The sequence below is a fragment of the Gadus morhua genome, chromosome 17 (assembly GCF_902167405.1).
Source record: "Gadus morhua chromosome 17, gadMor3.0, whole genome shotgun sequence".
Lineage (NCBI taxonomy): Eukaryota > Metazoa > Chordata > Actinopteri > Gadiformes > Gadidae > Gadus > Gadus morhua.
Window position 1 is genome coordinate 20,922,950 of NC_044064.1, and position 144,179 is coordinate 21,067,128.

General features: G+C 43.2%; 2 protein-coding genes across 6 annotated transcripts; one reads left to right on the top strand and one right to left on the bottom strand.

Annotated features, from left to right (window-relative positions):
* Positions 1-11,858: 11,858 nt before the first annotated feature.
* LOC115529176 (uncharacterized) lies at positions 11,859-21,350 on the bottom strand. Of its 4 annotated transcripts, XM_030337720.1 has the most exons (7): positions 20,828-21,350; positions 18,702-18,731; positions 16,077-16,238; positions 14,827-15,812; positions 14,483-14,644; positions 14,298-14,387; positions 11,859-13,063 (listed from the first exon to the last, which is right to left on the bottom strand). In XM_030337720.1, the coding sequence occupies exons 4-7, from the start codon at positions 15,793-15,795 to the stop codon at positions 12,734-12,736; spliced, it is 1,551 nt and encodes a 516-aa protein (XP_030193580.1). In that variant the 5' UTR covers positions 15,796-15,812; positions 16,077-16,238; positions 18,702-18,731; positions 20,828-21,350; the 3' UTR covers positions 11,859-12,733. The 4 variants fall into 4 exon arrangements, 2 of the variants coding, with proteins under 2 accessions (XP_030193580.1, XP_030193581.1); XM_030337721.1 differs by lacking the exon at positions 18,702-18,731; XR_003973477.1 differs by lacking the exons at positions 18,702-18,731; positions 20,828-21,350 and having other exon boundaries at positions 16,077-18,286.
* Positions 21,351-29,639: 8,289 nt separating this feature from the next.
* LOC115529187 (tomoregulin-2) lies at positions 29,640-77,552 on the top strand. 2 transcript variants are annotated; one of them, XM_030337737.1, is made up of 4 exons: positions 29,640-30,130; positions 58,362-58,471; positions 74,724-74,853; positions 75,834-76,128. In XM_030337737.1, the coding sequence occupies exons 1-4, from the start codon at positions 29,941-29,943 to the stop codon at positions 75,836-75,838; spliced, it is 435 nt and encodes a 144-aa protein (XP_030193597.1). In that variant the 5' UTR covers positions 29,640-29,940; the 3' UTR covers positions 75,839-76,128. The 2 variants fall into 2 exon arrangements, with proteins under 2 accessions (XP_030193597.1, XP_030193596.1); XM_030337736.1 differs by lacking the exon at positions 75,834-76,128 and adding an exon at positions 76,209-77,552 and having other exon boundaries at positions 29,643-30,130.
* The last annotated feature ends 66,627 nt before the right edge of the window (positions 77,553-144,179 follow it).

The following is a 144,179-nucleotide window of genomic DNA, read 5'->3' on the forward strand; positions in this document are numbered from 1 at the left end:
TCGAACTGGGAGCGCTCCATTTACTTCACGGGCTGTACCGGGGTGAAAACTGAACAGAAAAAGACGGGGACACTTTTATTTTGTAGCCAGAAAAGTGATGAAAACAAGCATACCCAACAACTCCATACTGGAGGTAGAGAAAAGATCGACACGGCTGCGAACGTCTGGATGTTAGTTGACGAACAAAGTTTGGAGATGGTAAACAAATGGACTTTACATGACGATATTCACAAGCTGGAATAATTTTATGAAAAACCATTTGGATGCTTTTGATCAGTGGATTCTCACGGACAATTGGAATATAAATAATTGAGGAATGGACACATATTACGGTTCTCAGATTGCTTCAAAGGTAGGGAGTCACTCTGTTTTTTGGCATTTCTGGTTTACATGCTGGTAAATATCAATATTTATGGTTTTGTGCTCATGATTTATAGAAAAAAACAACCGGATGAATAAATTGTGGAGATTCTACCCTTTCTAACGACGTATAGAATGTCTGTAATGATGAAAGTTGAAGCGTGTTATGTCGCTCCGTAGTGGAAACATATCGTCAACAAACGAAAATCGCCCACCGGTGGGCGATTGGGTCTCAAGAGATTGAATCTGCAATAGAATTAGTTATAGAAACGTTTAGGTGAAGAGCTTGTTGTGCCTCCGTCTGGTCTCGAGGCTCCGTGGTCTTGGCCTCGGATTGAAATTCATAAACAGCCGGTTAGATAAACGGCCTCGGATACGCTAACAGATTAAATTAAATAACTAACTCACGAAGCAAAGGGCTAGGAGTGTATTTTATGGTGGTTTCGTAGATAGACAGTACCCGATCCCGTCTAGATCTAATGTTTGTACCGCGTGGGAGAAATAATACCTGTGGTTTTTGTGTTGTGTGAAGAATGTACGGATGTTAAGCCAGTACAAAAGATATTATTTATGACCGACCAGAAAACGTTTGAGCCCTTACGGTGGGGTGAAAAAGGTCACATATTAACGTTAATCTAGCTTACTTGCATAAAACCGGTGGCGTAGCTTTGTTTGCTGTGGAGTTTGAATGGGTTTGATTCCTCCAGGCCCGGTCCATTGAAAGCAAGTTCGTATAGTATATAACGCAGCCGTAGAGGCAAACTTACGCAGTTATAACCCATCTGCTTTAAGTGCCTCGCTAACCCGCCGTGGAGACAAACTTGCAGGAATCTCATACTTCTTATAGAGATCCAATACAGTGCGTTTGACCAGTGCTACCTGGGTCAAACCTAACTAGTTTGTTTCTACAGTGTTTTGGATGTACCACGTGGTGTACGATTTAAAGGGACGGCGCGTCTTGGAAACGTGCGTTTCCTTTGTTCATACCTTCACAGTCTTTATAGTCAGAGCCCTCTTTTGAAACAAACGCCATTGCTCGAAAGCAACAGGGGGGCTCAACTACAGTGTTACATCCTCTCTCTCTCTCTCTCTCTATAGCCCCCTCTCCCTCTCTCTCCCTCCCCCTCTCCCTCTCTCTCTCCCTCCCCCTCTCCCTCTCTCCCCCGCCCCCTCTCCCTCCCTTTCTCTCCCCCTTCCTCTCTCTCTCTCTCTCTCTCTCTCATCCACTCACTCACTCACTCACTCACTTTGATACTCACTCACTCACTCACTCACTCACTTTGATACTCACTCACTCACTTTTATACTCACTCACTCACTTTTATAATCACTCACTCGCACACTCACTTTTATACTCACTCACTCACTCTCTCTCTCTCCTGCAAGTCGGTAGGGGATGAATGGTCAGTCTTTTGTTAAGACTGCATGACCTCTGACCTGGACAATAGCAGATCTCTCTCCCTCCCTCTCCCTCTCCCTCTCGCTCTCTCTCTCTCTCTCTCTAGAGATATGTTCTCTCTAACTCTCTCCAAGCACACACTTATTGAAGGCAACAAGTGTCATTTTTGACCTGGGTGTTTTGATAAGGCAATGATAGCCTGCAGAAAGGGACCCCCGGTGTGCTCTCTGTCTGTCTGTCTGTCTGTCTGTCTGTCTGTCTGTCTGTCTGTCTGTCTGTCTGTCTGTCTGTCTGTCTGTCTCTAGAAATATGTTCTCTCTCCATAAATATATTCCCTTAAAAATCCATCTGTTTCAAATGATAACAATGTTTTGGCAGTTACTTATTCAGCCAATGGTGTATAATTGTCACATTTCACTAGTCAATAGCTGGAAGTATTATATTGTATATTTCATTCCAATATATGAGGTATTTAGTTTGATTTTGATTTAAATATCAATATCTAGTTCATAACTACAGTTTCCGCACGCTCATTAAGTGCCCTCATCCTCTACGAATCAATAAATCCATAGCAATAAGTTGAAAACCATCAGTAAAGCAATAGTTTCTGGACACATAATATTTTGGCTATAATTTTGTAACTAATAGAATTCAACATCTATGGGAGAACAATATTTATGTATACATGTGATAATATCTGTAAATCCACTTTATTTGTACAGACATATTACTTTTGGGCAACCAGGAAGGTTGTTCCCAGTTTCAATATGGAATATTGAAAAGTAATTAACGTTGTACAATCTTGTAACTCCCAATTCCTCGCTCTTTCTCTCTGTCTGCCTGCCTGTCTAAAGGTAGGCCCTCCCTCACCCCTTAAATTCCTTCCCCATCCTTTAGTCGCTGTCTCCCACCCCCCCTCATAAAGACCCCCCCCCCTTCCCCAGAGAATAGAATGAACCCCCACCCTTCCCACAACACCTCTCTCTATCTCTCTCTCTCTCCGTCGCTATTTTTATTTGTAGTTCTTGATAGTGAATCCAACCTCCCCTCCCTCCGATCCCCCTTCATGGATCTCCTCCTCGTCTCTTCCTCACGCCTGAACCTCCTCGTAAAGACCAACCCCCACCCCTCCCACAACACCTCTCTCTCTCTCTCTCTCTCTCTCTCTCTCTCTCTCTCTCTCTCTCTCTCTCTCTCTCTGTCGCTATTTTTAACAACGATAACTTCTATTTGTAGTTACCCTTATCATCCAAGGATCTCATAGGGCTATCTGTGTACATATACATGTACACACAACGCAGAAACAGAGTGTATTGAGAACACAAATTGCGGTTAAGTAGTAGCCTTATGTTATAAGGTACCACAGTTTTCAGCCGGACAGATAGAACTCTGAGAAGTTTCTGTAGTCGGCTGATACGCATGCAGTTTGCACCGCAGCCATATTTGTAGTTCTTGGTAGTGCCCCTACTCGTTAACACGAGATTATTCCCAATTACATCTCAACATCTCCAAATGTACCACAAGAATATAACTATTATAGGTCCCAACTAGACGACCTCCAGCTTTCCAAGTAGCCGATCTACTGTTTTCCCCTCATCCAGCTCAAGAATCCCCTTAATTGTCTGCCCCACCAGACGAGACCAAATTTGCCTTGCAACAATAGGATCACACAGCCCTGCAACTTAAAGAGGAACACACCTAGGCTGTACCTTCAAACGCTCTCTACCACACACTGCCTTATTTACATTGCTTAAAGAAGGAGACTAAACCCCTTCCTATTGTCAGTTAAATTGAAGTCTTATCTCATTGTTCTTTCTCCCCCTTGCCCCCTCCCACCCCTAACACCTGGTAATATGTTGGAACCAAAATGTAAATTTGGTATATGTGTTTGTATATTTGAGGGTCTGTGTGTCTGGGTGCTGAAAATACAGGGAGCCAGTCCCTAGTTGATATCGGCAAAACACGCAAATATTTGTGTAGGTTGTAATCAATGTTTTTTGATTCACCAACATTAATAGTTTAAACGATCTATAAATGTCTTGCATTTGTACTAAATTTGTTCTCTTTTCTCGTCAGGCCTTGGCAACCCGAGCAGTAATGGATGCCCGACATTCATCATTTTAATCGTTAACATTACTACAAATATTCTCTTTTCTAACCAGGGAGTGGCAACACAACGATCAGTTGCCCACGATCATCATTTTACTTCTGTGCATAAAATATTAATTCTCTTTTCTCTTTAGGAGGTGGCAACACAAGCATTATAGTTGCCAAACACTCATCTTTTTATTTCTCTGCATTGATCTTAATTCTTTCTCTCCTCCAGGAAATGGCAGTATAAGAACGAATGCCAAACACTGACAGTAATTTTTTTTTTTCAGGTTGCTAAGCCCTTCTGTCTATTAAACATGCGTTTTGTGTAGCAAGACAGGTAGAGAACCAGGCTGGTTCAAATAGACATGGGGTTCAACTGCTAGAATAATATGTCTAATTAATAAATGGTGCACATGGTTTTAAACGGTGCCCAAGGAGGAAGTTAGCTCAACTGCTGTAGTCACAATTACAATACGTTTTTTGCGAATATTAAAGGTAGATGGGTTAAATTCTACTATAATCAGCTACTACATACGAATAAACTGAATAACACTGCGTGAGGTGTTCAAAGGTCAACTATTGCTTCCATTGAAGCGATTGCAATAGATATAATATTTAACCACCAATATGCATGCAATATCTTGTATTCAACAATTAGGAAAGCCGGATTCCAGAACCGAAAGAAGTCCTACAAAAGGACACCAACCCAGGGGTCTTGCATCAAACCAGATCCCTGTACGACAGTCACACGGTGATCTTTTTTTTTTTTTTAACTTTTTATTTTGGATTTTGAATTTTGGACAAAAAGAAATAAAGGAAAAAAAAGGAAAAACATACAACATACTCATGGGTGTAACAGTATAGGGTCACATTCTTCTCAATACATCGAAGTACAGTGTCATACTATTCCAGGCACAGTGCATACATAATCCATTTTTCCCAACGTTCAACACATTTCTCCAATTCCAATCTTAAAATATAAGTCAGTCTCTCCATACAGTAAACTTCTTTCACTATCCCCCTCCACTGGTGCAATGTTGGGGGGTCAGTTTGGAGCCATCTTCGGGTTATAGCCTTTCTACCACATGCCAAGAGAATCTTTAGCAGGTATTTGTATTTGTGAGGGATAAATTCTGGTATTTTACCTAGATACAAAGTAGTAAAAGAGTAGTCTAATTTAATTCCCATCATCTTACATATTTCATTAGTTACTTCCCTCCAATATGGTTGAATTCTTTGACAAGCCCAAAAGACATGAACATGGTTGGCCATGATGGCTCCACATTGTCTCCAACAAAGCCCCGGACTCTGAGAGCCTGGTTGCAAAGCCGTTATTTTAGGAGTGATAAAAAACCTCACAACATTCTTCCAACCAAACTCTCTTAATGATCTTGAGTTTGCAGTGGTTGCTTGTGTCTCACATATCTCCATCAAAGACTCATCTGATATTTCTGTACCAGACTCCTTTTCCCATTTTTGTTTGATGTATAACGTAGAGTGATTTTTGGAGGTTTGTATACTTTCATATATTCGTGAGATCAGCTTTTTAATGTTGTTTTTTTCATAAGCTTCATGGAATATAGAGATCAGGTTATATTCTTTCCCCGTTTTGATTTGTGATATTTTATTAAAGTAGTCTCTAGCTTGTAGGTATCTAAAAAAATTGCATTTTTCCAATCCAAATGAGTCAGAAATTGCCTTATAACTCTGAAATTTACCGTTAGAAGTGAGTGAACAAAAGGATGTGATGCCTCTCCTAATCCACTGTTTAAAGCTCCCGTCCAGTCTCGCAGGTTCAAATTCTGGATCATATGCTACCCAATTCAAGACCCTGGCCTGTTTCTCTAGCTGCAATTTCCTCAACACCTTAAACAACAGTTTAACCGTGAATAGGGTCCATTGATTCAAGCTGTCATAATTCTTTTCTGCTTGGCTTTTGTTTCCTAATATTGATTGTATTGGAATATCTGTCTGTGTAATTTCCAAAGACTTCCATTTAGATTCATAATTTGGTGTACACCAGTATACTAAGGGTTTCAATTGTGCAGCATGATAATAGGCCTGTAAGCATGGTAGAGCTCTCCCTCCCCTCTCCTTCTTCAACTGCAGTGTCTTGAACTGTACCCTCTGTCTTTTACCGTTCCAAATAAACCTTGAAATCCACCCGTCCCATTCATCAAATTGTTTGGGTGGTATCTCCAGGGGTAAGGACTGGAAGAGATAAAGAAATCGTGGCAACACATTCATTTTGATTATTTCTATTCTATTGCTCATATCCAGCGGGAGCATCGTCCATCTAGAGATGTCTGATTTTACCGCTTTGTTGATGGGGCCATAATTAATTTCAGAAAGCTTCGACATATCTTTTGGTAGATTTATTCCTAGATATTTTATTGTGGAAGAGTCCCATTTAAAGTTGTACTTCTTTTTTATATCTGGATGGAGAGTATAATTAAATGTAAGGGTTTGAGTTTTTTGAATATTTAGCTTGTATCCAGAGTATGAGTTGTAAGTCTTTATTAGACACATCAATCTGGGGATGCTCGAGTCAGGGGTTGTGATAAAGAGCAGGACATCATCCGCAAACATACAAATTTTATGTTCCTCTCCTCTAATAGTTATCCCCTTTATCTCAGGGTCCTCTCTAATTGCTTGGGCCAAAGGTTCAATAAATAAGGCAAACAAGGTCGGACTCAGGGGACATCCCTGGCGTGTCCCTCTTTCTAGGCGAATAGTTTGTGACAGGTGTCCATTTATCCTAATCCTGGCTGTTGGAGAGGAGTATAACGATTTAATACATGTAATGAAGCAGTCCTTAAAGCCAAATCTTGCAAGTACCCTATACAAATATTCCCAACCTACTGAGTCGAAAGCCTTTTCGGCATCTAGACTAACCAACATTGCACCAATTTTGGTCGAAGTAACATGACTCATCACTTGTAATGTTCTCCTTAAATTATCCTGTGTCTGTCTATTTAGTACAAAGCCTGTTTGGTCCAAATCTATTAACTCCGGGATAATAGCTTCCAGCCTTTTAGATAGGACTGAGGCAAATAGTTTATAGTCTACATTGAGTACTGATATTGGTCTATATGAGCTGCATTCCTTTTTATCTTTACCTTCTTTTGGGATGACAGAAATGACTGCTTCCTTCCATGACTGTGGGGCTTCTCCTGTTCTCAAGGTGTGGTTAAGGCAGTTAAGCAGCATAGGTGTTATTTGTGTTCTAAATGTTTTGTACCATTCAGACGAATATCCATCTGCACCAGGAGCTTTATTAGCTTTCAATCTTGAGATGGCTTTATTCAGTTCTTCTAGCTTTATCTCAGCCATAATTTCTTTATTCTGTTTTTCTCCTATGGATGGTAGGTCCAGCGAACTTAGAAACGTCTCTATTATTGTGGTATCGGCTCTGGTTGGTTGAGTATACAAGTCCTTATAATATAGTTCAAAAGAGCGTTGGATGTCTTCTAGATTACCGCTCATATTTTTTGTCATAGGGTTCCTAATTTTATATATTGTATTCTTTTCCTGTTGTTTTCGTATCCTCCAAGAAAGGAGTTTCATAGCCCTCGATCCTGTCTCATAGTACTTTTGTTTGGTAAATTTAAGTTGTTTTTCAATTTCCTCATCATATATACCATTTATATCTTGTTTGATTTTATTTATTTTAATTAATATTTGAGGATCTTTTTGTTCTGTATGTCTAATCTCTAGTGATTTAAGTTCCTCTTGTAATTCGTTAAGTCTTTTCTGTTTTTCTTTTTTCCGTGAGGCCGTAAGGGCAATTATTTTACCTCGAATTACAGCCTTTGCTGCATCCCACAAAGTATTAGGAGACACTTCTCCATTATCATTATACTGTAGGTATGTTTCAAATTCCTGCTGGATCTGTTTCTGTACTGCTTTGTCATTTAAAATGCTTGTGTTAAGCCTCCAAAGTGTATTTTTCCGTTGGCTGTTTAAATATAAGTTTAAATATACGCCTGAATGATCAGATACGTCTCTAATCCCTATCTCACAATCTCTGACCCTATGCCAGTCTGATTTATACATAAATAAGTAATCAATCCGCGAGTAAACAGAGTGACAAGGGGAGTAATATGTAAATTGTTTTTCTATGGGATGGGACTCTCTCCACACATCAATCAGACCCAGTTGTGTAAGCATTCGCTGAACCAAGATGGCATTTGGGCTTTTCTTTTGGCGTTGGTTAGATGTATCTAATTTTGGTTGAAGTTGGATGTTAAAGTCACCACCAAGAATCAGGGTTCCCTGTGTTTCCTTTACCATCAATTCGAATATTTTCTTAAAAAAAGATTTGTTACTCCCTGGGGGAGCATACACATTAAATAAAGTTACTGCTTCATTATCTAATTTGCCTTTTACTAAGACAAATCTCCCTTCATTATCTTTCACCTGAGAAATAAACTCAAAATTTACTGTATTGGGGATCAGTATGGCCACACCTCTCCTCCCAACCCGGTATCACGCGATTGCGTGCTCCTGCGCACGAACGTTAATCTATTGAAGCGTGTTCCCGAGCACGATAGTCCGACTTTTTGCGTGTTACACAAAACGAAATGTAAACCAATGCATTCTGAATGGGAGTGTTCTAAGACAATTAACGTGCTCCACAAAACGCTACGAGAGAGAGAGAAAGAGAGAGCGGGAGGGACAGAGAGAGAGAGAGAGAGCGAGAGAGAGGCTTCAGAAAGGGTGTGCGCAGATAGTACAGTGCACCCTAGTTATGTTTATGCCAAAACCTATATAATTAGGCTGTGGAAATTGCAATAAGTTAAGAACACAACTTCGCACGTTGAGCACACAGCCGTGTGACTCGTTTATTTTGTAAAAAAGAAAACCGGAAAACAAAGCGTGCTGAAGGTAAACAAATCCAGCATGGTCTGTCACGTCATGAGACGCACTTAATCCTTAGGGACCGCGATCCCTGAACCACCAAGAACGTAAATGACATGCAGTAAACAACAACACAATTGAAAGAAAAACACATAACGAAATACTGTAGGTGAATTATGTTACGGTCACTACAAGGCTATAATTATATTATTTAGCGTGTAATGAGACAATCTATAGCCAAATTGGCGAAGATGCCCGAGAATCTTCGGGGATATCAGCATGGGAAATCGGCGAATCAGACTCATGAAGGGGGGGGGGGGGGGGGGGGGACACGTTAGTTGAAGGGGGGGGGGGGGGACACGTTTGTTGAGGGGGGGGGAGACACGTTTGTAGGGGGGGGGCACGCTCGACAACGAGAGTTGGTTTTTATTGAACGCTCGACAACGAGAGTTGGTTTTTATTGAACGAGACTTCAACACGGAACAGCTGCACGAAACGATGGTCACGTCACTCTCGGTGACGGTGTCGACAATAATGAACACACGAACAATGTTAATAGAACAACACACAACCACATAACATCCCGAACCCATTAACCCCACTTAATCCTAACAACAAAACAAGTTAACAAAAGCCCCATTTGTCAAGTGAGAACCCCAATTCCCAGAATCCCCCGCGGCTCCGGAACACGGCGTAGTTTATATTAATCTTTATTATCCGAATGGGAAATGCAATATTTTAGGACAGATACACCATTAAACGCGTTTCTAATGACATTTCTAGCGAGAAATGTACATTTTCCTTACATAATCTTCAGTCAGTGAATGTGTATGATCTTTATTAATCTTTATTATCTGAATGGGAAATGCAATATTTTAGGACAGATACACCATTAAACACGTTTCTAATGACTTTTCTAGCGAGAAATGTACATTTTCCTTACATAATCTTCAGTAAGTGAATGTGTATGATCTTTATTAATCTTTATTATCTGAATGGGAAATGCAATATTTTAGGACCGATTCACCGTTAAACGTGTTTCTAATAACATTTGTAGCGAGAAATATACTTTTTACTTGCATAATCTTCAGTCAGTGATTGTGTCTGATCTTTAGTTTTATAGTTATTAGGATTTGATCGGCTCGCTCGCATGTTTCAACGACGTCAGGTTGCTTTCGCTAAACTAGCAGCTCACGTGCTTCCTGCGTTTGTGTTATTAAACTGTTACTTTATGTAACTTTTAATGATATCATCTTGTTAGAAACACGTATATCTGAGAGCCAACCCAGTCGCCAAAAGCATACGTTGACAGTGTACTTTTCGTGAACACTGGATTACGTCGCATTTCAACATAAAATAGCGTGTTATACACACACACACACACGCACGCACACGCACAGACACACGCACACAAGCACACACACGCACGCACAGACACACAGACACAGACACACACACACACACACACACACACACACACACACACGCACACACGCACACGGTGCATTTCGCTGCTAAAACAACAACAAAAAAATATTCCCTCAAATATTATTACTTTCAAAACGTTGGCCAAAATGGCCAATAATATCATTTTTTATTTGGGATGCTTCTAGGACATTTTGGGTGGATTTTGAACGGTATGTGGGGGGCACGTTTTTTGCAGGACCTGGCAACCCTGCGCTGTTGCCCGAGATCTGGATCCACCCCGGCGTGGTGCCGTCTCCTTTTGACCTTTTGACCCCATACTTCTGGGGGAATAGCTGAATCAATTCATTAGTCAATCGGAAGCATGTAAATATCTTCCCGGTGGCGTAAGAGGACGAACAAGGTGTCCTTTAACATCTACGCTTCCAGGAGATTGCAACGGTGCCACACATGAGCATATTCGAACATGTTTAATGGTAGTAATTAGCTGTCGAAATTGGAGGCCTTAATCAATACTGAGCAGCTATTGATTTGCTTCCCGATAAAGATTTGTCACAAATGACATGTTATTTAGCATCTACACGTTGAGCTGAGTCCAATGACACCAAGAACGACACTCTAGCTAATGGTAACATGTGTTTTACATGGTACACCTAGGTCTAGGACATGATCTCGGTGTAGCAAGAGGCCGAGCTTGATCTCATTGGACTCAGCTTAACGTGTAGATGCTAATTAACATGTAATTTGTCAAAAATCTCCATCGGGAAGCAAATCTATAGCTGGTCATTATTGATAAAGGCCTCCAAAATCGACAGCTAATTACTACCCCGAAACATATTCAAATATGATCATGTGTGGCACTTTTGCAATCGTCTCGAAACGTAGATGTCAAAGGACACCTTGTTTGCTCTGTTGCACCACCGGGAAGATATTATCATACTTCTAATGGATTGATTCATATTTTAAGGTTCTCGGAGTGAGACTTTAAGTGGCTGCAGCAGAAGTGTTGAGACGTAAGATGATATCAAGAGATTTATAGAATATTCCCATTCACATTATGATTCTTCGTCGTAACATCCGACCAAACATCCTTTACATTCACAGAGCGAAGATTATGAAAGTCCAGGCTCAGCAAGTGCTCCATCTCGTTGCACCTGCACCCAGCGGCTCGCTTGCAAGATTTTGGCCTGAAGTTCTTCCCAGACCTACACCCTACACTGTAAGACATTTCAGGTCAGTTCAACTTGCAAATGAAGGTTCACCTGCTGCCTTAAAACTGCAAGTTAACTCAATTTAAGATTACCTTTGTTTCAACTCTGAAAATAAAGTTCAAAAGGTTGATTATACTACACTGTTCTAGTTGTCACAATGTTGTTTTTTAAGTTGTCAAAGTTGACTTAACTTTTAATCACTTGTAATCATAACTTGATACCATTAGTTGAAACAAAATATAATTATACATCATTGATACATGAAAACTTTTAATCACATCTTGTTTAAACTTGATACTGTGAGTTAAAACAACATTTTTTTAAACATTATCAATACAATAACATTCTTTAGCTAGTAAAACAAACAGATATTTCATTATTATTGTAACTCACAGTTCTGAGTTAAACTAACTTAGCCGTATTTATACGACTCCTCATTTAAAGTTAAGATGATTAAAATTCTAAATTTGTTTCAACTTGCATGGTAAATGACAGAGCTTCACACTGAATTCTTGCAGTTGTCCAAGAACATTTATTTTATAAATACATTTATATAAACTTTAACAGAAGTTAAAGGTTTTAACATGCCATAACCAATGTATGTCTCTGTAATGTACAGAGGGTGGACTTGCAGACAGACATGACAGTCAGACAGAGGGTGGACTTGCAGACAGACAGACAGACAGACAGACAGAGGGTGGGTGGACTGACAGCGAGTGGACTCGTAGAAAGAAAGTAGGTGAGGTGGGGTTGAACAATGACGTATGTGAGATAGTAAACAGATAATCATAAAATCTCAACATGAATATGAACAATGTGGAACATTGATACATCTTAAACATGTCTTTGCATCAAAACAGGCCTCACTGAGGTTGACAACCGAGAGTGCTGAGGAAAGGGGGACAGATGGGCAGGTGTCATAAGAGGCAAAAAGTGAGATAACCGGTCCATATCGTCATATGAACAAAAACAATGGTGTACATTATAAATACTTAGTTACATTTCACTTAATTTAACTGTTAATTTAACACAATTTTAAAACTGTGAATGAGAGAATAAGTATGGCGAAGTTGTAGAGGAAAAATGTGGTATACGCAGAGCTTTACAAAACATCAACATCCACGTCTAAAAGATTCTTTAACCACAATTCGAAACAAAAGTTTGTTTTCATTATACCTCAAAATGTTTTGCACATTTAAACTATTTTAGATTTTTCAACAATTTCAGATTTTTCAACTTCACAAGTGACACATCTGTCACGCATACCTGACTTGTGCTGAACAAACTAAGCCGATGAAAACCTGTATGCTAGTGTAAAGAACAAGGCAAGCTTCCCAGATAACTGCTGCCTCCTAGTAGTTGCTTGACAAGTGCATTTCTTTGTTTACATGCGATATCTAAGCATTTTATTTCTGAGTCCATGGATTCTGGCTGAACATTGGTCCGGTTTAATGTTCATGACAACCCTCTGAAGGAACTCAAAAGAATACTTCATATTACGTGGGTACTCAAGGTTTAGGCAGTAGATTGCACCCAGTAACATGGCAAAGCCTGTGGACACATCTCGGAGGTCATGTAGGATTATCTTCTCCTCTATTACCAGAGCCACGTTGAAAACATCCAATGGAAATGCATCATGCAGAGGGCCTTCGTGTCCAATCAACAGTCCAACTTGCATCCCGCTCATTAGCACGTCAAGGGTTTCACCATGAGCCTGAAAACATAAAGACAAAAACACACATCTTAACTGACTTAAACATCACTGCTAGGCTAATAGAGAAAGGCTACAAATGTCTTTGACATTAATTGAGTGAGTGTTGTCATTGCCTTTCTGAATGTTCATTGTTAAGCCCAAATAATAAAACAAACCAACAGTAATTTTGAGAAAATGTACTGAATGTTAGCCTGGCGATGTCATACTCATAATTCTAGTCAGAATATGAGTCTGAGACCGAACCATTGGGCTGTGATTATAGGGCGGAACCAGGAAGGAAAATGCCTCTTCGCTCAATTGGATAGACCTAAAACCAATCAGAGCAACGTAGTATGTGACGTATGTTGTGCGAAGCACAGCTATTCTCAAACTAACTCAACTGAGCGCACGTTCGAAGAAGTAGAAAAAGAAGATGGACATAAACGATTTATGCCTGTTTTGTAAAAAGAATTTAAGGATACACGGACAAATTGGCAACACGGTCAGCATTTTTGGGAAAAAAAGTAAAAGCGCTGAGCGCTCTTTGGTGACGTGGTTGATTACGTTAATGTGTATCATCTGTCCATCAACGTATAAAGCCCGCCCTTACAATTTGATTGGTCAGATCACTTTTTGATCTGACCTAATACCTCCCAACGAGCTCAATTCCAGACTGAATCTCCAGACCAAATATTTTGTGGGCGGAGTTCAGGCTGGTATCCAGGCTAACTGAATGTGCTCCATTTCTCAAAAATGTAGTATATTCTGATTTTAAGTATGAATAACAATTCAATGTTATATACATTGCATTTGAAATGAAAGAATGATTATAATAGACTATGCATCACACAGCTACATGCACACGGACAGAAACTCCGGGACACACCTCTTAACTAGCATATAACATGTGGTCCAAAAAAATAAATCTAGGATGCAGCCCACTACTTTATCATCCCAGCAAACCCTTCTCTGATATACTATACTACATACTAAGCTATTTTAAAAAGTAGCCTAATGTGATATGTTAACATTCCATTATTTAAAAACAATACAAGTCTGGATATTTTATTACATATTGGTTAAGTTACTGCATTTTAGGTTTCATTACATTTTCAATTTAAATTAAGGGCACATTTCATTAATTTTTCACTCATTTACTATTTTATTTGTAAAAAATTACCCCTTACGACTTATGAAAATAAAAAATGTTAAAACAAAACAATGTCATATAAAATGCGTAAATACGGTGTCTTACATCACACATCCTGATTATGTCAGAGGAATCTTCTGCAAGGTAGCATGGAAGACCAAGTAGGACAGCTGCTCTTTTGTTTTGGTTTGTGTCCTACAAGAACAAGACAAGAGTTTGTGAATAAGATACCCAAGCCAGAATACTAATTTTAGTACATTAACAAGAAATGATTTCTGTGCAGTACATACCTCCTTTTGAAGACAACTGAGAATACTGCTCAGGCGCACCCTCCTGCCTGATGCAGCAGCTTCTCCGTACATTTGTAGAACACCTGGCACCAAGGCATCAAGTCCATCCAGGAATGACTCCAGCAGGTCTTTGGTGACGATTCTACTGAACTCAGCACTGAGCTGAAACCAATAATAAAACAGCAGAGAAAAGGGCAATGAGTGAGGGAAAAATAAGAGCAGCATAGAGCTCTAAGGGACACAAAAAAAACACAAATATGATTGAAACATATAGTGCATAGTTTGACTACCTAAAACAACAAAATATAGGATTTCTATGCTGTACTCAGTTGGCAAAGAATTACCTGTCTCTCACTAAACAATGCAGGCCACCTGTCCTTGACTGCAGAAATGAGTGGCTCGTCACCAATGATCTCTTGTCTTCGCTGGGAGAATGTTGCAGTCATCAATTCATCGAGCAGGTGCAAATCTGGCTCTCTCTTCTGCACTTCCAAAAGCATGGTCTCACGATCCTTATCTGATTTAACAGTACTTTGTCCATCAGGTGGCTCTGGTAAGTAGTTGATCTCTCCCTTTTTTGCCTTCTTGACTGGCTTGGTGTTTCCCTTTCTTTTTCTTTTATTTACAAGAACTTCAGGGCATCCAGCTGCCATCATCCTCTGACGGTAATTGCCCATCTTGAATATCAGGCTGAATCTCCAGCAGTACCATCCTTTACCTGAACCCGGCTCCCTGAGACAAGGATGCTTTGCAACAAGAGCTTTGGCTACGCTTTCTAAATTGTCTTTACTTGGATAGCAAGTGATTCTGGTTATGCTATCAGCCAGTCTGTCCAGTATTTCACTCTTCACACTCTTTGAGATGACCATCACAGCTCCATCCTTGGCATAGGCATCATTTGCTACCCTCAGCTGAAACTCAACGTCATGGGAGAAATCTGAAATAACAAAGTGATCAGGCCATTCTGAAGAATCACCACTACGAGGGGGCTCGGGGCTTGCACTATTCTGGGAACTGGGGCTTGCACTATTCTGGGAACTAAGGCTTGCAGTATCTAATGTCGAGTCAGAAACTGGTTCAGAAAACGTGAACAGAACTTTCAGTGTGGCTCGTTCAGTTGGTAGGTCCTTGATGTCTGTCAAATTGCAGAGCTCATTCCCAAAGTCTGGATCTTCAAACTGTAAAAGGAACTTCCCACGGAGGCCCAGAGTGTTGCCCAGAACTACACATAACTCATCAACTGATGGGGGAACCTCCTGTAGGGTGACACGTCTTATTTCCTGAGGTGAGACTATGACTCTGAGAAGCATCATTGATGAGATACCAAGAACTGAAACACAGTGAACAAACAAGAAAACGCTTCATTAAACAGTAAATAACATAAATCTAAAAGCTGTGAATGGAGTTAAAACAGCAGAGAGATTACAACAGATAGGGAGGGTGAATTCAGAGATCAGGTAGCCATTTCTACACTACATCGTTATATAGCAAATAGTGTCGTCTAACCTTTTAAGTGCAGTTTATATCCCGTTATGTGGTCCAAAGATTAAGAGTTTGTTTAAATGTATGACAAACCAACCCAATCAAATATTACCTTAATGTAACATGAATGTCCTTGGAGTGACGAGCAGCTTTTCCTCAACAGGGTATGCAGCAAGGGGAATGTAGTCATTCAGACGGTCCGGATCAATGACCACAATTGTTGCAGGATCTCTTCTGGCGAGCTGGTAACACCTGAGATGCTCTTGGAAGGTCGCTGTGAATAGTTCAGTAATGAATGATATGCAACCATCCACTACACAGATCTCCAATACTCTCCCAAAATCTGGCAGTCCACACGTATGTCCAACTGAGAGTACCATGCCTTTAGAATATTTTGTCCCATTCAAGTAAGCAATGGAGGTGAGTGAAACAGAGTCCAGACCTTCAAACTTATTCCATACAGCCTCTCTGATTGCAGCATCTAGGATGCCCACAGACACAACTGATACTCGTCCAGTCTCAATGCTTGGCTTGAAAATAGTTGGCATCTCCAAGTAATATGACAACATCAGTTGATGTCTTGTGGCCAACGTGTGCAGAATATTTTTGAAATTGCCAGTATTGTGAACCATTCTTTTAAAAAAAGAATGTTTTGCCTCAAATCGTATTGTCCAGAACTCAATTAATGGTCCAAATTTCTGAATCAGAACAGGATAATGTTCAAGATAATGATGTTTAGGGCGTAATTTAGTACCAGGAAATAATTCTAAGAGCAACTGTCTGTGGTCAGAAATTTTGGCTTGTAGGTAGCACAGGGTTTCTGTTGTGAATGAGGGGCTTGATAACACCTCCACAATGTCTTTCAGTTCAAGGATCACAGACCAAGTCTTTTCACTCTCTGGAATATGATGGCCAATCAACAGTGGAAGAAATCTCAGAAGTGCCCAGTTCTCGTGTCCGTTGCCACCAATTGTTCTTTTTTTTGAAAAGTTTGTTGGTATTGTCTGAGGCCTGTTAGTTTTGTCAGAAAACTGAAAAGGAAATGATGCTATTCTATCATTAAGATCATTCAATGTGAAATACTTTTTAGCAATAAGATCTGAAAGACATATGCATAGTTCCACAGGTACAATTCCCTCCAATAAATCGTGCAGAAAATCAGGTGGAAAACCTTTTGCAGGATGAAAGTGGGCAAGTCTGCTTAAAGGACAGTTTCTCTTCAAACCATGAACACACGAGGCATTAGTTGTGTTAAGCACATTAATGGCTTCATCAAACAGTTCTGGTGTTCTCAAAGTAAATGCCCCACTTCTGACATCATGATGCTGAATATCTTTAAGGTTAGCCAAACAAAATCTGCAAAATTTCTCCACGTTGAAAGACTCTTGGTATCCAGCAAGGGAGTGTGCACCTAAGTTATCGGCAGACACATACAAAACAGTACCTTTGACAAAAGACCCAAGTCTTTTCACAAATACACCAGTCGTCTCTAAATGCTGAAGGTCTCTAATCAGAGGCTCCAAAACTTTGCTGTAACCATATTGTTTTATATGTACAGTTTTGCACAATGCAGCTAGATAAATTGATGATAATGTTGATCTAAGTCTTATGGGTAAGTTAGCTATCACCCAATATATACCACACAATTTATGTTTCTTTCTTGAAGTTCCCAATGGATTACAGATTTCAAAATCATCAATGTATAAGCCAAGAGCTATGCCTAATTCTTCAGCAAAAAGTTTGTTTTCTTTAAAGTATTCACCATCTTGAAATGAGCAGTAATGACTTTCCTGTCCATTGGATCTCTGTAATGTCTCTAGAATCTCACTTCTTTCCAACAACTTACTTAACAAATCTAAAATAGGAACATAAACAAATGAATGATTTTTTTCTTGTGGATTTAGCACATATTCAACCGGTTCAATCACTGTAAAAATCTTTCTGTAAAATGACTGCCTTTTACGTTCTGTGCCCAAAGGCCCTGCTCTTGAAAGAAATTTGAGTGGGTTCAACGATTGTATTTCATCAGACAATGATGTTACAACAGAGGCATCAGCTGCACAGTTATTTTCCTCCAAAACTTTCTCTATAATTGTTTTAATATTTTTATAGGCAAAGTCTCCAATGTCAAATAACTCATCAATTACTTCCTGTACTGCAGAATTTGAAACATGCAGAATTGTTTGCATACGGATAAATAAAGATGCCAACTGACGTTTAATTGACTCTCCATTTTCAAGAGGAGGTACACCCTCGGGTACTGAATCATATGAAGTTGATGCCTCAGTCCCAGAAACAGAATCCTCTTCTAGCACTGCATTTGTAAGTTCATGGTGTACAAAAAGCTGTGGTCTTAAACTGTTTATGGTGGACAACCTATGATAGCGACTTCTATGAGAAGTAAATGTTGACAGTACATTGGACTTGAAAGAGCAACCTGCAAACGGACATTTAACTGTTTCCCTGTTCCTCAAATGAGTCTTCAGATGGGCACAATATTTGATAATGTTACTAGGCTCTGAGAATGTACACAAATCACAGCATAACTTGGTCACAATTTTATGACCTTTTGAATGTTCTTTCAAGTGGTTTTTAAGTTCAGTTTGGGTTTGAAATGTGTTCAAACAGTCTTGATAAATGCAGACAAGGCCTGAACACCTCCGGTGATGTCCATGATGCTCTTTATAATGCTGTATTATTTTTCCTTGGCCACTGGAGGAAAAGGTGCAAAACTTACATTTCCACATGAACTGGAAGTGCTTGAATTCTGTGAACAGAAAAATTTATAATTAAATTAACATAACATTTATTTAGACAACTAGTGGTTAAGAACAGTTATCTATTAACCTCAAAAAAACAACAACTATAAACCAATATTCTATGTTATTTTGAATTACATTTAGTTTATTGGATTACGTTTAGCTAACACTTATGCAGTATGATTCAACAACCCTGCAAGAATTAAAACCTTTATGGTGTTTAAAATATTCAGTTTGGGTTTGTTATAAGTAGTGTTGCTGCTAATTATGAAGACTGTAAATTGTGATGTTGAATATTACCGTACATTATAAACTGAATAAAACAAAAACACAAATCAATATTATTATTCAATTCATCAGTAGTGCCAACATGAGTTAAGTAGGCTCTAAAACCTCCAACCTGTTGATAATGATTAGTTAAGCATTTAATATATCCTATCCTTCCTTTCCTACCTCTCTGACTAAACATTAAAATAAATATATTTTACAATCTGTTCAACTCAATGGTTTAAACTGGTAAACAGCCCTGTGCCATCACATATCCTCTCCTCTGTCATCAGCCTAATCCTCTGTCAACCAAAGTAATAATTCAACTGTTCTCAGACACTTAACGTTAGCTAAAACAATATATTTTTTATCTATAAATGACGTTCATTTTCAGTTAATTCATCAAATTGCAAGTTGTCATGGGTAGATGTGTTCGAGCGACTTGAACTAGGTGGTAAACACTCAGTCGTGACGTGAATTTAAACCACGTTGACGCGGCACGCGACCCCTAATACAAACACAAGACGAGACGAACATTTACGCTGTGTTAACATGTAACTAAACTAAATAAACGGACATGGAATTTAACAACGACATACTTGTTTGAGTGGTTATTGCAAAAGAACAGGTGACGTTAATGGTAAATGGTATTAAACAGAAAGTTGTAATGATGGTACTTGCAAGATTATAATAAACTGCCGTAGCGCGTCGTGGTTGATAAACGATTTGAAAACAGTATGAAGATAACGATTTGAAAACAGTATGAAGATAACGGAACACATAGACAAACACACAGGCAACATTTACACTCAAGCTGTGTTCGAAATCGTTCCCTATACACTCGTTCCCTATTCCCTATATAGTGTACATGATATAGTGCACTATATAGGGAATAAGGAACAAGAATTCGGACACTACGCTGAACATTTCTAAACGTCATTTGCGTCAGTAAATGCGCCGGGTATTTGTGTGACGCAGACAGATGCGCCCACATCAAGTAAACAAACCGGGCACTCACGACGAAAGCTGGAGGTTGTATTGATGTTGAATGTTACATTTCCTTGTTTAATTAATTTTTGAATGTTAAATATTCTATGTTATATCCCAAATAAATTGTTGACATTTCTAAACGAAAGCCGGAGACCCCATCATTAAATGTATTCGTTTTCGCGGTTATTCGGCTTCTTCTTCTCCCCTGGAAAAATACAACCGCATTGCATTGTGGTATACGGGAGTAACATGTAGGGAACATCGTATGTACCCTATTTTAAGTCCACTATATAGTGCCCTATATAGTGGACCACTGAGAATTCGAACACCCTAGAAAATGGCGTGCACCCTATTTAGTGCACTACATCCATGATAGGGAACGATTTCGAACACAGCTTCAGTCTCTTAATAATGTCCTGGGTAGCGTATCGCTACCGTGACGGTAGCCATACGTCCCGTCACACAAGCTCCATCTGTCTGTGTAAAACATACCGGTAACAGGGAACCGCGGAAAAAAACAGCGCATGCTGCTCATTATTAATTACCGGCATAATATCCATGTTAAAACAACTTTACTAAATGAATTGGAGTAACTAGTCAATATAAAATACAAAGTGAGCAAAGCACGAGCACGAAGTGACAGCAGCCCTAACACGCAGCCTCAACCGTTAGGTGGCTAACTAGCAAACTAGCCAACTCATGTCGGGCTCGAATAAAAACTAATGTTGCAGTCACATTTTCCAGGCTATTAAAAAAGCACAACCTACACATTTAACGTTATTACGTTACTACACATGAGGTTAATGTTAAAAGACTTAATTAGAGATAGATACGAGGCTAAACTCACCTGCTGTTCCTCAGCCTCGTGTAAAGAAATCTACTTCGACACGTTCACCACTCGTCACTTCGGTCCCCGCGTCGTGTTACTCCGCCTCGGTTCTAGGCCGTTGTCAGGCATAGTCTCTTCCCGCGTGTCGAAGTAGTCCTTGATCATTTACTACAAAGTGTCTGTATTTCGATATGATATATGACTTATCTGCGGTGTTTAAATTATTCTGTTCATGCTTCAGCCTTGCCATGAATTAAAGAAGACAATTAAACTCAAAAGTCCAAATATTAATTTTGCAGCTCTCATTGGCCCACTCCCGCCTTTTCCCCCACGCCCCGCCCCCCCATCTGATAACTTTGAAACCCAAGTTCAATCAACACACACTTATCTGATAACATTTTCAAATAGTCAACACAATTAATAACAGTAAGTTCTACTTTTTAAAACTCACGCAGATGAGTTCAAAATCCAAAACTTGTTAGAGCTCTTTGTGTTAAAGAGAGGAAGTAAGTGGACTTAACTAAACGGAGCTGTCCTGTTTTACAGTGTAGCCATCCAACATGCATATCGGAGAATCAGGCCTCTCTTTAATAATGACAAAAAGTTATGAGAGAAACACACATTAACTTTTTGTTATCTCATAAGCGGCGTGGTGCCGGCTCCTTTTGACCTTTTGACCCCCGACTTCAAAAACGTGGCCACAGGCCAGCTGTGTCTACACACCTTTAGCCACAAATGTACACCTCCATCCCACAAAAAATGGGGACTAGAAACTAACCTCTGTCTTATGTACATTTACTGTACTGTCGGAGGTCACGCCCCTTTGCCGACCTTTTCGAGATAGCTAGGGATGCTAAAATGTTTACACACATTTCCCGGGGCCCCGTGTACGACATATCCTAGATTTGGAGTTCTAGCCCTTAGAGAAAAAAAGTTTTCCCAAATGGAGTGTCATTTGGGAAATGTCGAATATGCTCATGTGTGGCACGCTTGCAATCTCCTGGAAGCGTAGATGTTGAAGGACACCTTGTTCATCCTCTTACGCCACCGGGAAGATATTTACATGCTTCTGATTGACTAATGAATTGATTCAGCTTTTCCCCCAGAAGTCTGGGGTCAAAAGGTCGAAAGGAGACGGCACCACGCCGGGGTGGATCCAGATCTCGGGCAACAGCGCAGGGTTGCCAGGTCCTGCAAAAAAACGTGCCCCCCACATACCGTTCAAAATCCACCCAAAATGTCCTAGAAGCATCCCAAATAAAAAATGATATTATTGGCCATTTTGGCCAACGTTTTGAAAGTAATAATATTTGAGGGAATATTTTTTTGTTGTTGTTTTAGCAGCGAAATGCACCGTGTGCGTGTGTGCGTGTGTGTGTGTGTGTGTGTGTGTGTGTGTGTGTGTGTGTGTGTGTGTGTGTCTGTGCGTGCGTGTGTGTGCTTGTGTGCGTGTGTCTGTGCGTGTGCGTGCGTGTGTGTGTGTGTGTATAACACGCTATTTTATGTTGAAATGCGACGTAATCCAGTGTTCACGAAAAGTACACTGTCAACGTATGCTTTTGGCGACTGGGTTGGCTCTCAGATATACGTGTTTCTAACAAGATGATATCATTAAAAGTTACATAAAGTAACAGTTTAATAACACAAACGCAGGAAGCACGTGAGCTGCTAGTTTAGCGAAAGCAACCTGACGTCGTTGAAACATGCGAGCGAGCCGATCAAATCCTAATAACTATAAAACTAAAGATCAGACACAATCACTGACTGAAGATTATGCAAGTAAAAAGCATATTTCTCGCTAGAAATGTTATTAGAAACACGTTTAACAGTGAATCGGTCCTAAAATATTGCATTTCCCATTCAGATAATAAAGATTAATAAAGATCATACACATTCACTGACTGAAGATTATGTAAGGAAAATGTACATTTCTCGCTAGAAAAGTCATTAGAAACGCGTTTAATGGTGTATCTGTCCTAAAATATTGCATTTCCCATTCAGATAATAAAGATTAATAAAGATCATACACATTCACTGACTGAAGATTATGTAAGGAAAATGTACATTTCTCGCTAGAAATGTCATTAGAAACGCGTTTAATGGTGTATCTGTCCTAAAATATTGCATTTCCCATTCAGATAATAAAGATTAATATAAACTACTCCGTGTTCCGGAGCCGCGGGGGATTCTGGGAATTGGGGTTCTCACTTGACAAATGGGGCTTTTGTTAACTTGTTTTGTTGTTAGGATTAAGTGGGGTTAATGGGTTCGGGATGTTATGTGGTTGTGTGTTGTTCTATTAAAATTGTTCGTGTGTTCATTATTGTCGACACCGTCACCGAGAGTGACGTGACCATCGTTTCGTGCAGCTGTTCCGTGTTGAAGTCTCGTTCAATAAAAACCAACTCTCGTTGTCGAGCGTTCAATAAAAACCAACTCTCGTTGTCGAGCGTGCCCCCCCCCCTACAAACGTGTCTTCCCCCCCCTCAACAAACGTGTCCCCCCCCCCCCCCCCCCTTCAACTAACGTGTCCCCCCCCCCCCCCCCCCCCCCTTCATGGGTCTGATTCGCCGATTTCCCATGCTGATATCCCCGAAGATTCTCGGGCATCTTCGACAATTTGGCTATAGATTGTCTCATTACACGCTAAATAATGTAATTATAGCCTTGTAGTGACCGTAACATAATTCACCTACAGTATTTCGTTATGTGTTTTTCTTTCAATTGTGTTGTTGTTTACTGCATGTCATTTACGTTCTTGGTGGTTCAGGGATCGCGGTCCCTAAGGATTACGTGCGTCTCATGACGTCACAGACCATGCTGGATTTGTTTACCTTCAGCACGCTTTGTTTTCCGGTTTTCTTTTTTACAAAATAAACGAGTCACACGGCTGTGTGCTCAATGTGCGAAGTTGTGTTCTTAACTTATTGCAATTTCCACAGCCTAATTATATAGGTTTTGGCATAAACATAACTAGGGTGCACTGTACTATCTGCGCACACCCTTTCTGAAGCCTCTCTCTCGCTCTCTCTCTCTCTCTCTCTCTGTCCCTCCCGCTCTCTCTTTCTCTCTCTCTCGTAGCGTTTTGTGGAGCACGTTAATTGTCTTAGAACACTCCCATTCAGAATGCATTGGTTTACATTTCGTTTTGTGTAACACGCAAAAAGTCGGACTATCGTGCTCGGGAACACGCTTCAATAGATTAACGTTCGTGCGCAGGAGCACGCAATCGCGTGATACCGGGTTGCTCCTCCGGCCTGATTTATGAAATGAATAATAGGTATTTTGAAACCCAAGCTTTTTTAATTTTTCATGTTCAGAAGAAGAGAGATGTGTCTCCTGCCAATATATTATCTGCTGCTTTTCTCGCTTCATTTTTGCAATAATTTGACTCCTTTTTATCGGATTATGCAGCCCATTGACGTTGAGTGTGACTACTTTATACTCCTGACGATGCATATCTTTTTCCAAACTGTGTAAACTTGTGTGACATTACCCATGATAACAAGAACAACGAACAGTGAACAATGAACTAGAAAAACAGAAACCAAAGACTTCCAAGTCCGAAGTTCAAATAAAGCTTCAAAATTAGAAGAAATCCTCGCGTCCATCGAGGGCCTCTCTGTGTCAGAGATGGTACTCTGCACCGGTAACATTTAAAACAGCTCCCAAAAACCGGTAAAAAGTTCAAACCTGTCCAGCTCTGTGAGAAACGATAGTCAGTGTCTTAGTAGCTCACCCACAGACGCTTCACTCTGCAGCGTCAGATGTTCCCGGAGAGGCGGGCTGAAAGCTCCGTAGTTTCTCCCTGATCCGTCCGCGATCCACCGCCCGTCCGGATCGATTTGCACCCGCTTTCTCCCACGTTGATAATCTCTGTTGTTTCTCCACGGTCGGGTCTGGCTCTGTCACATTTTCCAGAGTGATTCCTCTCTTCTTCAGGTCCTTTGCAGCCTCCGCCGCGCTCTCGTAGATCCGGGTGCCGCTGTCAAAAAACACCTTCAATTTAGCTGGATGTGGCGTCTGGAAGCGGATACCCTTGGCTTTGAGCTCTCTCAACATTCCCGCATATGCCTTTCTCTTTTTCAAGATCTCGGGAGGGTAATCTTGGTCGAAATAGATCCTTTTCCCCTCATATCGAACGACTTTTTTCTTCCATGCTGTGTGCAGCACCTGCTCTTTCACTCTGAACTCGAGGAAGCAAATCACCAGTGATCTTGGCGGAGCGCCTTGGGGAGGTTTTGGAGCCAGTGCCCGGTGGCAGCGCTGTATGCCGAGGTCCATGTCCGCTACCGGCATGCCAACTTCTGATTTTATTAGCTTGGTCACAAACGCAGACAGATCGGGCCCCTCAGACTCTTCCGGTATTCCGTGTATACGGAGGTTGTTTCGGCGTGAGCGTGCTTCTAATTCGGTTAATTTAGCCTGCAAAGTGTCTTGGGTCTCTAATGCCTGGATGAGAGCCTCCCTCGCAGCTTCATCCCTGTCTTCGATATCAGATATACGTTGTTCTGCCTCCGCAACTCTAACTACAGTAGCATTTAGCTCGCTAGTAGCTTCTTCAAGTTTCTGGTTGATTTCTCCTTTAAACTCGTTCAGTTCCTTCTTCATGTCGTTGCGAAAAGAGAATCGGAATTCACTCATTTCACTTTTTAGGTCTGACCTGAGTGCCCGAATCTCGTTGTAGATAGCCTGCATGTTCGGGTTAGCTACTTCTTTATCAGCGCCGCCATTGTCCTCATTGCCGTCTTCGTCTTCATATGTTTCGTCGGATGTCGCCGTTTTATCATGTTTTGAACTTGGTTTAAGTTTAGTCTTTTTTTGCTTCTCCCCTTCCATGGTTAATATCAGTACGTTGTTTTTATCAGTAAGGTTTTTCTAAGGGGATTATATCACACCGGGTGGGAGCGAGATTTTCAAGCAGCCATTAGGTTCAGCGCCACCGGAAGTCTTCCACACGGTGATCTTAAGATAGGAATAATTATCTAAACTCCGCATCATGAACGGTTAGCCTTTAAAGTTGTCCATAGCATGCATACCGCTCGTCCACAGAAGTCCGGGGATTATCCAGGCCTGGGGATTCTTATTAGGAGAATTCTGGGATAACCTGCCTCATAGGAGAGCGGAAGAGTCCCCCCCAATAGAGGATCCTGAGGACAAGCGGTAGAAATGCATAGTTCAACAGACCTGACGAGGTCCAAAATACCAAAATAAGAAAGAATAAAATATATACTTCATTACAGACTATGAAAATAACAATATTTTAATAAAAGTCTTCACGTAATCTATGGTTAATAATTGGCAATATTTACAATTAAATTACATAAGTAATAATCCATAATTCATCCTAATTTTAATTAACAAAATACGTGTTACGTTTTTTCATTACACGACAAAATACTCGATTATTACAATATATCACAACCAGTTTAATGGTCAACCAAATCGCACAGCCGTACGTAACCCCGACTGTTCCCAACTGACAACGTTCCGGTAACAACAGAAGTATGATGCCTAATATTGAAATGCAGATTTTTAATATTAAGATATTTTGATAATGTTCAAATTTAAGTTTTGTATGTTTGTATTTTCCCATGTGGTCTTGTCACCCTGTTATTCTGCAGGGTCGTTCAAAATCCTTTGAGGTTAGTGGAAATCAGTTCTCACTCTGTTCCTTTGTTATCTTGTGTTGGTTTGGGCCTGTTATCCTTGATCCCCAGGGAAGCGCAGAGACGCAAGAGATAAGGAACGGCCAACCCCATATTTATGACATCTTAAGGAATGATGACTGAGATGACCATATGGTTAACAAAGGCTTTTTGTTTGTTGTGAGGCAGCTGCCCTCAGCAACACTTTTGAAGGTGTAAGAACCCCTGGCCACTCAGCGGACCTTTCTGCGGACCCTTTAGAAAATGAAGGTGAGGTCTCAAATTGTTGAATAATATGCTTATTTTTAGGTCTGTTGATGCATGTTATGATTAATCTTCGTTCGTGCTTTTCTTAAGAATGTGTATATAGAGATAAGAATAAAATGAAAATAAAAATCAGTAAAAATATAAAATGAAAACAAATGGTGGATTCATATACCATGTGTGAATGTCATCTTGTGTGTGTCAGAGCCACCAAAATAATGGAGGTTACTCGACTGTTGCATACACAAGGGGATATTGAAAGCATACCACATATAAAACTAAGATAATTAGAAAATGGTTCATTATAATTAACTTTCAATAACATTTGCTTCACCCAATGACTTCTGAATTTTTCTTTTAGGTTCAAGTTTTGTTTTGTTTTAAAATATCACCCTATAAGATAACTGTTGGAACCAGATACGGTTACAAAGAAGTGATATTGAACATACAAATTTTAACATTGTAATTTCCCTTTTTTCATCTTTTTGGGTTTATAAAATAGGAAAGGGATTAGCAGTACATCTGCTCGCCAGGGACAATATAGGCTCAATTTAGATTCAGAAGTAGTGGGTTGACCTTTCAAATGCCACTGCTACTGCTGTAACGCTTTGTTACAACGTCAGCGTCTCATAGTCTGATATTTTTTACTCTGATAAGTTACGGCACACAGGTATACTGACTCATGGACAATTTACGGTTTACTGCATTTAACAACAGCGTGGTCTCAGGACGGCTGCATAAACCCACAACTATCGACCTTTGGTTTTGTATGTACTGGTCTTCATTTATCTTCATAATGGATTGGTTAAGATGATTAAGGAAGGGAACTTCAACTTGGTTGCACTACACCGTTGGTAGGATTGGTTCATTTTAATGCGCATGGCTGAAGCAATGCGCAAGGAAGGATGTAGTGTGAATATTAAATCAAGGTTGAAGGTTGAAATCGGCTCAGAATAAGGAATGGGTCACTCAAAACAAAAATTTAAAATCCGTACAAGCACTAAATAGATCAATTATAATACAAACATATTTGAAACGCATACAATTTTCAGGTCCAATGTTTCCAGAAGCAAGATGAGTACCGTGTACCACTCTGACACAGCTAACTTTGCACGTAATGCTTACGGTTAGATCATGCTTATACTTACATTTCTAGGATCCCATAATGGACTTCCATTAGAACAATTAAAAATAGAATTATAGGAAATATGTTTTTTGAACAACTAACTACTGTACATGAGTTTGTATTTCTACAATAGAAACAAAAGTTCCAGAACCAGATGCAGACAAACCCGGAGCCTATAAACTACGTCCGCCGAGCAAGGAGTAACAGTCACATGAGGAAATCAAATAACGGCAGGATTTGAATCGGTTCTGTTTTGGTTGTCCACCATATAAAAAAAAAAAAAAGTATATATATATAGTTTGGATAAATTACATGTATCATAATCAGCAACAGTTCGTTCAGTTTACCAGATAAAGTTAAAAGGAACATATATAGATATGGATATGTTATTGACAGAGCAAGGAGGGGTAAATGTGATGATAGGCACAACATGTTGTACTTTTATCCCCAATAGCACAGCGCCGGTTGGGTTGGTGGCCAGGGCGATGGCATGATTACAATCCCTCAGGTTAGAATTGGCAGAGAACTCCGGCATTAATGACCCTTTCACAGGATGGATGGATAATATGTTTGGGGGGTGAAAAGGCATGATCCAGTAAGTGCCCGTCGCGGGAATAAATGCAGAGACCGTGTTAATTGTCAACGGCTGCCGTTGTATTCCCTGTGCACGAGGGCTACTGCATCTGCTGATCACCACAGCAGTGGGCGCTACAGAAGCGCCAAGTGCCATTCAGGCTTACATGGGGATCAGATATGATCCGATGAAAGTGAACGATACATCACCTGAGGGGCCCGACCCTATCCAGCTGTAATATGTAGAATAGTCAACACCTATACTATTCTAGTAGAAGCGAGTGCAACCCGTTATTTCTGAATCGCTGCATTGATAATGGTACTGTTGATCTTCTTTGAGATGGTTGTTTTACAGGCCACCTGTTGCTGACACGACGACGGAGAACCTGTTAGGAGGCTCCCATGATGTAGGAGTAACCTCTCTGAGATGAGCCCTTGACAAGGAGGGACGAGTCTTGGGTTCATGAATTACAGGCCCGACGGCGACAGAAAAAACAATGACTACGATAATAACATCGCCCAAAACCACCCACATGAACCGGCGCACCAATACACGAAGATCACCTGAACCCTCCAAATCCATGCTAGCCTATCAATCATTTTGAAATTTTAAAATTGTATTGTGACCACCAATTTTTACTTTACTTTTGCATATGTTGAAAATTGTATGACCTTATAGCACATGACCAAGAGTATTAGCTCAGGATTTCTATGGATAGTTTTGTTTGTGTGCTGTTTGGCCATGTGATTGAATGATAACAAGGTTTATGTTCATTGTTGTATTGTTAAACAATGACCTGTATTTCCAATGAGACCCACAATGTGAATACCGTTCAGTATTATGAGCGCGTAGTGGTTTTTCTCTATTCGAGAGTTGTTCCCACACGGTTGATGGTGTTGATGATTTGTCCTACTTGGACTATGTTTTCGGTATGGTGAATGGTGTTTATGATTTAAAATATTATTGTATGGTCATCTGAGATGACCAAGGAGGGATTGTTACGTATTTTAAGAATCTAAGCTACCCACACATAGACCCAATGAAGTAGGACCAAACATATAAGCCGTAAATACCATACATAGCCACAAGGGGAGCAAGACCTTACTGAAGGCTGCAATAAATACTTTAGCCACAGAAGGCAGCACCACAGACCAGGCGAGAAAGCCGAGCCATATCTCACATCGGCTCCCCCCACTACTTCCGGATCGCGCTGTTCAGACCATAAAAGCCTACAGATCGAGCATTATCGTCAGAAACTCCTGGTAGCTCTTGGACAGGGGTTAGGTCTATTGATCAGCTAGGAGTCGCTCAGCACGTGTTTAGAATACATCTTCAATCTCTCTTTGCTTCAAAGTATCAGTTTACCATACCGAAAATACTTTATACAAATAAAGTCTCTTTAAAGCTATTCCTTTGGATTCGATCACTTCCCTTGAAGAACTCTGCATCCTCCGCCTCCACCTCTTCCTCGTCCTCTTCCCGCCTGGCCCGGCTGTCCTGCCGTCGGGGCCAGTGAGCCATGGGTCTGCTCACGGCGGCGGAGTCTCCCCCCCGGGAGCCTCGCGCGCTGCGGCGGTGGCGGCGGACGGCGGGGAGCTGGGTGTGGATCACCCTGGTCTCCGTCCTCGCCAGTTTATCTGTGGAGCAGCTGTGCGCATTCCCGTCCTCCCTGAGCGACTGCCAGACGCCCACCGGCTGGAACTGTTCCGGTGAGTGTCCCCCTCGATCACAGTTTTTTTTCTTATTCTTTGAATAGCTTTATTTGGGTTATTTAAAAATATATATAGCCTATAGGTATATTTTGGGACATAATCCCTCTATAGGGAATTAATTCTGTATATTAGCTCGACAGATGAGAGATACAGTCTGGTTTGACTCAATTTGACAGTGAAATAGACCAGCAGGGTTTAATGAATTGGAACATATGAGGCACTCAGCAGCCATGAGCCATGGTGCTAAATATACATTAAGAGTCGCCAATGTTTTCTGTCAATGTCCAAAGAAATATTCTCTGCTCACTAGATTGAGGGTATATTTTACCCTCAAACTAGTGAGCAGAGAGCATTTCTCTGCTGATTTCAGTTGAAGCTGGACGTGTTGACAATGTTCTCCATGTAGTTAGAACAAGCCAAAAGATGCAGATCCACTCCTTTTGTGCGATTCCTCAATACTTACTACAGCTGAACGAAGCTCCAGAACGAGTGGTTATCCTCTAAACATTTCAACGCGCCACAAAGGTGGTGGTGTCTGGTGGAGGTTAATTGTTTTAATTAAGGACTCGGAGCGTAGATTAAGACGCTAGCCCCTATGTGTCTTAAGGTCGCTGTGCTTTTTTATTTGTTCTCCCCGTTATCAATTTACTAGTTTATTTATGGGTCACTGTAGAATAAACCTATTTATTCTCCTCCGTTCCAAAGCCATATAAAAAGACCCGGGCCCTGTTGTAAAGAGCTGACGTGCGCGTCTAAATCATCGCCCGGTGCCGCCGTGGATTTCCCCTGTCGCTTGTCCCCGTCTGTAGGCCTCACCCTAAAATAGCGACGTGCGGATCCTCTGTGTGTGTGTGTGTGTGCGCACGCACGCACGCACGCACATGAACACGCACATGAACACGCACATACATACAAACATGTCCCTATATTGCACTACTGGTTAGAGGCTAAACTGCATTTCGTTGTACTGGTTGTCCTTACTTGTGCAATGACAATAAAGTTGAATCTAATCTATCTAATCTAATCTATACATAATACTCTCATGATTTAAGATGAACATTTGACAAACTGGTTTGTTAATGGGCCATGTCACAGCGAGTGACCTCATCCCAAGCCCCGTTCTCTGAATCACTCTACATGACAGCTTGACGGACAGCAGGAGGGCATTCATGGTATAGTTGGTATAATGATAATGTAATACACGCACTCATTTCATTTCTTGTTATTATTGCGTCGTTTCCCTTGTTCAGTATTTTCCATTGCAGTTTGATTGTAATCACTGCTGTAGATAAATGGTTATACGTCATTCCACGGCATGTAACAGATGTTGGTAATACTGTCATTGTGTTATTGGTTGGTACTGGCTGAGAGAGTAGTGGCAGAAGTGAGGGATGGAACGTGGTTGGACAGAGGGCATTGGCATTGGATTCTTTGGGCTCCAGAAACTGAGCTTCAAATGAGACATTGTTTTCAGTTGGACCACATGAGACTAATATGACTACTGTTTGAAATGTTGAGTACTGCTTTAAGCAGGACCTGTTCGTATGGGTTCACAGGGTTGACAACGTGTGCACGAGCTCAGGAATTAAATAAATAACTAACCTGAACTCCAGACATCATGCATACTTGTGGTAATCCATAGAAACTTTGCACGTCATAACACTGTTTAAATCGGTTTTGGAATCAACCATTTCACCCTTTTTAACTGTTCTTCTTTGACACAACAACTGCCCTTTCATTACACAATCAAAAACTTGTTTGAGCCTTTATGTCTTGTCTGATGCAGTAACTATTGTCAAACATGTCAATGATCAGTGATGGTTTATGTTTGATTATTTGTCATAAGCAAGCATTCTGGTTGAATTGTGATGATGGTAGTTCAAAGACAGTCAAAATAGTTGACCGTTGATGATTGTTTAGGCCAACACCAACCACAATCAAATTAGCAGACAGTAAATACGCATTTTAATAGATGCGTAAATGTAATGCTTTGACCCGAAAGGCTTGCATTTTAGAGCACAATCATTAAAATCTCCATTAAAAAAAAAAAAAGAGTAGAAAACCTGCTGGTTGGTGTATAGTGTGTAGCAGAATAAATTAATGCATTGGCTCCTAAGATGTTTTGATCCGTAAACTACCCATGGTCAGAAAATTCATGCGACCCCAACTTCATACATTTTGTTTTGCAACTGGTATTATTAATTAAAACATTGTTTTAATGACATCTGTGTCTGTAGTTGAATAAACAGCTTTGTTCCATTATATCTTCATATACCAGTAAAGTGCTAAATACTAGTTTTCTTATGGCTTCGAATCTATAGTTGGTATTAATCACTGTTGATATACAAGGGCCCTTTACATACCATCATTCTATAGAAAATGCATCATCAAATAACTACAGCTTATAATTAATCTCCCACTACCCCATAAGAATATCAAGTGACCCGAGGTTGGGTCCAGACCCAAAGTTTGGCAACACCCGGATTAATGACTGTGGGAAAGAAACTATTAACCAAGCATGGTGCAACAACGCATTGCATTTTTGACATTTCCTGAACCAGCGTCACTAATAAGCTAATGTTAGCTGGGAAGCTAAATAGGAAAATGTGGTCCCGGCCTGCCAGTCTGGCGGCTCTCTAACCGTTTTCTTTCTTGTAAAGATAATGTTGCATTGATTTTGAGAGGTTGTTAAATGCCAAATCAATTTAGCTCTAGTAATAATTAACTAAAGTTTTGTTGCTGCAGATATTTTCTGAAAGCTATAGCTTGCACAATGTTCCCATCCACACAAACTACTGAGCAGGCTAACATAAATGCAAATTTGACTCTTCAGAATATAATCTTTTCTCTAAGTTAATTTAATGTGTATAGACCGCAGGACAATGTATGTTGTTACAAGTGTTTGACGTGATAAGTTGGATCTGGCATATAATAACCTATTGCTATTATTAATTCTGCTTATATACTCTGATGCCTAGCTTTTTCGCTGTCTCCTAGTTTTCTTTTTGATCAGAAAAAAACACAAACACCCATGTCTCATGTATGCCTATTAATATCATTGCATTTGCTCAATCTTGAAGCAAGCAAATTTAATTCATCAAAACATTTTCTCTCAATTATTGGTTGAAACATATAAAGTATGTGTTAAAAACAGCAGAGAGGACTGCCAATTGAGTGTCAAATAGAGAATGTACCAACTAACACGTCACGTTTCATTTTTTATTAAATTAAGGTAGATTCCGATAGCTTCCGTTTTCTACCTTGCCCAGATCAGTTGTTGATCAGTCCGACTCTGCTAGCTTCTAGCCGCTAGGGATATCAAAGATGGCTACTATCTATTCTGACGCTTGCGTTTCCCTGTTAGAGATATTGACAGCAACTGGTGCAGGCAACATATCATCTTATCAGTTTGAGTCGGTTTAGCTTAATACAGCTGAACAGATTTACCGTAAAAGGAGGCAGTTGGTGGTTGGGGATATCAGAATAAGCCTTTTAGGATTTTAGTTCAATAGAAATTGTAGCTTTCAAGAAGTCAGAGAATGAGGGCGTACATATATTTTGGCAAAATCTTCAAAAATGATTGCTAAATGTTTCAAACTGTTCTAGAGTAAGTGCATAAACAGATTGGATGTCATTGTAATGGGGAATAAGTACTTTAAAGGAGAATTGACTTGAAATAGTGCCTCAGTGGCTCCAGGCCTTCATCATGGACAATATTGCTGTATAATGACATCCATAGTAACAGTTTTTGCATGAGCATATATCATTCATGTCCGTCACTTTTCTTCAGGACTTGTGAGTCTGTCATGTAGGAAGGCAGTAGGCTTGATGAAGGAATCACCAGATTGGATGTTGATTCTGTAAATTAGTCATTCTCGCTATAATTGGTCTCCCTGGTGTATTTTCTTGTTTTCTGTGGACTTAAGGGGGCAAGTAGAACGTGGGCTACCGTGAATGTGAGCACAGTAAATAGTCATGTTCTTTTTTGGAGATCCAACCATCATTTTTGGCAACCCTTAGTAGCTCAAAAAGTTCCATTTCCATGTTCTCTGGAGGATTTTATGGGGGATGTGAACGTTCAGTATTCTGTGATGTATCTGTCGTTGCCCTATAACAAACCGCTCCCACATGTCTACACTTTTTATGATGATGTAATCTCTTTCAGATTCTCAAAATTCTCAGATTGTAATTTTGTATTATCAACTCATCAAAAAAGGCCTTCAGTACACTTTGGTCGGAAGAGAGAGTTAATAAATTTGACCAAATTAATATTGACCAAGTGATGCTTCTCCTTTAAAATGTACAAATTAAACATTTTATCCTACAAACCCACTTTGAACTAATGTTTCATGAATGTTGACCCAATACTCTTCTGTTGTCCATGTGCCGTGTTAGTAGCCATGAACAAAATACAAGATCTAACACTATTCCTATGAACTAAATAATTGGAAACTGAAAATCGCAGCTGTGGATGTTCAAATGTATTAAAATTCTAACTGTAACCAATCAATATTCTCCAATCAACAAGTAGGCCTCTTCTATAAAGAAATTCATAGACATAGAACCAAAACACACCCTCCATTCATGCCTTGCGGGGAAACAAGGCGCTTTCTCTGTGCTTTACTGCTCTGACTCCCATAGCTATTGTTAGTGCTGAAAGGCGGTGGTGGTGATGCCTCGATACGTGACGGGAACGAGTGGAGGGGAGGGGGGGTATGCAAAGCCCCTCGTAGGGTTGTAAATCCCATCAAGTGGAGTGAATTACCAGTAGTCCGTGGAGACTTCTGCACATCTGCCCGTGAGATTTGTCAGCACAGAATACTTCCCTTCATCGTCAGACTCAAAGGCAGGGGCTTAAAGTTGCACGGGGGGGGGGGGGGGGGAGCAGAATTAAACAAGCGATAATCAAATAGGGATCAACGGTTGTTAATTGGATGCAGGCTGTATTGTAAGGCCGTTTGCAAAGGAGAGAAATTGTTTCATTATTCTCCTCTGATTTGAACACAGGCTGTGGCTCGACTTCCACAGACGGCTTTAGAGACTAAGTAACTGGAAATAGCTTGAAACACTTCCGATAACGTTGAAAGGAAAGAAGAACCATAATGAAGGCTGTGCACACATTATTTACCTCTGTTGTACCAGAGTGATTTGAAAGAAACATTGGCGTTACTAATTTAATAAAAAAATGAAATAAAAGTAAGACTTGAGCTATAAGATGGAGGATATCCTTCCCTCAAGGAAGGATATCCCAGCGCTCGGGTTGTTCAGGGATCATTTTTAATTTACGCTCTTTAATTATTGATCGGCGCAAAGCTGGGAAAGCAGGCGCAGTTGCTGCTAGTGCCTCCTCCACGCGTTGTGAAAACTCCAGGTAGGGAAAGGAAGGAGCCGCATTTGGCCGACAAGCTGCTTACCTTCTTTCAGACGAGTAAGTGCCTCGCTTCGCCATCTTAATTGTCGGCGTATAAACATCACCTTTTGAATATTTCATGTTTGCCAGCTTGTTTTCGTTAATTATTCAGATGACTGTAATCTCCTCCTGGATGGGGATGGTTTGGGGGTGGAGGGCAGGAAGCAGAGGTGGCCTCTAACACAGAGCACAGCAGGGAGCAGGGGGGGGGGGGGGTAGCCGTGTTCAAATCGGTATATAGACTATTTAGGATGGTGCGTTTTGTGGTGCTGTCTGATATTTGAGACACGACATGACATCAGATTCATCCAATGGAGATGGTCTGCACAAAGGGGTTCTTAGCATGCAAATAAGATGTCATGGGGTGACATTTAACGCATGGTTTATGCAACCAATACAAGTCACTTAGGTAAATTACTGTCGCATTATAAGACCCCCTACACTTTCTTCTTCTAGTGTGCCATAAAAAATAGTCCAAATCAAACAAAGCCCTTGTATTTTCTCCATTGGTTCACTATGGAACTTCTGTATAGTATGTTACTGGGATGAATGGGCCAGCCAGGAACTGCAACCCTTTGCAAGGAAATGACAACCGAGCAGATTGTCTGAGAAGTTCCGAACCACTATTGGAAACACACAAGTTGAACACAACGGAAGAACACGAATCACAGCAAACTGTACCAACTCAACGGGTGGTTGACCCTCAGACTAAGTTGATCAATCAAAAGGAGAAGAATCATAAGAATTTATGATTATTCTCCTTGTTTTCTGTCCTCCTGCTGACTGGCTGTGTCTTTGAGGATCCCTCCATCGTTCAAGAGGGGAAACTGATATGGGATTTCTACTTCTTCTTGGAAAAGTGTGATTGGTGGGACCCCCCACTGTTCTCAGTGCTGATTGGTTGGAGGGGGCAGGACGGAGTGTAGCAACGCAGCCCTCTGTTCCACTCCCTCACACCTCCATGTGAAACCCTCCATTTCTAAATCACAGTGCTTCACATTTGTATCACATATATTGTGGCCGTAACAGTGTGTAAAAAAAAAAAAAAAAAGTGCTAGGAATGAAAAGCAGATGTGGATCTTTGTTTTGTTGATCGTGCTTTGCTTTTTAGTTCATGAAACCAAGGCCGTTTGAACTGATTGATAGCCTAGATGTTGACAGTTATAACTGTGCAATATGATATGTTCATGGTGGCATCTATTCCCTTAACGTTGATTGCAAATAGGCTAGTTTACATGCTTAATTTCAGAAATGCTATTATACATACCTGTAATTAAATAATGTTATTGTGATGTTAGTCTGCACTGTAAGTTTCATTATGGAGGAGTTTTAACAGGAATTGCATGACTTTGTGGCTTTGTGTTAAGAAAAACCTAAGATACAATTGTGGATTGTGTGTGTGGTGGGTGGCTGATTCAAGCAGCCTCACCTGGCCCGAGGCAGACTGATTAGGCTCTGTGGCCCAGTAATATGGCAAGCCGAGTGTGCCACAATTCGACTTCAATTAAACGCGTTCTGAAACGCCAGCACGCGTGCCCAGAACGCGTTTTGGTTTTCCAGAACGCGTTCCGGCGTTTCAGCGCGCGCGCCCAGAACGCGTTCCGGCGTTTCAGCGCGCGCGCCCAGCGTTTCAGCGCGCGCGCCCAGAACGCGTTCTGGCATTTCAGCGCGCGCGCCAAGAACGCGTTCCGGCATTTCTGCGCGCGCGCTCAGAACGCATATTAGCATATTAACAGCACGCGTGCTGTTAATATGCTAATGCGCTCCTCCCCTCAATTTTCTCAGCCAATAGATTTGAGCCGTTTTCCCCTAATCATATGCTAGGGCAAACACACAGACAACATCAGTCGAGACCAGAGCTCTTCTTTCGCGAATCTTTTCTGTTGTGTCGTTCTTAAAGTCGAAAGATGTTAAGATGTTTCAAATTAGGTGGTTAATGTGGAGGTGGTGAACACTACAAGTACATAAACTTTGACTATACACTATCTAAGCTACTTGACCGAACATTGTGTATGGTAAGTGCCGTGGCAACTATGATAACATAATTAAAAAATACTTTTATTTATAGCGTATCGTTTATTACATTTATTTATTACAGCATTACATGAGTCAGCTTATTCGTCTTCTGAGTACAATAAACTACACCAACTATTTATGTAATGTGACAGGAGCGGGATGGAAGTCTTCCTAAAGGGCTTGGTCTGTTGGGTACCAATACCTACCAGTTGGTTACCAATAGTATCAGTTGTAGTAGTATCTATCTCCTCACCTCCCTATATTATATATATATCTATATAGTTTTTTCTATCTGGCTCATTCCAACTGATGAAGTGAATTATACCTCGTCTTATAGGCTACTACCACGTACAGGCTAAAACCTGCAACTGCATGTTAATACTTCAGACGGACTTATTTACTTCTAATGGAATTTTAACTCTAACTTCTGAACTCTTTTATTGTTTTTATTGTACTCAGAAGACGAATAAGCTGACTCATGTAATGCTGTAATAAATAAATGTAATAAACGATACGCTATAAATAAAAGTATTTTTTAATTATGTTATCATAGTTGCCACGGCACTTACCATACACAATGTTCGGTCAAGTAGCTTAGATAGTGTATAGTCAAAGTGTATGTACTTGTAGTGTTCACCACCTCCACATTAACCACCTAATTTGAAACATCTTAACATCTTTCGACTTTAAGAACGACACAACAGAAAAGATTCGCGAAAGAAGAGCTCTGGTCTCGACTGATGTTGTCTGTGTGTTTGCCCTAGCATATGATTAGGGGAAAACGGCTCAAATCTATTGGCTGAGGAAATTGAGGGGAGGAGCGCATTAGCATATTAACAGCACGCGTCCTGTTAATATGCTAATATGCGTTCTGAGCGCGCGCGCAGAAATGCCGGAACGCGTTCTTGGCGCGCGCGCTGAAATGCCAGAACGCGTTCTGGGCCTGCGCGCTGAAACGCTGGGCGCGCGCGCTGAAACGCCGGAATGCGTTCTGGGCGCGCGCGCTGAAACGCCGGAACGCGTTCTGGAAAACCAAAACGCGTTATGGGCACGCGTGCTGGCGTTTCAGAACGCGTTTAATTGAAGTCGAATTGTGGCACACTCGGCTTGCCATACAGTAAGGCTGCACACCTGTTGTGCATTGAGCAATCAATGTGCACGGCTTGAGCCTGCCATCACCACACGCACTCAGGGAGATCCCCTCCATGGCAGGATGGATCACCATCTGTACGTATCATCTTACTCTGAGCTATGAACCAGTTCCGACATCACCGCCCTGTGTCCTGGATCCGAGGGACCCCAGTAAAAAGCCAACGCCATTGCTACAGATATACATTCTCATTGTTCTACATGGTTTGTAACTAGAGATGCACCGATTGCAAAATTCTTGGCCGATACCGATTTCCGGTTTTTAAGGAGGTCTGACCTGCCAAAACCGGTTTTTCCGATACCGATTTTCTAAGAAATAATTATAATCATATAATATGTTGATAGGTTTTCAATGTAGTGAGTCCCCGGGACCCACAGGTGGCGAGTTGGGTGGGTCCCTGAGAAATTCAATGGGTCCCGACTCCCCAGTTTAAAAAATGTGTTTCTTTTTTATTATTATTCTATTTCTTAAATGAAATTAATAGTGTTAAACTCAATACATGAAATTGTCATCTGAAAAGCGCAGCCATTTGTATGTGGTGAGCCACTGCTTCAGAAAAGTTCGCTTTTTTTGGGAGGAACATGTAGAAGGTTGAGGCAATTCTTCTGCAGTGGGCTCATCAGGCTCAGTAGAGGGGGAGGCAGAAGTAGGTACAGGCAATGTTGAGGTACTCTCTCTAGGCTGATCAGAGTCAGGGAGGAGTGCAGAGGTAGTGGGGACAGAAAATGCAGCTGCAATAGTTTGCTGACCTGCAATAGGTTTCATCTTTTTCTTTGGTGGTATTTTTGCGTTCTCTCTTCTCTGCCTGTTTCTCGAGAAAAACGGGATCTCGTTGGAAGCGCGATGTATGCGCAGGCGCCGTTTGGGCATAACAATATGTAGGCTGCCGTTCAATGTAGTTTTCATCACCACCACCGGATTATGTTTCATTTATTTCATTACAGCACGTCCCCTAAACGTTACAACATAATCGACACGAATGAGCACAGCATCGAGCAGTGGAAACGTGGGTTTATTTACTATGAAGTTTGTATTTTTAATTGTTGAAATGAAATCAGCGGTGACGAGCTAGTTGTTTTGGTAGCGGCTAAATTAGCATGTCGCGATACTTTGAACAGGGGATCACGTCTGCGCCGAGTAGATGCGCAGAGGGTTGAAACAGTGCTTGTCTGGTCTGCTCACAAGAAGGTTTCTTTGGCCAGTTACTGTGATTAAACACGAGTTGTTTAATGTTCACAATGTATCGTTTTTCATGGGGAAAATTAGATGCGTCCCCGGGACGCATGGATAGTGAGTTTAGTGCGTCCTTTCAGATTTGAATGCGTCAGGGACGCAGGACGCGTACCTAGCAACATGATCCCCCACGGCTTATTTTTGACTTGCAAGCATTACAAACAGCGTGTTTTGGGTCGTCCTGGCACACAGTGAAATAAGTCCAAATCAGCGACATGTTTTTCTTCCCGCGCTCTGGGCGCCTTGAGCTGCTACGCACCGCGCATGCGGGTGAGTTTGATCGGCCGAAAACCGGAAATTACGACAGTGACCGGCAGGTCACCGATTGTGGCCGATTGGATACAAAACCGGCTTTTTTAATCGGCGGCCGGTTGATCGGTGCATCTCTATTTGTAACCTAAATAATATTTACAATCATGTTGGTTTATTTACAAACAATCAATAATAACGTCTGCTGACAATTTTACAGACACACAATCACCAATACAAACATGACCTCCGAGGCACCGCATGCAAATACTTAATACAGAAAGAGACAGAAGGCAATTGTTTCACATCCCACACACTTCCCAGAGCTACCATTTGTAAAAATCAAATTTGCCAACTAATTTCTACAATGTAGCCGTTCTAATCCCACAAACTCGCCCGTGAGTGTCCCACTATTACACAATTTTAATATATATTTCATTGTACCAAGATATTTATAAATCCATTGATTTTCCACGTCGCCTTCATTATGCAAATACTTACCATTTGGCACCAAGTGGATATAAAATATTCATACTAGAAATGTCATCTTTGTATGCAATTCAAGTGTGATGTTACTGCAATGATGAAATATGCAGATGTCCCTGTTCTTTAGTTCTCGTTATTAAGATTGATTGTAAAAATGGGTTCATTTACATTCATTGGTGCTATTATGTCGTTGTTTTCTTAGGTGAAAGTGTGTTCCAATATTGAAACCATGAACCTCGAAAAGATTTCAACTCATGCATCATGCTTTTTCAGTAATGTTGTGATATTCTGAAAAGTAGGCATCATTACATATTTATTGCTGAGGTGATATATATTAAAATGTTCCCTAATGGTTTATTTATTATCCATACATTTTTGACTTATGTTAAAATACACAAGAGATATGTTTTTGCCATGAAACTTTCTCTCAAACTCTGTAAACACTGAGGGTGCCATATTGAAAAAAGTTTTGTGGTTCTATATGTCTTGTCATGATATCCCTAAAGGTCATGCTATGATGGTGTCCATATCCATGTACCCTGATTGATGTAGCAGTTAAGTGAAATCCTGTATTGCCCAAAAGTGTCCCAAAAGGTTGTCCCATACGTATCGTCTCTCAGACCAAAAGGCAACTCGATATATCCAAATCCTAAAGAAAGAACTCTGCAGCAAAAAATAGCTTGGTCATTTCTCTCTCATTGAGAGACATCCGGAAAATACTTTGCTGCTTCAGTGCTCGTCTTCCAAAGATTCTACGAAGTGGATTGACTTGGGGGCGGGAGGAGAGGGGGCCATAGGCATACCTGGTATGCCTATGGCGTCGCAGGAGATTAGTGACTACTAAGCTTTATGGTTAAAACAGATTTGTAAGGTCTCATGAAGGTCTTGTACACAGGGTTAGACAGCCTCATGACCCGTGGCCACGTGCCATTACTTAGTGTGCAACAATCTGCATTCTTCCACTGGGACACACGGTATCATCGGCCAAGGTTCAGAATCGCAGCAATATCTAAAAATTGGGTCATAGGCGCAAAAACAATGGTGGGAGCCACTGGAGGCTTGTGTTGTGAAAAGGTGGTCAACATTGGAAGCCCTTAGGGACTGTAAGCATGATTAAGCGCTATGCAAATACGAAGGGGCTTGATTATCTATAGCACTACACTAGCCATAGCTTCCTCCACACATTCCCACCAATACCTCAAGTCTCAGAGCACTCTGGAGGCCTCATAGTAGGGGCACTCTCTGGTACCCTCTCTGGTCTGAGTGCCTTGTTTCCAGCCTTGTAATCCAAGTGTTGAAACCTCTTACACCGCCGTTCATTACTCTATGAATGCACACGGCAGCTCTTTCGCTCTCTTTTTTGCTCATTCAAGACGTGGTAAATGGCAGAACACTGGTATCTTGCTATGGATTCGTATTTATATATCTGGGGTGTGGGTGCAATCCGTATTTTTTTGAGGAGATACAGAGAGAGAAGGATGATGAACATGTGTGTGCATTTGAATGTATTCAATGTATTTTTTTTTTTTAAGTGTGGAAGAGACAAGTGTGTGTGTGTGAGAGTGAATCGGTGAGAGAGGAGACACCGAGATAGAGACAAAGACCCAAACCCATTTCAGATCTTTACCCCTACCCTAATTTTTTCAATTGCCATTCGGTTTTTGCCTCTCCCCTCGGAACAGAGATAGTGGGGTTGTGGGGTAGTGAAATGTCTCCTGTGAAATGGGAGAACCCATCAAGACACTGCTACGTCAGCAGTAATCATCGACAGCATTGAGGTGGGCACGCAACGGTGTTTGTTGACAGACATTTTGAATCAAAGACGTCTCCCATCTTCTGTTGCGTGGGCTATAGGCATCCTTTTGCGGTTGTCAGTGGCAATTCAGAAAATTGTCTCCCTGCAACGGCAATAGTGGTACTATCAAAATTACGTTTGCCATTTATCTGATGGAGATAGGAAAGCTTGAATGCTGGCGAATCGTTTACAACGTATACGTTTCACGCTGTCAAGCGATCAAACAAGTCATAAAATAAAAAGGCTTCATTACCGGGCCTTCATGACAGTGCAGCGGTGTGCTCTGTAGGCTAGCAACACGTGCTCCCACCCTGCCCGTCTGCACTGATATCAGGGTACCAGTCACAAGCGCAGACACCTTGCTGCTGGACTTCGGGCGTCATATGACATCCAGTGGGGGAAACACTTAATGCGATCAGAATACTAGCGATTTCTTGTTGGTCTATAATACAATGAAAACCAAATTAAGATAAGATACCCCTACACTAGAATGCGCAAAATGGAGGGGTAGGGCTGATTGGTCGGAACAAGGGGTGAATTGGGATTGGGCCAAAGACTGTGTGTGTGTGTGTGTGTGTGTGTGTGTGTGTGCTTCTCTGTGGGTGTGTGTGCTCGTGCTTCTCTATGTGAATGTGTTCCTGTGTGTGTGTCTACTCGTGCTTCTCTATGTGAATGTGTTCCTGTGTTTGTGTGTGTCTGCCCGTGCTTCTCTATGTGAATGTGTTCCTGTGTGTGTGTTTGTGTGTCTGCCCGTGCTTCTCTATGTGAATGTGTTCCTGTGTGTGTGTTTGTGTGTCTGCCCGTGCTTCTCTTTGTGAATATGTTCCTGTGTGTCTCCTCGTGCTGCTCTCTGTGTGTGTGGATGTTGGTGTGTGTGAGAGAGTTATTAGGCTTCATAAAGGCACTTCTGCAGGCGTTATCTCTTTGTTATTCAAAAAAGTCTGCATCATCAATTTTGTCCCTGCTTATTGGAGTAAGCAAAGAGTGAATTTTGATTATCTGTCAAATTTTTTGTTGATAGTTCTCTCAGGGGGTGAATGCCAACAATGTTAGGTGCTTCTGCTTTCACCTGATCCTTTATGCAAGGACAAAGCAATCCTATGCTTTGAGCAATAAGCAATCAATAGGGAACTATTCTTCTGATAAGATAAGTTAAGATGGTACATCACTCACAGCAGAAAGTACAGGACTATACAAAAAAATTGTGTAAACAGACAGTTGAGGTTGACATTATTAACAGTGTATGCTAAATTATTTAAATTAAACATTGTTGACCATTTTATACAAGTGTCGAAAGTGTCTGGATGACTAAGTGTCCAGTAAATGCTACATTATTGAAGCTATAGATTCTAAACAAAAACTAAAGTGAGTTGATTAGTTTGAGATTCCTCCTCAAAGTGATAATTCTTCACTTTAAGCCAGCTCCTGAAGAAGCCCTGAGTCATAATGCATTTGATAATGGACCAGAGACTTGGCTTCACTCTCAGTCAACAACGTATCGCAATGAAGGGAGAAGGGTCTAGAAGGGCTTTGTGTTAATGTACAAGCTATATCTGAGTTACTCGACACGTTATATCCCAACCCGGTCTCACGAAAATACGTGACACTGTCACGTTATTTAATCTATTGAAACGTGATCAGGGACACGTATTTTCAAAATTTTCGTGTTAAAAAGCACTAATTTCAAACCCATGTATTTCAATTGGGAGTATTTGTCGTGTCACTAAGCACGACTTCCAAACTAAGGTTCTGTGCGGGAGCGTTCTCCCTAATGTCCCTTAAGGAGCTCCGTACAGAACATTTATTGTTAAAAATTGTCTGATAACTAACAATATGACAGCTTTTGGCCACCCGTTTCTACTTAAACTTGTCTGTGAACAATATGACAGCTTTAGGCCACCCGTTTCTACTTTCACCTTTGATTCTGAGATATTGTGACAATTCACGGATATATTAAATGCAGGTGCGCTGCTCAGGCAAACCGCGAAGGAAAAAAGGGTAGCTGCTTCATGTAAATGTAAATGGACTGCATTTATATGGCGCTTTTCTAACCATTGGCCACTCAAAGCGCTTTACACTATTGACTCACATTCACCATTCACGCACACATTCACACACCGACGACGGAGTCAACCATGCAAGGCGACAGCCAGCTCGTCGGGAGCTAACAGTCAGGGTTAGGTGCCTTGCTCAAGGACACCTCGACACTCAGCTAGGAGGAGCCGGGGATCGAACCAACAACCTTCAGGTTACCAGCCAACCCGCTCTACCTCCTGAGCTACTGCCGCCCATCTTCATCTGTTCTTATTAGAATTGTATGTCTTGATGTTTTGATCTAGCCATAGATCTATTGTCTTGTTTTTGGCTATGTGAATGGAAGTCTGCGTCGATGCCTCGCAAGTCCAGTGTCGCGAGCGGACGTGACATCTAGAAATCATACCGTATAATAATGAGTTATCATTAATATTGATATGTAGGGGTTGATTATAACTCGTGAATAATATTGTTTATACCACAGTCTGGGGGAAAACTCGTATTCTGATTGGCTGCAGGGTGTGTATTATTATCTACTAGGGATGGGCACGAGTAGTAAATTCCAAACTCGAGTGATCAAAGGAATTCCTTGAGGATCAATCGAGTACTCGTTAAATCAAATCTATTTTTACAATGCAACGCATCTGCAGCAGGAATAGGCCTGATGATGAACGGCAATATTACCAACCAAACATGTAATGCTTATTCTCCATCAAAACAGTCATTTATTTTTGCAAACGTTCAAAGCACATTTTCCTTACAAAAATAAATATGCGTCTCACAATTTAAATCACGTCGAACCAAGGCCTGTAACTGTTTAAAAAAAAACGAAACAAGTAGCCTAACCATTGCAAATAAATGCTTAAAGCTGCAAATAAAACGGCAGCAAATGGACTATGGAAATACTCAGCGTTGTGATCTTCTCTACACGCCCGGGATTACAGCTGCGTCTTGCGGCGGTGAAAATAGCCGACACACTTTCACTTTCACCGTTGCTGCGGGTCTGCTTTCCCGAACTCACCGTTGTGTTTCAGGAGCATATGTTGCCGCATAGTACTTTCTGGTAGCTCGATTTCGCTTGGCATATTTTACATTTCACCTTATGATCTCCTATTTCTTTAAAGTATTTCAATTCTTCGCTGCGGTTTGCTTTAACCGCCATCTCTTAACTTTTTGAATTCTGGTGTGCCTGCACACGGCACGGAACGCGCCATGGAAATGGATGCATTTAATTTTCTTTGTGCCCACGTCATGCGTTAGTGCCAGTAGCGCCGACAGAAAATGTATACATTTGCTTCAGAAAACTTTGTTTGTGTGTGTATATGCAAACTCGAGTTTGCCTGTCCACCAACCGAGTTCATTTGTAACGAGGAGTACTCGAGTAATCGATTCCTCACGCCCATCCCTATTATCTACTGATATAGGCCTACAGACACCTGCTAAGTAGTTCCAGTCAGTGTTTAGATTCTCTGCCCGAGCCCGAGCCCGACCCACCACTATCCTCGGGCCGGGCCTTTGATCGAGCGTTTTTATTTTTATTTTATCATTGGTTTATTAGCCTAATCTGAGGAGAAATCTATGCCATAAACAGAAATATTATAGGTCTTTATTACACGAGTCTTCTCAATGCCGTGGAACGCTCCGTTCACTTGCATGGGTCCGGTGACTTGTCAACCCCTCTGCTGATCAACACTACGAATGCTGGTAACGAATAAATTGTAAAAAAAAGACACAGCATGTGAAGTTATTTTTTCGTTTTGGCAGTAGCCGTGTAATAAGTGGGCTAATGTATAGAACGTCGCCGGTCAATATCGAAAATAAGACCCTTCAGGGTGAAGCAAGACATCTTCGCTGCGCGTCGGTGTAGCCTACTGTTCGCCCTGGTGGGGCTTATTTTCCCGATATTGACCGGCGTTCTATGCATTATCCCTTACATATATATTTAGCAGAGTAGAAGAGTAGAAAAAAATGTTGGGTTGAAATCGGGCTCGGTCTCATAATTACAGTTAATCTGTCGGGGCGGGCCGGGCTCGGACAGAACGTGCACGGACTCCGGCTGGGTTTTCTTTATTAATCGAATGGGAAATGCAATAGGCCTATTTTAGGACCGAATCACCGTTAAACTTGTTTCTAATAACATTTATAGCGAGAAATATACTTTTTACTTGCATAATCTTTAGTCAGTGATTACGTCTGATCTTTAGTTTTATAGTTATTAGGAAGATTTTATCGGCTTGCTCGCATGTTTCAACGACGTCACGTTGCTAGGGACGCTGCTTTCGCTAAACTAGCAGCTCACGTGTTTCCTGCGTTTGTGTTATTAAACAGTTACTTTATGTAGCCTAACTTTTAATGATCTCATCTTGTTAGAAACACGTATACCTGAGAGCCAACCCAGTCGCCAAAAGCATACGTTGACAGTGTACGTTTTCGTGAACACTGGATTACGTCGCATTTCAACGTAAATAGCGTGTTATAGACACACACACACACACACACACACACACACACACACACACACACACACACACACACACACACACACACACACACACACACACACACACACACTGCATTTCGCTGCTAAAACAACGAAAGATATTCCCTCAATTATTAATACTTTCAAAACGTTGGCCAAGGTGGAATATCCTTTTTATTTGGGCTGCTTCTAGGATATTTTGGGTGGATTTTGAACGGTATGTGGGCAGGACGTTTTTTGCAGGACCTGGCAACCCTGCGCTGTTGCCCGGGGTGCTGAAATGCTCCGGAACAGATCTGGATCCACTATGACCAAAAGACTTGTATGCCTCCCCCCTTAAATAAATTCTATGGCAGAATAAAGAATAAATTCATGCATTATCATTCAACTTGAACATGTGTTTTTACAGTATAGCGTGGTGGAGGGGTGACGTATGTTGGCCAACCCGTAAGTGAGCGTCGCCCTGGTTTCCCTTGACAAAAAGCCAACGGGTTTTTCCATTGGATTTTGGATTATTGCAGAAAAATTAGCATCTTTGAAGCACCTCCTCAAAAACTGAAATTAAATAAATAAAAATATCTGTGCTCCAAAGAACGAAATGTAAACCAATGCATTCTGAACTGGAGTGTTTCTCCGGTTTTTCCATGCTACACAGAAGGAAATGTAAACCCATGCAAATAAAGACTTCATGTTCATAATAATTTGAATATCATTATTCTCCTCAGTGTGTAGAGTGGTATTCTATTTTTTTCAACAGGGCTGCATCCAGTCACTTGACCGTCATGGTTGCTATGGTGGTTGCTATCGACCGTCCCCTCTAATCCTTATATGGTTTTAAAAACCATGCGGCAAAGGAGCTGCCGTCCATTGTGTTGTTTTTGTCGTAAACTAGGGTCCGATGGTTAAAAAATAGACAGATATTCCAAGGTATCCTTAAAAGGCAGCTTGGATGTTTTTGTTTTGTGCAGTGTAGACTTCTTCTAGAACCTATTTTTTAAAGCAAAACACCAAGCTCATTGGTTTAACGAGGCAGGGTTATTTGAAACAATTTAGAGGTCATTCCTTCTCCTGAGTTTGCTTCCTATTAATGTCTAGTGTACAACCCTACTGTCCACAAGCATCACCCCCCCCCCCTCCCCATATGGATTTGGAGAATTGTTGCCACGTCCCAGTGGTGGTGGTATCATATATATGAAACGGGGCATTCAATTATACTACAATGATCAATTAGGAGGCAGAAGCCTTAAAGGAAGTGATGCAATAGGTGACTGATTCGACAACATTTAAGTAAGCCTTGGGGTCTCTTATATATCAAAGGGGGTCTCAAAGGACGCATATACGCTTCAACCTGTGGCTTACAGGAAATGACTCAGCAAGTGCTCCATCTCGTTGCGCCTCACCCAGCGGCTCGCTTGCAAGATTTTGGCCTGAAGTTCTTCCCAGACCTACACCGTAGCCATCCAACCTGCATATCTGAGAATCAGGCCTCTCTTTAATAATGACAAAAAGTTATGAGAGAAATACACATTAACTTTTGTCTCATAAGCGGCGTGGTGCCCGCTCCTTTTGACCTTTTGACCCCAGACTTCTGAGGGAATAGCTGAATCAATTCATTAGTCAATCAGAAGCATGTAAATATCTTCCCGGTGGCGTAAGAGGACGAACAAGGTGTCCTTCAACATCTACGCTTCCAGGCGATTGCAACGGTGCCACACATGAGCATATTCGAACATGTTTAATGGTAGTAATTAGCTGTCGAAATTGGAGGCCTTAATCAATAATGAGCAGCTGTTGATTTACTTCCCGATAGAAATTTGTGACAAATGACATGTTATTTAGCATCTACACGTTGAGCTGAGTCCAATGACACCAAGCATGACACTCTAGCAAATGGTAACATGTATTTTACATGGTACATATGGTCTAGGATATGATCTCGGTGTGGCAAGAGGGCGATCTTGATCTCATTGGACTCAGCTTAACGTGTAGATGCTAAATAACATGTAATTTGTCAAAAATCTCCATCGGGAAGCAAATCTATAGCTGGTCATTATTGATAAAGGCCTCCAAAATCGACAGCTAATTACTACCCCGAAACATATTCAAATATGATCATGTGTGGTACTGTTGCAATCGCCTCAAAACGTAGATGTCATAGGACACCTTGTTTGCCCCGTTTCGCCTCCGGGAAGATATTTTCATAATTCTAATGGATTGATTCATATTTTAAGTTTTTTTCAGTTTTTGAGGAGGTGCTTCAAAGATGCTAATTTTTCTGCAATAATCCAAAATCCAATGGAAAAACCCGTTGGCTTTTTGTCAAGGGAAACCAGGGCGACGCTCACTTACGGGTTGGCCAACATACGTCACCCCTCCACCACGCTATACTGTAAAAACACATGTTCAAGTTGAATGATAATGCATGAATTTATTCTTTATTCTGCCATAGAATTTATTTAAGGGGGGAGGCATACAAGTCTTTTGGTCATAGTGGATCCAGATCTGTTCCGGAGCATTTCAGCACCCCGGGCAACAGCGCAGGGTTGCCAGGTCCTGCAAAAAACGTCCTGCCCACATACCGTTCAAAATATCCTAGAAGCAGCCCAAATAAAAAGGATATTCCACCTTGGCCAACGTTTTGAAAGTATTAATAATTGAGGGAATATCTGTCGTTGTTTTAGCAGCGAAATGCTGTGTGTGTGTGTGTGTGTGTGTGTGTGTGTGTGTGTGTGTGTGTGTGTGTGTGTGTGTGTGTGTGTGTGTGTGTGTGTGTGTGTGTGTGTGTGTGTGTGTGTGTGTGTGTGTGTGTGTGTGTGTGTGTGTGTGTGTGTCACGCTATTTATGTTGAAATGCGACGTAATCCAGTGTTCACGAAAACGTACACTGTCAAACGTATGCTTTTGGCGACTGGGTTGGCTCTCAGGTATACGTGTTTCTAACAAGATGATATCATTAAAAGTTAGGCTACATAAAGTAACGGTTTAATAACACAAACGCAGGAAACACGTGAGCTGCTAGTTTAGCGAAAGCAGCGTCCCTAGCAACGTGACGTCGTTGAAACATGCGAGCGAGCCGATAAAATCTTCCTAATAACTATAAAACTAAAGATCAGACGTAATCACTGACTAAAGATTATGCAAGTAAAAAGTATATTTCTCGCTGGAAATGTTATTCGAAACAAGTTTAACGGTGATTCGGTCCTAAAATAGGCCTATTGCATTTCCCATTCGATTAATAAAGAAAACCCAGCCGGAGCCCGTGCACGTTCTGTCCGAGCCCGGCCCGCCCCGACAGATTAACTGTAATTATGAGCCCGAGCCCGATTTCAACCCAACATTTTTTTCTACTCTTCTACTCTGCTAAATATATATGTAAGGGATAATGCATAGAACGCCGGTCAATATCGGGAAAATAAGCCCCACCAGGGCGAACAGCGAAGATGTCTTGCTTCGCCCTGAAGGGTCTTATTTTCGATATTGACCGGCGACGTTCTATACATTAGCCCGCTTATTACACGGCTACTGCCAAAACGAAAAAATAACTTCACATGCTGTGTCTTTTCTACAATTTATTCGTTACCAGCATTCGTAGTGTTGATCAGCAGAGGGGTTGACAAGTCACCGGACCCATGCTAGTGAACGGAGCGTTCCACGGCATTGAGAAGACCCGTGTGATAAAGACCTATAATATTTCTATTTATGGCATAGATTTCTCCTCAGATTAGGCTAATAAACCAATGATAAAATAAAAATAAAAACGCTCGATCAAAGGCCCGGCCCGAGGATAGTGGTGGGAAAAATCGTCCCGGCCCGCGGGTCGGGTCGGGCTCGGGCAGAGAATCTAAACACTGACTGGAACTACTTAGCAGGTGTCTGTAGGCCTATATCAGTAGATAATAATACACACCCTGCAGCCAATCAGAATACGAGTTTTCCCCCAGACTGTGGTATAAACAATATTATTCACGAGTTATAATCAACCCCTACATATCAATATTAATGATAACCCATTATTATACGGTATGATTTCTAGATGTCACGTCCGCTCGCGACACTGGACTTGCGAGGCATCGACGCAGACTTCCATTCACATAGCCAAAAACAAGACAATAGATCTATGGCTAGATCAAAACATCAAGACATACAATTCTAATAAGAACAGATGAAGCAGCTACCCTTTTTTCCTTCGCGGTTTGCCTGAGCAGCGCACCTGCATTTAATATATCCGTGAATTGTCACAATATCTCAGAATCAAAGGTGAAAGTAGAAACGGGTGGCCTAAAGCTGTCATATTGTTCACAGACAAGTTTAAGTAGAAACGGGTGGCCAAAAGCTGTCATATTGTTAGTTATCACAGACAATTTTTAACAATAAATGTTCTGTACGGAGCTCCTTAAGGGACATAAGGGAGAACGCTCCCGCACAGAACCTTAGTTTGGAAGTCGTGCTTAGTGACACGACAAATACTCCCAATTGAAATACATGGGTTTGAAATTAGTGCTTTTTAACACGAAAAATTTGAAAATACGTGTCCCTGATCACGTTTCAATAGATTAAATAACGTGACAGTGTCACGTATTTTCGTGAGACCGGATTGTATATCCACATGGTCTTTCTGCTGGATCACTGTTGAAAGATTTCAGTTTATTCCGGATTAAGTGCTATTAGAGCCGCTTTTACACATTGTTCCCGGTAAATTACTTCGATAACATTGCTGGCACTGCTAGTGATTTCAACAATTGCCACATGCAGCTATGTGCAGGAACATTTCCGTATTTCGCCCGTTCAAACGTGACATAGCAATGCAGGAATTTGGGCCACAGGACAGTCCAGAAGATGATGGTAATGCCACACTTGTGGATGCCAGCCGCTCACTCATTTTGGAACCTATTCAGTTTCCAAACAACAAAATAAGCTGTATAGAATGAAATTGTTATTTGATCACCCAAAAGCATTGACTCATTAAAGGTTGTACCAGTGATGTTGGGTGGCGTCACTTCTGTTGGTATTTGAAGGGAGATCCCAAAGAAACAGAGCCAGCTCGCCCCTCCCTTCCATGCTTCGTGCATCCAGTAAAAACTATCATGATCGCAGCGCAAAACCCCACATCAGCCACCCCTTGTGGTGATTGGTTGGAATACTATTTATTTTGGTTTTGAGTGGTTGGTAGTACCATTTGTTTTTGTGTACGATCTCCGAGCATAGGCTGCCTACAGAGACCCACTTTTTTGACAGCCTGCTTATGGGGCGGGCAGCTAGAAGATCGTGAGGAAAAATCGGATGAATGTGTTAATATTTGTTTCGGCCTAGAATCGCTGTTACAACCTTTAAGACGACAGCAGCAGCTTCAAATTTGTCCTCAGTGGAATCTTGAGATCGGTTCGCTTTCTCTAGATGAAAGCGTCTTATGTCAGAAGATGAAACCCTTTCCATGCCTCTACCGTCAATGTGACTGCTTTCATTCACAACACAGTGATCCGGAATTGTTTCAAGGCCTTGAGCAGGAAAATGGCCGGTGCAGATTTCCAAGAATATCGATTCCTTTTCCCATTCACACTTGACTCCAACCAGGAAATCTTCCTGAACATTGCAGGGCATGACTTCATGTGGGAAAGGGGTTTATTTTAAATTTTTCTGTTGTTATTGCCGGTTTTCTATGTGGCACATTGGACACCATAACAAAAGTCCAGCAAATGCATTAGGAACTGTTTAATCATGTGTTTATTAATTTGACCGTTAAACTCATTATTAATTCATTATTATTTAGTTGAATAATTCTTATCTACTAAGGTGAATTAAAAATACATGACATCACTTATTCACTCGTAAAACATTCATTGATATTTCTTCATAAATACTGGTACTCTGGAACATAGATAGGCACACATATGAATCATAAATATGTTCTCAGCAGTAAGAAGATTTCCAGCAAAACTCTGTGTACGTGTACGTGCGTGCATCTTCATTTGTTGCATGCACTTGTATGATTATGCAAAGGCCACACACTTCCGTATATGTCTGGCCCTTTTCGTCTTTCATTGAGCCAGATAGTATCTGTCAAGCACAGTAAAAAGTATTTACAAGGATTTAAAACGCTTACTCATCCATAATGTTCCCGCTTGGCTTCACTCAAAATCTAATTTAAGCAGACCTTTCGAAGTTATGGGTCCCTCTTTATGCTCCGATAAGCCCTCTACCAACTGCCAAGCCCTTCCAAAGCTGATCTCTGAAGCTATAATGGGCCTATCTCACAAAAATCGGAAATGACGTCACACCGGGTAAACATTCTTCCGGCGTAGTCATTTTTGTATTGCCGTCAATGCAAAAATGGATCGTTTCTTCGCCACTTCCCTGGTGGGTTTTCCGAAATTGCGATTCGAAGATGTGCAGAAGATTGTGGAGACACACTCAGCAACACCACAGCCCAGGCTGACAAAGGGGTACAAGTATTTTGTGGAGGAGTTTGTACACAATTATCAAGGTAAGTTGTCTAAGGTGTTTTGTTGTTGTCAGTAGGCTACTCAATGGCCGCCTTGCTCATTCATGTTTTGTGATGACAAGCAAACCATATGCGATCCATATAAATCGTCAGAAATATTGTCTGTGTGTGAAATGTGTGTAAAATGATCATATTTGTTACGTGTAGACTATAATATTATGAATATAATTAGCCATGGTGAATGAAGTCTCCGTGTGTAGCGTTAGCATTTTAGCATTAGTTTAGCCAAGGATAGGTTCAGCTAGTCATTTGCTGACCAGTTTTCTTCCGATCAGCGACATATTATTAACATTATGTATATGCTAAGTGTCAAATATAGTTGATGGAAAGGTGGTAGTGAGAGGTAGATGCAACCGCTCGATGAGGAGGAATGAGGAGCCCCACATACTACATGTTTCTGCTGAGTTAGGGCCCGTTGGCCCAAGTCTGTTAGTTTTGATAGTCTGTCTGGACTAACAACTGCTGTTGCAGTTTTCCTCTTCTTCTGAAGTTCAGATCATTTTCATTGTTCTTTCTTACAAACAGTAGCGTGCTTAAGACTTGGCCCACCTAGCTTGCTGCAATGTTGTGGCTGTACAGACCTATGTATTTTTCTTCCTCTTCATTAAGGCACAAGCCGTAAATAAAGGAAATTTGTTGAGTGCATTAAAAGGACAAACATCTAGTTCATGTTATAACATTGCTAAAACAACAGATGTAATGGTGGCCCAAGAGTTTTGCACGGAACTGTACATGGCTTTGCTGCGGTTGCAGGCTCCTTGCCAGTTTCCAATGGCCTTATATCAAGGTCCTACCTACCTACTAAGTTCAGTAACTCAATTCTTATGGTGTTCACAGATCACCCTGGAGGCTGTTGGACAACTGGGTCTCTCAGAGCTGTAGCTTTGCTGCGGGCAAAGGCTTCTGTAGCCATATAACCGCTCTGCTGTTCCAGACAGCGCATTATGTGCAGCTGGGCCTTGATGTGGTTCCACCTTCCCTGGCCTGTACCAGTCAACCACAGATGTGGCATCGACCTCGAACCCACGTGTGCTGTTGTGTCCTCTAGACAAATACTGAAGTGTATGATTTGAACAGAGTATATGAGCATTTCCTGTATTGTTGTTCGCCTCAGGGAATCCATCCAGAGGCTGTGAGTGACCTGGTGGTGAAGAAACCCAAGTCGGTGGGGAAGACTGGAGTCAAGTCCACACTCTACAGAGCGTATGCTGGTAAGACATTTGTTTTGCAATTTGCACTCTGTTAAACTTGCTCATTATGAAAAGATGCATATTAGAATACATCTGTTATCACTACAATATAAAAAAAAAGTCACATTTTTATTTGACGTTTCGCCCTTTGATGTCCCACATCCTAGAGGGAATATCCAGCTTGGAGTTGGTACCATCTCAGCTGTGCTGACCTGGAAGATGTCAGCAATGACTTGTTCTTTAAGGCCAGTTGCTACTCTACAACAGTAGATGAAAAACTCATCAATGGCTGGAATCTTCCTTGAAGGGCTTGGTGTTGGAATCGCCTCTTGTCCAATCCTCTGTGCTTTGCTCCAATAAAGAATATATTGTGTTGAGGGGCAAAACAGACTCCCAAAACACTTGAAACACTTCTTGAGATGGAAACCGAGTATAATATGTCATGGTCTGATCAGACACACAAAATCTGTTGAGGACAGTTTGTGGCCCCATGGACATTTCTTGCAGCCTTGCCTCCAGCTCAGCAATATACTCCAGGGCATCATCCAGTGCACCTACAAAAAAAGAAGACAAATCAGTCTTCATTACCATTCATTCGTATTCACCCTTTCTTTTTATTGTATTGTTATTCTGTATACTTAAGTTTATTTATATTTATTATTAAATTTATTTGTACTGTTTTCTGTTTTTCTTTTTTATGTATTAACTATAGGTTGAGTGTTGTACATAGAGTAAAAACCAAAGTCAAATTCCTCGTTTGTTCGCAAACCTGGCCAATAAAGCTGAATCTGAATTAATATGTAGGTCCTAACCCCAGTTTAACAGTGCGTCTGATGTTGATTGAATGTTTTAACGTTAATCATGCCATGTTTGGCAAAATTATACAATAGCCCAACAAGTGTTGAACAGAAATAACAGACATAACAGCTAGTTAGCACACATCTACTTACCGGCAGGGGGGCGTGTCGCGTAGTCATGTTCCCCGGTACCTCTCCGGTCCGTTTGTGTTTTGTCCTCTCCTTCAGCTTTTCGAGCTGACACCCGTTTATACACGGGTGTTTTTTTCGGGGCTGTGGTGTAGCTGTTCCAGTCAAAACGACTAGGAACAGCTCCAGTATTCAGCGTAGCACTCCCGTCGTCATAATCAGCCGCTGAGAAATGCCGACTACAGACCAGTGTACTCCCCTTCTGAATTACGAAATTAACTCCTTCATTCCGTCTGATCGCCACTGCTGTATTGGGTATTATTTGGGAAGTCGTGGAAATGTAAATACGGTTGTTTTTGTTTTGAATTGGCGCATAGAGGTAGACAACAGAAGCTTTTGTTTTTTGACTGCGCCATTGTCAAATATCATGGACTAAGCGACCAGAAGTCACTTTACCCGGTGAAGGCAAAATCGAACGCCGAACCAGGAAGTTGTGAGATAGGCCTATTAAAGCCGTTGTCATAATAAAAAAAATATAGAGACATTGTTTGGTTAAGTAAGTAAAATACAATAATTAGGGAATGAAAGTAAACAGTTGTTAAGTAGGTCGTCGGATTCGCCCTTGGTTAGATTGAACACCTCCTATGAGTCTTAAGTGCAGTGTTTATTTAAAGAATTTACAATAATTTGACTCGGATATGTAAAATATAGTATTCATGAACTGCTTAGCCATGAGTCTCGTCGGGGAAAAGTTTCCACTCCACTGACATTCCGTCAAGTATATTCAATACTTTTATATCTAGTATGTTACAGGTCACTAGCCGCCCTTTAAAGGTTGGGTACGCGATTTGCGAAACGCCAGCAGATTTTGAAAATACACAACTCGGTCCTAAAAAATGATCCTACCCCCTCTCCTTCAACGCTGACTCTGACTCCACCCATTCCAAGTACCTGGACGCGCAATCATGCACGAGCGCGAACAGAGATGCGCGAGAGCGAGCCAGGCTAGCGTAGGTTTTCGTTTAACAACATGGCACTACATTCAGCTGTAAGTTGCACCCAGTACCGCGGGAAGTAGGGGTGCTGGGGGTGCTGCAACACCCCCTGTCCGAGGCCCTGTCTTGCCACAGAAAACGATCATTTCTAAAAACTCCGGCCAAAGTGGAGATTTCTGAAAACGCCGGTTATGTGTTGTCGTGTCAACGGGGAGAAACGGGATTTTAGGTTCTGAAGCGTCACATTATGCACCAGGAAATGCTTAACGTCATGTGAGCGCCCGCTGTACCGTATTGGTCCGAATATAAACACAAACCCCATTGTAAGACGACCTATGTTTGGAAAAAAGATTTGAAGACCAGATCTTGTTTTTATGAATAAATAAATTGTATTCATTGAAATAATATACGAAAATAAAAAGGCATAGTATAAAACACTGCATTGCCACTAAACAGTAGTGAAAATAGGCCGTACTGATGTGTACACCAAAGACTATTCCTGACACTCCTCTGCCCCGCTGTGTTCGCTCTGGCTGTGGTCGCTCCGAACTGTTTCGGCCCGTGGCAAAGCGAGTCATCCTCGCTGCTGTCCAAGGCATTTTGAGACGCAGCATTTATTTAATGCTCATATGACCTAGTGCTGAAAAAACGTTATATGAAAAAGTGTGAGGGTAGCGGTGGTGCGCTAAACTTGTTCTGTGAGCAGCTGGATGTGAACCATGGTGTGAAGGAAGTGAACACAACGATCGATTTTCAACTGTGCGCGCATGCACTGGTGTAATTGAGATGCGCTGCTATCTATCTTTTTTATCAATGTAACGAGTTGCGAGTCTGGTGCAGGCTGAGTTTTTTTTTTCCAGCACCCCCTGCTGAGAATACGTTCTCGCGGCTATGGTTGCAGATATTATAAACATTAAACGGTCACATAAATCATTACTATTTTTAGAAAATGTATGTTTGTTTCATATAATTGTATTGGAAGTCCTGGTTTTCACTAGGGTTGCTGCGGTGTGGACATTTTCACAACGAGTAATACACTCGTCTCAACACCGGTATTACCGAGTATAAACTTTGAAACCAGGTCAACCGCCACACAAGCATCGGTTTTTAGACCCTTCTCGTCCTTCAGTGGCCGCCAACGTTCGAAAGCAGCGCCTAGGATTATTCTTGATTTCAGTTTTTCTCTTTCAGCGTTTTTATTATCAATTACTCTCTGAAAAAGAGTTTTCCTTCTCTTTGCTGGTGGTGGTGGTGGTGGTGGGGATGGTGGCGTCTTGTCTGCCATGGAAATTGTCTTCTACTGCTAGGTCCAAATGTGGATTAACTAGTTCCAGTAGCTACCGCAGGATAACAACAAACAGGAGCTTGCTCTGGGTCACGAGTACTGCACGAAGGGGTCGCGCGCGGGGCGCGGGGGAGGGGGAGTGCAGTACGACCGTTGATTGACGTACTTACTGTCCAATGCAACGAGGTGGCAATCCAAATGATTGGCTGGAGTTTTTCGAGCCCTGCCCGTTCCACAGATGATTGACTTGTTTAATTTTCATGTCAGTACTTCTAACTCAGTGGCTGTAAGCGGGTTATGATAAGGATTTCAAGTAATTTTGCAAAAATGGCCAAAAAAGCAAATTCCGTACCCAACCTTTGATGTGTAAATATTTCTCATTGTTTCCTCTTCAATTATATCCTGTCTCACTGGCGACCATGGGTTTCAACGGAAACAACTTTGGGACTGACATGTGTGCCATGGGTTCCCTTGTCTTACAGGTTTCGTTGATCAGGACACAGACCTTATATTTTGCGACAGAAACACGTGCAAGTTCGACGGAGAGTGCCTCCGCATCAGCGACATCGTCATGTGTATCTGTGATTTCAAGGTAAGACCTCTGCGCCTCTGAACATGTTGCTTATGTTGTTTCACGTTTTCATTGGTATGCATTGATTGTGGCTCTCCATTGACCTCGCTCTCCTTCTTGTTAGCTTCCATTGCCTCTATCGACCCAGTGCTTTTAATTCTAGGTTTTCTAACAAATTGTTTTTATATTGTGCTTCTCAAAGCACTTTACAATGGTTGGAGTTACAGTAAACAAAGTGTATTCTTCTTATTATAATGTTGCGTGATGAAATGTCCCTCAGCGTCTGCCCTCTTCAACTCAACTCCTTCAACCAAGTTGTTTGTGAATGGGAATCTCAGGGAGAGGGTAAAATGTATATAACACATCCAAGTAGGCCTCTCACAGGATATGCTACCCTTGAGTCAAACGAATCGTCACGTGGTGTCAAATAGTAATGTGAGGAATAACCCGATAGATGCCCCATCTACAAGACGGACGACTCTATCGAACACGTTGGATTCATTGCAATGGGACCCGCGGGGAGGCCGTGCGAGACGCATCGCTGCCTTTATAGCGGCGGTTTGGTGAAATCGCTGCCACCGTGCTCTTGTCACCTGCACTCAATGGTTATTACCGCTGTTGTCGGGGAGAGAGTGGAAGATCGAGAGGGTTATCATAAGGGGCATAAATATTGGGAAACCATGCTATTCTTGATAATCGCTCGTACTTAACATGATGGGCGCTGCGCCTTAATGAGAAACTTGCACCAGTCAATCCGGTATTGATTTGGGTGTTACTTTTGGACCATTCCTTTTCACTGGGGGGAGCGGGGGGAAGTCCAGAGATGGCGGTCCAGTCCATTGCGAGTTCTGCCAGGGGTTTCTTTATCGGCGTGTAATCATGGGGCCCTGCCTCGCCTTCGCACAATGTGTTGCCAGGCGGTTTTATCTCGTATTCCGTGGCGGGCCTGAAAGTGAATATTAGCGGTAGCTTGTAGATAAATTACATCATAGCTTCATCCCTCATGGATATGATCTTGTGCTGATATTAGTGTGTGTGTGTGTGTGTGTGTGTGTGTGGGGTGGGGGTGTTTGTGTTTGCGTGTGTGTGTTCCTGGGTGAGGCCCTGGTCATACTGCAATATCTTAATACTCTAGCTTTCAGCTTGACTGAACTACGCTTCTTCCTCTCTTCCAATGTTTTTCTGTCTGGGTCTGTGTGTGTGAGAGACTCCTGCCGTCAATGTCCTGATTTCATTAGCGCGGTACTTACTCAAGTATCGGATATCCTCCTATTAGTTCTGCGTAGCACACCAGCATCATATTGCTGCTAATTTTAGCTGGCCCACTTTTTGATGCCAGTAGTTCCTGAACAAGCTCCATCCCAAGCCCATAGTAAATAAATAAACATACGTTTTTATGCTAATTTGCAAATTAGTATTTTTTTTTCTGTGTGATCATGTCATGACTAAACAACCTACGCATTACATGGTGGAAGTCCGTTCTCACACCAACACCATGGTGGGAGATTGAAACATATGAATTCAGATACTTAATCACAGGCAGACTAACTCAGTAAACACATACAGTATGTGCAAACAGCAGGGATGAGTCAAATAATTGCATTTTTCTAGACACACTATTAACTCATTTAGGGGAAGCCTTTATCGCCAGCGTTTTCTTTTGCATATTTATATGACTAAGGAAATGGTCGGTGCTTGGGAGTCAAACACCCTTCCCCACCACCCACCCTGCCCTGCTTATTAAGCCATTTGGAGCACAGATAATGAAAAACTCATTCATATTCACCCATGCACACACGCGACCAACAGTGATGTCAGCCATGCAACAACCAGTGGAACGGTGACGTCTCTGGCTCAAGGGCACCCCGTCCCCCCCTTAAGCCAGTCGAAGCCAGGGATCAAACCAGCAACAGGACGACCTACTCTTTCCTCATCCCCCTCTCTGCCTCCCCCCCCCTCTCTCTCTCTCTCTCTTGCTCCCCCACTCTCTCCCCCACCTCTCCCCCTCCTCCTCCCCCTCTCTCTCCCCCTCCTTTCCCTCCCTCAGCCACTGCCCCAGCTTGATCCCACAGAATCAATGCAAGCATTTTAGTCAAGATGCGGAAATTCAGCAGTGACAGAGGTCGGCTTCACCTTAAATAGCATCTCTTGGAAAGAGCCACTGATCCCATGGGCCCCTATCAGTAGTCTGGTCTTGGCCAAAAGGGCCATGTCACTGTTTGCAGATAATGTTTGCTGGCATTAATTGCCGGCCGTCTCTGGCTGGTAACATGGTTATGGGAATGGGCTGGTTACAGAGTGCACTTTGGTTCTGACGGCTCTTCTAAGCAGCAGAATGAATCGTCTGCAGTTCTCATAATGGCATTGGGAGTTATTGCCCTCGGAGCTATGTCCGTGGTGCTCTTGTCACTTGTTGTTAGCATTGCGGGAACGCTGATTTGGTCAAAATGGATGGGTGGAATTATACGTTGCACAACAAAGACTGTCCTATAAGAAATAAATGTTATATGATTCATAACATACCTGAAACGTAATAACCCGAGAGATAATTGACGTGATTCTCTTTGGCCAGTTTCCTTTCCTTTCATGCCTGCTTGAAGTGGAAATTGTGTGTTTAAAATGTCAGCCTTGTCAAAGACATCACACCGGGGATCGACAATAAGATTTTCTGAATCTGGTCATCCAGCAAGTGGTTTCAAATGATAGTGAACGAGAATAGAATTTAGAGGCACCAATGAGAACCATATAACAGCCAGAGTTCTCCATTCACCCTGGCAGGCCTGAGGAGTTTGTCCCACACCAGAGCCAGTTCTCTAATAATGTCAATCGGTGTCCCCTTGGTAAAATTCAATTCAAAATGCGAACTGTAGCTCAGAGTACATTTCATTTGCTGGAAAGTCACAAAATTCAACGTCTCATACTGAATCATTAGCCAGTGATGAAGGAGAGTGTAATGGCTAGGCTGTTACGGCTCCTGGCCAAAAGGCTGTGATCCCCGATGGGCACGGCCTACCTAGTACTTCCCTGTTAAAACTCAAGGGTCCTTATCCCCCTTCCTGCACCATAATGACATTCTTATTAGAATTCACCGTAAGTTGCTTACGATAAAAAGCCTCTGCTGAATTTCTAAATAGTGATACAGGCTATCACTGCCACTCCCAATACATCAAAGGAAGGTGAACGACTTTCACTTTTTCAACTTGGAAGTGCATTACAACTACACAACTAAATGAAGGCTTACTTAAGGCTTACTATAGACAGCGTTTGTGTCAATTCCCATTTAATCTAGAGTAGTGGTTTTTGGAGAACATAGTATGTTGAATGTTACGGCCTGGTTTTAAAATGCAGTCTAATGCAGGGTGAAGGATGTTTTCAACATTTCCATACAGTGTGCTCCCTTCTGTGTGTTTGATCTTTATACTGTATTCCCTCTTAATGCCTGACCTTAGAGCAGTTTCTCTCTCGTTCTCGCTCTCTCTCTCGCTCTCGCTCTCGCTTTCCAAAATTATGATGGCTCTCTGCACATCAAAGAAGGGCGAGAGCTAATGCGGGTATTGTGGGAGGGGTACGATACATTATTCCTATAGCACTCCGCAGGAAATGAAAACGTCATCGGATTAGCGACTTCTTAATGTCTCACTCTCCTTAACTGTAGAAAAATATCTGTTATCTTTCAGTCGGATGAGATATTGCAAATGGAATGTTTTCATTTCCAAGGATCCTTTGCCTTTCCTAATCCTCTTTGCACATTTTTTCCTTCCATTCTGACAGATACCTCCACCTCTGTCTTTGACCTTCTTGTTGCATCTTCACTCTTCCTGTCTTATCGCTCCTTTGTCCTCTTTTACCTATCTTTGAACCAGTGGCGTCACACCGCCCCCTGTATGAGGTGCTCTCTCCCTGCCTATCAGTGATCACTGGAGGAGGAGTGCCCGGGCCCCCTCAGGTCTGGCAGAAGTTCGCCTGGGGCCCCAAAGCTTCCTGTCCCCTCCCCCTACTCCCCCACCAGCCACCCACCCTGCCATGCCTATCCCTGCATGACAAATGTACCAATTACAGCGGCCAGACTGTGTTTCGCTGGTGGCTGATTTCCTCATCCGTCAGTGCAGGAGTGGAGTACTGCATCTTGGCTCAAGGATGGAATACAGGTAGACTGCACACGTTGGGGTTGTAACCTTTCAGCTGTGAGTCAATCACCCTCAGCACAACAGTCTCTTTAAAACACGGTTATAATAGATGTGTTCAGAAGGAAAGACACACAAACGGGTACCCAAATGCACGTACAAAATGTAACTGCATCAATGTGCAAGCAAGATATTGAGGGATTGTGAGAATGTAAAAGAGAAAAGATCTTGTGATCAGAGACGGACGGACGGACGGACGGAATATTATGAGAGAGAGAGAGAGAGAGAGAGAGAGAGAGAGAGAGAGAGAGAGAGAGAGAGAGAGAGAGAGAGAGAGAGAGAGAGAGAGAGAGAGAGAGAGAGAGAGAGAGAGAGAGAGAGAGAGAGAGAGAGAGGTGCCCTGGCGACTTTTTTTTTTCCAACACAGGGAACCGAGGAGACGGCCGGGCTTGATGAAGCCTTCGCCATGGATTAGTGCGAGGAGGCCTGAGAGGAGTGGAGGTGGCTGCTGGGTGGAGGGGGGGGGAGAGAGACAGTGGGAGAGCCAGCGAGGCAACGCACAGTGTGCAGATCCAAGCAGGGCTAGGATACTATAAACTGTGTTTATCCCCAAAAGTGCAGCTTAACTCTACCACACACACACACACACACACACACACACACACACACACACACACACACACACACACACATACATAATAGTTGGGAGACAAACAGGGCCACACAAAGGTAGACACTGAGTTGAGATGTACCGCTGCTGTGGAACCGTAGACATTTAAAAAGTGTTAATGCAACAACTGTGACTGTTTGCTCTACCGCTTGTTTTCACCAACCTTGTCTTTTCCTTCCTGTTGCTATTGCCTTTTTTTCAAACTTATTTGTGCATTGTTCTTTTGCTGTTGGTCTTAGCTTTTGATGTTACAAGCCACACGTATAAATCTCTGTGGGTTAAGGCATTGGCTAAGCCACATGTAAATGTAGCCTTCATAGACAGGGTCCCATCATCACTTTGTTGGGCCGCGGTGGTGCGGTCATGTGCTGGTGTAGACGGGGGTAATTGATAAGTGGTTGTGGTAGAAGGTGTTATTAATAAGGTTGGATGGTAGCCCTACAGAGCTTGATGGTGGCCCTAGATGGGTGTAGCTGTGTGTTATTGATAAGGGTAGATGATTGCCCGAGGGCTGGATGTTAACCCTAGATCGGTGTAGATGGGTGTTATTGATCTGGGTGGATGAGGCTGGATGTTAGCTCGAGGGCTGGATGTTGTCCCTAGATGGGTGTAGATGTGTGTTATTGATCCGGCTGGATGGAAGCTGGAGGATTAATTGAATAATCCTCAGTCGGATGTCTAGTGGATACAGGAAATGGATCAGACGATCAGTCTTGTCCCCCTGGAGGGGCGAAGCTGTGTCTGAGCACTTGTTTGCACTTATATGTGTGTGTGTGTGTGTGTGTGTGTGTGTGTGTGTGTGTGTGTGTGTGTGTGTGTGTGTAAACAACAAGGGGCGATTATAACAGCGAATAAATATAAATATTTAAATAGGAAATCACAGCCGTTGAATGATTGAGTGATAAATTATTGTGTGTGGAAACGCGGTGATTGAAGATTTCCTCCACATAATGCTACTTAAGAACATCACGGTGCATCCTAATGGGCCATATCATTAGGTTGAATATAAAAGTTTTCCCGTGCCTCTTATGGTACATCTTAGTGCTAATTAGCTTCCCTTCATTAGCAAGCAAATCAGAGAGAAAGAGTGAGAGAGAAGAGGTGAGAGAGAAGGATTGATAGAGAGCAAGAAGGATAATGTAATGCAGAAGAAAGAGGGAGGGAAAGCGAGAGTGTGAAGTGAGAGAAGGAGAGGGAGAGTGAAGAGGGGACGGGAGGATAAAGTAATAGAGAGAAAGGGGGAGGGAAAGCGAGAGAGTGAAGTGAGAGAAGGAGAGGGAGAGTGAAGAGGGGACGGGAGGATAAAGTAATACAGAGAGAAAGGGGGAGGGAAAGCGAGAGTGAAGTGAGAGAAGGAGAGGGAGAGTGAAGAGGGGACGGGAGGATAAAGTAATAGAGAGAAAGGGGGAGGGAAAGCGAGAGAGTGAAGTGAGAGAAGGAGAGGGAGAGTGAAGAGGGGACGGGAGGATAAAGTAATAGAGAGAAAGGGGGAGGGAAACTGAAGTGAGAGAAGGAGAGGTAGATAGAGATGAGAGAGGGACATAGAGAAAGAGAGATGAAAGAGCGAGAGAGAGACCGGGCAAAAACAATTATACGGGGGCCAAATTCTTTTCAGAGGGTTATTTCCCTACATGAGAACCAAGCGTCGGAGAGTCGTGTAGCGGTCAGCGTCGGCCAACAGTTGGTAATTGGCCATTGATGTTGCTCCAATACGCCCAGTAGTGGCTGATTAGGCTATCCACGGTAATTGCCCACGATGGTACTCGTACCAGTTGGAATGGCCCCCTGCAGTGCCGTGCAGGGTGCCATGGTGATTTGGTGTCGGTTTTGATTGGCCCTTCTGAATGTTCTTAAATGCCTCGGCAGCCCGCCTCCGCCCCTCAATGGAGACCCCGCTCCACAACCCAAACGCCAACCCTCTTTTCAGTTTGCTAGTCGCGCTGTTGTGTTGATTGCATTCATGTCCGGGCTCTTCTTTAAACTCATTTGGATATATAATTGGATCGGGCAGATTTTTATGAACAATCGTGTACACAGGTGTTTACAAGTTGCAATCTTGCACGAACATGAGTCTATTGTGTTGATTGCATTGAGTACACACAGTCTGTTGCTGTCATCGTTTATGACATTTTATCACACTTGTTGCCTGAAACCTCAACTACAGATGCCTTGAGGTATTGCAGATGTTGCACTTAGCTTTAGATCATTATATTTACATCTAGCGGTAGATTTAATACCAACTAGCTCCTACTGGTTGTTAAGTATTTGAAAGAACGTTTAAATATACTTCAGATCCGTATCTTGAATATGTTTCCCTTCTATCCGCAGTGATTATATCATTTCCATGCCAATCATCAGAATGTTTTGCATTCCTCCGAGCTAGATGTCCGGGAGGAGCTGATAGGTGCTGGATTCGGAAGTGAAACCCGGTCGTTCTATCAGTGATTGTCCTTTTTAAACCACACGTCCTAAACAAACCAAGACTGTCCTTGGACTGAAGATAGCTGTCAGTAGAGGCTTGTGTTACTACTGGATAACTGGGCATTTCTCTGAGTCCATGCGGGCCATCCTCACTGAGCGGGATTCAATTGACAGAGCTGGGATTGTTTCCTACTTAATCCTTGTCAACCCCAGCAACAGTCACACCCACGCTCACACAAAGGCATGGCCCGCACACAAACACATGCACATACACACAGGCTTGCACACACACGCACACACACAAACACGCACACACACAGAAAACACAAACACACACAACACAAATACACAGAGACAATACACACACACACGCACACACACATACTTTGTGTTGTGCACCAATGTAATCTTGATTGTGGCGAGAATGTGTGGTCTTGGTTGTGTATGTTTGTGTTTGTGTGGGTGTGTTGGTCGGGGTGGCTGGATAACATGGTGCACAAATTGTATAGTATTGGTGTGTGTGTGTGTGTGTAGGTGTGCCTGAGGTTTTTTATAAGTGTGTGTGTGTGTGTGTGTGTGTGGGGGTGGGGTTGGGTGGATGAATGGCTGGCTGGGTGAGCCGTCTGCTGTGTTGTGTAGTGGTTCTGACGGACCACCATGTCGCTGTCCGCCCTGCTGGTCGGGACAGAGGAGAGCGCTCCACCCCGAGACGTGGCCCGCGCCCCTTCCCTCCGACAGCGCCTGGGAAGACGTGCACTGGAGCGTGCACTCTCTTTCACTTTGCATCTCGCCAGTCCTCCGTCTCCCTCCCATGCTCTCTCTCTCTCTCTCTCGCTCTCACTCTCGCTCTCCATCTCCATCACTCCTATTCCTTCTTCTTTCACCCTATGTGGCTCATTCTTCCTCTGTTAATGTCTCTCCCAGTTTTACTTTTTTGCTTTGCCCATGTCCCCTCCTCTCCCCTCCCTTTTTCTTTCTCTCTCTTCTTCCCACTCCTCTTGGTCTCTCTCTCTCTCACTCTCGCGGTCTCATTTTTCTCTCTCTCTCTCTCTCTTCTATCTCCCAGGGTCTCTCTCTCTCGTTCTTGGTTTCTTCTGTATCCTATGTTTATGTTTCTCTATAGCCCTTTGAATCACCTCTGATTCCTCCTCTCCCTCTATCTCCCTCATTCCTCCTCTCTCCCTCGCCCGCTCCCTCCTTCTGTTCACCAGTGCTTAGCATTTCATCCTTGGTGTATTCTTCACATCATTTCCTCTGCTGCTGCTGATGCTATCTATCTTCCTCCGCTGCGTCCGTGCCGATCATCTACCTCCACCTGTTCCCTGTTTCTGCTCTCCTCAATTCAATTCCATCCAATTCAGTTCAGAGGTTTTTTGGCACGGAAAATAAACATTGACATTGTCATCTCTCTTGTCTTCTTCACCACCTCCGAGAGCTTCCCTTTCTCTCCCCAATGAACTGCGCCTCCCCCGCCTTCTCTCTCTAATTATCTCTCTCTTTATCTCTCTCTCTCCCTCTGAATTCTCAGCTTGTGTCACCTCTCCCCGTGTCTTCAGTCCCATTTTTTCTTTGTTCCCCTGCTCCTCTTCATGTCTCACTGCTCCTGTACAATTTTCGCCCCCGGTACAATTTTAACGTGACAGTGGCCTAGGATCAGTCTATCCCCCGCCCCCCTCCCTCTTGCCGACCTCTGCAGTCGCAAGTTGATCCCCCGCCGCCCCCCTCCTCTTGCCTCTTCTGACACACACACATAACCTGTATGACTCTGACTCAGCAAGTTGACGTGAGGGCGCCCAAGCGCCCACTCCACCAACTTTGACATGGAAATGAGCGGCGGTAGTATAGAGATATGGCGACATTTTTTTTTTTTTTTTTTTTTTTTTTTTTTTGGAGGGCGCCCTCACATAGATTGCGCCCTGGGCGGTCGCCCACATTGCCCATAGCAAAAACCGGCCCTGGATGGGACACATTCATTACCTAAGGCTTTATGAATCATTTAGTTCTAAAGTTCATTTTAAGGACTTAATGTGATGGATATCCTAAACCAGCCGGTTGTTTTCAACTCTGTGGCGTGTGGGTGGCAGGACAGAATCTTGTGGGGCGGAGTTTCAGAGGAGTGTGTTGAGACTCAGACAGCAGGCACAGAAGGACTTGCCATATGGACCTGGCCAAAGGTCTACTCCCTTCCCCTCCCTCCCAACCCACCCACTCCTCTCGCGTCTCCCCCCTCGTCTCCCCCACCGTCTCCCTATCTGCAGAGAGTTGCAGGGGATCAAATTTTCTCACCTTCTGTCTGGCCCGAGATTCCATCTCTGTGGTGGCGCAATTAAACACAATTTACTCAATCGTTCCACAGTATGACTGCCCTTTTCATGCGCACAAATGCGCGAGTGCGCTGCTTAGGTAATATAAAACATCAGGTTCGACGGAGGAAAGCAGTTTTCTTAAGACAGATGTGGTGTCTGCCCCAGTCATCCACTGTGGCATCAGAGTGTGTCTGCGCCTCAGTGCGATGGTGTCTTTGGTAAACACATGAGCGCAGGGCCACATGAGGGGCTCATCCCTCGGCACTCCCTCATTAGGAACACTGAAAACAATGCGGTCATTTTCGCTGGGGCCTGCTGTCATCAGATGTTCAACTTGTTTTGATGTGTATTTTTTGTGCCGCAGGGAACTGACTCGCGAGTGAACATTCTATTAGCGTATTCTATAATCCCACGAGAGCAATATCTTACATGAATCTGGACACTGGAGACCGATTTCAATGGCAGCTGTACCTTTAATCTGTTGTAAGGCCATATCCCATTGATATCAATTGCCAAATATGAATGTTAATGCCTGGTGTCAAGGAGGCCTATGTGTTGAATAGGCTCATACTTAATTGTACGTTGGTTGGAAAGAAGATAAAATATTTGGACCTTTTCAACATGGCTGTGGCTAAGGGGTGTATTTTTAAAACGGTGAGTTATTGAATATGTATGGAGGGTGAATGAGGGAATGGAAAAATGAATGCCTTCCCAGACAGAAATCCTTACAGTGAGCGGATAGAAGAAAAGCGACAGGGCAGACAGCAGACGCACACTGGACATACCACAACGGACATACCGAGGTGATATTGTGGCACAATGACACATGGCAGAGAAATACAGCGGTTTTCTGTAAGACGTTTGTGGATAACAGGACACAGTACTGAAAGACACATGCAATGTGCTGGATTTTCAACAGCCTCGTCCCTGGCTGTCATGGCCTGAAAGCCACTGGAAGAGTGGAAATAAAATGTATTCTTCTGTAAGCAGAGCTAAGCCCTGTCCGGGGTCGAGTCGGTTGAGAATGTCCGGGATTTCGACGGGAAAAGGTCCCCTACATTTCCCTGTTTTTTGGGAGTGCCAATTTTTATAAAATGCCACTTACACAACCACACACACACACACACACACACACTCACACTCACACACACACATCCTCTCAACTAGGGGGATACATAAGTAGTGAGCGAGAGAAGGATGGAGAGAGAAGGAGGGAGAAGAGAGAGTTTGAGCATGAGAGGTGGTTGGAGGACAACGAGCAGGATAGACACAGAGATAATTAGAGGGAGAAAGAGACTAGGAGGGATAGCGAGAGAAAGAACGGAGACTGCCACAATTGGAAATTGGAAACACAATAGTGGGAACAAATGTAATATGTCCTCTGCGACAAACAAAATTTTTTGTATATTGGCAGCCAGATATCTCATCTCCTGCCATAATCTCACGGACAATCTCCAATGGTTGTTATTGTTTATTAATATATTAGGATTGTTTTCTCTGTTGTTATTTGCAGCCTTGTGTTTTTGTGTACTGTTGCTAGAAACATGTTGCTTTTGTTGTGCTTTGGCAACATAAGGCAATGCCTTTCCCATGGCAGTAAAGCCCTTGAAATGACAACCAATTGAATCGATAGAGAGAGAGAGAGAGAGAGAGAGAGAGAGAGAGAGAGAGAGAGAGAGAGAGAGAGAGAGAGAGAGAGAGAGAGAGAGAGAGAGAGAGAGAGAGAGAGAGAGAGAGAGAGAGAGAGAGAGAGAGAGAGAGAGAGAGAGAGAGAGAGAGAGAGAGAGAGAGAGAGAGAGAGAGAGAGAGAGAGAGAGAGAGAGAGAGAGAGAGAGATCATCTTCTCATCCTGTCTTCTTCCCATCCCCTCTCCTCCTCACCTCCCCTCTCCTTTCATCCTCTCCTACAACTCCTTTCCCCCTCCAACTTATCCTCTGCCTCCTTCTTCTCCTCGTCCCTTTCCTCCTCCATATCCTCTCCTTCTCCACCTCCTCCTCTCCTCTGCTCCTCCTCCTCCACCTCTCCTCCTCCTTCTGTCCTTCTCTCCTCTCCTCCTTTTCTCCTCCTCCTCCTCTTCCCCCTCCTATTATTTGCTCTGCTCCTCCAAGTCTGTGCCTGTCAGATACTAGAGGTGGTGGTCTCACTCCAATGCAGCCAGCCTCCACAATCGATGGCAAGGTTATTTTCGGATGGCCTGTAGCAGCGTCCAAGACTGTGTGTGTGTGTGTGTGTGTGTGCGTGCGTGTGCGTGTGTGTGTCATGTTCTATTGAGACAAAAGCCAGGAAAAAAGTGAAATGCAATCTGTTCCAATGTGTCTCCTCTTTCTGGACCCACACACAGGCACAGCCATGTGTTTGCATTGTGTTGCACATATGTGTGTGTGTGGGGGTGGGGGTGGGGGTGGGGGTGGGTGTGTGTGTGTGTGTGTTGATAGTTGGGTGTATATCTGGATGTATGTGGCTTTTGTGTGTGTGTGTGTGTGTGTGTGTGTGTGTGTGTGTGTGTGTGTGTGTGTGTGTGTGGTAGCAGCAGCAGATGGACCCACGCTCCTAGCTTGTGTTTCAGTCAGCTGTGTTTGCCCAGACGAGAGTTGCTTCCATTGGAACACATTAGAGTCTAAAAGGGGAGGAGAGAGGGGGGTCAACATAAGCCCCCTCCATCTTAAGAAAAACTTTGCTGGGTAATGAATCCAATATCTCTTTATTGACAATCTTACATATGCTCTCTTTTAGGTTATCTTACACGTTTATGCCTGGTACATTGAGTTATTGAGCAATTTATTCTAAACCAGCCTCGACAAATACTGATCAGATGTTCACAGTGCACATACAAAGTGTGTGTGTGTGTGTGTGTGTGTGTGTGTGTGTGTGTGTGTGTGTGTGTGTGTGTGTGTGTGTGTGTGTGTGTGTGTGTGTGTGTGTGTGTGTGTGTGTGTGTATGCAAACATGCTTGCAGTCAACATTGTCCAGCAAATTTGATAGTCAAATTTAAAGGGACAGTATTTGAGTTATCTGCTGAAATTTGAACAAAAATGAATTGCTTTGTAACGTCTGAATGATATTACTTGGATCTTTGACCAATGAGGTTGACGTTCAGTTCAAAATGACGATTAAAATAAACCAAGTCTGTTTCAAACAGAGACCCAAGGACAGGCAAATCCATCTGTCTAACTATCAGAACGACATCATCGTCATCTCAGAGAATGCTCTCTTCCTGCCTCATTGTTCTCTGTGAAGACCATTGTTCACGTGCTTGTCTCCATACGCCACCCAATCTCCGAGAATTGAGTTACAAGCACTTTGTGACTGAACTAATTGTGAGTACAGTGAGTTTAGTATTAATTTGGCACAAGGCAGTGGAGATCGATAGAGCCTTTGTCCAAAGGAATGTCCTCCCCCTCTTGGGTTATCCGTTTTACTACTGAATACGTTAGGGCTGAGAATTAATTCGGTCATTGCCATATATCTTTACAAAATACATGGTGTATTGGGAGATCAAAAAAGTGCAATGATTTGAAATAAATGTGGTTTTGTTTACTCAAGTAATTTATTACAAGCTCATCCATTAAGCCAATCAATAATTTTAAGTTTGGTGGTTAGATATTAACAGTTTTTAAGTGTCCCTTCAATAATAATGAACTACACCGATTAATCACATAACCCTATAGATGCCGACATTATGGTGCTTCCGTGCCAGATACTAAATACATGCACACTTACACTTACACGCATACACACACACCCACACACACACAGGCACACAAAAACATGCATGCAAGCACACACACACACACACACACATCAAACCCTAGAACATGAAAGCTCTAACGGTGGGTAGTTCAACCTCCCAGCAGGAAAACACGGCTTCTGTTCCTCTTGCTCCGACTTATTGCACCTCAAGGTGAAATCAAGAGGTCTGAAATAGCCTGGAGTTAGCTACCTGACTCCATTCACCTAGGGGGGAGGGGGGGGGGGGGGGGGGGGGGACGCTGGGTAGCAGGTTAGCTGGATGTTTGTTATTCTTTGAAAGCCGGATGACTTCTAAGAAACTCTTGGAAAGGGTCTGATATGTTTCCTTCCGCGGCAGATGACTTTGTGGATTTGTTCTGCTTTCATGTGCTTCGATCTTTGATCATTCAGTGGATTAGGTTCATAAGAAGTTTTTATCAGATGCGAGCTCTCCAAGTACATCTAAGTATATCACTTGTGGTGGGTGGAATTAACGGCATTAATTATACTATATACTTTGATTATACTTTCAGAGTTGCATTGATGTGTACAGTGGAACGCAAAGGGTCAACTAATTTAAAGCAACGCATCACTTTAGTTTTTTTTCTGTTGTTTAAAGGTCCCATGACATGAAAATCTCACTTTGTAAGGTTTTCTAACATAAATATGAGTTCCCCTAGCCTGCCTATGGTCCCCCAGTGGCTAAAACTTGCGTTTGGTGTAAAACGAGCACTAGCTGTTCTGCTCGCCTTTGAAAAAACGGAGGCTCAAGCGCGCTGATTTGGAATGTCTGTGCTCATGACGTCATGAGGAATCTCGGCTCCTCCCCTTACTCTGCCTGGCCCGCCCAGAGACGTTGGCCCGCCAATGAGACTCGACCGTGCGAGCGCCACATGTGTGTGTGTGAATACACACACTGTAACGCAAGTGTTTCTTGTCGGTTCTTTGACGTGTCTTGTATTTCCACAACGAGACTGTCGTGGGGGTTATCTGAGCCATGTTTGAGAAGGAATTGGGGGAAAGGAACTTTGGTTTGACTCGCTGAAGTACATGAACTGCGACATGCCGCCGGTTGCCGCGAGGCACCATCGCCCGGCAGCGGGCAGCTGGCAGCAGGCAGCGCGCGGTTCAGTCGACTTCAGGTTGATGTGAAAGTGGAAGAACCAGAGACGTCGCAGAACCCGACAAAGTCGTTTGTGATTCATAATATCGTCTGGAGGCGCACACAATATATTATATGATATAGATATCTATGTATTATATGATATTATTTAGATATAGAGCTCCAGGACTGTAACGCAAGTGTTGTACACTTCCTTGTTATTTGGCGCATAACGCGTCGGACTCTCGTCTCTGGTATTTCTACAACGAGACTCGTATTGGGGGTTATCTCAGCCAAGGTTGAGAATGAATTGGGGGGAAAGAACTTTGGCTTCGACTCCCTCAAGTCAAGAACATGAACCACGACAAGGAGGAGAAAGGGATCTTTGCCGGGCAGCGCTTAGGCACCTCCGCCTCCGGCGGTGGTCCCTCAGCGGGGCTCAAGCGGGAGACATTCGCCGCCAACAATCCCTTTCTCCTCCATGTCGTGGTTCATGTTCTTGAGGGAGTCAAAGCCAAAGTTCCTTCCCCCCAATTCATTCTCAACTTTGGCTGAGATAACCCCCAATACGAGTCTCGTTGTAGAAATACCAGAGACGAGAGTCCGACGCGTTATGCGCCATCACACCAACAGCAGAACGGTTATCCAAATAACAAGGAAGTGTACAACACTTGCGTTACAGTCCTGGAGCTCTATATCTAAATAATATCATATAATACATAGATATCTATATCATATAACATATTGTGTGCGCCTCCAGACGATATTATGAATCACAAACGACTTTGACGGGTTCTGCGACGTCTCTGGTTCTTCCACTTTCACATCAACCTGAAGTCGACTGAACTGCGCGTTGCCTGCTGCCGGCTGCCCGCTGCCGGGCGATGGTGCCTCGCGGCATGTCGCAGTTCATGTAGCCTACTTCAGCGAGTCAAACCAAAGTTCCTTTCCCCCCAATTCCTTCTCAACCATGGCTCAGATAACCCCCACGACAGTCTCGTTGTGGAAATACAAGACACGTCAAAGAACCGACAAGAAACACTTGCGTTACAGTGTGTGTATTCACATTGATGTGGACGTTGAAGAACCAGGAACGTCGGAATATCGGCTCACACAGCTTTTGGCCGTGATAATATGTATTATATGATATAGATATCTGTGTAGGCTATATGATAATATTTAGATATAGAGCTCCAGGACTCCGTGTGTTCTAGAATATTTACAGAACACGGCTAAAGGCTGTGTGCGCCTCGCCATTGCGATACATCCACTGTAAACAGAGCGCATGGTACCGTCCCTGGCTGCAAGCTGCTCTGGGCCACACCCCCACCCTCCTCCTTGACACGCCCACCGAAACAGCGCATTTGGGGGAAGCTCAATGTGCGACTGGCTCGGAGTGGCTGTAACTCTGCACCACGGCTGAATTTCAGGAACGTCTTTGAATACTGTGTTAGTTGCCCACTAATACCTATATTAAAGAATACATAATATAGCATGTCATGGGACCTTTAAGGGAAAGAAAGACTATGAAGTGTGTCTGGAGGTGGAAGGGTTCAAAGAGACATTGTGCTCTGAATATATTGCTTTGTGAAAAAAAGAAGAAGGAACTGACTGAAGACGCATGATCTATACAGTGGGCCTTTTTTTTAAGCTTTTCTTCAGAGTTATCAAATGATTAAATGGAAAAATAAACAATTCAGTTCCGGTATATATTGAAAGTGTTGATCGAAGGTTACGTTTCGGGATGAATAATCTATTCATTTCAGCATGGGCTCAATGATGACATATGGAAAGATGTCCACAATATGGAAGTGTTTAACGATGCTATGCCATACTAAATTGAAAATTCCTTCTCTCTCCTGCCCTCCTCTCCCCCTCTTCCTCCTCCTCCTCCACCTCCTCCTCCTCCTCTCTTCCTCAGTGTAATAATGACTATGTGCCGGTGTGTGGCTCCAACAATCAGAACTACCAAAACAAGTGCTTCCTACGCCGCGACGCCTGCAAGATGCAGTCAGAGGTTCTCGTGACGTCAGACGGTGCCTGCCCAGCCGGTAGGTGACAGTACATTCACAGTCAATTCACAATGTTCAATACGTAATTTATTAACCAACTATACGCTGGGATTAGGACGGCTAGCCTCGTGGTTACGGTGCCTGACTCCAACCCTAATGCATGCAGTGCAGAGTGCCTGAACCCTACCTGCAATCTAATGTAGGCCCACAGTGTGGGCATACACTTTCCAGGGGTGTGCATTATGTAAGGGAGAATGTATAGAACGCCGGTCATTGTCGGGAAAATAAACCCTGACAGGGCAAACAGTCTTGCTTCGCCCTGAAGGGGCTTATTTTCGATAATGGCCGACGACTTTCTATACATTATCCCGCTTATAACACGGCTACCTGCCAAAACTAAAAAATAACGTCACATGGTGTGTCTTTTTAAAACATATTTGTTACAAGCATTCGTAGTGTTGATCAGCAGAGAAATAGTCTGCCAAAGACGTTGACATCGCTTAGTTGATAAGTTATCCGGCTACTTGCGGAGTGAGGGGTGAAGGGCCCATGCTAATGAACGGAGCATTCCACAGCATTGAGAAGACCTGTGTAATAATTTCTAATGAGTTACATGGCTGGCATTTAACACAGTTCCAAAATCAATGCTCTTCAAATCCAACTTTCCAAATCCATCACAAAACCAACAACGGTCAGATGAACCTAGCAAGCAGATGTTTCCTTGACAACTCAAAAGCAATATGCTCAAAGCACAATGGAAGAAAATGAATTTCAGCTGATTAAGATAAACACACAATAACATTAGAGATGAAAGAAACTATTATGTCATGGATGTTGGGAACTGTGGTGTAACCAGTATAAACCGCTCCAGGCTGTCCTATTATTTGAAATAATGTAGAATAGTAATACAAGCGTAACATATAACATAATATTGTAATTTTCGCTTAGGCCATTAGCTGGGCAAATTCTGATAATCAATCAACCATGCTTATTCACGTAATGATCCCATACTGTTGCAGGATAGTCTAGTGATGAGGGGGTTGGGGGCTTCACTCCAAGCCAAAGGGTCCTTGGTTCCGAATCCCCACGTTGAGCCACCACCCCTACGTCCTCGTTAATGAAATAAGAAAACACAAACTGCAAGTCGCTTCGGAAAAGCATCTGATGAATGAATGAATAATGAATGGTAATGATAAAATATCATTCATGCAACGCTGTACATAGGAAAAACATAGACACACAATCAAATCATCAAACCTTGCTTTCGATTTATTATATCCTGGAAAGGGTGATGTTCAGCACATGAAGCCCTACAGATGCCGCCGCTTCAACAAGGCTGATTATGATGGGCGGTGAATTTAACCTGTACGGCTTTTTCGTTTTAACTTCTCCAGTCGCCCCATCAGTCCCGGGCAGTCTGGTCCCTGGAGCAACCGGCCCTGGAGCAGCTGCCCCTGAATCAGCTGCCCCTGGCAAAGTGGCCCTCGGTTGATTGCTCTCGGTGTCTCCTGTCATGTCCCTTTCATCGCTCTTGAAATCCACCTCAATTTCTCCCTCAATCTCTGTAATAATTACAAGGTAATGTTGCTGTTTTATGTATTTTGACTTTGCATTTGCAACTACTGTCATCTCCAATGTAAGAAAATTAATTAAAGCAAATCATTTCTGTAATGTGAATTAAATCATCTGCCACAATCAGAAACCAATAAAATGTATAAATGGATCTACCGGCAATTGTTAATTGGGTAGAATGTGTCGATTATCTACATTGTGTGCAAATCCTCAGTGAATCCCTGATCTCTGGTTGTTTTTTAAACTGAATGTACAAATCTGAATTATGTAATCTCATTAGGAGTGTAGTCTATCCTTGAATTACATGAAATGGGGAATATTGTTAGCTGCATGGATCATACCGAAGTTTAATTTGATGAAATATGTGTGGTCCGTTGCACTTGGTTCTGGAGGCACCCTCACAGAAGGGGGTTTCCTCCTCTTCGGCTTAGGGCGATGAATGAAAACTGTTGGGACTGCATCGTGCCTCAGCTTCAACATCCCTTCTCTTTTTGTGGCCGTGAATTGGTCATCTTCAAAGTGTACCTTTTTATAGGTAGGCTTGTAAGATCAGTTTCCATTGCACTTAAAATATCATTGAAAAGTCATAATTCTCTACACTTAGAATTATTATGCCCTTTGAAATGCTATCAAGTGATGTGAACATTAATTACATCACATCGTTTTTGACGGTTGCTGACTAGGGCTGGGTATCACGGCCAAGTTCCTGAATCGATTCGATTTCGATTCTGAAGGCTTTAAATCGATTAATCACGATTCGATTTGATTCGATTCAATCCGAATCGGTTCCATCTGCTCCTAGATTGAATGATAATTTTCTTAAGTTGTAAGGAAATATTCTTTATAGGCTATCATCATTAATTCATCACTAAAATCATTAATTGTGACTAAAATCTTGTAGTTGTGACTGTTAATTAACATCCTTAGCAAGATTTTTACATTCTATTCTATTCTATATTTTGTAGGCTACATTAATGACAATCCAGGCAACTATAAACAAAACTGCCTCCATCTTCCTAAAATATATAAATATAACCATTGTAAACATTATACCATTTAAGATAAAATATTCAAGTATTATAAAACTCCTTAAATTCATATTTTTTCAACATATTTACTAAAAAAAAAAAAAAGAAAAAAAAAAATCGATCTCATGCCCTGTGAATCGATAGCGTGAAATTTAAACGAAATCGATCCAAAATCGATTAAATCGATTTTTTTTACCCAGGCCTATTGCTGACCCCTGTCACTTGTACGTTTTGACGGCTGACCATTGCCATCCATTTCTTCCTGCGCTCTTGGTCCTTGGGGAAGCCATACATGTGGTAACCTTTCTCGGACCGATTGGAGCATCCAAACGCTGCACAGCCAACCATGGTATGACCATTGATCTAAACCAATTTTGAATTTGCTCAGGGCTATTATAAGTATTGTAATGGCATAAAGTATAGTATATTTGCAACGTTATATGTTAATGGTTTGCCCTAAGTATATTATATAGTGTTCCCTGCTGTGTCCATTGTTGAATCTGTTAACACAATCACACTCACTTGTTCTTGTCACACTAATTGTTTAATAAAAATAAAAACGATTTCATTCATCCAAGCGTAATGAGTTGTTATTCTTTAATATATTTGATACTTTGTGTGGCTCATATCTTAAAATGATCATGGTAAAACATCTTGATTACTTTGATTTTAATACAGATGTAGGGTAAAAGTTAAGGTTAAGCCAGTATGCTAACACGAACGTGAAGCTTTCCCTCAAACTTAAAAACGTATCTAACCACTCTAAAGGTAAAACTGACATTAACAAATATGCAATAATGCCATAACAGTCAGACAAATACTTGTATGTTTTTTTCATTCATATTTACCATTCAATATTGAAATCTCTGCTGTCGTCCCATAGAATAACATTGACTGCGCGGCGTGTTTGGAACTATTGAGGCTTACATGAACCACGTGACAACCACGTGACCACCCTGTCGGCGAGATCATAGCGTGTCGCAACTCTCTCTCTCTAATAAATTGTTTCAAATAACCCTGCCTCGTTAAATCCATGAGCTTGGTGTTTTGCTTTCAAAAATAGGTTATAGAAGTCTAAACAGCAGAAAATAAAAACATCCAATCTGCCTTTTAAGGATGCATTGGAATATCTGTCTATTTTTTTTAACCATCGGACCCTACGACAAAAACAACACAATTGACGGCAGCTCCTTTGCCGCGTGGTTTTTAGAGCCATGAGTATGAGGGGGCGGTCGATAGCAACCACCATAGCAACCATGACGGTCAAGTGACTGGATGCAGCTCCGTTGAAAAAAATAGAATACCACCCAACACACTCAGGAGATTAATGATATTTAAATTATTATGACCATGAAGTCTTTATTTGCATGGATTTACATTTCGTTCTGTGTAGCATGGAAAAATCGGAGAAACACTCCCATTCAGAATGCATTGATTTACATTTCGTTCTTTGGAGCACAGTTATTTTTATTTATTTATTTATTTTCAATTTTTGTGGAGGTGCTTCAAAGATGCTAATTTTTCTGCTATAATCCAAAATCCAACGGAAAAACACGTTGGCTTTTTGTCAAGGGAAACCCAGGTCGACGCTCACTTCCGGGTTGGCCAACATACGTCATCCCTTCACCACTCTATACTGTAAAAACACATGTTCAAGTTGAATGATAATGCATGAATCTATTCATGACAATTATTTTGGCCATGGTGGATCCAGATCTGTTCCGGAGCATTTCTGCACCTCGGGCAACAGCGCAGGGTTGCCAGGTCCTGCCTGCAAAAAACGTCCTGCCCACATACCGTTCAAAATCCACCCAAAATCTCCTAGAAGCAGCCCAAGTTGTTGTTTTAGCAGCGAAATGCATTGTGTGTGTGTGTGTGTGTGTGTGTGTGTGTGTGTGTGTGTGTGTGTGTGTGTGTGTGTGTGTGTTCAGGGCCGACGGACTGCGGGGACAAAGGGAACAGTTGTGGGGGGCCCAAGGCAGAGGGGGGGCCCATGAAAAAAATAAATAAATAAATAAATTACCTATTGGCCACGTCTTCCCCCCCCCCCCCCCCCCCCCCCCGTCAACAATCGCTCCATACCCCGTCCCCCCCGTCCCCCCGTCAACAACTTAGCGCAGGGGGGTCCATCAGTAGGCCTACCCAGGGCCGTCGGACTGCGGGGACTGCGGGGACAGTTGTAGGGGGGCCCAAGGCAGAGGGGGGGCCCCTGAAAAAAATAAATAAATAATAATAATTATCTACCGGCCACGTCTCCCCCCCCCCCCCCCCCCCCCCGTCAACAATCGCTCCATACTCCCCCCCCCCCCGTCAACAACTGAGCGCAGGGGGGTCCATCAGTACCTATAGTATAGGGGCCCAGGATTTGGTGCTACGGCCCTGGGCCTACCTATAGTATAGGGGCCCAGGATTTGGTGCAACGGCCCTGTGTGTGTGTGTGTGTGTGTGTGTGTGTGTGTGTGTGTGTGTGTGTGTGTGTGTGTGTGTGTGTGTGTGTGTGTGTGTGTGTGTGTGTGTGCTAACCATGGTGCTAACACGCTATTTTATGTTGAAATGCGACGTAATCCAGTGTTCACGAAAACGTACACTTTCAACGTATGCTTTTCTCCGATAAACGTGTTTCACGTCACAGGGTTTTGGAGGAAAAGGCGGGCCTTCTGAGAGGGGATTCCGGGGGTTTCCTTCCGGGCGGGAGTTGTGGTTGTTGTAGTTTTTTCCGGTGGAGCTGTGCCTGCCTGTCCGATTGTGGAATCCAATAAACCTGCTATCAAGCTTACTTCGCTCAATACCTCGCCTGTGGTTATTACAATATCATTAAAAGTTACATAAAGTAACGGTTTAATAACCCAAACGCAGGAAACACGTGAGCTGCTAGTTTAGCGAAAGCAGCGTCCCTAGCAACCTGACGTCGTTGAAACATGCGAGCGAGCCGATTAAATCTTCCTAATAACTATAAAACTAAAGATCAGACACAATCACTGACTGAAGATTATGCAAGTAAAAATTAGATTTCTCGCTAGAAATGTTATTAGAAACACGTTTAACGGTGAATCGATCCTAAAATATTGCATTTCCCATTCAGATAATAAAGATTAATAAAGATCTTACACATTCACTGACTGAAGATTATGCAAGGAAAATGTAAATTTCTTGCTAGAAATGTCATTAGAAACACATTTAATGCTGTATCTTTCCTAAAATATTACATTTCCCATTCAGATAATAACTATTAATATGGCTACGTAACAATTTCACCAAATGCTAGGAGAACGTATCGCTGTTGGTGCTATTCCCCCATTCATTTCGAATGGAGAAGGACGCGTGTTCAGGGTGACGCTTTGGTCAGGCAAAGCATGACCCTGAACACGCCTTGCGATGTGGACAGACGTATCTATTTTACGCCTTGGCGTGATACCGGGTATGTAATGTAAGTATAATAAAGTGTATGGGCGTTGTCCTTATACCGGGTTGTATCCTTATATCCTTATAGCCTACTCATCAAATGAATAGATTTAGCAAAAAATTTGAGTTATTTTTTCCAACCGTTGATTTGAGTTTTGATCTTAAATCATTTACACCTGAATAAAAAAAACCTAAATGCACAGAGCAAAAACATATATGTGGCATACATACCTCCCGCGACCTGTAGAGGCGCTCGTTTATGATACGCTCCAGTGGGTCGTAATCCGTGGCAGTACAAACGACCTATACGGTCGTAAAATTTTGCGGACTTGTTGGATAGCACTGACTACATGATACTGATATATATTCTACACCCACATCATAGATGAAGCACTGACTACATGATAGCACTGACTACATGATACTGATATATTCTACACCCACATCAATGGTGAAACAACCACTAACATAATTCACATTAACACACCACATTATGTTTCACTGAATTTTCTGTGACACAACCAGACAGAATAGTTTGGGTTGACTCCCAGCAAAAATAAACTGGGTTTGATAGTGCCTTTGTAATAGCTTGATTCCCTAGACTAACCTGTAGGCCAAACTGCTCTTCAATCAAAGATGTAGATGTAAAATGTAACTTTGGATCTATCCCTCTTACATTTAAATATCCCGTTTCAAATGAGGCAAAAACCACATCAAGTTGGAGTGCACAACATTTTGCTCAAGCCAAAATCAGAAACGTTTGGTTTGGACTAAATGTTAAGAATACTCTGGCTGGTTAAATGAGGCTTGTTTGAAATGTGAACGATTTTCAGAGCTAAAAAGGGAGATGGCAGCAGGAACACAGACTGGCAGATGTACAAAATAAAAGTCCTCATCTAGCGTATGTGGAAAAAAGCAAAATATCCTAAATAATTCCCTCCATGGCACAAAGTTATAAGTACGTTGTTGTTTCTAACAAAAACAAGGAGTTTTGTTATCTTGCCAAACAGTTTGGCAAGACAGCAGAGCAAATTGCATCACAATAGATGCTTTTAATATGTATGTATTCCCTGCCTTGAATATTCATGTTTTTAAACAGTCAAACGCTGCATAGATCCACATTGTAGCGGCATCTTTGTTCCATTTCCCCGGTACAATTGGTTTCCCTCCACATTAGATCAACGGAAAATATGCTTTAGAAATAATTTAGAAACTCTTGATACAATAATCTCATATATTTTCTTTGAAGCACTGAGCTTTTTAAAACCAAATTGAGGAAGAATGGTTCGTCTTTGAGTTCTGAAAAGGTTGATGCTTCTGAAAGGAAAAGGTGATTTGATCGTTAGTAAACCCCTTTGCTGGTGAAAAACATGTGCTAAGTGAAAAGAGGGAAAGGAAAAAGTATTGAGAGTATGCTCTTTAAAAAAAACAGGATACAATGTGCTTTTCGGAGTAGTGGGAAATGGCCAGCAAAGAACAAGTGCATCCTATTGAAATATTCACCGTGCAATAAATGATTGTGATGTGAAGTGTCTAAGGGCTTAATGCAACAAATTATGAATTGTTCTTAGCATCAAAAATATAAACAAATGTCCTTATTTCTTATGTTAGCACTAACAACAATTGGTACTCTAAAGTGTTAATCCTTAAAGGTGATGTGAAATGGCATTCAGAGTGGAGAGCAATTAGCATGGAAGAGAAACATGCTAAAAGTCCTAGCCAGCTTTGGGTCAGAACATCACAGTGTTTATGCGAGTGGAAGAGAAATGCTAAGTCTGCCAGCATGGAACTGATAATTTAATTTAAAAAAACTAAATCTCTCCAGATCAAACTAAAAAATCCTACATCTGACTAACTCAAACTTTCAAACCCAAAGTCTCTCTCACTGAAACTCGAAACCACAAAAACAAACTAGCAGTAGTTTAACTGATTTCATTCTGACGTGAAATACCAAACACAATAGTACTATTTTGGTATATATGGGATTTTGGAAATAGAATGACAGGATGAAAAAATATATTTTGAGTTCTTGTCTTTAGGTACAGTTTATTATGTTTATAAAACAGAAAAACATTATTTTGTATGTGTACATGCTGGCATTTCTCTCTCTCTCTCTCTCTCTCTCTCTCTCTCTCTCTCTCTCTCTCTCTCTCTCTCTCTCTCTCTCTCTCTCTCGTACATTCACATGGACCCTACCCCACAGACACACACATGTACCCACACACGCATGCACACACACTCCCTCTTATCTTAGGCTCTCCATACTCTCTATTTTCATCTATCAAAAAATATTGTGCACAGTGTAATGGAAGTGTCTGGAACGTACACCCCCACCAATACACGGTACCAGCCATCAGGGTTTCTGCCTTGATAGATCATGGCACACAGACATGTTGAAAACCATCCACACCACTATGGATGGTATATCAAGATAGCTTACAAAGCTCTGATGTGCCTTGGCACTGGATCCCCCACAGGCCCGGTTAGGGTCACTTTGGTTCAGTTTCCTGTCTTGTTGGGTGGTTGGTTGAGTGCCAGAAGCCTGTGAGATAGCAGAACATGCGTTTACTGCAGGATAGACTAGTGGTTAGGTTATGTCCTTCAGCATGATGCCGAACCCCCACTGGCTCTTTAATGACTGCATCTGTAGGCCTGGGTCACTTCAAGTACAAGCTAAATTAACGCATAGTGAATGAATGTATTGAATGAATACATTTCTCATACATGTGAATTTGTGTTTCTGACAATAGAACAAAGAACGAAGGTCTTTCAACAAATATCATGGAATAAATTGTAACAGATTTTTGATTTGCATTTATTTCTGTGCACACTGCTCGCTTTTTCCCTTTCAAAATTAAACAACTCTCTTTTTGAGCCTGCTTCCTGCACTCCCAGCTAAGTCCATCTCTGTTTCAAACATTATCGATAGCCTAACTGTTTATCTTCAAAGTCAACACGACTTTTAGCATTTCCCTCTCGGTCCAAAACCCCTTGAAAACAAACCCTCTTGAAGCCGCAACCAAACACAAAAGGGCCTCTGAGCTTCAAAAGCCCCGTCGTTTGATCTCTCCACAAAAGATCTCCACGAACAAACTAAACAGACCGTGGTGAAGTTGGTTTGAAGTTGGATATTCGACAGATATTCGGCCATTCATTTCCTATGGGAAATTGCTTTTTGCTCAATAGCTTCCGAGTTATAGGACCCAGAGGCCCCAGACCAATGTTTACCTGTTCTACTATGTGGTACTAACAACACACACCTCACTAAAAATTAATATTTTGCTCCTCCTATTTTATTTAAATATTTTAAGAATCCCATTAGTTTCCTATGGGAAATTGCTTTTTGCTCAATAGCTTCCGAGTTATAGGAGCCAGTGGCCCCAGACCAATGTTGACCTGTCCTACTATGTGGTACTAACAACACACACCTCACTAAAAATTAATATTTTGCTCCTCCTATTTTATTTAAATATTTTAAGAATCCCATTAGTTTCCTATGGGAAATTGCTTTTTGCTCAATAGCTTCCGAGTTATAGGACCCAGAGGCCCCAGACCAATGTTTACCTGTTCTACTATGTGGTACTAACAACACACACCTCACTAAAAATTAATATTTTGCTCCTCCTATTTTATTTAAATATTTTAAGAATCCCATTCATTTCCTATGGGAAATTGCTTTTTGCTCAATAGCTTCCGAGTTATAGGACCCAGAGGCCCCAGACCAATGTTGACCTGTCCTACTATGTGGTACTAACAACACACACCTCACTAAAAATTAATATTTTGCTCCTCCTATTTTATTTAAATATTTTAAGAATCCCATTCGTTTCCTATGGAAAACGGCTTTTTGCTCAATAGCTTCCGAGTTATAGGACCCAGAGGCCCCAGACCAATGTTGACCTGTCCTACTATGTGGTACTAACAACACACACCTCACTAAAAATTAATATTTTGCTCCCCCTATTTTATTTAAATATTTTAAGAATCCCATTCATTTCCTATGGAAAACGGCTTTTTGCTCAATAGCTTCCGAGTTATAGGACCCAGAGGCCCCAGACCAATGTTTACCTGTTCTACTATGTGGTACTAACAACACACACCTCACTAAAAATAAATATTTTGCTCCTCCTATTTTATTTAAATATTTTAAGAATCCCATTAGTTTCCTATGGGAAATTGCTTTTTGCTCAATAGCTTCCGAGTTATAGGAGCCAGTGGCCCCAGACCAATGTTGACCTGTCCTACTATGTGGTACTAACAACACACACCTCACTAAAAAATAATATTTTGCTCCTCCTATTTTATTTAAATATTTTAAGAATCCCATTCATTTCCTATGGGAAATTGCTTTTTGCTCAATAGCTTCCGAGTTATAGGACCCAGAGGCCCCAGACCAATGTTTACCTGTTCTACTATGTGGTACTAACAACACACACCTCACTAAAAATTAATATTTTGCTCCTCCTATTTTATTTAAATATTTTAAGAATCCCATTAGTTTCCTATGGGAAATTGCTTTTTGCTCAATAGCTTCCGAGTTATAGGAGCCAGTGGCCCCAGACCAATGTTGACCTGTCCTACTATGTGGTACTAACAACACACACCTCACTAAAAATTAATATTTTGCTCCTCCTATTTTATTTAAATATTTTAAGAATCCCATTCATTTCCTATGGAAAACGGCTTTTTGCTCAATAGCTTCCGAGTTATGGGACCCAGAGGTCCCAGACCAATGTGGACCTGTCCTACAATGTGGTAATAACAACACACACCTCACTAAAAATAAATATTTTGCACCTCCTATTTTATTGAAATATTTTAAGAATCCCATTCATTTCCTATGGAAAACGGCTTTTTGCTCAATAGCTTCCGAGTTATGGGACCCAGAGGCCCCAGACCAATGTTGACCTGTCCTACTATGTGGTACTAACAACACACACCTCACTAAAAATTAATATTTTGCTCCTCCTATTTTATTTAAATATTTTAAGAATCCCATTAGTTTCCTATGGGAAATTGCTTTTTGCTCAATAGCTTCCGAGTTATAGGAGCCAGTGGCCCCAGACCAATGTTGACCTGTCCTACTATGTGGTACTAACAACACACACCTCACTAAAAAATAATATTTTGCTCCTCCTATTTTATTTAAATATTTTAAGAATCCCATTCATTTCCTATGGGAAATTGCTTTTTGCTCAATAGCTTCCGAGTTATAGGACCCAGAGGCCCCAGACCAATGTTTACCTGTTCTACTATGTGGTACTAACAACACACACCTCACTAAAAATAAATATTTTGCTCCTCCTATTTTATTTAAATATTTTAAGAATCCCATTAGTTTCCTATGGGAAATTGCTTTTTGCTCAATAGCTTCCGAGTTATAGGAGCCAGTGGCCCCAGACCAATGTTGACCTGTCCTACTATGTGGTACTAACAACACACACCTCACTAAAAATTAATATTTTGCTCCTCCTATTTTATTTAAATATTTTAAGAATCCCATTAGTTTCCTATGGGAAATTGCTTTTTGCTCAATAGCTTCCGAGTTATAGGACCCAGAGGCCCCAGACCAATGTTTACCTGTTCTACTATGTGGTACTAACAACACACACCTCACTAAAAATTAATATTTTGCTCCTCCTATTTTATTTAAATATTTTAAGAATCCCATTCATTTCCTATGGGAAATTGCTTTTTGCTCAATAGCTTCCGAGTTATAGGACCCAGAGGCCCCAGACCAATGTTTACCTGTTCTACTATGTGGTACTAACAACACACACCTCACTAAAAATTAATATTTTGCTCCTCCTATTTTATTTAAATATTTTAAGAATCCCATTCATTTCCTATGGGAAATTGCTTTTTGCTCAATAGCTTCCGAGTTATAGGACCCAGAGGCCCCAGACCAATGTTGACCTGTCCTACTATGTGGTACTAACAACACACACCTCACTAAAAATTAATATTTTGCTCCTCCTATTTTATTTAAATATTTTAAGAATCCCATTCGTTTCCTATGGAAAACGGCTTTTTGCTCAATAGCTTCCGAGTTATAGGACCCAGAGGCCCCAGACCAATGTTGACCTGTCCTACTATGTGGTACTAACAACACACACCTCACTAAAAATTAATATTTTGCTCCTCCTATTTTATTTAAATATTTTAAGAATCCCATTCGTTTCCTATGGAAAACGGCTTTTTGCTCAATAGCTTCCGAGTTATAGGACCCAGAGGCCCCAGACCAATGTTGACCTGTCCTACTATGTGGTACTAACAACACACACCTCACTAAAAATTAATATTTTGCTCCCCCTATTTTATTTAAATATTTTAAGAATCCCATTCATTTCCTATGGAAAACGGCTTTTTGCTCAATAGCTTCCGAGTTATAGGACCCAGAGGCCCCAGACCAATGTTTACCTGTTCTACTATGTGGTACTAACAACACACACCTCACTAAAAATAAATATTTTGCTCCTCCTATTTTATTTAAATATTTTAAGAATCCCATTAGTTTCCTATGGGAAATTGCTTTTTGCTCAATAGCTTCCGAGTTATAGGAGCCAGTGGCCCCAGACCAATGTTGACCTGTCCTACTATGTGGTACTAACAACACACACCTCACTAAAAATTAATATTTTGCTCCTCCTATTTTATTTAAATATTTTAAGAATCCCATTCATTTCCTATGGAAAACGGCTTTTTGCTCAATAGCTTCCGAGTTATGGGACCCAGAGGTCCCAGACCAATGTGGACCTGTCCTACAATGTGGTAATAACAACACACACCTCACTAAAAATAAATATTTTGCACCTCCTATTTTATTGAAATATTTTAAGAATCCCATTCATTTCCTATGGAAAACGGCTTTTTGCTCAATAGCTTCCGAGTTATGGGACCCAGAGGCCCCAGACCAATGTTGACCTGTCCTACTATGTGGTACTAACAACACACACCTCACTAAAAATAAATATTTTGCTCCTCCTATTTTATTTAAATATTTTAAGAATCCCATTCGTTTCCTATGGGAAATTGCTTTTTGCTCAATAGCTTCCGAGTTATAGGACCCAGAGGCCCCAGACCAATGTTGACCTGTCCTACTATGTGGTACTAACAACACACACCTCACTAAAAATAAATATTTTGCTCCTCCTATTTTATTTAAATATTTTAAGAATCCCATTCGTTTCCTATGGGAAATTGCTTTTTGCTCAATAGCTTCCGAGTTATAGGAGCCAGTGGCCCCAGACCAATGTTGACCTGTCCTACTATGTGGTACTAACAACACACACCTCACTAAAAAATAATATTTTTTTTTAAGAATCCCATTCATTTCCTATGGAAAACGGCTTTTTGCTCAATAGCTTCCGAGTTATGGGACCCAGAGGTCCCAGACCAATGTGGACCTGTCCTACAACCCTGGTTTAAAGTCTAAAAGACAAGTTTGTATCACTTGTCAACTGATTTAGACACATTTCTAGCAACGGCTTGTTGCCAATGCGTTTCAATGGTGCATTTGATGATGCTGTGTAAGCCTTTCCTGTTATAATAATAATAATGATACATTTTATTTAGAGGCACCTTTCAAGACACCCAAGGTCACCGGTTACAGAGCATATAGTCATCATAAATCGTTTAAAAAAACAAGACATTGTGGAAAAAATAAATTAAAACAAAAACAAGACAAAACAAAACAAACAAAGAATCAAAACAGTGATCAGTTAGACGTTGTGTGCGAGTTTGAACAGGTGAGTTTTGAGTTGTGAGTTGAAGGTTGTAATGGTGTCTGACCGTTTTATGTGTGGGGGGAGGGAGTTCCAGAGCCTGGGTGCTGAACAGCTGAATGACCGGGCACCCATTGTAGTGAGTTGTGATGTGGGGATACATAGTAGTCCAGCAGAGGTTGAGCAGAGGGAGAGTGAGGGAGTGTATTCTTGGAGGAGGTCGCAGAGGTAACTGGGGGCTAGGTTGTGGAGAGCTTTGTAGGTGAGGAGTAGGGTTTTGTATTGGATGCGGTAGTGTACTGGGAGCCAGTGAAGTTGGATGAGGACAGGGGTGATGTGGTCAGATGATTTGGTGCTGGTGATGATCAGGGCGGCTGAGTTCTGAATGGTCTGCAGTCTGTTGATGAGTTTGGTGGGGAGTCCGGTGAGGAGGGCGTTGCAGTAGTCTATGCGTGATGTGACAAATGAGTGAATTAGGATTTCAGTGCTGGATTGGGTCAGTGATGGGCGGAGTCTCGCGATGTTGCGGAGGTGGAAGAATGCAGTCCGGGTGATGTTGTGAATATGGGGTGCGAATGAGAGGGTGTTGTCCAGGATGACGCCGAGGCTCTTGACTTTGGAGGAGAAGGGTACTGGGAATCCATCGATGATCATGAGTGGAGCTGGGGTGTGTTGTGATTTAGTGAGGGTGGATTTGGATCCGATGAGCAGGGCCTCGGTCTTGTTTCCATTGAGTTTCAGGAAGTTTCTGCTCAACCAGCTCCGGATCTCTTCCAGGCACGTGATGAGGGAGGTGGGCTTGCGTGTCCTATAGCTTACTTGTTAATGTCCTCGACTCAGTCACCTATTGCATCACTTCCTTTAGGGCTTAGGCCTCCTAATTGATCATTGTAGTATATTTGAATGCCCTCTTTCATATATATGACACCACCACCACTGGGACGTGGCAACAATTCCCCATATCCATATGGGGAGGGGGGTGGGTGCTTGTGGACAGTATGGGTGTACACTAGACCTAAATAGGAAGCACACTCAAGAGGAAGAATGGCCTCTCACACATATTCAATTAATTGTTTCAAATAACCCTGCCTCGATATATAAATGTTTTGCTTTAAAAAATAGGTTACAGGCTGTCACTATAAAATGTATCCATGCGTGTCTCTGAGTGACGTAACAAGCCACCAGACAGCGATTAAAAATACCCGAGTTAAGTTCATTAAAAAAAGTCACTTATTAATTATGTCTAAACTGCGGAGAATAGATACATATTCCAAGGTGCCTTTCGAAGGAAACCTTGGAATATCTGTCTATTTCCTAACCAGCGGACCCTATGACAAAAACAACATAATTGACGGCAGCTCCGTTGCCGCCCACGTGGTAGACCATAGCTTTTATTCAATTGTCGTTATAACAAGATCTGTATCCGACCATTGACCATCGACTCGTAAATTCTATGAATTTAATTCATATTGACGTATGGCGATGGACCGTATGGCACTGTATCCCTTAAATCCCATTTTGAATTTAATAGACCATTCTCGTTGCTTCGAGGAAGTCTGGTGGTCTCCGTATATAATAAATAAATATATAAACATATTTATTTATTTATTCCAGCTCTTCTCAATGCTGCGGAACGCTCACTAAAATGTTTACGTAAACAATTTTAATGGTGTAACGATACATAAATATCTTACCCACCCAGAATAAAAAGTATTTCCGCCATTTTCACAGAAAAATATCCAAAAAAACATCCAATAGGAAAGATGCTCACAGCGTCTATTGGAGACGTAGTCGGGTTAATACAGGAGTGAATCGGCTGCTGGAGCACCCCATTTCCGTCTGCAGACTACGCCGAAGGGTACCTTTCCCGTCAGCCACCGACGTTCAAGTGCCTTGGCCAACAGTCGGTATTTGATGTTCTCGGAGTCAGACTGTGTTGGTCTGCATTGGTCTGGGGTTTCTGGGTCCCATAACTCGGAAGCTATTGAGCAAAAAGCCGTTTTCCTTAGGAAATGAATGGGATTCTTAAAATATTTAAATAAAATAGGAGGAGCAAAATATTAATTTTTAGTGAGGTGTGTGTTGTTAGTACCACATAGTAGAACATGTCTAAATTGGTCTGGGGCCTCTGGGTCCCATAACTCGGAAGCTATTGAGCAAAAAGCAATTTCCCATTGGAAATGAATGGGATTCTTAAAATATTTAAATAAAATAGGAGGAGCAAAATATTAATTTTTAGTGAGGTGTGTGTTGTTAGTACCACTTAGTAGGACAGGTCAACATTGGTCTGGGGCCTCTGGGTCCTATAACTCGGAAGCTATTGAGCAAAAAGCAATTTCCCATAGGAAATTAATGGGATTCTTAAAATATTTAAATAAAATAGGAGGAGCAAAATATTATTTTTTAGTGAGGTGTGTGTTGTTAGTACCACATAGTAGGACAGGTCAACATTGGTCTGGGGCCTCTGGGTCCTATAACTCGGAAGCTATTGAGCAAAAAGCCGTTTTCCATAGGAAATGAATGGGATTCTTAAAATATTCAAATAAAATTGGAGGTGCAAAATATTAATTTTTAGTGAGGTGTGTGTTGTTAGTACCACTTAGTAGGACAGGTCAACATTGGTCTGGGGCCTCTGGGTCCTATAACTCGGAAGCTATTGAGCAAAAAGCCGTTTTCCATAGGAAATGAATGGGATTTTTAAAATATTTAAATAAAATAGGAGGAGCAAAATATTAATTTTTAGTGAGGTGTGTGTTGTTAGTACCACATAGTAGAACAGGTCTAAATTGGTCTGGGCCTCTGGGTCCCATAACTCGGAAGCTATTGAGCAAAAAGCAATTTCCCATTGGAAATGAATGGGATTCTTAAAATATTTAAATAAAATAGGAGCAAAATATTAATTTTTAGTGAGGTGTGTGTTGTTAGTACCACTTAGTAGGACAGGTCAACATTGGTCTGGGGCCTCTGGGTCCTATAACTCGGAAGCTATTGAGCAAAAAGCCGTTTTCCATAGGAAATGAATGGGATTCTTAAAATATTCAAATAAAATTGGAGGTGCAAAATATTAATTTTTAGTGAGGTGTGTGTTGTTACTACCATATTGTAGGACAGGACCACATTGGTCTGGGGCCTCTGAGTCCTATAACTCGGAAGCTATTGAGCAAAAAGCCGTTTTCCATAGGAAATGAATGGGATTCTTAAAATATTTAAATAAAATAGGAGGAGCAAAATATTAATTTTTAGTGAGGTGTGTGTTGTTAGTACCACATAATAGGACAGGTCTAAATTGGTCTGGGGCCTCTGGGTCCCATAACTCGGAAGCTATTGAGCAAAAAGCAATTTCCCATTGGAAATGAATGGGATTCTTAAAATATTTAAATAAAATAGGAGGAGCAAAATATTAATTTTTAGTGAGGTGTGTGTTGTTAGTACCACTTAGTAGGACAGGTCAACATTGGTCTGGGGCCTCTGGGTCCTATAACTCGGAAGCTATTGAGCAAAAAGCAATTTCCCATAGGAAATGAATGGGATTCTTAAAAAATTTAAATAAAATAGGAGGAGCAAAATATTAATTTTTAGTGAGGTGTGTGTTGTTATTACCACTTAGTAGGACAGGTCAACATTGGTCTGGGGCCTCTGGGTCCTATAACTCGGAAGCTATTGAGCAAAAAGCCGTTTTCCATAGGAAATGAATGGGATTCTTAAAATATTCAAATAAAATTGGAGGTGCAAAATATTAAGTTTTAGTGAGGTGTGTGTTGTTATTACCATATTGTAGGACAGGTCCACATTGGTCTGGGGCCTCTGGGTCCCATAACTCGGAAGCTATTGAGCAAAAAGCCGTTTTCCATAGGAAATGAATGGGATTCTTAAAATATTTAAATAAAATAGGAGGAGCAAAATATTAATTTTTAGTGAGGTGTGTGTTGTTAGTACCACATAGTAGAACAGGTCTAAATTGGTCTGGGGCCTCTGGGTCCCATAACTCGGAAGCTATTGAGCAAAAAGCAATTTCCCATTGGAAATGAATGGGATTCTTAAAATATTTAAATAAAATAGGAGGAGCAAAATATTAATTTTTAGTGAGGTGTGTGTTGTTATTACCACTTAGTAGGACAGGTCAACATTGGTCTGGGGCCTCTGGGTCCTATAACTCGGAAGCTATTGAGCAAAAAGCCGTTTTCCATAGGAAATGAATGGGATTCTTAAAATATACAAATAAAATTGGAGGTGCAAAATATTAATTTTTAGTGAGGTGTGTGTTGTTATTACCATATTGTAGGACAGGTCCACATTGGTCTGGGGCCTCTGGGTCCCATAACTCGGAAGCTATTGAGCAAAAAGCCGTTTTCCATAGGAAATTAATGGGATTCTTAAAATATTTAAATAAAATAGGAGGAGCAAAATATTAATTTTTAGTGAGGTGTGTGTTGTTAGTACCACATAGTAGAACAGGTCTAAATTGGTCTGGGGCCTCTGGGTCCCATAACTCGGAAGCTATTGAGCAAAAAGCAATTTCCCATAGGAAATGAATGGGATTCTTAAAAAATTTAAATAAAATAGGAGGAGCAAAATATTAATTTTTAGTGAGGTGTGTGTTGTTATTACCACTTAGTAGGACAGGTCAACATTGGTCTGGGGCCTCTGGGTCCTATAACTCGGAAGCTATTGAGCAAAAAGCCGTTTTCCATAGGAAATGAATGGGATTCTTAAAATATTCAAATAAAATTGGAGGTGCAAAATATTAAGTTTTAGTGAGGTGTGTGTTGTTATTACCATATTGTAGGACAGGTCCACATTGGTCTGGGGCCTCTGGGTCCCATAACTCGGAAGCTATTGAGCAAAAAGCCGTTTTCCATAGGAAATGAATGGGATTCTTAAAATATTTAAATAAAATAGGAGGAGCAAAATATTAATTTTTAGTGAGGTGTGTGTTGTTAGTACCACATAGTAGAACAGGTCTAAATTGGTCTGGGGCCTCTGGGTCCCATAACTCGGAAGCTATTGAGCAAAAAGCAATTTCCCATTGGAAATGAATGGGATTCTTAAAATATTTAAATAAAATAGGAGGAGCAAAATATTAATTTTTAGTGAGGTGTGTGTTGTTATTACCACTTAGTAGGACAGGTCAACATTGGTCTGGGGCCTCTGGGTCCTATAACTCGGAAGCTATTGAGCAAAAAGCCGTTTTCCATAGGAAATGAATGGGATTCTTAAAATATACAAATAAAATTGGAGGTGCAAAATATTAATTTTTAGTGAGGTGTGTGTTGTTATTACCATATTGTAGGACAGGTCCACATTGGTCTGGGGCCTCTGGGTCCCATAACTCGGAAGCTATTGAGCAAAAAGCCGTTTTCCATAGGAAATTAATGGGATTCTTAAAATATTTAAATAAAATAGGAGGAGCAAAATATTAATTTTTAGTGAGGTGTGTGTTGTTAGTACCACATAGTAGAACAGGTCTAAATTGGTCTGGGGCCTCTGGGTCCCATAACTCGGAAGCTATTGAGCAAAAAGCAATTTCCCATTGGAAATGAATGGGATTCTTAAAATATTTAAATAAAATAGGAGGAGCAAAATATTATTTTTTAGTGAGGTGTGTGTTGTTAGTACCACTTAGTAGGACAGGTCAACATTGGTCTGGGGCCTCTGGGTCCTATAACTCGGAAGCTATTGAGCAAAAAGCAATTTCCCATAGGAAATGAATGGGATTCTTAAAAAATTTAAATAAAATAGGAGGAGCAAAATATTATTTTTTAGTGAGGTGTGTGTTGTTAGTACCACTTAGTAGGACTGGTCAACATTGGTCTGGGGCCTCTGGGTCCTATAACTCGGAAGCTATTGAGCAAAAAGTAATTTCCCATAGGAAATGAATGGGATTCTTAAAAAATTTAAATAAAATAGGAGGAGCAAAATATTATTTTTTAGTGAGGTGTGTGTTGTTAGTACCACTTAGTAGGACTGGTCAACATTGGTCTGGGGCCTCTGGGTCCTATAACTCGGAAGCTATTGAGCAAAAAGTAATTTCCCATAGGAAATGAATGGGATTCTTAAAAAATTTAAATAAAATAGGAGGAGCAAAATATTAATTTTTAGTGAGGTGTGTGTTGTTATTACCACTTAGTAGGACAGGTCAACATTGGTCTGGGGCCTCTGGGTCCTATAACTCGGAAGCTATTGAGCAAAAAGCCGTTTTCCATAGGAAATTAATGGGATTCTTAAAATATTTAAATAAAATAGGAGGAGCAAAATATTAATTTTTAGTGAGGTGTGTGTTGTTAGTACCACATAGTAGGACAGGTCTAAATTGGTCTGGGGCCTCTGGGTCCCATAACTCGGAAGCTATTGAGCAAAAAGCAATTTCCCATTGGAAATGAATGGGATTCTTAAAATATTTAAATAAAATAGGAGGAGCAAAATATTATTTTTTAGTGAGGTGTGTGTTGTTAGTACCACTTAGTAGGACAGGTCAACATTGGTCTGGGGCCTCTGGGTCCTATAACTCGGAAGCTATTGAGCAAAAAGCAATTTCCCATAGGAAATGAATGGGATTCTTAAAAAATTTAAATAAAATAGGAGGAGCAAAATATTATTTTTTAGTGAGGTGTGTGTTGTTAGTACCACTTAGTAGGACAGGTCAACATTGGTCTGGGGCCTCTGGGTCCTATAACTCGGAAGCTATTGAGCAAAAAGCAATTTCCCATAGGAAATGAATGGGATTCTTAAAAAATTTAAATAAAATAGGAGGAGCAAAATATTATTTTTTAGTGAGGTGTGTGTTGTTAGTACCACTTAGTAGGACTGGTCAACATTGGTCTGGGGCCTCTGGGTCCTATAACTCGGAAGCTATTGAGCAAAAAGTAATTTCCCATAGGAAATGAATGGGATTCTTAAAAAATTTAAATAAAATAGGAGGAGCAAAATATTATTTTTTAGTGAGGTGTGTGTTGTTAGTACCACTTAGTAGGACTAGTCAACATTGGTCTGGGGCCTCTGGGTCCTATAACTCGGAAGCTATTGAGCAAAAAGTAATTTTCCATAGGAAATGAATGGCCGAATATCCGTCGAATATCCAACTTCAAACTAACTTCACCACGGTACTAAACAGATGGTTCGCCCGGTGACCTGGCTCCGCTCGTAACACCGGCTCCGGCTCGCAGCGGCCGCCGTTTGTTCTCCCGGCGGTCCTCCCTCCCTACCGTGTTTACCGCCACCACGGCAACACGCACCAAGCCACCACGGCGTGGATGTTTACCTCAGTAAATAAACCTGACAGCCTGTGGATGCCCCCGACCCCCCCCCCCCCCCCCCGCCCGCCCCTGCTCCCATAAGTCGTGTCCTGACACGCCGGAGGCCGTCGGGCCCGGGCGGAGGCGGGCGTCAAGGTCTGCTCGCCTTACCTGGCGGTAAACAGGAAGTTGAGGGCCTGTCGCGTGCGGCTTAATCCCCTGCCAAGTGAAACGCTCACCATAGACAAGCGCTCACCGCTCAATAAACACGCCGTCGGTTCGAAACATGTTTTGAACAACCGGTGCGCTCTCTCATCTTGTTGAGCGCAACGCATCCTGGACTCCAGATGTGAACCCTGTTGTTTTCTGTGTTCATATTTATGGAGGAGAGAAAGAAAAACACATTTTGAGTCTCAAGGTGAAAACGTTCAGGTCTGTGGTTTTCACCTTAGTTCTGATTGTCTATATTTAGTTAATGGAGGAGTTGATTATTACATTTTTAGGGGGGGGGGGGGGGGGGTTCCCAATGTGACACCTTGCAGAGATAGAGCTAATTTGAACAACTTGGTTCTCTTCCATTTCTTACTAGAGGTTTTCACAGTGAAGGTGTGGATCCAGAGTGCGAGAACGGGCAAAGCCCTCAGCGAGGAAAACTTGCTGATAACTGATGCTACAGCAACTTCCTTTTATATATAACATCATGGACTTAACTGTTCTGCCTTCCGTAAGAAATGTATTCTTTCCTTAGTTTGTTAAATACTGCCACCCTGTGGTCAAATTGTGATATTGACGACGCTATAAACAACCGCGAACCTACTTCCGGTTCTCTTCCCGATTCACTCGACAAGGAAAGACCACGCCGTACTATCACTCTCGCAAACTATCAAATACGTTTGAACTATAGAAATGATTTGTCTGTAAGTTAAAATCAGATCACTTCATACGAGTTTGTGTTCAGATTTTATGTTATGATTCTGATCGAGTTAAAGTGTAAAATGTAATCTGAATCTGTTAGCAATACTAGCTCTCGGATTCCCGTGTGTTAGTAATGATGCAAGACCTCTAAACGTATTTATGTTTTTAGGGGTCCAAGCCAACAGGTTGGATCCCTATTGTTTTTGTAAGGATTTTTATTAGGGGTCCAAGCCAACAGGTTGGATCCCTATTGTTTTTGTAAGGATTATTCCTATTATTAGGGGTCCAAGCCAACAGGTTGGATCCCTATTGTTTTTGTAAGGATTATTATTATTAGGGGTCCAAGCCAACAGGTTGGATCCCTATTGTTTTTGTAAGGATTTTTATTATTATTATTATTATTATTATTTCCCTCTAGAAGTGGGCCCACAGCCCAAACCGTAAATGGTGCCGACACGCCAATTGCATGACTAGATCCAGGTCCGTGAACATTACGCAGACCACAAAAATACAGACACGCCGGCCACTAGGTGGCGCTATACCAAGGGAAAACGCGTTTGGGGCTATAACTCCCACACCGAACCTCCCACAGTCCAAAAACTTGTACACACATATTCACTGGAGTCTGCTGCAACTTTTGGCATAGGCCACGCCCATTTGCGTCTATAATTTTTTTTCGCAAAATCGCGAAAACCGCAAAACTGTATTTTCCCTACTCCTCCCACATTTCTTGACCAATCGACACCAAACTTTGCACACGGCATCTTCAGACGCACACGCATAGAATTGATAGACACTTTTTTGATCGGACCTTCGACGACGAAACGGTAGCGTTTTGAATATTGGTTTATGAGCTAAATTAGACGTGGAAAATCAAAAATCCAAAGAAATCCAAAATTAGACATCGGAACGAGTCCAAATTTTACAGACATGTTGGTGCTAACCTTAATGACGTTCGATAAAAATTTCGGAAAATTTCGCCATTAGGGGGCGCAATAAACGACGAAATTGTATATCTTCTAATTGGCCAAAGGAATGTTCTTCAAACTAAAGGGAAACCATCAAGGGGCAAACCCGAGTCTATATAGAAAATATGGCCAAGAATTATTAATATGGGCGGGAGTTATTTGGCAAAGGAAAATTGTCTTTGGAAAATTTCGCCACAGGGCGGCCCCAAAAAACGACGACATTGTCTATCTCCTATTTGGCCAATGGAATGTTCTGAAAACGCGTTCTAGGCTATAACTCCCACACCGAAGCTCCCACAATCAAAACCTTTATATCCACATGTTGTTCACGGTAGCGTTTTGAATACTTGCTTCGCGTTGTGCCGGCGAAATGCACATTTCTTGTCGCGTTGTGCCGGCGAAATGCACACTTCTTGGACCCCTGCATAACTGCTTGCAGTTCTAGTTATTAGGGGTCCAAGCCAACAGGTTGGATCCCTATTGTTTTTGTAAGGATTTTTCCTATTATTATTCCCCCGTAAAAGTGGGAATACAGCCCAAACCGTAAATGTTGCACACACGCCAATTGCATGACTAGATCCAGGTCCGTGAGGACTACGCAGACGACAAAATCCAGACACGCCGGCCCCTAGGTGGCGCTATACCAAGGAATACGCGTTTGGGGCTATAACTCCCACACCGAACCTCCCACAGTCAAAAACTTGCACGCACATATTCACTGGAGTCTGCTGCATCTTTTGGCATAGGCCACGCCCATTTGCGTCTATAATTTTTTTTCGCAAAATCGCGAAAACCGCAAAACTGTTTTTTTTCCTACTCCTCCCACATTTCTTGACCAATCGACACCAAACTTTGCACACGACTTCGTCAGACAAGCACGAAAAGAAAAACTCAAACATTTTTTGATCCGACCTTCCATTACGAAACGGTAGCATTTAAAATTTGTTTATTAGCTACGTTTTACGTTGAAAATCAAAAAATCCAGAAAAATACCAAAATTAGACATCCGATCAAGTCCAAATTTTACACACATGTCGGTGCTACCCGGGGTCCAAGCCAACAGGTTGGATCCCTATTGTTTTTGTAAGGATTTTTCCTATTATTATTCCCCCGTAAAAGTGGGAATACAGCCCAAACCGTAAATGTTGCACACACGCCAATTGCATGACTAGATCCAGGTCCGTGAGGACTACGCAGACGACAAAATCCAGACACGCCGGCCCCTAGGTGGCGCTATACCAAGGAATACGCGTTTGGGGCTATAACTCCCACACCGAACCTCCCACAGTCAAAAACTTGCACGCACATATTCACTGGAGTCTGCTGCATCTTTTGGCATAGGCCACGCCCATTTGCGTCTATAATTTTTTTTCGCAAAATCGCGAAAACCGCAAAACTGTTTTTTTCCTACTCCTCCCACATTTCTTGACCAATCGACACCAAACTTTGCACACGACTTCGTCAGACAAGCACGAAAAGAAAAACTCAAACATTTTTTGATCCGACCTTCCATTACGAAACGGTAGCATTTAAAATTTGTTTATTAGCTACGTTTTACGTCGAAAATCAAAAAATCCAGAAAAATACCAAAATTAGACATCCGATCAAGTCCAAATTTTACACACATGTCGGTGCTACCCTTAGTGGTGTTCGAAAAAGATTTCGGAAAATTTCGCCATAAGGGGGCGCAATAAACGAGGAAATTGTATATCTTCTAATTGGCCAGAGGAATGCTCTTCAAACTATAAGGGAACCATCAAGGGGCAAACCCGAATCTATATAAAAAATATGGCCAAGAATTATTAATGTGGGCGGGAGTTATTTGGCAAAGGAAAATTGTCTTTGGAAAATTTAGCCACAAGGGGGCACAAAAAAACGACGAAATAATATATCTCCCAACTGGCCAATGGAATGTTCTGAAAACGCGTTTTAGGCTATAACTCCAACACCGAAGCTCCCACAGTCAAAACCTTTATATCCACATGTTGTTCACGGTAGCGTTTTCTTCTAATTGGCCAGAGGAATGCTCTTCAAACTATAAGGGAACCATCAAGGGGCAAACCCGAATCTATATAAAAAATATGGCCAAGAATTATTAATGTGGGCGGGAGTTATTTGGCAAAGGAAAATTGTCTTTGGAAAATTTAGCCACAAGGGGGCACAAAAAAACGACGAAATAATATATCTCCCAACTGGCCAATGGAATGTTCTGAAAACGCGTTTTAGGCTATAACTCCAACACCGAAGCTCCCACAGTCAAAACCTTTATATCCACATGTTGTTCACGGTAGCGTTTTGAATACTTGCTTCGCGTTGTGCCGGCGAAACGCACATTTCTTGTCGCGTTGTGCCGGCGAAATGCACACTTCTTGGACCCCTGCATAACTGCTTGCAGTTCTAGTTAGGGGTCCAAGCCAACAGGTTGGATCCCTATTGTTTTTGTAGGGATTATTAGGGGTCCAAGCCAACAGGTTGGATCCCTATTGTTTTTGTAAGGATTATTATTATACTTCCCCCCTAGAAGTGGTACTACAGCCCAAACCGTAAATGGTGCACACACGCCAATTGCATGACTAGATCCAGGTCCATGAACACTACGCAGACGACAAAATCCAGACATGCCGGCCACTAGGTGGCGCTATTCCAATGAATACGCGTTTGGGGCTATAACTCCCACACCGAATCTCCCACATTCAAAAACTTGTACGCACATATTCACTGGAGTCTGCTGCATCTTTTGGCATAGGCCACGCCCATTTGCGTCCATAATTTTTTTTCGCAAAATCGCGAAAACCGCAAAACTGTTTTTTCGCTACTCCTCCCACATTTCTTCACCAATCGACACCAAACTTTGCACACGGCATCTTCAGACGCACACGCATAGAATTGATAGACACTTTTTTGATCGGACCTTCGACGACGAAACGGTAGCGTTTTGAATATTGGTTTATGAGCTAAATTAGACGTGGAAAATCAAAAATCCAAAGAAATCCAAAATTAGACATCGGAACGAGTCCAAATTGTACACACATGTTGGTGCTAACCTTAATGTCGTTCGATAAAAAATTCGGAAAATTTTGCCATTAGGGGGCGCAATAAACGAGGAAATTGTATATCTTCTGCAAAATTTCGCCGCGAAAACGCTACACTGACTTCTCGCTACTCCTACCACAGTCAAATCCTTTGTATCCACAGGTTCAGGGTAGCGTTTTGAACACATGCTTCGCGTTGTGCCGGCGAAACGCACATTTCTTGTCGCGTTGTGCCGGCGAAATGCACACTTCTTGGACCCCTGCATAACTGCTTGCAGTTCTAGTTCCTATTATTCTTACCTCCCTAAAAGTGGTACTACAGCCCAAACCGTAAATGGTGCCGACACGCCAATTGCATGACTAGATCCAGATCTCTTCGGACTACGCAGACGACAAAATCCAGACACGCCGGTCCCTAGGTGGCGCTATACCAAGGAATACGCGTTTGGGGCTATAACTCCCACACCGAACCTCCCAGAGTCCAAAAACTTGTACACACAGATGCACTGGAGTCTGCTGCATCTTTTGGCCTAGGCCACGCCCATTTGCGTCTAGAATTTTTTTTCGCAAGATCGCGAAAACCGCAAAACTGTTTTTTCGCTACTCCTCCCACATTTCTCGACCAATTGACACCAAACTTTGCACACGGCATCTTCAGACGCACACGCAAAGAAATGGTAGACAGTTTTTTGATCCAACCTTCGACGACGAAACGTTAGAGTTTTGAATATTTGTTTATTAGCTAAATTAGACGTGGAAAATTAAAAATCCAAAAAAATCCAAAATTAGACATCGGATCGAGTCCAAATTCTACACACATGTTGGTGCTAACCTTAATGACGTTCGATAAAAATTTCGGAATATTTCGCCATTAGGGGGCGCAATAAACGAGGAAATTGTATATCTTCTACAAAATTTCGCCGCGAAAACGCTACACTGACTTCTCGCTACTCCTACTACAGTCAAATCCTTTGTATCCACAGGTTCAGGGTAGCGTTTTGAACACATGCTTCGCGTTGTGCCGGCGAAACGCACATTTGTTGTCGCGTTGTGCCGGCGAAATGCACACTTCTTGGACCCCTGCATAACTGCTTGCAGTTCTAGTTGTTATACTTACCTCACTAGAAGTGGTACCACAGCCCAAACCGTAAATGGTGCCGACACGCCAATTGCATGACTAGATCCAGATCTCTTCGGACAATGCAGACGACCAAATCCAGACACGCCGGTCACTAGGTGGCGCTATACCAAGGAATACGCGTTTGGGGCTATAACTCCCACACCGAACCTCCCACATTCAAAACCTTGTACACACAGATTCACTGGAGTCTGCTGCATCTTTTGGCATAGGCCACGCCCATTTGCGTCTAGAATTTTTTTTCGCAAAATCGCGAAAACCGCAAAACTGTTTTTTCGCTACTCCTCCCACATTTCTCGACCAATCAACACCAAACTTTGCACACGGCATCTTCAGACGCACACGCAAAGAAACCCTCAGACAGTTTTTTGATCCGACTTTCGACGACGAAACGGTAGAGTTTTGAATATTTGTTTATTAGCTTAGTTTTACGTCGAAACGCAAAAATTCAAATAATACCAAAATTAGACATCGGATCAAGTCTAAATTTTAGACAAATGTCGGTGCTAACCTTAATGGCGTTCAATACAAAATTCGGAAAATTTCGCCATTAGGGGGCGCAATAAACGAGGAAATTGTATATCTTCTAATTGGCCTAAGGAATGTTCTTCAAACTATAAGGAAACCATCAAGGGGCAATCCCGAGTCCATATAGAAAATATGGCCAAGAATTATTAATGTGGGCGGGAGTTATTTGGCAAAGGAAAATTGTCTTTGGAAAATCTCGCCACAAGGGGGCGCAAATAAACGACGAAATAATATATCTCCTAACTGGCCAATGGAATGTTCTGAAAACGCGTTTTAGGCTATAACTCCCACACCGAAGCTCCCACAGTCAAAAACGTTATATCCACAGATTCACTGGAGTCAGCTGCATCTTTTGGCATACGCCGTTCCTCAATTTCGAACACATGCTTCGCATTGTGCCGGCGAAATGCACACTTCTTGGACCCCTGCATAACTGCTTGCAGTTCTAGTTATTCTTACCCCCCTAAAAGTGGGCCCACACCCCAAACCGTAAATGGTGCCGACACGCAAATTGCATGACTAGGTCCAGATCTGTTCGGACTAAGCAGACGACAAAATCCAGACCTGCCGGCCACTAGGTGGCGCTATAACAAGAAAATCGCGTTTGGGGCTATAACTCCCACACCGAACCTCCCACATTCAAAACCTTGAACACACAGATTCACTGGAGTCTGATGCATCTTTTGGCATAGGCCACGCCCATTTGCGTCTATAATTTTTTTTCGCAAAATCGCGAAAACCGCAAAACTGTTTTTTCCCTACTCCGCCCACATTTCTTGACCAATCGACACCAAACTTTGCACACGACATCGTCAGACGCACACGGAAAGAAAAACTATATACTTTTTTGATCCGACCTTCGACTACGAAACGGTAGCGTTTTGAATATTGCTTTATTAGCGACGTTTTACGTCGATACGCAAAAATTCAGAAAATACCAAAATTAGACATCGGATCAAGTCCAAATTTTAGACACATGTCGGTGCTACCCTTAATGGCGTTCAATAAAGAATTCAGAATATTTCGCCATTAGGGGGCGCAATAAACGAGGAAATTGTATATCTTCTAATTGGCCAAAGGAATGTTCTTCAAACTCAAGGGAAACCATCAAGGGGCAAACCCGAATCTATATAGAAAATATGGCCAAGAATTATTAATGTGGGCGGGAGTTTTTGGCAAAGGAAAATTGTCTTGGGAAAATTTCGCCAACAGGGCGGCGCCAAAAAACGACGACATTGTCTATCTCCTATTTGGCCAATGGAATGTTCCGAAAACGCGTTTTAGGCTATAACTCCCACACCGAAGCTCCCACAGTCAAAACCTTTATATCCACATGTTGTTCACGGTATGGTTTCGAATACTTGCTTCGCGTTGTGCCGGCGAAATGCACATTTCTTCTCGCGTTGTGCCGGCGAAATGCACACTTCTTGGACCCCTGCATAACTGCTTGCAGTTCTAGTTATACTAACCCCCCTAAAAGTGGTACCACAGCCCAAACCGTAAATGTTGCAGACACGCCAATTGCATGACTAGATCCAGGTCTCTTCGGACTACGCAGACGACAAAATCCAGACACGCCGGTCACTAGGTGGCGCTATACCTAGGAAAACATGTTTGGGGCTATAACTCCCACACCGAACCGCCCACAGTCTAAAACGTTTTACCCAAAGATGCACTGGAGTCTTCTGCATCTTTTGACCTAGGCCACGCCCATTTGCGTCTATGAATATTTTTCGCTAAATCGCGAAAACCGCAAAAATGTTTTTTCGCTACTCCTCCCACATTTCTCGACCAATCAACACCAAACTTTGCACACGGCATCTTCAGACCTACACGAAAATAATTCCTGCATTACTTTTTTGATCCGACCTTCGACGACGAAAGGGTAGCGTTTTGAATATTGGTATATTAGCTAAATTAGACGTGGAAAATCCAAAATCCCAAAAAATTAAAAATTACACATCGGATCGACTCCAAGTTTTACACACATATTGTTGCTAACCTTAATGTCGTACGATAAAAATTTCGGAAAATTTCGCCATTAGGGGGCCCTAATCTCCTACAAAATTTCGCCGCGAAAACGCTACACTGACTTCTCGCTACTCCTACCACAGTCAAATCCTTTGTATCCACAGGTTCAGGGTAGCGTTTTGAACACATGCTTCGCATTGTGCCGGCGAAACGCACATTTGTTGTCGCGTTGTGCCGGCGAAATGCACACTTCTTGGACCCCTGCATAACTGCTTGCAGTTCTAGTTATTTCTGTATTTGTTACAGTTCTACAAAAACAAAGTTATGAAGAAACTAACATCCGATAAAGAAACAAGAAAAGCAAGCCTTGTGTACCGGATTCCACTTCTTTGTAAATACTGTTAACTAGCTGTCTAGTTTTAACTGGAACACATTACGAGGGCAGCTTAAAAACAGTTCAGCACAATTAGCGGTTAGCTTAGCAAAGCGATTACACCAACGGAGGGTACCCCCCCCCCCCCCCCCTCCAGCCCTCCTCCTCACTAACACGTGTGCACGCACACACACACACATGGTCACAAACAGACACACAGACACACATGCACCTACGCACCTTCGCGCTAAAGCAGAGAGTCAACCTAAAGCAGGTGCTAACGCAGCATTTCTTCCCAACGCGGTTCCGAAAGTGAGGGCTGCTGTAAACAACTGGAAGAAGCCCAAAGCACTAGAAATCACAGGGATTGCTGAAAGGGGAGAACCCTCCTCTTCTGTTCGTACGATGCAGGGTGTTGTGAAAGAATCTAAGAAAGTTTCAGGATTTGCATTCTCCATTGGTCCGATTTGGAAAATGATGTCAATGGTCCAACTTTCTGCAAATGTTTCACAACACAGGTAGGAGGCTGTGAAGGTTCCCCCTTTAAGGTGGAATTTAAACCCTGGTGAATGTTTGCAGCTCATTGCATCAGAGTTTGGTGAGACTGACAGCCACAAATGACAGGGATGTTATGTTGAAGATCTCCCTTTAAACAGATAACAGTAAACTGGCACATAACAATAACAAAAATGTTTTTATATTTGTTCCTTTAACGTGATTGATTTGGCTTTGAGTGCATGCCACACGGTGGATCCAAGAGGATTGGAAGATGTATTAATGACACACATACAACGAAACTCACAAATTTCACAAATGTCAATAACACTGATAAGCAAAGTGGCTGCAATCAATTATGATCACTAACATTAATTGACTTATAACATCAACACTAATATTAATGTGTATGCTGAACATTGACATACAACATGCGTCCCGGCATGAAGGGCTTTCACACTGTTCACTTGGCTAAGCCCTAGGCTAACATGAGCCCCAGGCTAGGATAAGCCAGGGTTTAATGACCCGTGCTCCCAAACCTTTCTGCTGGCCCCGGGCTAGGGAAGGAGTTAGCCCTGGGAAAATCACGGTGTGAAAGCCCCTATCGCCGTTGCAGTGAAGCTGACTGGAGTTGCTATCAAAGGTTGTTAGAGTTTGATACTCTTTGTGTTTAGTTCTCTCTGCCCTGGGGGCGGGCTGACTGTATAACTAATGATGATGTGCTCCTTTATTAACCTCGGTGGGGAGGTGGTGGGGGGGCGTCCTTGGAAAGGCTGAATAGTGAAACTTATCGAGATGTACTGCATTGCCCGAGGACGCCTCAGCAGTGTGGATGAACTGACCTAAAAGACTGACAACCTCCCTCCCAAACTCCCTTGTCTATACCCTCCTTTTCTCCTTCTCCTACCATCTTTCCTTTCCTTCTCCTCCTCCTCCTCTTCTTCTGCCCCTCCTTCCTCCCAACCCCTTCCTTCCTCATCATCCGCCTTGTTATCCTTCTCCTGCTCTCCTTCCTTCTGCTGCTTCTCTCATCCTCCTAGCATCCTACCTTTCCTTTTATCCTCCTGCTCTTCTCCTGCTCCTCCTTCTTTCCATCCCCGCCCTTCCTCATCATCCTCCCCTCCCCCTCCTCCTCCTCTCCTTCCTCCTCCTCCTCTCCGTCCTTCTGCTCCTTCTCTAATCCTCACATCCTATACTCCCTGTTCCTCCTCCTTCTCTTCTCCTGCTCCTCCTTCCTTCCATCCCCACCTCATCATTCTCCCACTCCTCCTCCTTCTCTTCCTCTCCTTCATCCTCCTCCTCATCATCCTGACAAGCATCCTATTATTTCCTTTCCTCCCCCTCTTTCCTCTACCCCTCCTCCTCCTTCTCCTCCTCTCCTTCCTCCTCCTCCTTATCCTCCTAGCATCCTATTCTTTCCTTTCTTCCTCCTCCTCCCCCCCTTCTTACCCTCACATCCCCTCCTCCTCCTCCTCCTCGCCTCATCCTCCTAGCATCCTATTCTTCTCTGTCCTCCTCCTCCTCCTTCCTCCTCTTTCTTTCTAACGCTCCGGTATTTTAGCAGGGATTGAGCATGTAAACTTTGCGGAGGAGTTGGGTGCTAAATCAGGCTGACTGCGGACCACAGGGGTCGCGGTGGATTACTGTAACAACAGTGGCTCTCCTGCCGTGTTTGTAATGTACCGCCCAGTGTTACTTTAATGGAAGGTTTCTTCAACGTCACCGCCACCACCGCCTAAACAACAACAACAGGAAATTAACCCAGATACAGCGCCACGCTGTGTGTGACCTGTTGGAACTCCCGCTGATGTGAATTAGTTTAGATTTAGCTTTTGCTTTTAATGGGAGGTTTGATGGGTGCAAGTGAGTCTGGGGAGGTTTTTCTTTGTTTGTGTGAGGAGAGTGTTTGATTTGTTGTAGGTGTTTTTGTGTGTGTGGGAGTGTTTTTGCTTTGTGTGTGGGTGCATGTGTGTGTGTTTGTGCCTGTAATCTGAGAAATCTGACAATTATTTTTTTTGGTTGAACATGTGCATGATTGAACGCTTGTGCTTGAATATACATGTAGGACGGTGGCCTTACATCCTTTGTGCATCGGTGCATTTGTGAAGGATCTAAGGTGTCCGTGTTTAACAGAACCAAGTCATTAGGTGTCTGGCCAGCAGTGTGTGTCCCAGCAGGCTATCCATCTGGTCTCCTGTTCTAAGAGTGTGAAGGTAGCCCATTAAAACATCACGTCCACATGTTCCAGCAGTGGTGGTTGGATACACCCAGATGCCCAGAGCAAGCCGAATATCTGTCAGCAGAACGGAAGCCATCCACTCGTTGCTGGCCAGGCTTGGCTTTATGCGTGTGTGTGTGTGTGTGTGTGTGTGTGTGTGTGTGTGTGTGTGTGTGTGTGTGTGTGTGTGTGTGTGTGTGTGTGTGTGTGTGTGTGTGTGTGTGTGTGTGTGTGTGTGTACGCCTGTAGTTACTGTAATAGATTTTTCCCAATCATTTTCTTCTCCGCTTTCATCTTTGTTTTCGGCATCGTCCTCCAGCCGCCTCTCTAAGGCCTATTCCCCACGTCTTCGTCTCCTCCTTTTTCTCCTCTCCCACTTCCTGTCCTCCACCTCTCCTGTCATCTTCTCTTCTGACTTCCTCTCCTCTCATCTCCCCATCCCCCCATCCATTCCTCTTCTTCGGTCCTCTCCTTTCCTCTCTTACCCCCCTCTCTCATCCACTCTTCTCTTCTGCTCCCTGCTCCTCTCCCCATCTCTTCTCCTCTTCTGTTCTTGTTTCTCCTCTCTTCTTCCACATTCCTCTATCCTTATCTCTCCTCATCAGTACCACCTTCACTTTTCTCTCTGCTCATCTCTCTTACTCTCATATTCATCCCCCCCACCACCACTCTCTTCTCCACTTTTCCTGTCCTCATCCCTTCCACTTCACTACCTCCTTCCTCTCTCCTCTCATCCACTTCACTACCTCCTTCCTCTCTCTTCTCATCCACTTCACTCCCTCCCTCCTCTCGTCCACTTCACTCCCTCCTTCCTCTCTCCTCTCGTACACTTCACTCCCTTCCTCCTCGCTCCTCTCATCCACTAGTCCCCTCTCTACTCCTCCTCTAACCTCTTCCTTATTTTCCCAGTGTATGACATTAAACGTAACTACATGGCTTTCCCGTAAAGCAAACGGCACCTCCGACTGAACCTGCTGTGTTCAAACAAATATATTTTACTACAATTATTATAATTATTATAATTATTATTATTATTATTATTATTATTATTATTTTTAATTTCAAATTCAGGCGGAATCAGTGAGGGAGACTTGTGGCTCAGACACCCTTCAGGCATGTGGCTCAGACACCCTTCAGGCATGGCCCTCGATATGGCTCTCACTCAGGCTAGGAGCCACCGTTCGCACGAGCAGCAACCTGTATTTTCACAGCGGTTGACTCAAGGGCGTTGAGACAGATTTGACCATGCCTCTATTATTGATTGTACAAAACACAAGGGCTACCAACGGTTTGGTCTTATCACTGTTGACTCTCTAGTTATTAAGCAGATGCTTTAATCAAAATACCGACACCCTGGACACTTCACTATCGTAGCCGTTTCGTTACTATGTCATGAGAAACTAGAATTAGAACTGGAATATGCGTGTTTGAGTTAGTTTCACATTGCTCATTAACAGCGAAACCATGTAACATTTCAAAATGGGGTTGTTGCGATGCAGACATTTAGTTTCCAATTCAATTGTTAGGAACACATTATATTTAAATAATACTTAAAAAAGCTGAATATAATGGGTGGCAATGGATAAAGGTTTTGCGAAGCACGACGCTGTGAGTGCTCTCATCGAAAACACGACACACTTAAGTTCCAATTAGGACCCACGGCTTTGAACCTCTGGGGCTACTTCAAATTATCATAAAACTAAAAAGGTTGTTTGTATGTTTGGCAAAGTTTCAGGGAAATTGCAGCTCAGCACTATCCAAGAGTACGTGAAGAAAAATGACGCACGCTATTGGATGACAGATCGTAAGCAACGACAATTTTTTTTTATTTAAAATGTTTATTTTGGATTCTGGAAAGTTTTTTCCCACTTTAGTCCACGTTTGCGCACTGTTGGCTTCATAGCCAGCCCAATCTACAGTGAAAGGCGATCGCATCCGCTACTCACCCCGTTGTGTCCTACTCACAGAAGGACACTTTGCTGCTGCTTCTCAAAATCCCTGGGTCATCGTGATAAGAAAGTTTAGAGACTTTTCATCATGATAAAAAGTCTCTTAAGTACTAGTCCAATCAGCAAACCGATTTCAGGTTTGAGATAAACATTTCCAAAAAGTTAGATCAAAAGAGTCTTCCTTGCGACATGCTAGTCCCATGAAAGTGTTAGCTGCTTCCTATCCTCATTCACAGTGCATATCAATAGGTCGAGCGTTGAGAACGGAAAGTTTGAAACACAAACAAAATTAGCCTTTCTTTGAAAGAGGCAACGCCACACTCCAGGAAAACAATGGAGTGGGTTGCGTACGGAGTCAGCATGTTCATTGAAGATGTACTATTTGTATTGATGTATTATTTAAACCAAAGTTTCTGCTTCCTCAACCTCTAGTTGTATTAAACCAATAGCAATAATGTGGAAGCCCCAGGCGATAATGTATCAAAATTCTGAGCGCATAATATAATATAATTTTGCCTATCATTTTACAACGTTTACAATGTCAGTTCACCTATTACGTAATGAAGCAAGCATATTAATTTCTTCCTTATGTTATGAAGCAGGCATAATCATTTTCTATCTATCTATTTTTTTTGTATATCAGGAGATTCGACCCTGAGGGTGATTCAGACTTGATTTATATGTGGGCATCGATGTCGTTTAGACATCAGTAGATCAACGGGGGAGGGGGGGGGGGGGTAGGCCGGTGGGCTTGCAAGGGGCGGGATATGACGTAGGGTCTAAGTTCGCAAGAGGCGGGATAAGTGTGGTCGCTGTAGTTTGTTTTGATTTGACCATAGACAAAAGGGAGGCAGAACTTGCAGAACTCATCGCGATCATATTAAATGTTGCTGAAATTATGCATCATATATTCCGTTGCATCCCCAAAATCCGGAGCATCCATTGATGAATGATTGGAGCGTGAGTTAGAGACAAATAGAAGAAACGACGAAGAACGACTGCGTTACCAGAGCAAGAGAGAGTATTTTCTTGCTTAATTTCACATACAACATATAGCACTTGGACAAATGTCGTTAATTTCTGTGTTTAACTGAGAAAACAGGGAGTGGAAGGACGGGACCCTATAAGGTTCAGCTGACTGTGTGTGTGTGTGTGTGTGTGTGTGTGTGTGTGTGTGTGTGTGTGTGTGTGTGTGTGTGTGTGTGTGTGTGTGTGTGTGTGTGTGTGCGTGTGCATGTGTGCATTTGCGTGTGTGTTTGTGTTTGTGTGTGTGTGTGTGTGTGTGTGTGTACACATGTGAGTTACTGGCTGTTACTGTGTGTATCTGTTGGTGTGTGTGTCTGTGACTGTCAGTGTGCGCCAGTATCACTTTTGTTGACTGAATAAGATGAGAGAACATTAACTTTCCCATGGCATTAATGAGTGTTGCATCTCCAAACTGGAAGACAAACACACCAAACCTGCACAATTTGCCCAAGAGTGGAGCACGGCCACCACAAACACTCACCCACACATGCACGCACGCACCAGTCACACCAGTTAAAATGCTACCAGAGAGGTGTCTGCCTGCCTGGTTGATGTGGCGGGCTCTGACTGCCCACTCTGCCCACTCTCACTGGTGGGAACATAGCAGTGCTCTTCCAGTATTGCTAAACTGCATCCATCTATCTTTCTCAGCCTGGTCAGAGCTCTGTGTGTGGGGGTGGTTGGTGGTGGTGGCGGGTTGGAGGGGGGGATAGGGCAGTGACAGCTAAATGGGATGCTTGTCCAAAGTGCACACACACACAGCCACACAGCCACACACACACACACACACACACACACACACACACACACACACACACACACACACACACACACACACACACACGCACACACTCATTCACAGATGCACATTAGCCATGCGAGCAAGCACAGACAGACACCAGCAGCACACACAAACACACTAAGTGGGCTGTGGGTAAAATGATAACCAACGCCCTCTGATGACCATAAATAGAACCCATTATACATTGAAGCCATACAATTCGTATGTTACATGCATGTGACTTCATGCAGTGTGTGTGTGTGTGTGTGTGTGTGTGTGTGTGTGTGTGTGTGTGTGTGTGTGTGTGTGTGTGTGTGTGTGTGTGTGTGTGTGTGTTCGTGTGCTTCCCCATGCGGCGTTGCGAGGAGTCACCATGCGCAACGAGCCCCGCGGAACTTCTCAGCACAGATCTGGCGGCGTGATTACAGGCGGCAGAATAGAGAAAGGGCGGGAGACGGATGGACAGACAGTGGGAGGTAGGGAGGGAGGGAGGAACGAGGGAGGGAGGGAGAAAAAGAGGAACAAGGGAGGGAGGAAGGAAGGGAGGGAGGGAGACAGAGATGAACAAAGGAGGGAGAGAGAGAGAGGGAGAAACAAAAGAGGAAGAGAGAGAGAGGAAGAAGGGAGGGAGGAAGGAGGGAGGGACGGATCAGGGGAGAGATGGACGGAGGATGAGATGGAGAGAGAGGGAGGGGGAGGGTGGGATGAAACGAGAGAGGGAGGGAGATGGGGAGGGATGAGCAGGAAATGAAATGGGTCGCTAGGTCAACCAGAGAGAGAGAAGGAGGGAAGCGGAGAGGGAAAAAGAAATGGCCGGAGGACAGGAGACAAACAGATAACAGAGGAAACAGAAGGCGAGCGATAATGGAGGACGCAGTGATGAAGAGAGAGAGAGAGAGAGAGAGAGAGAGAGAGAGAGAGAGAGAGAGAGAGAGAGAGAGAGAGAGAGAGAGAGAGAGAGAGAGAGAGAGAGAGAGAGAGAGAGAAAGAGAGAGAGAGAGAAAGAGAGAGAGAGGGGGAGACTGGAGGGAGAGAGTGCGGGACAGACAGTGAGAGTGCAGGGAAACAAGGACAACGATAAGGGGGAGGGTGGGAACAAAACAACACCCAGATCTGCATATCTGCTCCCCACACGCTCACAGCACACCTTTCGCCTGGGCGTAGAATCTGTGTATTATTATTACGGTGACGCATGTGTGTGCCTGGGATACGCTGTGATTCATCCCGAAGGCCATGGCGTGTCATCTGTTGTTGTTGAGTCTGTAGTCACACAACAACAGAGAATGAACCCACCGCTGGCCAAAACCCCCAGAAAGGCATTTCAGAAGGACTTGAATAGACATTTGTTGCTGTACACTATTGATGCATTGTGCTTTGGTTTGTTCCCTTCCCTGTGACTCACTTCGGATTACCGACGGCTGCTTAACGACTCAACGTAAATGTTGTGGAAGGAAAAGGGGGCCGACCAAAGGATGTCTCGATGAAGGATGATGAAAAGGAAGACAGAAATAGGAATAGGCCTCCTTTGAGTGTCGGGGGGGTGACCGGGTTCAATGAGGAAAAAGGGCCGGAGAACTTTCTGGAACAATGTTGTCAGATTTGTTCTCCGGTGCCATCCGTCAGACAGATGAGCCGTTAGCGGGCGGGAGAATACGCGCTTTCCGCAGGGAAGTTGAGATAAGTTGAACGGCGGAAAAATGGAACAGAGAGGAGAGGAAAATGATTGCGGAAAAAAAGGAGAGGAGAGGAAAGGCGGAAACTATTCAAAGGTAGGGCTGGACGTCGTGGCAGACGAGGCTATACAGGTGGAATAGAGTTTGGAAGGAGGGAGGAGTAGAGAGGGATGGAGGAGGAGGACTGGAAGAAAGGTTTTTTTACGAGCGGGGAAGGAGGTTAAAGATGGTGGCTGTAAAAGGTGGGTGAGGCAGAGCCGCTGTGGGAATAGCATTGGAGAACTCTTCCAGTAAAAATCAACCGTCTTTTAATGACCAATAATAAATCCACACACCTAGGGCACTCTCCAGCCTACATAGAAGCCAGCCACAGTCTGTGTGTGCGTTTTTTTTGTTTGTACCTTCGCTCCAAGCCTTCTCTGTGCTTTCCCTTGCAAGGTCCTGTGCACATGTGTTCCAGTTGTTTTACCTGGTCTTTTTATTACCGTTGAGCACAGACGCAGGTCATCTGTGGATGTAGTTCCTTCCAGGGCATCCCCTTCAGTCATATGGACAGAATTGGACGTTCTTCAAATCCAATTGTCCACTTGAGAAATTTAATTAGAAACATTGACGGACAAGAGGGAAGCCTTGGAAACGGCATTTATTCTCACTGTGATTTCAATGGAACTCGGCGTACAACGTCATCTATTTGATAATATTTGGTTTGATTTCTACTCAACATACAGTGGAAATGGAGCAGGTGGGGCAGGCTAGGGGGTGTTGCTCAAGGCAGTGGCGAACTTAGCCCTTTGGGGGCTCCAGGCGTACAGTAATTTTGGGGCCCCTGCATCTACCGGTCTAATGTACCTAATATGGCATAATGAGATACTCCATACAAGGGATGAGCAAAAGTCACTATCCTTCTTTCATGCTACTGTTAATTATTTATTTACCTTAGGTTTCCAGTAGGTCACAGCAGCGGGTTGGACAGGGCATTGTGGTCTATTTTGTGTCACCTGCAAAAATAAAAAAGCATACAAAAGAATAAGATCAATTATGGGGACACATATTACATTGACTGTTAACCTAAGATGTCATCATTTACCTCTTCAGTCTCAATGTTTATTTGCCTCTCCTGTCTCTGCGCTTGTTTTTTCTCTTCTCTCTCTCTGTCTGTTTGTCCTCATCTGTGAGCTTTTGTCTCCACTCTCTGTTTGTCCTCATCTGTGTGCTCTCTCTCTCTCTCTCCCTCTCTCTCTCTCTCTCTCTCTCTCTCTCTCTCTCTCTCTCTCTCTCTCTCTCTCTCTCTCTCTCTCTCTCTCTCTCTCTCTCTCTCTCTCTCTCTCTCTCTCTCTCTCTCTCTCTCTCTCTCTCTCTCTCTATTAGTTTGTCCTCATCTGTGAGCTTCTGTCTCCTCTCTCTCTGTTTGTCCTCATCTGTGTGCTCTCTCTCTCTCTCTCTCTCTCTCTCTCTCTCTCTCTCTCTCTCTCTCTCTCTCTCTCTCTCTCTCTCTCTCTCTCTCTCTCTCTCTCTCTCTCTCTCTCTCTCAAAACTTTACTTACCGGTGAGAGCAAACGATGTAGACGGCTGCTCTTGTTCCGGCGCCGACGGTCCCGCTGCCACCGCAGTGCCTGTAAAAAAGCTTGATAGCTTTGGCAGCTTTGAAATAAAGTCCTGCCTGTGATCTTTCTTCTTATTTTTCTGTGACCCGCTTTGGTATGTTCGCTTCATTTCTCACTCGATTTATCTCTTCTCTCTCTCTTGCCGCTGTTTACTGTTTTGAATTGACCATCATTTCCACATACGCGGGATGAGCGTGATATGCGTAACATGGAATAGTAGAGCAGACTGAAGGGGGGTGTACACGGAAAGACCGTCAAAACATGAGTAATTAGACATCCCGATGCTACTATTGTGAATAGAAAACAATAAAAAAATAATAATAATAATAATACGGGGAAAAATACAGCGAAAAAATGTAGAGAGGGCATTTAGGGGGCCCCAAAATGCCTTCTATGGGGCCCGAAGCTCCAGGCAAATGCCTGATTTGCTTAATAGTACGGCCTGCCTCTGGCTCAAGGACGCCTAGAGGTGGAGTGCCCACATTAGGAATTTAACTCAGTACTTTCTGGCAGGGGGTCGAAACCCCGGAGCCAATACACTATCCGGACCCCCCTGGTACCCTGCATGTTGTTGTGTCTCGACATCAGAATCCACTGATAAAAGTGCAGTCACCACAAGCACAGAGCCACAAACACGTCGTGCGACAGCAAACATCAGAACTCCCTCGCTGTCCCTCCGATCCGAAAAACAAGCATTGTGTACCGAAGTGGAACCTTAACTCGGCAGCCTTCATTTCAAAGGTATAAGTCGTCTCCAGACATAAGACAGTCTGTCAAGGTCGGAAAACAGTCTCGTAACTTAGATTAAAGCCCACCTCACTCTGTTGGCGAGGAGGAAGAGGAAAAAAAACGACTTCATTACAAGTGCTGCCCTTTAGACGTACCCAGTGGTGGGGAAAGAGAGCTGTGGGGTTCTGCCGTCTGATTACAACGACTGATGGATCTTTCTCTCTCTCTCTCTCGCTCTCTCTAGCTTACTCTCTCTGGCTCACTCTCTCTCTCCATCTGTCTCTCTCTTTCACTCTCTCTCTCCCTCACTCTCTCTCTTTCTCTCTCTCTCTTTTGCTCAGTCTTTTGCTCACTCTCTCTCGCTCTGCAGAATTCTCTCTCTCTCTCTCTCTCTCTCTCTCTCTCTCTCTCTCTCTCTCTCTCTCTCTCTCTCTCTCTCTCTCTCTCTCTCTCTCTCTCTCTCTCTCTCTCTCTCTCTCTCTCTCTTGCGCTCACTCTCTTGCTCACTCTCTCTCTCTGTCTCTCCCTCTCTACACTATTCTCTCTGTATTCACCTTGACACTCGGTCATCACACTCATGCAGGTGAATCTTATCCTTTGTAGCAAATCACGGTTATCCTCAACACTGCTCCTGATTTTAGATTCTTCTTTTTAGTCATCATGTGCTTAAGATGACGTCATTTCATTGTGCCGTAAGTGCCAAGCGCGCATGAGTGTATTTCCTACTCGCTCTCACAGTGTGTGAGTCCACTTGCTCTTCAACACTTTCTCTAGTGCCGTGCTCTCATTTTTCGCAGGTGAGTGCTGAATAACACGGGGGATAAACAATGCCCTTGACTAAATTGAATTACTATTGTCTGATTAGGTTAATTAATGGAATAATCATTTAAAAGCTAGCGCTGTATAGATTCTGAGAAACTTCATTAATTTGAATTAACCGCTGTACTCCACTACCGGGCAATTATGAATTCAATTTAAATTGATCTCCCATCGTTCAATACGCCGCAAAGAACATTCAAGCCGTCTAAGAGAGACTGTCGTAGTGGCTTTGCTGTTTCTGAACAGATTATTTGAGGAGAATATTTCACGGCTTCCTCTGATATTTTTAACACTGAACCGATTTACTTACTGGGCTGTAGTTAAGGCTGACCTTCAAACTGTCTGGACCCATGAGTTAAATCCCTTCTGATGAATATTGAATGGAATAGAATGGTGAAGATCTAACCAGAATATAATCCAAAAAAATAGAAAAATTAATGGAATAAAACAGTTTACAATATAATATTAAATAATAGTAGAGTAAAATCAGAGGAAAGGGGAAAAAGTTGACTTCCTGCTTGCAAACAACCAATCGCGTGCCTCTCCCCTGCCTTCAATCAGAGAGGGAACCCGCTGCCCCCGATACCCGCTCTGGTATTGCCATGGTAACCATGTTAGAGGTTTAGGGAAGTGAGTAATCTAATCTTTCCACTTTGTGGTATAGCGATAAGGGCTGCCACATCCAGCTTTCCACCGTGCGTGTGGTGTGTGTGCGTCTTTGTGTGGTGTACATGTACATATACACACACATACGCACGCACACACACACACACACACACACACACACACACACACGCACAGGTGTAAAAGCTTCCCGGCTGAAATGTCCCACTCTAATAGGCAGGTGAAAGCTATGGGCCGATATACCCCTGGCCCTCAGCCTCAATAAAGCCTGTGAAGTCTGATCTATAGGCCAGTCCATCCCTCCATACCAATACCATACCAGACCCCACAGGCTAACTCGTATATGGGTACTCTGCTCGACACCGATTCTGACCGCACACTGCCATAGCACAGCTGCCGCTGTTCAGTGGACTTATTTTCTCCACATTTGATTTATTCAATCGAAAGAAAGCAAAAGAAAATCTGCAAGAATGATCAAGCAAAGTTCTGTATCAAAGACCCATTTATCCAAGCCTTGCTGTGGACCAAAATGATTTAATTTGCAAACAACCAGAATAATCCCACTGCGAAACCTAAACACATAGTTTAGTTATACGCAGAGTAGACATGGAGAATGGTTTAATCTAGACTTGTGATATGGAAGTGATGTAAACTATACTAATGATATGATAATCCTAACCTGGTGATACAATAAGGTTGTAATCCGCACCCAGAGGGATAATGGTTTTGATGAGAATGAGAAGGATTATGTCATGTAAATTTACTGCTTATGCGTTTATGCTGTAATCAGTCGGAGAATGATAGATTAGTGTCGTAATCTAGATGAAGAAGGTTAGTGTTGGAATCTAGTTTGAGAAGATGCTTCTAGGATGTGGTGATCCAGGAGATTTATATTCACATAGCGATTCGAGGACCAGGGTTAGGCATCTCGCTCACGGCTGCAGACATTGGGGATAGAACCCAGCATCTTCCGGCTGGGGGCTGAACACCCTAGCCAGTACACCAGCCTGCATAATGTCGTAATCCAGATGGACAATGATAGATAGCAATTCAGCAAATTAGATGAGGGCAATGTCCTGCAAAACAACTCAACATGGTTTGTCTATCTCTCTCTCTCCCTCCTACTCTCGCTCTCTCTCACTCTCTCTATCTAATTCTCTCCACTCATGTCTCTCTCTCTCCCACTCCCTATCTATCTCTGTCACACAACTCTCCCTATCTCTGAATTTCGCCTTACTCCCCCTCTCCTTGTCTCTCTGGGTCTTCTCACCACAGGACCTTGTCCAATCAGAATCCCCTGGAATGGTTATTAAAATTGCCTTCGCCATCGCTGATGAAATGTAAATCTGCCTGCTAACACAGTCTTAGATGTGAGATCTACAATCTGTGTATGTGTGTGTGTGTGTGTGTGTGTGTGTTTGTGTGTGTGTGTGTGTGTGTGTGTGTGTTGGGGGGAGGAGGAGGAGCAGAGAGTATAGGTAGGGTAAGGTATGCTAGGCCAGGGAGCAGGGGGGTTCACAGGACCCTCCAGCAATCTTGTGATCCAGGCATGGATCGATAGTGTTGGGGTGGGGGGGGGGGGCGATCATTCCACTCATTACCTGGCCATGTGTCGGGATTGGTGGGATCAGCAGACAGGGGAAAGTGATGGGAGACTGGATCTGAGGAGCTGGAAACATCGGCTGTCCCCGGTCACCCTTGCTAATTGTGCCTGTGATGCCATGTTTTGGGTCTGAGGTGTGTGGGTATTTGTGTAAGTGTTTGTTTGTGTGTGTCCGCATCTGTGCCAGTATGTGTCTTCCTGTGTGTGTGTGTGTGTGTGTGTGTGTGTGTGTGTGTGTGTGTGTGTGTGTGTGTGTGTGTGTGTGTGTGTGTGTGTGTGTGTGGCAGTGTATCGTCTGTGTGCGCGTGAGCGGGAGACGTGTAAAGGAGGGTTAAAGCACAGCTGAGTGGGCAAGCGAGGGCCCAGGGGTGTTTGTTAGTGCAGCGAAGTGCACACACACCAGAAACCTGATCCACACGTGACCGAGCGCTGTCTCGTGCTCCTCAGGAGTGTGGAACGAGAGAGACAGAGTTAACGCTTACTTGCTCGCCCGCCCGCCCCTGATATGTCTGTGTCTGTGTCTGTGTCTGTGAGAGAGTCTGTTTGTGTATGTGTGTGTGTGTGTGTGTGTGTGTGTGTGTGTGTGTGTGTGTGTGTTTGTGTCTGTGACACTGTCTGTCTGTGCGCGCGCGTGTGTGTGTGTGTGTGTGTGTGTGTGTGTCTGTGACACTGTCTGTCTGTATGTGTGTGTGTGTGTGTGTGTGTGTGTGTGTGTGTGTGGGTAGCCAAGCATTTGACAGTGTACAGGGCCTGTGTGCGAGGCTGGTGATTGGCTGGATGGTTGGTCCGGAGGAAGAGCCAGAGGCTGAGACTGGGAAATGCGCACACTGTCTCTCACAGTGGGGTTGCTCCTGAAATGGTGGTGGTGGTGGTGGTGGTGGTGGTGGATGAGGAGATGGTGTTGAGCATGGAAGCTGTAGAAGTGGTGGTGGAGGAGGTGGTGCTGGTGCTGGTGCTGGAGCATGATGGCGATGGTTGAGGAGGGTGGGGGTGGAGAGGGCGCCGGTGGCGGAAGTGGAGGTAGCGCTGTTTGCCGGTGGAGGTATTGCTGCTTGAGGATTTGGTAGAGATGGAGGAAGCAGGGGGCTGGTGGAGGATTTGGTAGAGATGGAGGTGTCAATAGCGGTGATGGAGAAGTCGATAGAGATGGAGGAGGCGATAGGGGTGTTGGAGGACTTGGTAGAGATGGACGCGGCGATAGGGGTGGTGGAGGAGTGGGTAGAAATGGAGGAGGCAGGTGGTGTAGAGGTGGTCTGGTCTTGGCTCAGACTCAGAGTGATGTACCACCCACATCCACCAACCTCTCAGCTTGGCAGGTGGAAGTGAGGGAAATTACAGCGGTGTCAGAGGAGACGCTGGGCGTTGACACGACTCTGAAGCCGACTCTGAAGCCTCCGCCGAACACGAGAACAAATGCAAAATAATTGAGCTGTCAGTGGCAATGGATTGAATCCTCATTTAAAAGCCTTTCTGCCACCCCCTTCCCTATCCCCCCCCCCCTGAAGTTGTGCTGCGTTGTGCTACATGACTGTATTGTAATCAGACCCCCTTAAACGATAGGAGTGCAGCTGTAGTCATTTGCACACGTTCTTTATGGTGATGAATTCGCATCCAAGGTTGAAAAACCTTGAGATGAAACGACGCAGTGAACGGGAAATGGAGAGAAGAGATTACAAGTGGTATCATGTCGTAAGTAAGAGAAAATAAAAGGAAAAGGGAATTGCATTGTTCAAAATGTTATGTTGTTCAAAAAGTGTATTTCAACAACTTTACCATTTCCAATTCTCTGTGCAATGTAACAACAATATAAAATATGCATTCTGTAAAATTAAATGTATTGTTTTTGAGAAATAAAACGATTGTTGTTTAATACACGGTGTATATTACCAGAGTTGTGTCAATATGGGATGCATTCCCATGGTCCAGGGCCCGGCTTTGTTGTGGTTGTGACCTGGAACCGAAGAGAAAAGTAAAGTCATGAATACACAGTGTACATCTCCCCGCTTGACTGCTTCCCAGGCTTCAGTCTGCTGGCGAGGCTCCAGCAGCATCATTGCTACCATGGCCTCGAAGCACCTTTCAACATTAAAAACCCAGCATCGAAAACAACTTTCTATGTTCTTCAAAAGGAATAATGTTTACTTGTGCGGCCTATTCTTCCTCAGAGAGGCAAGTACTGAAGGTGAAATCAGTCTGGCAGTGCAACACTTTCTAAATAAACCCCAAACAGTAAAAAATGGAAAGGTGAAAGTGCCATTAATTGCTTTCTGTCAGCTAGAGGGCAGTACAACACCATGTATACAATTCAGCACCTTTATGACATATGCCAAAATATACATTCGATGACAGAGTGGTTGCTGATGGCCTAGGGCTGTGAGATCGGACGCCAAAGAACAATGAAAGAAATATTAATTTACTTAGACCGTACATGCAGCTAAATGGAAAGCATTGTTTGAGGGATGAAGTAGCCAATCACTATTTTCGTTCCATGGGGAGAACGATCAGGGTTGGACCGTTTTCAAAGATGCCATCCAATTCATTTGTTCACTAGCAGGGATGTCAAGAAATAAATGTTTCAGATGGGGAATTGGGACAAGGTAGCCATGCATGGCGGCAACATGCAGTGTGTATGTGGGTGGGTTTGTGTTTGTGTGTGTGTTACGGCCACCCTTACAACACGGCTCGCGATCCGGCGGCCCGCAACGTATTAAGAATACATAGACCAAAGTTCCCGATCACAATGATGGTGACGTTTATTTCACAGAACTTCCAACAAAAGGACACTCATTAAAGAAACAAAAAGGTTGGACGAAGCCTGGGCCAGCCACGCAATGGGCCGTCGAAGCCAGCACTTCCTCCCTACAGTTCCCATCCTCCGCTATATAAAACAAATGCGAAAAACGATAGCAGTCCTCCAAGCAGGATTCAAAGGCAGCTCGGGTCAACGTGAAGACGCCAGAACGAGAGAGCCCATCGGGAGCGCAGGCCACGCCTTAAGTAGCCGTAGCTCCACCCCCAGGAATCGGGAACACCTGCGAGGACAGAAGAGAATAGAGCGGGTGGAACAAGAAGAAAAAGGGGAGGCGCGTAACAGTGTGTATGTGTGTGTGCGAGACACTTTTTCATGGTTAGTTTTTTCCTTGTTGTTGTGAGCGTGTTTAAAAATAGTTTCTTGTCTAATAGCGAGGCGGGCAAAAGGGATCGTGACGGAGGAGGATGGATACCTCAGTGCCACAGAGTTTGCCTGTTGGCGATGGAGAATAGGTGGAGGAGGTGGTGGATGAGGTGGTGGTGGAGACGGTAATGAGGGTGTTGTGGGTGGTGATGATGGTAGAGGTGGTGGTGGTGGTGGTGGATGAAGCGTTGGTGGTGGGGGAGACGGTAATGAAGGTGTTGGTAGTGATGATGATGAAGGTGCTGGTGATGGTAGTGAGGATTGAGGTGGTGGTAGGTGTGGAGATCTTTGTGGAGGTGGCGCTGTCGATGTGATCTGAACTGGGCCAGATGGTTTTTTATCTCCTCCCCTGCCGCTCCTCTTCTACCCACCGCAACGGTGATGAGGCGTGATATGCACCAGAGGGCGAGGTTGGTGGGGGGGAGCTAAGCCTTCCTAAGCCTGCCCCTGGCTCTCAAATACCCGCCATCCAGGGAGCATCGGGCTCTCCCCGGCTGAGAGAGAGAGAGACAGAGAGGGAGAGACGGAGAGAGAGAGAGAGAGAAAACCCATCATGGTGAAATGAAATGGGAAGCGGAAAGATCAGCGGGGATTTGAGAGCAGTAGAAAGAGAGACAGATAAAGAGAGCAATAGGAGGGAGGGTGTGAGAAGGGGAGATGGGAGATGGGCGGGGGAGGGGAGGAGGGGATTATGGCAGGATGTGTGGCGGTCGTATTCATAATCTAGGCGTTTCCTCGGAGCGGCCTCTCGCTGTCACGTCGCCCCGGTGACTGAGGCAGATTCAACACAGGGGTCTCAACAATACCGAGGTGTCATTGCTCTCCGTCAGAACTGCGGTATACACGGCCGTGTGAGATGGGATGAGAGGAGGTGCTGATGACAAAGTAGTAGATTTCAATCTTTTGTTCCCTCCTGTCTCTCCTCTATACCTCCCTCTCTCTCCCTCTCTCTCCCTCTCCCTCTCTCCCTCTCCCTCTCCCTCTCCCTCTCCCTCTCCCTCTCCCTCTCCCTCTCTCTCTCTCTCTCTCTCTCTCTCTCTCTCTCTCTCTCTCTCTCTCTCTCTCTCTCTCTCTCTCTCTCTCGGGGTCTAGGGGGAGAGGGGTCTGCGGAGGCCGGACAGAAGGAAACGTCCACCTGTGACATCTGCCAGTTCGGGGCCGAGTGTGATGTTGATGCAGAGGACGTGTGGTAAGACTGACACACACACGCATGCACACAAATGCACTCTTGTACGCGCATAACTATGCACAAACAAACACGTGTCAAAAACATAGACACATATATCCATGCAGACTGCCCACAATAAAAACACAAACATGCATAAACACTTTAAAAGCATTGCGCATGCACACACAAACACACAAAGAAATGCACACATGCACAGGTGGACACCCATAAATACACACAGTGTTAATGCAATGGTAATTTTACTCTGCAAAGCGTTTTGGCAATGATTTGCCGAGTTGTCTGGCAGGGGATGTTTTCAACAAGGCGCGTTTCTCTCACAGCACTTTAAACTGCGCTATAGACGTATAGGCAGCTTTTACCTTCAACACTTTCCCACCATTTAGCCTTTCTCCTGCTGTCACATTTACAGACACTACGGTTGCCTTTACCTTCATACATAGGCCATATGCTATTCAACGAATATTCAAAATGTCCATCCTGAGAAAGAAAATGGACAGTGGAAATTAATTACATCTTTGTGTTTATTCACTTGTAAGTAAGACATTTTCTATACATTCTATGTGGACATTGGGTCACCACATACATATATGGTCCTGTGACACACCATCACCCTGCACACATAAACAGGAAGCACTAATGAAGCATGGACCGCTACATTTAGCCCAAATTACTGAAGAAGAAAGGAGGAGTTTAACCTAAACTGGAAATCCAATTAAAGTACTTTCAGCCTTGGCAGGGTTCAGCCAAAAATGGCTCTGAACCAGAATTAAAAAAGAGAAAAACAAGGAGAAGGAATATTTTCGACAGGGGCATTGATGCACGCTCAAAGGTTTACCTGATTTAATGAGCCTTAGATGTTAAGTAAATTTTTCTATGTCGTCTAAGAGGGCTTCTTTGTGTTACGCGGTTGAAAGATGGTAAAATAAAATACTTTTGAAGTCTTTGAACACATACATAATAACTGAAGCTGGCAGAGGGGGACAATACGTGAATACTTATGGTACTTATGGTGCAAAACACGAGGGGGGGGTGAACAACGATGGGGCGACGCCAGTGGCAAGGTGTGTGGATGTGTTACGAAGGGCCCTTGGAAGAGGACCCTGGAAGCCGCCGGGAGAATTCACCTTGAGTAGGGAACAGAGTAGACCATGCACCCACGGGCGCAGAGGATTTAATGACGGCCCGATTTAAGTAACAGTGACCCAGCAATTAAAGCTCCCACCCTGAGGGTACTTATATAAATCTGCTCGCTCGCACCCCCCAGTGCCCAGCCGAGGTGCCGCCATTGAGTCAGTGTGAGGCTTCTGCATTACTTCATGGGCAGCAGTAGCTCAAGAGGTAGAGCGGGTTGACTGGGAACCGGAAGGTTGCAAGTTCGAGCCCCGTAGTGTTGAGATGTCCCTATGCAGGGCACTCCTCCTGACGAGCTGGCTGTCGCCCTGCGTAGTAGACTCCGCTGTTGTGGCGTGACTGTGTAAATGAATGCTTATGGATGAAGTCGCTTTTGATAGAAGCATCAGTTAAAACTAAACTACCCGATACTGTACTATACTATACTGTACTATTAACTGAAATAGTTATTTAGAAGTGCTGACATGGAGGAGTGTTTTGAGGATCTATGTACTACCACCACATTCAAAAGCAATTGTTTTCTTATTATTATTTAGACTATTTAGAGCGCTTTACTTTTCCAAAGTTTTGTTTCTGATGGGATTTTCACAGTTACTTATGATTGAACACAGAGTCTCTTCCACTCCTGGTCTCTGAGTCGAGGCGTTTGGTGTAGAGCAGAGAAAGCGGGGTCTCTGGTGCAGAATATGATCTCCCTTAAGGCCCTTATTGGCTCTGCCTCTAAAAAAATAAATTACTCGAAAGTGTTTCTTAAAAGAGTCCGGAGACATTTCCGGCACTAAATAGACAAAGAACAGCACTACACGACCAAAACCCCGGTCCATTACCTGCTGCCAGCATTGCATATTTAGTCGAATTTGCGCGCAACTCGCCAAAATGAGTCGGGGTAAACTTGATTCACGCCTCACGGAGGAAATGAGAACATGGTCTTCTGAGATATCCCGTTCTTACATCAGCGAGCTTTCTAATCGCCAAGGGAACGCTCTGCTATCACATGGCTCGATGTAATAGAGAGAGAGAGAGAGAGAGAGAGAGAGAGAGAGAGAGAGAGAGAGAGAGAGAGAGAGAGAGAGAGAGAGAGAGAGAGAGAGAGAGAGAAGGCGAGAGAGAGAGAGAAGGCGAGAGAGAGAGGGAGAATTTCCCCTTGGTGTGCGATGAACACGATGCCAGGGAATCATTTCATATTTCATACTGCATCATCAGCCCTCTCTGCTGCCAAGGCAAAAAACATAACACTAACAATAAGCTGTTCTAACTTTATATCAGTCAGCTGTTATCCTGCTCTAAACCACCACACTAACAATAAGCTGTTATAACTGTATATCAGTCAGCTGTTATCCTGCTCTAAACCATCACACTACAATAAGCTGTTCTAACTTTATATCAGTCAGCTGTTATCCTGCTCTAAACCACCACACTACAATAAGCTGTTCTAACTTTATATCAGTCAGCTGTTATCCTGCTCTAAACCATCACACTACAATAAGCTGTTCTAACTTTATATCAGTCAGCTGTTATCCTGCTCTAAACCATCACGCTAACAATAACCTGTTATAACTTTATATCAGTCAGCTGTTATCCTGCTCTAAACCATCACACTAACAATAAGCTGTTATAACTTTATATCAGTCAGCTGTTATCCTGCTCTAAACCATCACACTAACAATAAGCTGTTGTAACTTTATATCAGTCAGCTGTTATCCTGCTCTAAACCATCACACTATCAATAAGCTGTTATAACTTTATATCAGTCAGCTGTTATCCTGCTCTAAACCATCACACTAACAATAAGCTGTTATAACTTTATAACCTGTACGTGTCCAGGGTCAGGCCAGGGGGTGGTTGGGAAACCCAGTGCTGCCACTTGGCCCTGGTTGGTCCTCATGGATGAGGTATTGGGACGGAGGCATTCCACCAACCCCCCTGTCCTAATTGCCTCCATCCCTGAGGACACACCAGGGCCAAGTACAGCAGTGGTGGATCAGGAGGAGGAGGAACAGAGTCGGCTCCAGAGCAGATCTACTGGAGGGGCATGGGTCGCCAGCGGGGGGGCACTGCCTTTTGTGAAATATTTTAACGCAAAAAAAGGGGGAGGGCTGTCGTGGATGCTAAACGCAAATAAATGGAGTTTAACCACCTCTGCGATGTCATAAATAGTTTATTCACATCAACAGTTTATGAACCTCAAAAAAAACATTAAGTAGGCCTGGCACTGTTTATAAACCTAGAGAACAGCCTCCACAATAATCAAAAACACCCCTGACAACATATAAGCTTTAAGCCCAGTTCAGACCAAAGATTCACCTTGCAACGGCTTGCAACTCGCAACTCCTTGCGACTCCTTGCGACGAGACGGGCTACGACGTTCTAAAACTGGGCCGTTCACACTGGCTGCAACGCGCTGCAACGGGCTGCGACGCTAGGTGGTTTCCCTAGCAACTGTGAACGCTCTGGCACAGCTGAGAGCCGCAACAGCATTATTTGCGTAGGTTAGGTTAGATTAGTTTGGTTTGCAATTAGTTAGGTTTGCAATTATTTTTATTTTTATTTTGCTTGAGAGTAGGCTAGAGTTACTGTGTTTTGTCATTCTCCGGATATCGGATATTTCAATCGGATATTCTTTTGCTGGAGTGGACAGTACGGTACCGGGAGAGTAAGGCCTTGACGTACAAGTTGTTCTGTGCTGTGATTGGCTGAAAAGAAATAGTTAAATTGCCGCGTTCTAAAACTGGACCTTGCGATTTCCACAGCATTAAGAAGACCCGTGTAATATAAGGGATAATGTATTGAACGCTGGTCATTATCGGAATATAAATAAAATAATGACCTGTGGTAGGAGGGGCATTAATGACCGCTAGGGGGGGCACGGCCCCCAAATGCCCCCCCTTAGCGCCGACACTGAGGAGGAAGAGGAGGAAGAGGAGGAGGAAGAAGAGGAGGAAGAGGAAGAGGAGGAGGAAGAAGAGGAGGAAGAGGAAGAGGAAGAGGAGGAGGAGCAGGAGCAGAAGCAGGAGCAGGAGGAGGAGGAGGAGGAGGAAGAGGAGGAAGGGGAGGAGGAAGGGGAGGAGGAGGAGGACGAAGAAGAGGAGGAGGAGGAAGAGGAGGAGGAGGCGGAGGAGAAGCAGGAGGAGGAAGAGGAGGAAGAGGATGAGGAAGAGGAGGAGGAGGCGGAGCAGGAGGAAGAGGAGGAGGAGGAAGAGGAGGAAGAGGAGGAGCAGGAGGAGGAGGAGGAGGAGCAGGAGGAGGAGGAGCAGGAGGAGGAGGAGGAGGAGGAGGAGGAGGAGCAGGAGGAAGAGGATGAGGAGAAGGAGGAGGAGGAGGAGGAAGAGGAGGAGGAGCAGGAGGAGGAGGAGGACAGACAGCGAGGGCCCAGGTCCAGACAGAGAAAGAGGGACAGAGGATGAGCTACTGGACGTCCTTAAAGAGGACATGAGGTTGCAGAGGGCAACAAGTCCGCAAAATTTTAGCGTATCAAAAACGGAGGTATGTATGCCACATATATGTTTTTGCTCTGTGCATTTAGGGTTTTAGCCATTTTATTCAGGTGTAAATGATTTAAGATCAAAACTCAAATCAACGGTTGGAAAAAATCACTCACATTTTTTGTTAAATCTATTCATTTGATGAGTAGGCTATAAGGATATAAGGATACAACCCGGTATAAGGACAACGCCCATACACTTTATTATACTTACATTACATACCCGGTATCACGCCAAGGCGTAAAATAGATACGTCTGTCCACATCGCAAGGCGTGTTCATGGTCACGCTTTACCTGACCAAAGCGTCACCCTGAACACGCGTCCTTCTCCATTCGAAATGAATGGGGGAATAGCACCAACAGGGGGCGATACGTTCTCCTAGCATTTGGTGAAATTGTTACGTAGCCATATTAATCGTTATTATCTGAATGGGAAATGCAATATTTTAGGACAGATACACCATTAAACGTGTTTTTAATGACATTTCTAGCGAGAAATGTACATTTTCCTTGCATAATCTTCAATCATTGAATGTGTATGATCTTTATTAATCTTTATTTTCTGAATGGGAAATGCAATATTTTAGGATCGATTCACCGTTAAACGTGTTTCTAATAACATTTCGAGCGAGAAATATACTTTTTACTTGCATAATCTTCAGTCAGTGATCGTGTCTGATCTTTAGTTTTATAGTTATTAGGAAGATTTAATCGGCTCACTCGCATGTCTCAACGACGTCAGGTTGCTAGGGACGCTGCTTTCGCTGAACTATCAGCTCACGTGTTTCCTGCGTTTGTGTTATTAAACCGTTATTATGTAACTTTAAATGATATTGTAATAACCACAGGCGAGGTATTGAGCGAAGTAAGCTTGATAGTAGCAGGTTTATTGGATTCCACAATCGGACAGGCAGGCACAGCTCCACCGGAAAACTACAACAACCAAAACTCCCGCCCGGAAGGAAACCCCCGGAACCCCCTCTCAGAAGGCCCGCCCCTTCCTCCCAAACCCTGTGACGCGAAACACGTTTATCTGAGAGCACACACACACACACACACACACACACACACACACACACACACACACACACACACACACACACACACACACACACACACACACACACACACACACACACACACAGACACACACACACTGCATTTCGCTGCTAAAACAACAACTTGGGCTGCTTCTAGGACATTTTGGGTGGATTTTGAACGGTATGTGGGCAGGACGTTTTTTGCAGGCAGGACCTGGCAACCCTGCGCTGTTGCCCGAGGTGCAGTAATGCTCCGGAACAGATCTGGATCCACCATGGCCAAAATAATTGTCATGAATAGCATTAATAGATTCATGCATTATCATTCAACTTGAACATGTGTTTTTGCAGTATAGAGTGGTGGAGGGATGACGTATGTTGGCCAACCCGGAAGTGAGCGTCGACCTGGGTTTCCCTTGACAAAAAGCCAACGGGTTTTTCCATTGGATTTTGGATTATTGCAGAAAAATTAGCATCTTTGAACCACCTACACAAAAACTGAAAATAAATAAAAATAACTGTGCTCCAAAGAACGAAATGTAAACCAATGCATTCTGAATGGGAGTGCTTCTCAGATTTTTCGAAATGTAAACCCATGCAAATAAAGACTTCATGGTCATAATCATTTAAATATCATTATTTGTTAGGGTTGAGGGTGCAGGCAGGTAGGACCCAGACGCAGACGCTTTAGGGAGAACTTCACTTTATTTATGCCTAAAGGCTAAGGCAAGGAACCAGGGAACTCAGGGAACTCAGGAGACAACAGGGACCAGGGAACACGCAGGACGAACAACCACAATGACAGCACAAGGAACAAAGGAAAGACGAGGGCTTAAATAACAAACACAACGAGGAACAGCTGAGACACATTAGGGGAGGGAACAGTAATCAACACAGGAGGGAAACACAGGGAAACACACACACCATGACATTATTCTCCTCAGTGTGTAGGGTGGTATTCTATTTTTTTCAACTGGGCTGCATCCAGTCACTTGACCGTCATGGTTGCTATGGTGGTTGCTATCGACCAGCCCCTCTAATCCTTACATGGCTCTAAAAACCACGCAGCAAAGGAGCTGCCGTCCATTGTGTTGTTTTTGTCGTAAACTAGGGTCCGATATTCCAAGGTATCCTTAAAAGGCAGCTTGGATGTTTTTATTTTCTGCAGTTTAGACTTCTTCTATAACCTATTTTTGAAAGCAAAACACCAAGCTCAATGATTTAACGAGGCAGGGTTATTTGAAACAATTTATTAAATATATATTTGTGAGAGGTCATTCCTTCTCCTGAGTTTGCTTCCTATTTATGTCTAGTGTACAACCCTACTGTCCACAAGCATCACCCCCCCCTCCCCATATGGATTTGGAGAATTGTTGCCACGTCCCAGTGGTTGAGGTATCATATATATGAAAGAGGGCATTCAATTATACTACAATGATCCATTAGGAGGCCGAAGCCCTAAAGGAAGTGATGCAATAGGTGACTGCAGGTCGACAACATTTAAGTAAGCTGTACTTTGAGGTCTCTTATATATCAAAGGGGGTCTCAAAGGACGCATACGCTTCAACCTGTGGCTCCAGCCCTACAGGAAATGACTCAGCAAGTGCTCCATCTCGTTGCACCTGCACCCAGTGGCTCGCTTCAAGATTTTGGCCTGAAGTTCTTCCCAGACCTACACCGTAGCCATCCAACCTGCATATCTGAGAATCAGGCCTCTCTTTAATAATGACAAAAAGTTATGAGAGAAATACACACAATATTGCATTTCCCATTCAGTTAATGCTGGGATTTGCGTATCATATGCACGCGAAATGGACGCATCCGCCCTCCACAGTAGTTAATGCTGGGTTTTGCGTGTCATATGCACGCAAAATGGTCATTTGGTGTATGTACTGCACGCATTTTGAAAGTGTCAAACCGTGCGATCTGTACTCATATTGGTGAGACTGGGTTGGGTAGAAATGAATGATTATATTCTATGGTAAACCATGATTATTATTAGGCCTGTATATCTAATTGTAGAAAACATTAGAGCAGGGGTTGGGGCCCAACCCCCCAGGAGCAGGAAGCTACGGAGACAATGCATGCTGACCGCAGCCTGGTGTCCTAAACTATCTCGGTGACCATTTGGTTAGAGGAATTTGTGATTGATTAAGGGCAGACACCTCAAACAAGAAACTGCTGAGTGCTGTGCTGTAGTGTGTGAATAAGAAGACGCTGGAATCTGTTAATCTGTCTTTGCAAACCTCACTCGGCTCTATTGACGCTTACTTGTGGGTAGCAATAAAATCTCTGTCAATACTTGCTCCGGACCCCTCTTTCTTTTCCTCTCTCTTAAGTTAGTCGAAGTGTTTTATATCACGGTTGTAATTTGCCACAACACCCGCAGGCCAGAATCTATGTCGATGTTGGTGTATAATGAGTATATGAATTGTAAATAAAAACACTTGCGTTGAAAGCGGTGTCTTATTTAGTGTTTGGATGAAGTGGTAGGTATCTTGGGTGTTTCCGGGAGATGGGGTTGAGGTAGTACTTTATAAACTCAGCTGCTGCAGGCCTCGCTCCCACAGTCGGAGATGATGGGCCGACCCGGCGGCACTAAGAAAGGGACCGTCCAGGACTCGGGCGCCTTGTGGTCTTTGGTAGGAGATAAAAGTGTGTCTGGACCGTCTAAATATATTTTCTGTCTATGTGTGATGTATTTACATTTATGGAGATCAGTAAATATATTGCGAATTTGATGTTGCGTGGCCAATTGGAGTGAATCCTGTATGGGTCTGTAATGTAATGTGTTCCCTAACTGTCTGTGTGCTTCTAAGAGGTATTATTGTGTATCTAAGATGACTAGTTTTAACCCTTTGTCAGCGGGTTTAATGACTGTGTTTGTAATTACGCAGGTGTCTAAGTGCCGTATATTCTTGCTCAGTAATGTTGGGTGTTTCTAAAATGTTGGTTGAGTGGTTATGTATGGTGTGGCAACCCGGCCCGGGCCAATTAAGGACATGCAGAGGACCAGGTGGAGAAGCAGGGCTTAATAGCCTGCTTCTCCACTCATTCAGGGCTCTCCCAGCCATGTGGCTCCTGTACGGAGAGACCGGTCCTCGTGGGTGACGGGATTAAACATGCCTTTTTGGCTTTTGCCCAGCAAAGATGTGTCCTGTTTTGGGAGATGGTGGTTCGCTCACCGTGCTGGGTTACCACAATGGCTATGTGTATTGTTGTGGAGGAGTGCGGTGAGGTTCCCCGACAAGACTGGGCCCACCGGGACGGCCATGGAAATGTTCCATAAGTTTGAGGGACCGGTTATATTTATGGACGTCTCTGAGAAATTTGAGTTTATCTGAAATACGAGGGGTGGGGATGAAACTGAGGCCCCTCTCCAGCAGCTGACACCGGGATTCCACCAGCCGCGGAGCGGCTGCGTCCTCTGCCCTGCATCCATTCCTACCGGGCGCGTAACGGCAGCGCAGCACTGCCTTGCGAGCCAGCCGTATTCACGCGAGATCACGAGATCACGCGATAATCCTAAACCTAATGTTCTCACCTTCCACTCACAACTACTTCAATTAAATGCCACGCTTTTTGTCCTTTCTGACATTTTCTTTATAAAAAGGATGATTTGGTACATAAATGACTTCATGTTGCTGAACTTCGACAATGAGTCTCTCGTCGTCCATGTTGCCGACCCTCTGAGACCCTTTGATTGATTGACTGCTGACCTGGTGCCACCGGTCATGACGTAATAATGTTGATGCGAAGTATTGTGTTTTATTTCTATGGCTTTTACTTTTTCACTTCCTGCCCTGCTCGATCTGCTCTGTTGAAATTGACGCGGTTTAGCAGCGGCTTGCGGCAAAAATAGAAGTGCGACGGAAAGATAGCGCCGCAGCGCAGCACGCCGCTCCTGGGACACTGCTGAAACGTTCTGCGGCGCGCCCGGTGGAAATGGTCTCATTGATTAGAGTGGCAGCGATCAGCAGCGGTGACCGCGGCGCAGCCGTCCCGCGGTGCGTACGCCTCCGGTGGAATCGAGCCTTGAGTTTCCGTTTCTGACAGATGGAAGATGGTGGATAGGTTCAGAATGTTAGATTCCAGGGGACGGGGTTGTCCCTGTTGGGACTTAGCTCCCGCCCGAAGTTTAACAGATCCAGCCTGTGAAGATGTGAATGGTACCTTCACTGTTTTAAACCATGTGTCTCGGCTGTTCTTCGTTAAGCCGTGGGTACAGAAGGCGAGGTAGCTCGACGCGCTTCCAAACAATTCCAAGCACTTGCGATTTCAAAAAATTATTGTATTTATTTTATAGCTCCAAAAAAGAACAAAACTTTCTTCTAAATAAAGGAAAACTTACTGGCAAACGAATAAATCATTGAAAGCAACGAGTGAACTTATATAAGCGGTCGAAAGACTTTTTTAACCCACCGCCTCTTTTCCCTTGACACTTAGTTTTTTCATCCAAACCAAACACACACCTGGCCTAAGTACCTGAGCAGTGCGTAAAGCCCGCCCACAGACACCTACAGCAGGTATCAGAAAACAAAGCAGCCATAAATAGTATTAATAATATGCTAAATAAACTATTCAAAATTTAGCTTTCATTTCACAATTTCTATTTCCATAAACAATAAACAAGTCAGACATAAGAGTGAATAGAAAATCAATAGACTCGTTAAAACGGCTGCGACATTCCGGCCCCTAATTGTAATACTCTATTACCAATTATCAAAGATCAAACATCTTTAAGAAGCCGTCATAACACAGTAACAAAACAACTTTTTTTTTTTTTTTTTTACATTCCATAGAGCCTTGTTGGCTATTCAAAATCCAGTTGAGCAAAACATAATTGTCCATGAGACACAAAAAAAAGGGAAGCCTAAATGCTTACTTGTGTGAACAGTTCATTCAAAAAGGTCAAATGTCTCTTCTTATGTGAAAAAAGGTTTCTTCACGCTGCCACGATGCAGCGTCGCAATGTCTTGTGTATGCATGTGTGTGCATGTAGGTGCATGTGGGTGCAACAGGGTAAGCCTAGAGCCGGGGCAGACTCCAGAACTTGGGGACTTTACTCTGCCTCCAACAGCAGACACAGCCGGGTGACGGGCCGCTCCAATACGGATGTTCTTGTCTTGAGACGAACACGGCGAACATGTCCTTTAGAGTCGGCCATTGTCTCTGTGATGCGTCCCATGAGCCACGAGTTCCTGGGTGATGCATCCTACACCACAAGAACGAGGTCCCCAACTGTGAAGTTCCTCCGTGGTTTCTGCCACTTTTGGCGCTTCTGCATCATTGTGAGGTATTCCTTGACCCACCTTTTCCAGAACATGTCTGTGATATATTGCACTTGCCTCCATCTTTTACGAGTGTATGAGTCCTCCTTCATGAACAAACCGGGTGGCATTATTGGTTTACCTTTGAGCTGCAATATGTGATTGGGCGTTAGTGCTTCGATATCATTAGGATCATCACTGGATGGTGTAATGGGACGATCGTTTAGTATAGCCTCTGCCTCACACATAGCCGTTTGAAGGGTCTCATCATTAAGAGTTTGCTGTTTAAGCACTGAATAGAGCGCTTTCTTGACCTGCTGTATGAGGCGCTCCCAGGCACCTCCATGGTGCGCTCCGTGGGGAGGATTAAAGGTCCACTTTATTTCCTCTTGCAAAAGAGCTTTCTGGATCTTCCCTTGGTTGAGCGCCCGAAGGGCCTCTTTCAGCTCTCGATTAGAGCTCACAAAGTTAGTTCCATTGTCCGACCTCATCTCCTTCACTTGTCCTCTTCGACATATAAATCTCCTGAGAGCATTTATACATGCGTCTGTGTCAAGACTGTGTGCTACCTCCAGGTGGACTGCACGTGATGCCAGACAGGTAAATATTACCCCGTATCGTTTTACTGTACTTCTGCCCTGTTTAACATCGATGGGCCCAAAGTAGTCCACCCCGACGTGGGTAAACGGAGGGAGCTCTGGAGAGACGCGGTCAACAGGAAGGTCTGCCATTTTTTGGTTTCCAGCCCTTTGGCGTCGAAGCTTGCAGGCTAAGCATTCCCTGATGACTGCTCTGGCTGCTGCGTTGGCGTGGAGTATCCAATATTTACGACGGAGAGTGGAAAGCATGTGATTCCGCCCACTGTGGCCAACCATTTCATGTATGTGACGAAGAATGATCTTAGAAACATGGCTGGATTTGGGCAGTATGGCTGGGTGCTTTGTTTCTTCTGGAAGAGCTGTTCTGCTCAGCCTCCCACCAACTCTCAAGACACCATCTACTACAACTGGGTCAAGTTGGACCAAAGAACTTGTCTTTTTGACTGTGCCTTTTACCAATGAAGCCAGTTCTTCTGGGAAGCTTTGTTTTTGCACAAAGCATATAATGGCCTTTTCTGCTTCAGCCATGTCTTCAATAGCAAGCCTTTGTGTCTTAAGGCTGGCTTTGAACTGCTGCATGTGTTTTTGGCTACTATGTCATCTTGTTTGCTGGAGCCTTGGTGCATGGCAAGCGCCTTGGCTCGTTCCTGACGCAGTTGCTTAAGCAGGTCTTTATATTTGAGGATCCATCCCACTGCTCTTTTTAAGTCAATCCAGCTTGAGAAGTAACTTAGGAGGATAGCAGTGGGAGATTCACTGGGCTGTAGCACTGCTGCATAGACCGGTACCACATTCCTTACTTCTGGATCCTCTACAGAGATCACGCCTGGATCTTCATCGTGCCCTGGCCATTTGCATGGATGTGTTTTTAGAAACTCTGGGCCATGGATCCATGTTTTGGACTTAAGAAAGGCGTCTGTCCGGATGCCACGTGAAGCTACGTCAGCAGGATTGAGCTTGGAGCTGACGTAGTTCCATTGAGGGACTTTGGACAGTGTCCGTATGATGGCAACTCTGTTCGCCACAAAGGTTTTGAACCTTGCTGTTGTGCTTGCAATGTACTTCAAAACGGACGTACTGTCTGTCCAGTACTTCGATTCCTCCAATGGAATTTGCAGCTCTGTTTTCAGCATGCGGTCCATACGCACCGCCAAGACTGCCGCTGCAAGCTCCATTCTGGGGATGGTGGTCTGCTTGAGGGGTGCTACTTTTGCCTTGCCCATGATGAAAACAGTGTGCACTTCATCTTTGCGGTTAGTGAGTCTGAGGTATGACACTGTTCCTAGGCCAACTTCACTTGCGTCACAAAAGTGGTGCAGCTGTATGGATGAGATCTCACCAAAGCCTTTGGGCGTGATACATCTGCTCACAGAGAATTCATCCAATAGCGTCAATTGTCTTAACCATCTCTGCCACCTGTCGGCATGTTCTTGTGGAATTTTGTCATCCCACCCCAGCTTGGCCTTACATAACACCTGAAGGATTTGCTTGGCAGATAGCACGACCGGTGCCAAGAACCCTAAAGGGTCATAGACTGAACTCACAACTGACAGGATGCCACGTCTTGTTGTTGGCTGTGGTTTCAGCACTGTGCTGAAGGTGAATGCGTCACTTTCGACATCCCACTGAGTTCCGAGGGCCCGTTCCATGGGAAGTTTATCCCTGTCGAGATTTAGAGTCTTGACCTCTTTAGCTCTTTCTGCCTCAGGGATCATGGCAAGGATAGAGCGATGATTACTGATCCATTTGTTCAAATGGAAGCCTCCTTTGCTGCACATACTTTTGAGGTTTCTGTACAGCCATGCTGCTTTTTCCACAGAGCTCACTGCCTTAAGACAATCATCAACGTAAAAACTCTGTCTTACAGTGTCCACAACCTCAGCTGGGTAGTCATGCTGGTTATCCTCTGCTGTCTTTAGCAGGGCGAAAGTGGCGCAGCTGGGTGACGATACAGCTCCAAAGATGTGGACTGTCATCCTATGATCAATGAGCTCTTTAGTAATGTAACCGTCTGGCCACCAGAGGAAGCGCAAGAAGTCCACATCTTCTCTTGCCACTCTCACCTGATGGAACATGCCTTCGATGTCGGTCATCAGAGCAATAGGACCCAGACGAAACCTCAACATCACCCCGATCAGCTTGTTGGTCAAGTCTGGCCCTTGCAGCAATTCTCTATTCAGAGAGGTTCCATGAAACGTCGAAGCACAGTCAAACACCACACGTAACTTCTTTTTGCGTGGGTGGTAGACCCCATGATGTGGTATGTACCACACTTTGCCACTTTTTGTTTGCAACTCATCTTGGGGTATGACCTCCGCATATCCTTTTATCAGCACATCCTGCATGAAATCCTTATATTCTTCAAAGAATGTTTGGTCTTTGTTAAACCTCTTAAGCAGCTGTTGTGCTCTTTGTAGGGCGCTGTGCCTGTTATTGGGCATGTTGACACCTGGCTCACGAAATGGCAGCTTGAGGTAGTAATGTCCATCCTCTAGAACTGCTGAGTCTGAGACTATGTTCATGAACTGCTTGTCCTCCACAGACATTTCTTGCTTTTCATAATGCTGCTCAGCAAAATCTTGATTGTACTGCTGGGTTAGAATATCTTCCAAACTGGAAATGTCTATCCTGTTGACCAATACAGGATGACAGTCGATCATGCAGTCCTTGTGACCAAGTGGGCCATTTATTACCCATCCTAGGAGGGTTTCGACAGCAAACGGTCCATTACCTTTGCTGTTAATGACTCTCCATGGTTCCAACACTTTAGGAGCATTTGCACCAATCAGTAGCCCGATGCTGGCTTCGATTGGCTCCAGTTCAACATCCTTCAGGTAAGGCCATTCTTTGAGGTCCTCTTCTGTAGGTATGTTGTCTTTGCATACAGGGATTGACTCTTGTGAGAAAACATCTGGCAGCTGAATGAATGTGTTACCTTTGAGCCCAGCCACTTCCATTCCAGGGATCTTATAACTGGTCACAGGCTTCTCCTGGCCCATAGTTTTGAGCAGAACCTTCACTTTCTTTCCCCTGGCATTTAGCTCTGTCATTAATTCTTCTGTGCAAAAGGTGGCGGTGCTTCCTGGGTCAAGGAAAGCGTATGTCTGCACAACCTTTGTTCCTTTGCACAGCTTTACTTGAATGGGAACAATAGACAGCTTACATGCATCGTTACCGGCCCCAATAAGGCTGCCAGCGTCCAAGGAGACAAGGCTTGATGTGACCTTCGCTGATTCCCCAAAATCTCTTTTGGTAACCTGAGATTCCACCTTCTCTTTCAAATTGAAGTGCAGAATGCTCGGGTGGTTTTGGTGGCAAACTTGACATGTCATTCTGTTTTTGCAATATCTGCTCATGTGCCCTCTTCCCAAACATCCAAAGCACAGACCTTCATTTTTCATAAACTCCACCTTTTCATTATTGTGTTTACTTTTTAGGACATCACAAAACTCCAAAGAGTGGTCTTTGCTACAGTACAGGCAGGGCTTCTCAAGAGTGGTTGAGGTTTCTTGTTTTTTCTCCTTTTGGTTGAATTTGGGTTGGTTTGGTTTACTTTCCTTTTGCTCTGAACGCTCTGACATGGTTGCAACAGTTGTAGCAAAACTACTCCCCCTACTAGCTGGTTTATAAGGTTTTTTTTGTGCTGGCCTTTTTGTCTTTAGCACACATTTGTTATCAGTCACATCATGTATGTCGCCAAAAAAAGGATCCAGAACGACTCTGGACTGTTTTCCACAAATTCAACAGGGTCTTTAAACTTGGCTCGCCTTTTGCTCCTTTCCTGAACATCGCAGCTTATTGTTCTCCATCTATCTCGGCGGTTAAAGGGTAATTTGGATACCATTGCCCTCAAGTGAGATGGTGTCTCCAGCTCTTCCATAAAATGAACTTCTTTCATTATATTGAAGCAGCTTCGCAGAAACAGCGCATACGACCTTAACGCTGGTCCATCCTCTGCTTTTATTGGAGGCCAACTCAGGACCTTATCCATGTGTGCTGATGTCAGCTTCATTACATTGCCGAAGTGCCATTCAAGTTGCTCTTTTGCTTCTCTGAGCCCCCTTTCTGGGTCCATGTGGAGGAAGCTACGAGCCAGCAGGTTGGGTTCTCCCTTTGTGTATTGCTCCAAGTAAAATAATTTGTCCTGTGCATTGTCCACCTTGCGCTCTATTCCTTGTTCAAATGCCATAATGAACGATCTGTATTGTAGGGCATCACCATAAAATGTAGGAATTTCTCTGGAAGGAAGTAAAGCTGCTTGGTGTTGCTTTACGAGCAATTCAGTTATTTCATTTTGTTTTCTCATGACGTCAGTGAGACCATTCTCTTTGCTTTTATATGGGTTTCCATCTCCTTGGTCATGATCTAGGTTTTTGCTTTTAAATTTTGCTTTAAAGGGAGGAGCTTGGTGAGAAATGTTTGATTTCACAGAGTATTGAGGTTTGGGAGGCTTTTGGTTTGTTACTGGAATCAGGTATTCGGTACATGCTCCAGACATTTCCAACTGATGTATTGGTGATATGCTTTCTGATTGTAATTGCTTTGATGTTGATGGTTTGTGATTTCTTTGTGTGGTTATTGATGGTTGGGGTGCTTGTCCAGCAGCCAGTGACTCACTCTCCCTGTAAACATTAACTTTTGCTTCTGCAGCAGCCAATTCAGCCTCTATAGCAAGCCTTTCCCCCTTTGCTATTATTTGAGCTTGTTGCATATCCAGAGCATGTTTCATCGTCAATGCTTGCACTTTAGCCATCAGAGCAGCACGTTCTGCCTTAGCCTTTAAACAAGCAGAGGACGCTCCGGAGGCGGAGCTGGAGGAGCTGGCTTTCCTTGGGGCTTTATTTGTTTGAGATACACTGTCCTCTGGTCCCACAGCTTTATCTTTATGCCCCTCATCCACCACGCCTTTCATTTCAGCATCATCATCATAGTCATCATCATTATTTTCCTCTTCGTCCTCAACCTCCTCGGTTATTTCCACACCATCCATCCATTTGTTAATGCCGTTTATAAACTCTCTGAAATGTCCGATCTTTGGCTCAAACCAGTCCGTATTATCTGCCTCCTTTTCCTCTTCATTTGAAAGGAGGTTTTGCACAGTGTTTTGCGCCTCAATAAATTCTTCCACATATTTATTGAAAACCTCTGCGTGTTTGCGAACATTTTCGTTACTTTCTCCAAACTCCAATGAAGCATTGATTTCATTCTTTTTACGCGTTAAAACGCTGAGCTTTCCCCTGCGCGATGCGATTGCCTTTATCAAAAGCGTTTCATCTGCTTTTCCAGTGACAGACATTGCAACACAGGTTGTGGTATTTGATTCACTTTGAATTCACTTTTAGACCAAGGCACACAAGAGACATCCGACACTTTTATTCGGGGCCGTTTCCTTGTTACTGACAGTAACACTCATTGCGAGCGCCGCGGCTCCAAACTTTTCCAAAATTAAGAGCAGAATCCATCTACTCACAAACTGCAGAAACTCCTTCCATTTTCTCCGCTGCTTGTGTGGTCCTTTTCTTTTGAAGACAACTTATTTTTCTTCAATTCAAAAAGTCTTTCGACTTAAATGTCTCGGCTGTTCTTCGTTTAGCTGTGGGTACAGAAGGCGAGGTAGCTCGACGCGCTTCCAAACAATTCCAAGCACTCGCGATTTCAAAAAATGATTGTATTTATTTTACAGCTCCAAAAAAGAACAAAACTTTCTTCTAAATAAAGGAAAACTTACTGGCAAACGAATAAATCATTGAAAGCAACGAGTGAACTTATATAAGCGGTCGAAACACTTTTTTAACCCACCGCCTCTTTTCCCTTGACACTTAGTTTTTTCATCCAAACCAAACACACACCTGGCCTAAGTACCTGAGCAGTGCGTAAAGCCCGCCCACAGACACCTACAGCAGGTATCAGAAAACAAAGCAGCCATAAATAGTATTAATAATATGCTAAATAAACTATTCAAAATTTAGCTTTCATTTCACAATTTCTATTTCCATAAACAATAAACAAGTCAGACATAAGAGTGAATAGAAAATCAATAGACTCGTTAAAACGGCTGCGACACCATGTTTTAAAAGATGCACATATTCCTGTCTGGCTGTTTGTCACGCCCAGCTTTGCCATCCCGGATGAGCCCCCATTATGTCAGGACCACTTGGCTCGAGTAGAGCTGACATAACAAAGGGAGGCCACGCTGATTATAAAGATGGAACAATTATTTATTTAAAGTGCTAAATGCAAAACCTTATCAGTAAGGGGAAGCCAAACCAAAAGTGTAGTGCATATCAGTAGATGTAATATAAAGCAAAGTGAGGTAAAGATGAGGAGCGAAGCTGCAGGCAGCCCTTCCCCGTCAGGCCGAGAGAGAGCGAGCCGACGGGAAAGGCGTCTTTTATCTCCAGCTCAATCAGCCCAGTCATTAGCCTGGCACGGCCAATAGAGACAGCTCCCCCTAGTGGGGGCTCGTCCAGCCGTATTGTAACCCTGAATTTGGTGGAAATTTGGTAGGTTTACTCTAATTCCCACTCAACAGCTGAGTGCGGTCTAGTCACGTGATCGGCGTCTACTTTTTGTGATTGAAGTCGGGGTAGGCGTAGTTTGGGTCTACCGGCTTCTGAACGCCGATTGTTTGATTTGGGGAGATCAGCGCTGGTTATCCTTTGGTTAAGCTTGGTTTTGAGGAAAATTGGGGAGCTTTCATTTAGCCACATATTGTTTTTGTTTGTTTTTTGAAAGGGTGAATGCTTTTCTCGTAGTGGAGCGACCAGTCATTTGGAGCCATTGTCATCCCCATTCTAGAGCGCTTCCGCGCTGGGTTTATAGGCTGCCGTGTCACTGTTTCTGGGCCAGAGCACCACTGTGGAGAACCGACCGCATTGGCTTCTGTCGGGACGGTACGGGCTTCAGCAGCGTTTGGTGAGGAAATGATGTAATCATCCTGGTCCTCGGACTCAGTGCGAAGATAGTTTATGGTAGTGGGGGTAAATGTTTAGGGGGAGGGCTCTGATTGGTCTGCTCTTTTGCGTGATTTGATTTCACTTTGCATTATATCTTTTTTTTGTTTGGGCTATGTGGTTAGATTATTGGATAAATACTGGAAGACCGATGGTTAGTTCTGCTTTTGGATTGTGTACATTGATCATGTGATTGGATAATTTGTGAGCTTGTATAATGAGTGGATATGATGACTTTTTGGCTGCTCCATCAGAGAGTTTATTGGTAGCGTTGACAAAAGAGCAGTTGTTTTGTGTAGCAGATTATTATGAGATTGAGGTGACCATTTCAAAGAGGTCTAATAAAGATCAGTTAGTGGATTTCATTCGGGAGCGTTTAAAGGAGAAACTGTCTGGGGGTACACCTGTAGAGCCAACGCCATTGACGGTGCCTGACCAACCATTGTCCAACATGAGTCAACTAACGTTTGATGAGCAAAAAGAACTTTTGCAAATGCAGTTAGAAGAAAAGAGATTAGATATCGAACAAGAGAGGGAACATAAGAAATGGGTGGTGGTGCAAGAGTTGGAGCAGAGGAGAATCGAGGCTTTCGATAGAGAGAAAGATCGATTGCTTGAGATGGAGCGGCTTAAGCATACCGAGCATGAACAAGAACAAGCTCGAGAGCTTGAGCGCACCAGGCTTAAATTGGAAGCTGAGGGTAGAGGCAGTGCCGGCCAGCATTCAGGCTTGGGAAGTATGATTAAGTTCCTTCCAAAGTTCAATGAGCGTGATACCGATGTCTTCTTTTCATTATTTGAAAATGTTGCTGAAAATCAAGATTGGAGTAGCGAGGATAAAACTCTGCTGTTACAGACTGTTCTAATTGGCCGCGCACAAGAAGCGTTTGTGGCTTTGTCTTTTGAAGAAAGGAGAAGTTATGAAAAATTAAAAGAGGCTGTGCTGAAGTGCTATGAACTTGTTCCAGAAGCTTACCGACAGCGTTTTCGCAATTTAAGAAAATTCGAAAGGCAAAATCATTCGGAGGTAGCCAGGGAGCTCGCAAATCTTTTCAATCGCTGGCTCACTGCAGAGGGTGTTGTTGAATTCGATGGCTTGCGTAATTTAGTGATGTTGGAACAGTTCAAAAACATAGTGCCAGAACGCATTGTTACATATCTTAACGAGCATAAAGTGAAGACAGCAGCCAAGGCTGCTGTCCTCGCTGATGGCTATGTGTTGACTCATAAGAATCAATTAGCCTATGTACGAAACTACTCGCAACGGTATGACAATCGCAGAGATGACCGCGACCACCGCAGAGATCACTGCGACGTTGATGCGCAGGTGGTTCGTGGAAATGTGGGTCCTCCTGGAAGGTTGGATTCTGTGCCTCATAGCAAAAGTGAAGAGGACAATAAATGTAATTATTGTTGGCAATTGGGCCATTGGAAAATGGATTGTCCAGCTTTGCTTGCTCACAGAAAGAGTAGGTTTACAGCAATTAATAGGGAAGTCAAGGACGTCGGCTGTGTGGCTTCGATTCGTGCTGCGCATTTGGGAAATGAACGAAAGGCAAATGTGTTTCAGTTGAAGGCTACGAAGACTGTTCACGAGCAGTCTAATGTACAGGATATAAAGAAGATGGATGATAGACCTAAAGGAACAACCGTGTCTAACTATGCTCCTTTCATTACAGAGAGGTTTGTGTCAATGATGGGAGATGATCGTATAGTGCCAGTAAAAATACTGCGTGACACAGGATCATCTGAGAGTTTTATATGTCAATCGTCTTTGCCTTTTTCCTCTTTATCGGACACTGGGAGCTGTGTTTTGATTCGGGGAATTGGCCTTCATCCGTTTCCAGTGCCATTGCACAAAATTAAGTTACAGTCTGGATTTGTGAATGGCGAAGTGATTATCGCTGTACGTCCGACTCTGCCTGTAGATGATGTTGACCTGATTATTGGAAATAATTTGGGGGGGGATTGTGTATGGCCTGAGGAGTCATGTCCTTTTCCGGTGGTAAAATCAGTAACTATAGCACCAGCAGAGCCGGACAAATGTCTTCTGGATTTCCCAGAGGTGTTCACTGCCTGCGCTGTGACGCGAGCGATGGCTCGTGCGCAGACAGAGAAGTCGTCTGATGTATCCAAGACTGGTGCAGCTAAAGTGTGTGTCCCAGAGTTACCAGCACCATTGTCTTCCAGTGAGATAATTGGAGCACAGAAGAATGATCCAAGTCTTGAGAAGTATTTTGCATTTGCCTCTGGTACTGATTAAGCCGAGCATGGGTATTCGATCCAGAATGGATTATTGGTGCGTAGGTGGTCACCTCATGGAGACACGGGTGTGGCAGATCAGGTGTTGCAGGTGGTGATGCCTGTAGAGTACCGTGATGTAGTGTTGAAAACTGCGCACGGGGACGTGTCTGGACATTTTGGGGTGAGAAAGACCTACAATCGTGTGTTACAGCATTTCTATTGGCCACGTATTAAAAGAGATGTAGCGGGGTACGTTAAAGCTTGTCATGCTTGTCAACTGGCAGGGAAACCAAATGTGTCAATTAAACCTGCGCCGCTACAACCCATCCAGTCCGTGGGCACGCCGTTTGAACACTTGTGCACATGTGTATCTGTTCACTGTGATGTGCCAAGCCACGCGTTACCCTGCGGCCTATGCTTTACGAACAATAACAACGAGATCAGTTGTTAAATCGCTGTCTCAGTTCATATCCATTTTTGGGTTACCCAAAATAATTCAAAGTGATTGAGGGTCAAACTTTACTTCCCAGACGTTCCGAGCGGCATTAAAACAACTGCGCATAAAGCACAATCTGAGTAGCGTGTATCATGCCCAAAGCAAGGGGGTTCGTGAACGTTTCCATGGTATCCCTGAAAGCGTTGTTGTGCGCTTATTGTGTGGAACGTAAACGAGATTGGGAGGATGGGTTGCCTTGGTTGTTACTGGCGGCGCGTGCAGTCGTACAGGACAGCACGGGTTTTAGCCCAAATGAATTGGTTTTTGGTCACTAAGTACGCACATTTTTGTCAGTGTTGGGCAGTGATTTGGATGGTGGTGAGGAGCCACCTGGGAATTTGGCTGACTATGTATATGGTTTTCGCCGGAGATTGTCGTTGGC

What these genes read in the sequence shown, in the direction of transcription:
- LOC115529176 (XM_030337721.1), bottom strand. Translation starts at nt 15,795, where the DNA reads ATGATGCTTCTCAGAGTCATAGTCTCACCTCAGGAAATAAGACGTGTC. An exon ending in TCAGTTGTCTTCAAAAGGAG is followed by an intron (nt 14,388 to 14,482) that starts GTATGTACTGCA and finishes TTGTTCTTGTAG; the next exon opens with GACACAAACCAAAACAAAAG. An exon ending in ACATAATCAGGATGTGTGAT is followed by an intron (nt 13,064 to 14,297) that starts GTAAGACACCGT and finishes TTATGTTTTCAG; the next exon opens with GCTCATGGTGAAACCCTTGA.
- LOC115529187 (XM_030337736.1), top strand. Translation starts at nt 29,941, where the DNA reads ATGGGTCTGCTCACGGCGGCGGAGTCTCCCCCCCGGGAGCCTCGCGCG. An exon ending in CACCGGCTGGAACTGTTCCG is followed by an intron (nt 30,131 to 58,361) that starts GTGAGTGTCCCC and finishes CTTGTCTTACAG; the next exon opens with GTTTCGTTGATCAGGACACA. An exon ending in AGACGGTGCCTGCCCAGCCG is followed by an intron (nt 74,854 to 76,208) that starts GTAGGTGACAGT and finishes TAACTTCTCCAG; the next exon opens with TCGCCCCATCAGTCCCGGGC.